The following is a 144,179-nucleotide window of genomic DNA, read 5'->3' as shown; positions in this document are numbered from 1 at the left end:
AAACTCATTCATGCATAGCAAAATATCTCTTTCAGAAAACTTGTCACATCCTGAACATTCGGAGTTTCGTAGCATATCTAGTCATTTTGGGGAACTTATTCGGAAAGCTTATCATATCATAAACATGTCGGAAGTTCATAGCATTTTTATCATTTCAGAAAATATTTATCATATAAAACATTTCGTAACCAAGATTTCATTAAACATCGTACAGCATAGCCATTTTCAAAATCATTTATACAAAAGTATCTTTTACAAAGACATTACTCACTTAGGTCCATGGTCAACTCACACAAGGTCACACTTTATTCATCTATGTCGGAAGTACCGAATTTAATTGATGGTATGACATCTCTAAATAACACGGATCACATAAGTTTCATTCCAATGATCACTCATTTGCAGATCACAATAAAGGAACAAGCCTTGAATTAATTCTCATACAAATATTTCATCCTTAATCAATAACTCATTTGCAGATCACAATAAAGGAACAAGCCTTGAATTAATTCTCATACAAATATTTCATCCTTAATCAATAACGGTGAGTTTATGAAAACAATATGTTAGGTTCAGAACGAAAATGCATCAGAACAAAATTATGTCTTTCAGACAAATGGTAGTTCACAAAAGAAACACAATTTTCCTTTTATTCACATTCATTCACAAGAATATATGTTCGAACTGAAAGGAGGAACAAAACTTCACTTACCATCCCATAGAAAGATGAACAACATGTCCTTCTTTTCACCAATGATCCACTTCAATAACCCAAGTAATTTGATTAACAAATATATCATCTCACAACGTTAACAATGTCCATTCATGTTCTTACACGTGGTAGGACAACATAAGCAACACCTCATTCCTACTACCTTTCCCTCAAGACAATAAATACAAATTGGCTTAATACATAATATCATACCAAGTCATTTACCTCTATGATTCAAGATTTCAGATAATATTTTCCTTCGCCAGTATACATATCTCAAGTTCCTCAACATACACTCTATCCCTACAAATTAACATACTTAACACCACCAACATTCTAGTCAGAATTTCAATTTCCCCGTATCACTAAACTTCCATAAAATTCCACCGAATACTATGTGATCACAGATCACGATACTTGTATTTAGTAATATTCCATTTCATCCCTACTCCGAGAGTCGTAAGATGCAGATTCTTAACACCTCGCATATCATTCATTAATTACTTCATAACACATGGTTTCACATTTTTAATTATAACACACACAAGTACACAAAGATATGGCCATTCTCTAATTCTCAAATCCCATACTCGTTATTGATCATCGCATTACTCAATTGCCATACACTTCATTGATTCACAACAACCTCAGTTTCCCCAAAATTCCTCCTGGTCTAATTTCGCATATAACACAGATAGCAGCTAAGTTTAATCTCTATTCACATCACGTTTCCCCAAACATGCCTATACTTATCAAATTGATTAACCGAAGAACACCGATATTCCACATCTTTCAAAACGTTAGCCTTATATAACCCATTCTCACTTCATAACAATTATCCAATTTTCCTTAGTCACAAAACTCAGTCAATGAAACAAAACATATGAATCTTCTTTTATTACCTCCAAGTCCATGAGAATTCTCATTATTATCCTTTTGTTACTAGATACGTGCAACTTAAATGCATTCTAGACACTCTAATGCTCAATGGACACATGTGTGAGATCTTAACTCGTGCTCTGATACCACCTGTCACGACCCAAACCTGCTCCTAAAAGTTTGGTCCATGACCGGCTTGTACATCGGCCTCAAAACTGAATTTTAGAATAATATTTAATTACATACGGGGCCTTAAGCGGAAGCAAAGTCATTAAAAGACAACATCCATTGAGCTTGTGCATACGTGATGGTTTAATTAGATTTAAGCATTTAATTAGATTTAAGCATTTAAATACATTTCCAAATATACATATACAATCACATAATTTATATAGACCTCACACATACTTACATAAGACTTACTAATATATAACTCCCAACAATAAATTCTCCACGTGGAGACATACCCCAGGTTACTTGGCACAGGAGAACCTCGGTACAACTCTAGTGTCAATCCCAGATGGCTCACCTACAGAAATATACATAAAACAGAATGAGCAAGGCTCAGTGAATAATAGCAACTTAAGAAGGTTAATTGAATAAGCAAAACCTTGGATAAAATAAATAGACAGATACCAACCATATACAAGTCTTATCCATAACTATATTTCAATACGGTCTCAGGTTCACATATAATACAGAACGACTTTAAGCCCACAGATATGATACAGATCGGCTTTAAGCCCAGATGTGATACAGAACGGCTTTAAGCCCACAGATCTTACAGAACGGCCTCTGGTCCACAGATAATACGGAACGGCCTCTGGTCTAACAGATACAGAACGACCATGGGCCTAACAGATACAGAACGGCCATGGGCCTAACAGATACAGAACGACCATAGGCCCAGATGTCACAGATTGGCCATAGGCCCAGTTCACATATGTATGGACTCAAGAGCTGTCTCGCACAGATTCTAGAGGTGACTCGCACTGCAGCACTTAATTCCGTACAGCACTTTGTTCCATACCAGAAATCATTAGGTCTTAAAGACCGAACAATTCATATCATGTCATAGCATAAACAGAACGAATAAACAGAACAGAATAACTCCAGATTCATCAGAATACCATTACACAATAGTGCACATACATTTCCCCATGGTTTATTACAGACATAGTTGTCTTACGAATAACAGAAAATTAATAATAACCATTACCAGAAGGCACGTGTATCACTACAGTACTATTGATAGAGACAGAACCATTCACATCATAATGGCCTCGGGCCCACTTCTATTAATAGGGACAGAATGACCTTTGGTCCATAGCAATGCCATTACTCAAACATGTCTATTAATTTAATCAAAGCACAATATCGACGGAATAGGCCATTCACAAACAACAATACATAAATCATAATCATAGAAGTAAGTGAAACGTAACGTTACACTACTATTACTCACAGTGGTAGGCCTCTAATAGCGTTGGAACGATGTTCTCGTCTTGACCTACAAACACAACAATGCACATAACAGATTATGAGAATAAAACCAATCTTTTTTTATTCCTTACTTAATAGCTATGGTGGTTCTAGACTCATTAGTCCTCCATAGGTTATAATCCATGCCTCATAAAATAGGAGGAATCGATAGGAGAAAGGTTTAGGCGAAGAAACGGTACAAACTCAGTAAACAGAAAGTCGTCACTAATTTGGCATAACTATTTATGTACTTAGAATTTGGGAGTGAGATCTCCACCATTGGAAACTACACTTCCGGGGCTTGATTTTAGGCTCAAGAATCACTCAAAACGGTGTCCGGATGCAAAAGATATACTTGTTCAAAGTTACAAGGTATAAGCTGAAACAGGGTTGGCCGCTCGTGCGGCCCAATTCCGCTCGAGCGGAAGAACCCAACTGCTCGAGCGCCTAAAAGCAAAATGAAAACCTCTTTTTTCTCTTCATGTCCGCTCGTGCGATGCCTGTGGTCTCTAATGCGGTCTGGGCAAAAAAAAAAACAGTTCGAAAATAGCCCTTGCTCCAACACTTGATCTAACCATTTTTTAAGCTTGATTTCAAGTCTAATTACTCAAAAACATGTAAAATTACCTAATAACATGATAAACTAAAATCAACCAAGCGTAATCTCATCTCAAATAAATCAATCTTTGTCTCATTTTTTTCCATATATTCAAACTTCCATAATATATGCTCAAAATCATGCAAATACATCTTACCCATGGTTGATTCTCACCTTAAATCTTGTAATTCTATAAATCATTCTTAAGTTTGAACCCACATCAAACAAATTAAAGGAAATTAGGGTTCAATTCATGGAAATAGTTCATTTAAACTCATATTTCTCAACCTCAACTCAATTAGGTGGTTTCTCTTCATTTTAGATCATGAATTTAAACTAGTAATAAATCAATCTTAAGGGGTTAAGTTGATTCCACATACCTAGAGCCAATCTCTTGAAGTCTACCTTAATTCCATCAATTTCCCCATTTTTCCTCTTCATCCTCAAGCTCTTCCTTCCTTCTTCTCTTTGAGTTCTCTATCTCTCCCTCTCTCACGTGGCTCCCCTTTTTTCTCAAGATATTTTTTGGTTCTAAGAGATGAGTCCATCAACTCATAAGGCATCCATTATATAAATATACCCACACACACAAATTTAACACAATAAGGAGAGCCAAACGTGGCCTTACGAATTGCACAAAATCAAATTTCAATTAAACTTTTCAGATGTCTCTAAAAATTATGCTGATCATAAATATGTCCTCTGTTCCGGTTTCTGAAGCCTCTAAGGCCTTCAATTTTGCAGTACAAAATTAACCACCCAAACATGCATTAACGAATTAGACAAATTAGAATTCTAATTAATTTTTCTAATTAATTCTAAAAATTTCCATTAACATACCCAAGTACTCAATTCCGATTTCTGAACCCGTAAAGGTCGGTAATGCCAGTTTTAAAGTCATAACTCAACAGATAGTTCTTCAATTCCAATAGATATAATTAAATTAAAACACATTATCCCCTAGTTAAATAAGGATGACTTCTTATACGCATTTTGGGGTCGTTACAAGACAACTGGACCGAACTAAGTAAACAGTCAATTTGCAAAAAATTGTAAAGGCTTAGCTCGGTCACATAAGGGAAACGGGGGGTTTTCAGTTCGGTCGAACAGAAGGGCTAACACAAGACCTCTAGCTCGGTTGGAGGTCAGTTTGTAAAGTTATATCCAAGTGCTTAATTCGGTCATGATCAAGGCTACAAGTTTCCTAAACAACACCTGGCTTGGTCTTAAAACAACTTGGGATTTACAAACAAGTTTCTAGTTCGGTCGAGTATGCACCTATCACAAACTGGCTCCTAGTTCGGTCATGGTGTTATTTTCGATCAAAAGGATCGCATTCTAGATTAATTGAAGATTCAGCTAAGGTGATCATGGTCTGGGGATGTGGTTTTTGAGTTTTTGTGGCCTTTACCCATTTGTGCAAAACTACAGAAGTGTGTTTTGGAAAATATATGTATATATATATATATATGTGTGTTTGTGTGTGTGTATATACTATACATACTCACGAAACAAACAAAAAAAAGCAAAGGATTGAATCACTTACAATTTTGAGATAAAAGGATGAAGATCAAAACGGTGAAGATGCCAAGCTAGAGCACGAGCTTTACAGGCGCTATGGTCGTGAAAATGAAGATTCAGAAGGCAAATGAGAGAAGATGAACAGTGGAGTGTTTGATTTGAAAAAAATAGGGTTTTTGTATAATACACTAAAATAGGCGGGATTGTTCAAAATCTCGGAGTACGAAGGCGACAGTGACAGTTGTACTAGACCAGTGGGAGCAAGCCACGTGTCCAAGGGAATAGATAACGATTCATATGTACTGGAGAAGCCGAACGATGTACAGAGTAATTGACAAGACGTTTTTGAACCGGGCAAACCGGTAGTTCGGTAACGAATGAGCCCGGTCATGTCATTTGCTTCAGGCCGGTTAGTTGGGGCATTTTAGCTCGGCTAGAGAAGAATAATCCCAAATCATGCATTGCAGATGGAATTAAGGGGCAATTGAGAGGGTAAAATGTGTGAAGCTTGGGTCGAGTTGGGACCAGATATAAGTGAGCCGAATTGTGGGCCGAGGTGAATGGGATTCGCCACTAGGCCTTGTTAGCCCAGTCATGAATGATTGAGGTTAGCTTGGCTTGAGTATTCTGAACTGAGGTATAGGGAGCTGTGTCGTAAAGGCAAGGTGGAACCGAGCCGGTCATGAATGATTGAGGTTAGCTCGGCTTGAGTATTCTGAACCAAGGTATAGGGAGCCGTATTGTAAAGGCAAGGTGGAACCGAGATAAGTAAAGTAAGGTAGAACCGAGCTAAGGAAAGCTCAGTGAAATTTGCCGCTTCAGCATGTATTAGCCCGGTTGTTTTGTCATATTACCGTGGTAAAACCATCTCACTTGGTTAGGCAGTGAGGGGGGTGTAGAAAGATTAACATTACCTTTCTCTTTCCTAGGATGATTCTACCTTGGGGAAAACGAGTTCTACTAGGATTGTGCCACACGGAGTCTACAAAAGCTCATAGCATGACCTATGTACAGGTATCACAATTTTGACTCTCAAACACACGGAGCTTTTGTTTATTGTCTATTGGCTGACTTAGGCATCGGAGAGGTATCCGACACACACCCGCCGGTTAGCTCACGTTTGTGTTTTCAGGGAATAAAGCGACGACGTTCGGAGGAGCGCAAACTTGATCAACAAGATTATAAGAGAACATTATTTCGTGCTCGTACACCATGGTGACACTAGAGTATTTTAAGAAGTTGAATTGTCTTTCCTCGCAGGTTCTTTTCTTGTCTATCCATAATTGCTACTGGTCCCTCCTCAAAGGTAACATCTTCGTTGAGTTGGATTTCTTCCCAATTGATGATGTGAGAAGGGTGCATTATGTACTTCTACAGGATAGATACGTGGAAAATATCATGTACTCCAGCCAGCTGCAAGGGTAAAGCCAATTTGTACGCAACCTCTCTAATTTTCTGAAGTATCTCGAAAGGTTCCAATATATCGAGGTGATAATTTTCATTTCTTTCCAAAATGGATGATTCCTCGGCAGGGCTGAATTTTCAAGAAAACATGATCACCAATAGTGAAAGTTAGAGGCCTTCTCCTTTTATCTGCATAACTCTTCTGATGATCTTGAGCAGCCACTAATCTTTATCGAATAAGTTTCACCTTTTTTTGTAGTTTGTTGCACGATCTCTGGGCCTAATGGACTCGCTTCTCCAACTTCAGTCCAACAAACTGGTGATCTGCAAGGCCGACTGTATAGTTCTTCAAATGGAGCCATGCAAATGCTAGCCTGGAAACTCTTGTTGTATGTGAACTTTACCAACGGTAGGTGTTGCTCCCAATTCCCTTTGAAATCCATCACACAAGCTCTTAACATGTCCTCTAAAGTCTGAATGGTACGTTCCGACTGTCCGTTAGTTTGAGGATGAAAGGCGGTACTAAAACATAATTCGGTCCCTAACACTTCTTGTGAGCTTTCCCAGAATCGGGAGGTGAAACGCGGGTCCCGGTCTGACATAATTGATACAGGAATTCCGTGTAATCGGACAATTTCTTTAATGTAGAGATGACTCTGCGATGTCAAAGTGTCTAAGAGTTTATATGGCAAAAAGTGTGCAGTTTTCGTTAAACGATCAACTATAACGCATATAGGATCATGTCCTCTAGGTGACCTGGGTAGTCCAGTGACAAAGTCCATTGTTACATGCTCCCATTTCCATTCTAATATCGGCAAGGGCTAAAGCATCTCTCAAGGTCGCTGGTGTTCTGTCTTTACATGCTGACACGTAAGGCATCTGGCTACGAATTGAGCCACATCTTTCTTTATTTCGTTCCACCAGTATTGGCATTTTAAGTCTTAGTACATTTTTGTCCCTCTTAGGTGCACTGTGAACACCGAATGATGGAACTTTTTCAGAACTTTTTCTCTAAACGATTCATCTTGTGGTACAAACACTCCGCCTTGATATCCCAAACTTCCATCTGAGTGAATTGTCCAATCAGGTATAAGATCACCGGATGCTATGCGCGCTCTTATGCACGCTGCCTCTTGATCATACTTCTATGACTCTATTACCTCGTTCAGTAATTTGGGCGTAACGATTTGAGCACTAAGGTATACCTTCTCGTCCTGAGCTTTCATCTATACTCCGAACTCATTAAGTGTTCCAACCATGTTCCATTCATTAAGTGCCAAGCTAACAATAATCCCCTAGTTCTTGCAACTTAGGGCATCTGCCACCACATTACCTTTGCTAGGATAATAAGATACAGTAAAATGGTAATGTTTGAGATATTTCATTTACCATCTTTGTCTTATCTTCAAGTCCTTCTGTGCGAACAAATACTTTAAGCTCTTATGATCCGTGAAAATCTCAAATTGTTTACCATACAAATAATGACGCCATTGCTTTAACACAAAAACCATCGTTGCCAACTCTAGATCGTGTGTCAGATAATTCCTTTCATGCGGTTTTAGTTGCTTGGAGTCGTAAGCCACCGCCTTCCCCTTTTGCATTAACACATAGCCTAACCCATCCTTAGATGCATCGCAATATACTGTATATCTTACGTCTCGTTCCGGAATGATGAGTATTGGGGCACTAATCAATCTCCTCTTGAGTTCTTGAAAGGATCGTTCACATGCTTCATTCCAATCGTATTTTACCCCTTTTTGCGTTAGGCGAGTCATCGGCTTGGCCAGCTTGGAAAAGTCTTGAATAAACCATCGGTAATAGCCAGCCAATCCTAAGAAACTGTGAACTTCGAATATTGAGGTTGGATGCTTCTAATCTAATACTGCTTCTACCTTGGCCGGGTCTACTGCAATCTCGTGCTCAGACACAATGTGTCCCAAAAATTTGACTTTCTTCAACTAGAACTCACAGTAATTTGATTATGCCACCACATTGTCGTACTCAGACCCTCCTCTCTATCCTTCTTAAATTGGAAACACCTCACATCAGGTATGTAAGTCGTCACCCTCTTCTGGTAGCAATCAATCACCGTTCAGTGGGCAGATAGGCATTCCATATCTAAGATTATGTCAAAATCGAACATGTCCCTGACCACAAGGTCGCAAATCAAGCGTAAACCTGACACTTCCTCCCAAAGGTGATGTGATACTTAAAGTAGTTTTTAAAGGTTCACATGTAAGACCTAACGATTTAACACATGATGTTTTTATAAAAAAAAAAATGGTGCGTCATAATCAAATAGAGCGTGAACCCAAGAATTATAGAGTATGATGTTACCTCTAATTACTAACGGGTCTTCGTCCTCTTCCTTTTGATCATAAGGTTTAGCTTCCATTCGAACTTTCTTGCATTTCCCTCTCACTTGGCCCAATTGTTCCAAAATCTGGTTTCCAATACGACTCAAGATTTCGGCCGCGAGTATTTGTAACAACCCCGACCTATGCTTAACACTAATTCATGCGTAAGTATGCTAGATAAGTAATTAAGAAGAAATCCCGAGTCGATTATATGTGCATTGCATCATTTTGTGTTTATATCTATTTAACGTAGAAAGATCTGTTCACGTCTTAGTTTTGATTTGCGAATTGAAGGCCTTATCAGCATTCGACTCAAAAATTGACTTGATTTATATGTTAATTAGGATTTATGAAATTTTATGGTAAGTTTAATTAAAGGTCAATTTGGAACGATTAAATTAGATTAAATTAATGTCCTTTTATTTGGCTTTAAATTAATTACACTTTTGTCCAAATCTAATTAAGGCATTAGTGGACTTCTTTGAGCACCAAAACACTCCCAATTCATTCCTTTGATGATACAAATGAGAGAGTGAGGGAAAGAAGGGAGATTTGGTCCTAGACTTGAGAATTTGAATTCAAAACCAAGGATTGCTAGAATTGTTGTCTAGGTGAAGGAGATTAAAGGGTTTCAACTTCAACTCTTGTAGATTCAAGCCTCTAGGTAAGGGGATTAAACTCTTAATTGAGTAATTAAGTTGGGTTCTACAAGATTATTGATGAATTAAGTGAATTCATGTAGGAATTGCACTAGAATTGGGAAGATTTGGGCCATACCATGCATGCATGTTCATTTCTTCACAAATTGAGCATGTTTTTAAAGACTTCTTTCATGCATGTGTTAATCTCACTTACATTTTGGTTATTCATCATGTTTTCTATCCAATTGTCAAGTTTGATCATGTTTTGAAGAGGTTGAGTTCAAGAAAATTCTTGCATGTTGTGTTCTTGAAACATTCATAAAGTCTATGTTAGAATTTTGTTCAATTGGCATACTTTTGGGCTTGATTTCATGAAATAATCTTTAAACCATGATGTTTTGTGAGTTTCTAAATATTTTCCAGAATTTTGGCCCAAGAGGATGAGTTTTGAGGTGTTAGGTTCATATTTTGAAGCTTTGGAGCAAATCTGGAAAACCCAAAATTTTGCTTCCACGCTCGAGCGAGGAATCCTACGCTCGAGCGACCGTCTTTGTTTTCATGCTTCCGCTCGAGTGACAAAAGACTGGCTTGAGCATAAATTGCAAGCTTTCAGGAATTTACGTGTTTAGATGCACGCTTGAGCAACAAGACTTGCGCTCGAGCAAGGAACTGTGTCTCACGCTCGAGCGAGCGTAGAGCAAGCGTCGAGCTGAGATTCCATGCAACCAGAACTTTTTCACATTTTACATACCGCTCGAGCGAAGGAGTTCACGCTCGAGCGACCACTCACATTTGGCATGTCCGCTCTAGCGAAGAAAGCCACACTCGAGCAAGACCCCTGTTTCAGCAAAAATTTGGCTAAGTGTTTCAAGTACATTTTTGCATCCTCATTCCATCCTAGGCATTCCTAGGCCATGTTTAAGACTCCATAATGAGGTTAAAGGCTAGAGACACACTAAGAACAACGAAATAAGTTATGTTTAAACCAAGGATGTGTATTCAACATATGTATCTACCATGCTATGTAGGTCACGCGCCTCAAGTTAAGTGAATTGCCCACCTTGCCATCTGATTGGAGCTATCAATTATCTGTGAGTAATAACTCTGTAAAGTTATGTTTAACTTTAATTATTTTCAGATGATATGAGATGATAAGTTTCTGAAATGCTATGTTTTGTATGAATGAATGATTGTCCAAGCTTCTTTGAACGTAATTGTAGTATCCTTAGCAGAGGCCTTCGCCCAGGGGACATAATAATGTGGCTTATGGTCATGAGGCCCTAGCCCGGGGGTTAATAACGTGGCCCAAGCCCTTGCTAGGAGGAAATAATATCGTGACCGATGTATGAGATATGAAACCCGGTACCGAAGGTTCCTTTATGGGACTTAATAAGCTTGACCCAAGAAATATGTTTGTGCTAATGGATGTACCACACATGAATATGAATATGGACAAGATTATGATTCTATTTCGTTATCTGATTATGATTCTCTTTGCTATAAGATTTAAGATACGTTATGGACATCATTTATTAAAGTCTTTACTCTGTTATTATTCACTGGGATTTCGCTCACTATTTATATTATGTATGTAGGTGAGCAGGCACATGACCAAGCCCAGAGTTGATGGCCTAAGTCTCAGTTTTGGTCAGCCAACCTTTGTGCCTCCCGAGGTGGTTCTGATTGAAGTCAAGTTTCATGACTGTTTTTGTAATCATGTTAAGCTATGTTTATACCATGTTGTGTTTGGACAAGATGTCTGGTAATGTGTATCTGGAAGTGATATGTAAAGTATGTATCACTGTTATAAAAAGTTTTAAGTTATCGGTTCCATGTATGTCTACACAGCTCTATAGACTATGTACGTCTTGATTTATTGCTTCCCCAGCCCCTGCTATATGTTATTATGCCAAGAGGCCTTTGGTAATCCAAGGATTATTGGCCGGCTATGATACTAAACCTATAGGAGCGGGTTTGGGTCGTGACAGTATTGGTCCATTCTCAGGGTTTCAATTACATGATACTTCATTCTTATTGCGTTATTACTCGCAAGCTCATGTGTTATCATTTGTCTCAGTGTAGCCGTTGCCTCGAGTGTAGTTCACTATTGTTTTTTCTTTCTGTTCATAGTACCGGGTGAGGCATAAGTTGGAGTCTAATTATGGAGGCAATTCTCAAGGGTAATCAACTAATCTTAAAGTTATGGTTTAATTATCCTACGGTGTTTAAAACAATAAGATCAAGTAGTAAATAAAAATATAGGGAAGCACACAACACAACTTCACATATATACATATAGGCAAAATAATAACTACAAGACTATGAAAACTGGATTGATAAAAGGAATACGAAGTGGAGATGGAAAAATATTATAGTAATTGCATCAATTAATACAAGGATCATTTGAAATACGGATGTATTATGGTTTACGACTTTTATTTGGTCAAGGTTATAGAGATAGTGACTAAGTTAGATATTTAACTTGAAACTGCGTCGGCCATCCGCGTTTCAAACTAAATATCCAAGATTCGTCACCAAACAAAGAAATTGCAATTTTCAAAAAAATTCTCGTACAAGATGGCATAATCAAGGCTCAAGGTTGCAAATGGTATAATTGAAAAATATAAAGTAAGACCAGATGGTAATGACTTAATTTTCAAGTGAACGACCTCAAACAAGGTTACAAATATGAAATGAGGGTATGACGATTGATAGAAGACTCATAGAAATAACAGTATCCCCTACTTCTATATTGTATCTATTGTTCAACACGTTGCCCTATTCAAAGTTAAAACTACTTCCCTTTGTAGGTGATCGTCAAATCGTTTGAAGTTGAAACGCATGGGTAAGGGTTGAACCTAAGCTTTGATACTATTCTGTAATGTTCCAACTTCTAGGCCGTTAAATACGTACAATAATACAACACAAGTAGGATAGATAACCAAAATATCTTAATATACATATATAACTAGAGTTAATATCACAGATAATTTGTTTATGTTTCATTACAGGATTACCAAAACATTGCCAAACCAAAAGTCAAAAGGAAAAAAAAACTACTAGTCTAAGTCTTCATATGAACCACAGCTCCAACACTTCATCTTATTTACTTTCAAAATAACCTTCACCATTGTAAACTGCTTCATCACCTAGCATGACACACCATGAGCTTGGAATGCCCAATAAAAACACACACACCCATATCAACCAATCAACCATACATAGAACAAATTGGGTAACATAACATACAATATTACAACAAGGTTCTATGAATTAGTAGTTAGACTAGACATCTAGAATGCTCCAAAGAGATCCTTCTATCCAACCACAAGGATTGAACACCGGACTATTTAGAACTCCCCCTTTTGCTGCTTTGCAAACCTTACCACCTATGCCCACCTCCCGATTATTTACCGGTCAGTGACATTGATGGACCTCAAAAAGGACGGCCAAACAAGTGGGCTCGCTTACACCCAACTCGTACCTAGGGCTCGTTTGCACCCTACACATACCATACCAAATCGTGCCTAGGGATCGCTTACACCCTGAAACCACCGCATAGAGTCTGAATACATCTGTGTCAACCTAAGGGCTCACTTAGACTGCTTGCACAAGAATTAACTCATTTGGTTTTAATCCAATCATGATTCATCCCATGGACATGTATGTTGCATTCATCATTCTGAAACACAAGGGTGAACGTCACCCAGTACCAACCCCTTTCCATTTCCCGTTTATTAGATCTTTTGCTAAGCAAGTTAGTCACATTTGGTAATTCGGTAATATAAAAGAGCATGAGACAAACATAAGAGAGGAAATATAACCCATGATAAGCATACATAAGTATGGTAAAGCAAGCAAACAACATTAGGAATGCTTTGAAACACTTAGAGACAAATAACACAATAAAACACTATTTCCAGCACTATTCAGTTCTGCAGGGCTAACAATAATGCTTTGGTAAAAATATTTCCTGGTCAAATTAGGCCCTGAAATTGCACAGAAACAATAATCAACATGTCTAATTTCAGTTCCAATTCTTAGAATTTGCACAGCACCATCAGAAATTCATTTACAAGCTATATTCGAAAACCTGTCCAGATTTGTCACCCTTTGGGAAAATTAGCTTTCCTCTCAATCTACCCGATGATTTTCACCCAAATAAATTCTGTTGTAAAGAGGACTTGGAATTCTAAATTTTGGCAGAAGAACCAATATGAGATATTTTTAAAGAAGTGGACTGTTTTGCAAAGACTCAAGACCAGATTTTTAAACACAATATCCAAGCCCTAAAATCACACAAGGAGGGGCTAATAAAATTATCACAAGCTTTAAACACACAAAATATCCTACATTAAATTCATATTTGAGAAATAAATAGATTTGATATTTCTTTTAAATTAGAGAAGTTGCAGCAGTGCATAATTTGACAAATTTATAAGGCAAAGTCTCTAAATCAAACCCACACTTTCATACACATCGAAAACCCTATATACCATTAATAAGCAACACAAGAGGGCATCTAGACAATAGGATGAGATGGGTGAAAGAATTGGAGAAGACATGGAAGGGGTGTGTTCTTACCTTCTTGAGTCACATTTTCTTCATTCTCTCTTTCTTTCTTCTTCTTATTTTTTTTTTTTCCCTTCTTCTCTACTTTCCCTAATCACTCTTTCCCTTTCTCACCCTCTCCCTAGGCTGCTGAAACATGAGAGGGGAAATTGAGATAATGATCTCAATTTATAGGCCATTAATTTGGCTTAAAAAGACCATTCTACCCTTCTTGCTTAATGACTAAGAAAACTTATACATATCTAGATATTTTTTCGCTAATTTACTACTAATTTGCTCAAATAAATATTAAAATAAATAATAAAACTATTTATTTAAAGATATTTATGGCTATTTATTTGCTCAAATAAATAATAAAGATTCAAAGAATTAGTAAATATGCAACTAGACTAAAATAAATAAATAAATAAAATGTATGAATTAATTTAGAAACAAAGGCATCGTTTGGGAAGCGTCCGGTTTAGCCAAAAAGTCAAAAAATTACTAAAAAAGCTAAAAAGCCAACAACCTATACCAAAAAGTCAAAAATTTTATTTTCTTTCTACTTTTTGCACATATTTTCGTAAAAAGTCAAAAAAGCCATTACAAAAATATTAGTTTTTTTTTACATCATATTTTAACCAAAAAGCCAAAAAGTTACTAAAAATGCTTCTTCCCAAACGAGGCCTAAGAGGTAAAATAAATAAAAGCCAAGTGTTAGGGTATTTCCAATTATAGAGTGGTGTTCTAGGATTTAAAATTATTCTTTATTGGGCCATTATGCAGACTTTTATAGAACTAGGGGCTAAAATGCTATTAACCTAAGGCTTAGGTTTCAAGTATAGTTACCAAACATTAGAGTCTCTACAAAAACTTACCCTTCACTGTTAGAGTGCATCATATCAGATCAATTTTTTTATCAAATTATTACTCAAATTTGATAAAGCATTAGAGATACTCTTATGAGTTAGATATTTGGGTTTCTAATGAATGCATATTTTCCTTTTTGTCCAATTTGTAAGTTTTTAAAGATAATTTTTCATGTCATTGGTTATATACTTTAGTTTTTTTCAATATTTGAAAAAAAAATAATGATAGGGGTCATAAGAAAATATTATGAATTGCTCAGACCTGACAACTTTAAAGCTATGTAGTATGAACATAGGTAGATTATGTCGTAAGAAATTAAATGAATAAGCCATATTATCTAGTGAAAATGATATGTTAGTAAAACTTAAATTTAAGATTTAATTGTTAGTAATTTTACATTTAAAAAGAGAGAAAAATAAATTTTAAATAAAAATTATAGCGGTGTAAAAAAAAATATTAAAAAAATCTCATTTAAATTAAGGGAAAATGACTTAGACCCTCAGCTGGGGTGCTGGGGTCGTCCCTGATTGGTGCAAAAAAAGTTTTTTTTTTTTTTTTTTTTAAGATTTCACCCAACCACACGCTGCCACGTCACTGGAGGTGCCACTGCGGGTCACCCCACTGGGGTCGGAAGCAATGCCCTAAAATAAGACCTTTAGCTTCCTCATGTAAATTCGCAGTGAGGTCAGTGATCTTTCTTTTAATGACATTTGATCTCACTTCTGACCTGTGAACTGTTAGCCCTTTGTTGAAGATGCATACAAATCTTTGTTTCACATATTAAATGGATTGTACAGTCAATTGTTGGCCCACTTAAGTAATTTGAATTGAACTGTTTAGTACTCGTCAAGCAGATCAATTATGCAAAAAATTGGATTGATCTTATATTAATAGTCAGATGATTGGATGACATTTATCATGTGATTTTAAGAATAAATTGTTGATTTTGTTTTAGGGTGAATTACATCTCAGTAAAACTAATAAAAAAAAATTATACGGACATAGAATGGTGCAATTTTGAGTTGCACCCCATCATACAAAGAGTTGCACACCCATATGTTTCACATATTTTTTGGTCTTTTACCCTCCATTAACACTTCCTATTTTATATATATATATATATATATATATATATAAATCAAATGTGATTTAAATAAATAGTTATCAATCTTTGATCAATTTAATTTTTATAAAAAATAGTCTACTCGAGAGACGTTAAAAATTTTAGTGCACCAAAATGGTTTGGAATAATCCCACAGTCTCAATCTCAAAAGAGCTCTAACAATTGCCGAACATTCAAGCCATGTGCATAACAAATATAAAAATTAGAGGTCATTTGATCATTAAAATCATATCTAATTTTGTTAATGATCGGATTTCTCTAATTTTATCCCTTTATTTATTTTAGTTTCTTCTCATATTGTTATAGTAATCCAGTAGCATGGTTCATTTATCCTATCTTTCTAACATTATCATAATATTAAGATCAATAATTAGAAAAGTATGAAACAATTAGGAGACAGATCATCTAGACTAGCTAATTATAAGGTTATTTACACAAAATTCTCTAAATTATTGACAAGTATCACTTTAAACCTCTAAATTAACAGTCCAATTCGTACGTTTTTATAATTTAAGAACATTTCTACGCTTTTATAAGGTAAAATGATATTTTTCAATAATTTAGGAGTTCAATTTGTACGCTTTTATAATTGAGAAGATCAAAATAATATTTTTCAATTATTTAAGGGGTCTTTGTGTAAATAATCCTTAATTATACGAACACCCATTTACTGAGTTCTTTGGACCATCTCGGCTGCTATAGCTATTTTTTAGCATGAAGATCAGTTTTTTAAATTCGAATGATTAGGCAATATTTTATCAATTGTTATAACTTGTGTCAAATTTAACACAAAGTTTAGTTATAGCTAAACCTTTTTTTTTTTTTTTTTTTGATTGGTTAAAAAGGAAATTTTATTGATAAAAACAAGTATACAACATAAAAGTTTACATCAATAAAATAAAAAAAATAAATAAAAAAAGAAAAAAGAAGGAGAGCGCAAAGAGTGTTATAGAGAACTTCAAAATCCCAACTAGCTAAACTTATTAGCACAAAAACATTATTCAGGTTTACTGTTCATCTTTTCAAATCAACCTCTCAAACAAATTTCAAGAAGTCTCAAAAATCATCAAATAGTTCAAAATTTTTCAATAAATCAGCATAAATATTTTCATAAAAATTTTAAGAGTAAATTACACTCACGTCCCTTCAAATTTTAAGAAAATATAGTTAATCTTACACTTTTAACATAATTACACTAACTTTCATTAAAATTTTAATTCACATAATAGTTAAATATTTTTTCATCAGTTATTATTGATAGAAAAAATGATATTCTTATTAATTTTTAACTAAAATGTATATTTGTCTTTATTTGAGAAGTTGGTAAAAAGCTGACTTTTTAGATTTTTTAGTCTATTTTATCTTTTTGTGAGTAGAAAATGTTAGCTTTTTAGATTTTTTAGTCTATTTTATCTTTTTGTGAGTAGAAAATGTTAGAGGTGATGTGATTCAAAATGAATAAAAAACTAAAAGCTAGTTTTTTTTTTTTTTTTGCTTCCCAAAATACACTAAAAAAGATATTAATACAATTATATAAAAAAACATGAGACTGATTATATGTTTTTCACATCTCAAAAAAGTGTAATCTACCCAATTTATAATGATAAATTTAACCCGGTATTATTGCGTATCGTATCAACAATAAATGGGAGTTGAGGCTTACCTAACAAGTCATGCTTTAAATTAATAGGCTAACACAATCCAACTCGCTAACTCTATGATTTTCAGTTTATACCAATTCTCACAATAAACTTACCATTTTTCCAATGATTCTCAATGATATAATGTATGATTTTCAGGACTAATATGTCTATAAAAGTCTCATTGAAAACTAATTGAGTAAATTCAAAATTAATAGGATCAATTAGTAATTTTTATAATAAATAAAAACAAGATTACAAGGCTAATTCTATTTACACAACAAAAAAGAGTTCATTACACTCCAATTTTTCAACATACATATATATATATATATATATATTTCACTTTTATCCCTTTTTAAAATTACCAAAAAAACCTTAAAAATCCTAGTCCAAACCCCCCCTTCTCCCTTCACCGTCGTCCCTTGCTGCTCCATCTTCTCCCCTGTCAGCTCTCGCAGTCACCCTTTCCTTCAATGGCGATTCACACCGTCGCCCCTTGCCGCCTCTTCTCTCCTCTCATCTCCTCTTCGTTCGCTTGTAGCTGTCACCTCGTACACCATGGTGACCCAGCCATGCTCCTCACTTTCCTTCCGTTGCGCTTCTCAGCCTCGCATCCTTCCAACATCGCGAAAGCGTGCGATACATTGACAAAGACAGATTTGGAAAGAAGAATAAGAAGAAGAACAGAAGGATGAGGAAGTGCAGAGGTGGGTTACGCTTATTGGATGTGGTGGAGACGATGGTTGTTGGTGGGCGAGGTTGGGAGTGGGCTAGGGTTTAGGTTTGTAAAGATAAGGTTAAGTTTGGTATTATTGAAAGTGCAATGAGAACAAATTAAAATTAAGTGAAATGTGAAAAGAAAAGGATGAAAGAATTTAATGGTGGAAGTGGAATTTTCCTAAAAACTATACACTATCTCACATGAAATTAACAACTTTGGACAAAATAAGCCCCAGTTTGGCATTTGTTGTGGGGCTAAATTAGGGGTGGGTAACGGTTTATCCGATCCGCAAAAACCGTCCAACCCGCCCAATCCGCACACAAATGGGCGGTTTCGCAAATACAATGCGGGCAGATGCGGTTTGAAATATGGCATCTTTGCGGGTTGCGGGCGGGTTGCGGGTTTAACCGCACCCGCAAGAAACCGCCCGCACTTTATTTATTTATTTATTTTTTTATCTTAACTATTGTTTTCATTTTTATATCCCACCTAAATATTTTTGTCCAAAACAAAACACCCTTTATTTTTTAAACTTACTCTAGCATTACATTTGCTAATAATATTATATCAACTGAAACTGAATAAATACTAATCATATTATTATTGTTATATAACTGAACTTGTCTCGGATGAAGTCTGATTTGAAATTTTAAATTCCTTAATGAATATGGAGTTATAGTTTAGGATTTTGAAATATATGCTTGTGTTAGTTTATGAATTGATTTAAGATTTTGAATGATTTGTTTGTATTACGAATTGATTTTGTTGTATTTTTAATTTTATAAGTTTTAACTCATTAATTATTAATGTTGGAGCATTTTAGAAAATGGGGAGAAAATGACCCAAAATAAATATTTACAAAATGAGAAAAAAATAAGGCTCAAAAATAATTTTTTGAAGCAAAAAGTCCAATCCGCAAACCGCCCGCAACCGCCCGCACGTCCGCGAACCCTACCCGCACAAACCGCAAACCGCACTGCGGGCGGTTGCGGGTTGTCTTTTCCCCAAACCGCATAAATGCGGGCGGGTCCAAACCGATCCGCAAACCGTCCAAATCCGAACCGCGAACACCCCTAATAATTATACATGGACAAAAAAAGTTACAAAATCATAAAATGCCAAAACACTTGAGTTGAGATACAAAATTACCAAACTGATCTATATATAAACAAAAAGACAAAAAACATCATTTCTAAGTGGAGGGAAATTTTGTCATTTCACTTTGGGAACATTATTTTCAATGCCAAAAAACCAAAAAAACTAAACTAGAAAAGCAAATAAATAAAAAAGTCTCAGGCTAAAAAAGTTTTAAAAAAAAAACCAAAAAACTAACTAAAAAAGGCATTGCCAAACGAACCCTAAGTCTACACAACTCCCATTAGAGAATAAATTATTCACGGACGTTCCAAAAATGTGGTTTTTACAAGCATCCACTTATATGGTGCCATATAAGCAAAAAAGGAGTAGATTGCCTCTAGTTCAAGATCGGACTAGACGGTGTTGTTGGGCCAGTGTGGGCCTACCATGGGTCCCGTTTTAATAATTCGAACCGTCAATGTGTAGAACTCGTCGAGTACTATAAGCTTATAAAAAATCACGTTGATCGGATATCGATAGCTATGTGATCAAATTAGTTTTTTGTCAACTGTTAACTTGTTCACTGTCCATTTTTAATACAAAACTGATTTGACCACATAACTATCGATATCAGATTAATGTGATTTTTTACAAGAATTTAAATACTTGACGAGTTCTACATATTGAACGGTTCAGATTATCAAAACGGGACCCATGATGGGCCCCCACGAACCCAACAGCACCATCCAATCCGATCATGGACTGGAGGCAAGCTGTTCCCAAGTAAAAATGTGGTCCACAACAATTGTATCTTTTCCCACCTTTTATCTCTTTCCTTTGGTTTTTTTCACCTACCTTGCCTAAATCCACTTACACCATCTGCAACCTCATGATTTGGATCCTTCAACAAATCCCCTATCGTCCATATCCATGGCCATCAACGGACGCTGAAGAGCCCATGACCACCGACCACCACCAAATATTTATGCTTAGAATCTCCTCTGATTGAACCCATCATCACCATTACATATACAAATGGAAAGCCAATTCAAAGAAAATTAGATTATGATGGGTTCTTAATGAACGATTGTTGATTTAAAAATTTCTGTTTGTTAGTTTGTTTTTTTTTTTTTTTTTTGGCTCTATTTTTATGTTTAACCCAATGAGAAATTTGTGTGCGTGTGAAGATCATAGTCTTGTCCTTCATTTGTATCTTGTCTTTCTCTTTTTTGTAATTATTTCTTTTCTGGATCAGAGTCACTAAAATCAACCCTTTTCTCAATCTATTACTCTCTCCTCTATTGCTGCTATTGTTGGGAAAATTCGAGAAATACAACGCATTAACCTTCAAGTTTGCCTTCCCTCACATGCCAAATTTTATACCTTTGTATTGTTAGAATATGAAATATGGTTATAATGTTTAGAATAAAAAAATAATAACAATTTTGTGGTGGATTTTATGCAGACCATCAATTGATCTGGATGATATGCAAAGTGGTGTTTGTTTTGAACTTTTGAGGGATGAACTAATAGTCCATTGTTTGGTTTAAATTTTTGGCACTGGACTTTTACTCTCTCCGGACTAATAGTTCTAAATCCATTGGATTATTGTGTCCCATGGGGGGAGGGGGGGATGAGACACAAATGGAGGGATAATGGAGGATGGGAGCATCTATTTACACACACCAAATACCCTCTTTGCACATCCTTCTCACTACACACACCAAAAAAATTAATTCCTAATTAATCTACTCACTACACACACGGTTCATTCCACATCTGCCCTCACACACACACACACCCCCCCGACCCCAAACCCAGCTCTCTCCCAACGGTGCAAATACACACACCCATTGAAGCTTAAGCTACATCTTCAACCTTGAGGATACACACACCCATTGAAGCTTATCGTGTGCAAATACACACACACAGCTTTCATCCCCAAAGCTACATCCCATTGAAGCATTCCAACACATTTTCAAGCCTCATTAGGTGAGTTTACTTTTGAATCATCATTCTTATTTAATTTGCAACGTAAAGTTCTGTTTTTATCATTTTGAAAATGAACGAAGGCCCACGGAGTGTAAACAAACCGTTCAGAACTGGTTTGCCGAAATTAATTCATTTGTTCGGAAGTAGGATTCTGAAATTGGTGATTTATTTAGGTTTCCGAAACTTTTTGATTATTTCGGCAGTCAACTTCTGAATATATTAAATTCAAACAATAATCAAGTTCCGAATTAATTTTTTGTTTCGGATTTCAACTTCCGAACAACATATATACTTTCGATTTTAAACTTTCGAACAGTGTTTTTTTTTTTTTTTTTCTCCCTTCTTTTGTATATTCCTTTTACATTTGTGGTAATCTCTTATTAAGTGATAAATAATTTGAGAAAATGCATTAAAATTTTAATTATTGTAACATAATTTATACCTATATGAATAAATCACTACGTATTGCACATGCACTGCAGATTTCACATCCTATTATTGACGTTGGTTATGAGGAGGGGATTCGACATCCTTATCGACTTTACCAGGCTATCGAGAGTATGACGCATGTCCTTGAAGGTCAGCACATTGACGAAGCTGGACCTAGTTCTGCTGGAGGTCGCTTTCCATCTTCGACATTGACATTCAATCGTAGGCCTAGGCGTAGGCATACAGCTGATTTGTGACATGTTATTTTGTTACATGTTATTTTGTTAGTTGATGAATTTTTTTTGGTGTTTTTTGTAAGATGACATTGTTGTAATGGTAACAGTGGTTAATATTTTCTTATTAGAATGGAATGGCAACAATGGTATTGTAATGACATTGTAATGACATTTTATTATTAGAATAGAATGGTAACAATGGTCGTTGATTTTGTAAATGATATTTTCTTATTATAATGGAATGGTAACAATGGTCGATAACATTCAATCCACATTGCAAAACATAACACATCAACATCAAAAACATATCCATTAATTTCTTCCATAATTCTAACATTGTCAAATGCATACATGTGTCATGCGACATCAACAACATCAAAAGTCTCTCGAGTAGCTACATTATCATGAATAATGTCCTTGAAATGTTGAATGCGACGCACATATGCATCATCCCAGTCGACAGCGCAAGGGTGACGGTATTTTCTCCAATTAGTGGCAATAGGAGGAACTGGATGGCCTGGCTGTAACAAAACCTGCACCAAATATCAATTGACTTAGTGGTCATACATCATAACTTCTTGTACATGCACAAACCCAATTGATAAGTTTCTGTTATACCTGGATGAAATGATTTCCGTTGACAAACCCAATGGCAATCTCACGTCTATCAAGTTGAGGTACTGGCACTGTGCTAAGAGGTAAAAATGTGAGACATTGCTGTAAAGACAAGTGGTATAACACAAGATTGTAGCACGATGCAACAAGATGCCCCATGTCTGGCATAGTCATCCAATGTGAGTATCCAGGACTGTCTTCAAAGTATGACAATATGCTTGTCAATTCTTCAAACCTTTCATAGGACCCATAAAGTGTAATTTATTCCTATTTGTGTGTGTGCAGCTCACCCAATAGATCACGCCTAACCTGAACCCAATCATCTTCTGTATGACCAATTGAAGCAGCTATAGCCCTGAAACCACAATTCCCATCTGCAGCTACATCCTTGACAAACTTAATGTATGGTTTCAACCCAGCAGGGAAAGCATCAACATATACACCAGGTTTCACTGTTCTAGTAATGTATACCTTCCCTTTCAGATTCACCTTCTCCTTTCCCTTAACAGGTCGCTTCTTCTTGGTTTGTAGAGTAGAAGCTAATGTAGTGATTTGAGTGTCCCTAGGCAAGAACGAATCATGTCCAGATTGCACCAACTCAAATGCACATGGGTCACGACGGGTAGAAACATTGATCTTCTTATGATCCCGAGGACGTGTTTTGGGCTTCACCTCCGGCTCAACAAGAAAAGTGCTTCCCGGATATACAATCTCTTTCAACTTCTTCAAAAGCTCCAACCGCAGGGTTCTATCACTTTCATTAAACTTGTTCACAAACAACTCTACTTCTGCATGACAGATCACCTCCGTTTCCTCTTCTTTCTTGCATATGGAGATATGAAGTTGCCTCCACTGTGAGTATATGGTAGCAAGTGCTATAGGACGATCTTGTCTGATGTAGTCAGCAATCTCATGGGCACAAGGTAAACCATGAGTGTGGCGAAGGACGCATCCACAAGCTTTAGCATCAATACCAATGGAATTGGCTCTCTTACTCTCTACAAGCAAATACTCCAATGCAGAGATAAACACATTACCCCGTAGCTCCCTGAACTGAGAAGGTTTAAATTGATGTTGCACAACAGTTAGACTTTTCTCAAATGAAGCCTTGATATCAGTGTGTTGCAACTCAAGCAAACTGTGTATTTTCTCAAATGATGCCTGAAATGAGACTTGACATGAACCCAATTGTCTTTTAAGTTTTGCATGTACACTCTTAGCCCTGTTGAATTCAATGTAAGTCAAATTAAAATCAAGTACATGGCACTTATTAATAACATATTGAAGAAAAGTAATCTTACCGGTTCGTTGTAACATTGCCACAATGCATACACGTGTCTGTCCATGCCACCACAAATTTGTCCTTGTAAGGAACCAACCAAATATCCATGACGTATTTGACTGCATCAGGATAACTACTGAATTTCTTAAGTAATGATTTAAGACGCTCATCGTATTGAATTTCAGAAGATGAATACACTAAAGAGTTCCACTCATGGTTGAACTTCTCCCATTTCTGCTATGTCTCAAACATTTTCTTGCATTTGGTCAATACATTCTTACTGATATACCAACGACATAATAAATGTCTAGCACTCGGGAATATCTTATGTATGGCATTCATCAAGGCTAGCTCTCTGCTAGTAACAATAACTGTTGGCACAACAAACCCATCCACGACATCACGCAATGTAGCTAACACCCACGCATAGTTATCGGCCCTCTCATACTGTAAGTATGCAAAAGCTACAGAGAATGTCATTTCAGTTAATGTCACTCCCACAATTTCAAGAAGAGGAAGCCGATATCTGTTGGTTTTATATATGCAATCCATAATTAATATATGTGGGAACGACCGAAATAAGTCCAAACTGGTAGGATGTGCCCAAAACAAGTTTGTCACAGTCATCGTGGACTCTTCAGACCGATGGCGCTCAATGTAATTATACTTGGCCAATTCACCCAATAAGTGTTGCATCTGTGATTTTCCAGCTCTCTGTACCACCCTGTTTCGATGGCGTACATTGTAAATGGTTTTAAGTGTGCTTACATTGAGGTCATCTCGCTGTTTCAAGGTTATTAGGATTTCTTTTGGTCGAACCATACTCTTTGACATATCCATTAACAATGCTTTCTCATCCTTTGATAGCCTCCTCACATATGAATGTCCCTCAAGGTGCTCCGCAGGTGGATGATTATGCAATCCGCATACTACGGTCAATGTCCATTCATCATGTGTAGTAAACCTATGAGCCCTCATATCAAAAGGACAACCGCACTTCTTCGTACCGGTTATTCTTGATGTATTGTTGCCATCATGTTTTAACTTCTTTGTTGCTCTATATTGGCTACTCCTCTCACAAGCAAGATACATCCTGGATCTTTTTTTCCCTCCACCATAGTCTGATGTTTTGATTACAATGACCAAACCATTTCTCTTTCCAACTTCACGTACCCAGTTGAGCAATTCATCCTTACTTTTGAATACCTACAAAGTTAAATAAATATTATCAAATATTTACATTTGGTGAGCAATTCGAAACATAATCATTATAATTTCGTAGAGTGAACCTGTTCAGTTGTGAATTGAGTGGTGTAATCCAACACAAAATCCGCGCAAACCTGTCTTCCTTAAGTTGAGACATATTCCTGCATGTTTTGTATAACATTACAAATTTTTAATGGCATTATAAATATTAATTTGCAATTCGAAACTGTAAATTTGGTATACAGTTTACAAATTTTTTTTTTTACTTCATTCGAAAGTAGTTGTCCGAATTTATTTTCAACTTTCGGAAGTTGAATGTTGTAAAATTTAACTTTGTTCGGACAACAACTTCCGAAATTAAATAATTTGTTCGGACAACAACTTCCGAAATTTATTACTTTGTTCGGACAACAACTTCCGAAAATAAATAATTATTTCGGTAGTAGATTTCCGAACCAAATAACACAATTCGACTCTGGTTATCCGAATGACGCTAGAAAAAAAAAATAAACTCACATTTCCTTCGCTATGTTTCTCATAAACACTTATTTGCTGATTTTTAAAAGGCAAATCCTCCATAACAATGATGAATGAGGAAGAAGCTACGAATGAGGAAGGTTGAGAAGCAATGAACTTGGACCTTAATGGAAGAAGCTGAACTTTGAGCTTGAAGAATGAGTGCTTTCACTTCTAGCTCAATGGAAGAAGCTGAACTTGGAGCTTAATGAATGAGTGCATTCACTTCTACCTCACTGGAAGAAGCCGAACCTGGAGGAGCTTCAGCTTCAACGTGAAGTCTGGAGGTGTGCATTGAGACTTTTGAATTTGGTAGATGTCTAAAATAGTAATTTCACTTAGGGATAAAATTGTAATGAAATTAAATATCATTAAGTGTGTGTATTGAGGGGATTAGGTGTGTGTATATAGAAGCTCCCATGGAGGATATAAGATTAGGTGGTGAAATGACTATTTTGACCCTCTACTATTTAATTATGTATTATCTTTAGCAAAATTCAGTAAAATTTAAATGTCTCAATTTAAAAATAAAATAATTTTATTTAATTTTTGTTGATTTTTTATTTATTTAATTTTTAAAATAATTTTTTATAGATATTTTATTGATGTTTTATTTTAAAATTTTGTTTATATTTCATTTAATTTCATTATTTAAATTTTAATAGATGTTTTATTTAATTTCATTATTTAATTATTATTATTTTTTAAAATAAATTTATTAAAATTTTAATTAAAAAATAACATATATTTTTATTGATATTTTATTTATCTAATTTATTTAATTTTTAAAAAATAAATTTATTTAATTGTGTAAAAAATAAAATAAAATAAATTTTTATTTAATCTAGTTAAAAATAATTAAAATATTAAAGATATGTTTAATATTGCTATTACTTAGTAAATAATTGAAAAGGGTAAAATAATCATTTGAACATTTATCCTTCTCCATAATATCCCAAACAAATATAGGATTCGTGTCCTATCCAACAAAATAGTTATTTCCTGACATCTAATCTCATGACTAAACAAACATGAGATACAAATCCAGTCCAACCAAATAGTTTGGTGACAATGTATCACAAGACTAATAGTTCGGTGGATTCCAATCCTCCCTTATCTAATCTGTCCAAACAAACACACCCTATATGCAATAAACAATTGTGCTATTCAATTTCTCAGTCTTAAAAGGTAATTAGAGGTTCAATAACATTTTTTTGAGAAATTATTCAATATTTCCAGGGCACCACGTCCCAGGTGGTGCTCCAGGCCAATCATAAAATGCCACAAAAGCTTAATGTAAGACCATCTCCAATGCCATAAAATATGGTTATAATCTTTTTTTTTTTTTTCCCGTTAGGAACAAGAATTTGAAAAACAATTGTGGATTAATAATATCTTTCCCTTGTTGGTGAATTTTGAGTGGTGTATAATGTAGTTTCACTGTTGCTTCTATTTAGAAATTGAAGTGCCCTTATCTATATCTATGTCTATATATTAAAAAGATTCAGTATATATTTAAGGCATTTTTTATTTTTTATAAATAGGTTATAATTATTCATTGAAAGAAAAAATACTTAAAACCACTTCAAAAGACTTTTTGTATTGTATTTGGTATACCCAACTGAATTACAAATTAAATATTTCAATATGTTTTTATATTATATTTGATAAGCATTTTATATTTGAAAAACAAAAAGATAAGCATTTTATCCAGTCAAATTACAAACTTAATATTCTAACACTCTTTATATTGTTCCTTATACTTTTGTTAATGCATTTTCAACTAACAAAAGGTATTTACAAATAAATTTAATGTTCTAACAAACTCTATAATTTCAATATATTTGTGGAGATTCCAAGCAACACATTTGTAGGACTTTACAATTGTGCGATTTATTTTGTAGTAAAAATTGAAAATTCCGCATCTCAATACAAAATCTGCTAAAATACATACATACATATATATATATATATATATATAAAAGGAAAATTGGTGAAACATCTCTCCAATTTTGTATAGTAGAAGAGGTTCAAGATGTTTTTAGGTCGAGAATACACCTTTTTTAATAAAAAAAAAAAATTCAAAGAAATTATTTTTATGAGTCTTTGACATAAGATCATACACACAGTGACAAAAAATTTCATCAGTTATTAGTAAATCTATTTGTATCTGACTTTCAATTATTAAAATTTTTTAAACATAAAATATTAAAACTCAAAATCAATTTTTTCTTTCAAAAATAAGTTCCCATATATTGCACGGTTAACAACTAGGTAAAATAGCATTTCAATTTAATATTTATTAATTAGGTGCCATATTATTTTACATAATAACGCGTAAATCGCATTGTCATTGTCCCAACTTTTGGATCACTCTTCATGTGCAGTTGTTATAGTCAAAATTTTCTAAACATAAAATATTAAAACTCAAAATTAATTTTTTCTTTTAAAAATAAATTTTCGTATATTACGCGAGTTAACAACTGGGTAAAATAGTATTTCAATTTAATATTTATTGATTAGGTGCTATATTATACTGTGTTGGGTTAGGTACCATATTATTTTACGCAATAATGCGTAAATCCAGTTGTCATACACGGTTGTTAGTCTTTTTTTAAGGTTGTTATAGTCTTTTTTTAAGATTGACTACAGTTGTTATAGCTTGATATGTGGCTGTTACAACAAATTATAAAATAAAAAATAAAAAAATTTAACGTGCCGTGTTTGGACTTGCGAGCTCATTATTGGTTTTTTTTTTAATAATTTATTTTATTATGTATGCCATAAAAGATAAAAAATAAATGTTTGGAATACCTTTTAAGAATGACCATCATATGCCAAAGTGATCTTGACTATCCACATATATATATATATATATATGAGATCCACTTATATAGTATGAAATCCATATCATGAATGATCCAAATGTATAAAGATCCTGTAAAAATTTATAGAACTGGGTCTCAATATTGTTTAAAAATAAATAACATAAGTTGACGATTCCACAGAGCTTCTTTCTCTCTGTGACTTATATAAACCCCCCCCCCCCCCCCCCCCTCTCTCTCTCTCTCTCTCAACTAAACCATCATTTTATGATGAGCCTTCCCAAGCAGTTTAGTCCAGTCTCTCCACTCACACCACATCCCAACAACTCTTCTTTTCCAACCTTCATCCTAGCCTAGGCTACTCACCCACCTACCCTTTGTACCTAGATTTTGTTGGGAGGGAGGGACTGGGATTGAATTCAGTTGAAATACCACATAATCATAATGGAAGCGCCTGTTGTGTCCTTCATTGCCAACAGACTTGGAGTTTTGTTAACTGAAGAAGCAAAATTCTTATATGGAGTAAGCGACCAAGTTGAATTAATCCGAGTCGAGTTGAAGCGAATGCAATGCTTCTTACAAGACGCAGATTATGCAACACAATCTGATCTTGTAGATGCGGGGGTCAACAACTGGGTTGCGGAAATTAGAAAACTTGCTTATGAAACCGAAGACATCCTCGAAACTTATGTCATCCAAGTTTCATCCAAAAGGAACAAAAAGGGTTTCCGAAACACCCTTAAAAGATTCGCTTGCATCTTCAACGAATGGCAAGATGTTCACAGGGTGGGATGTGAGATCGGGGCCATTAAAAACAAGATCACTGATCTCACCGCTAGTTTACATACATACGGCTTGAAAAATATAGGTAAGCCAGTTCATGCGGTGATTTTAAATTTAAGTTTTTATTTGTTTATTTGTTAATAATTTCAATTATTGTTATATATTTTTTATTGTAAAGTATATTTTCCCTCTTTTGTGATGCAAAATTATTACTAATTAAAATTTGAAATTTAAATTATGTTAATATATTCCATTAAACTTTCGTGTGACATAATCAGTTTTAGGAAAGAATAATATTCTATATTTTAATTTATTGGTTAAATTTAGGGGAAATTAAAAAGACATTACTCTACATTTGTGAAAGAATTTAAGGATAACAACAATTTGTTTGCTAGTTAAAATTGTTGAAATTTGAAATCTTAAAATAATAATGACAACTTTAACATTATAGCTCAAAATGCCCTGATGATTCCAATTAAAAATTTTCAAAACTCATAATCAAACACTTAATTCAAAACTCATAACCAAACTTTTTTCAAAACTCTATTTTTTAAACCAAAAAAAAAAATTCATTTTTTTTTTAAAAAAATTCATTTTTTTTTTAAAAAAATTGTTCTTTAAAATTATTTTTTTATTTTTTGAAAAAATATTTTTTGTCAGAAAATGATTTTTTATTTTTATTTTTGTATAAAAATATTTTTTATTTTTTCAAAAAAAATATTTAGTTATTTTAAGTATTGGCCAAATAATTTGTTATGATTTAGATATATATGAGCGATCCAAAAAATTTTAAAATTTAAAAAAATAAATATTTATAAAAATATCTTGTATTTAAAAATATTTTAAAAATAAAAATTAATTTTTAAATATTAAAAAAAATATTTAAGATATTTAAAAAAAGATAAACAAAACTAAGCCTTAAATCCCATGGGGTCGACTACATGAATCATTTTTCTCCACTCAACTCTATCAACGGCCATTTGGTTAGTCAAATTAAGGAAATTTATATCTCTATTTACTATATTCTCCCACGTCAATTTAGGTATGCCCCTTCATCTAACACTTTCATCTATTGTTACTGTATCGCATCTCTTTACTACTGCATCTGTTGGTCTCCGTTGTATATGACTAAACCATCCCAATCTATTTTCTCTCAACTTATCTTTTATCAGTATTACTCATATCCAATCACGAATATACTCATTCCTAATTTTGTCTTTTTTAATCTTGCCACACATCTAACTTAGCATCTTCATCTCAGCAACACTCATCTCATCTACATGTTGTTTCTTAATTCATCAACATTATGCCTCATACAACATCGCTAATCTAAAAACCGTTCCATAGAATTTTTCTTTTAGTCTAATGGATACTCGTTTATCACAAAATACCCCAGACGCACTCTTCCCCTTAAGACACCATGCCTTAATTTTATAGACCACATCCACACCAATCTCCTCAACTGTTATGATAATCAATCCAAGATAATGAAAATGTTCACTCTTAGGTAGTTCGTAATTCTTAATCTTCACTTCTATGTTTCTATTGTTACTATTACTAAAATTAGACTCCATGTACTTTGTCTTAATTTTACTTATTCTAAATCCTTTAAATTCTAATATTTCTCTACAAGTCTCCAACTTAGTGTTAACTCATTATCTAGTCTCATCCATTAACACGATATCATCTGTAAAAAAAAATACACAATGACACATCATCTTGAATATTTCATGTCAACTCATCCAAGGCTAATCCTTGGTGTAACTCCACAATAATTGGAAATTCATTTATCTCTCCAGCAGGCGATCTAATAGTGGTCACCACATCTTCATACATGTCTTTAATTATATCAATGTACCATTTTGTCACCAATTTCTTCTCTAACATTTACCAAATTATATTCCGAGGCATTCTATCATATGTTTTCTCAAGAACGATCAAAACCATATCAATGTCTCTTTTCTTTTTTTATATATTTTTCTATTACTCTCCTCAAAAGATAGATCGCTTCCATTGTTGACCTACCAAGCATAAATCCAAATTAATTTTCTAACATCTCTGTTAAAATATTTTTTAAAAAATATATTGCACAAATGTAGTAAATACAGCACACATTAAAAAAATAAGTAAATATTTACAATAAAAAAATTTACACTAATAAAATAAAATTAAGTAAATTTTCAAATATTTAAAAAAATTAACTCAAAACAATTTCAAAGTACAACTCAAAACTTAAAATTCTTTTCAAAACTCATAACTAAACAAGTTTTCTCTTTTTAAAACTCATTTCAAAAACTTATCTTTCAAAACACAACTCAACATTCAAATCATGTTTCTAAAATTAAATCAAACGAAGCCCTAATTTTTCTCATAACATCATTTCTCTCTCGTGTGACCTTTTACGTTGTTGAAGTTATTTCAAAATTTAATAACTGTTGATTTATATCTCCATTGTTTTGTAAAATTTATATTTTTAGAAATTTCATTGTCTTAGTCTGACTTGGTCATCGAAATTTCATTGACTAATCGAAATTTTACCGACTTGTCTCAAGTCAATAAAATTTCGTCAACTTTTTTTTTGAAACTTTATATTCATCATGGATCATATTTTATAGATTTTGATGAAACAATTCCAAAAATACAAATTTTATAATTAAAAAAAAATCATATCAAAAGTTATATAATTTTGAAATTTTTAAATGAGTTAAAAAAACTAATAGGTGATACCTGAAGCGGTATAGTAGGAATATTTTTGTCCCCATATATTTTGGAGGACCTGTATTACTATATAAAAAAAACTGTACTGTCCTTATTCTTCTAAAAAAATATTACTAGAAATCATAAACAAAAATCCCTGTAAATTTATAGAAACATATAAAAATAATATTTCACAATTTTAACCTCCACTTTTTTTAATATATATTTTATAATGGATGTATTATTATATGGTGAAAAATGATTCATAAATAGAATTTTTATATACAAAATTCATACAAACTATGTGACACTGTTAGTTTTTGACCATAAAATGAGTGATTTTTCCTCTTTAAAATGAAAGAATCACAAAAGAAAAAAGAAAATCATTTTATGTGAGTTTTTTGTATGAAAATTCTATTTGTACAATATTATTATTGAAAATTGACAGTTGGAAAGACTAAACTAATACTGCTATAGGTGAAGGCATAAGAAGTTCTACAGTTGAGAAGCAACAAGAATTGAGGCAATCGTATCAGCATGTTGTTGAAGAGGATTTTGTTGGGTTTGAGGAAGACTTGAACACGGTTGTGAAACATTTGGTGCAAGTTGATGACTATACTCCCAGTCGAGTTGTCTCTATTTGCGGCATGGGTGGTTTGGGGAAGACCACTCTAGCTAAAAAAGTATATCATCACAAAGATGTCCAGAGTCACTTTGAAGGTTTGGCATGGGTATGCATATCTCAGCAGTATAAAAGAAGAGATATTCTGCAAGAAATCTTCATCAATCTTGTTCCAGAGAGGAAGGAATATGTTGTTCGGATGACAAATAATGAGTTGTTTGAGCAACTTTATAAAGTCCAGCAGAGTAAAAAATGCCTAGTTGTCCTGGATGATATTTGGTCAATAAAGGCTTGGAAGAGCTTGGAGCCGGCCTTCCCAAATGGAAACACGGGTAGCAAAATATTGCTAACGACTCGTGATAAAATATTGCCTTCACAGATAGATCCACACCCTATTGTCCATGAACCCCAGTGTTTAAATGACGAGGAAAGTTGGGATCTACTTCAAAAAAAATCATTATTAAGAAGAGGTGGTAGAGGTAATACTAATCAGTCCACATTGCTATATATTTTGATACAAATTAAAATATTTCCATGTTAGTTTTCATATCATTTGTGTGATCTATTATCATCTAAAAAGATTAATGATTCATGGGCAGAGATTTGGAAAAGATGGACAATACTTTAGCTCTACTGGCCATAGGTCGTACCAAATGTGTTTAGAATATTCATTTTACGAAAACTACATAAAATTGAAAACATTCAAGGAGTTACTTTCTAGTGAGATAGAAAATAAAATTTTACACAAACATGTTTGCACTCCGCACCTTTTCACTTGCATCTCATCACATAATCACTTGCACCCCATATTTTTATAATTTTTTTTTTCTCTATCCCATTGTGTTGTAATTCCCCCAAGTTTCAATAGTTGGAATAGGGAAGGACTTATTCAAAAAAACTCAAATTAATCAGGCATTCAAAATCACATGATCCATAGTTGTTTTCTAAAAATAGATAGTATATTATCAAAATCATATATTTAAAAAACTAAATAAATATGATCTTATTATTATGTGGTTATAAATATATGATTAATTATGATTTTTTTCATAGTTCATTTATTCGATAAATCTTACAATATAAATGACTCAAATAATCGAAATAGACCCAAATTGCCCCACACGAAGGGTTACAACAGCATTCCCAAGACACCAACAACAACTCAATGGTTATCAAACATATAGATACATAAAATTTATACAAATATATATATATAGGATAAACTATCAATAGGTCATAATAGTTAGACTTAATTTTCATTAAGTTCAATTAAAAATAAATTTTAGTAAAATTGTCGCTAAAAATATTTTTTTGTAACAATTTTTTTCATGTTGCTAAAAGTTGACAATTATTATTATTATTTTTTTTTGTCATAGTTTTTATAAATTATCGCTGAAACTTACAATTAGTGACTTTTTCTGTGACGAATTTTTCAAACTGTCGCTGAAAATTAAAAATTAGTGACTTTTTTTAAAACTGTTGCTAAAACTTATAACTAGTGATATTTTTTGTGACAAAATTTTCAAACCGTCACTAAAAATTAACACCTATTAAGACTTACATATAAGTTCTTCATATATATATATACAGATATATGATGTGACATATTTAAGTCTTCTTATTTTAAATCAAAAGACCCACTGGATGGGTCATGCTATATGCAAGTTATGACATTTATAATTTTGATTATAAAAAATGTCATAACTTGATTATTTTCAATTATAATTTAAAAAAAAAAAGAGTCATAACTAAACACAATAGAAGGTATAACTAAAGACATTTTAAATCATATCTAAAATAATGTCATAATCAATATCACAATAAATAATAAATACACAATGAATTATAACCAAATCATAACTAACAACACAATAGCTTATAACTAAATATCACAAAAATTACATACCTCTAAAGTACAATTTCCCCCATTTAGGGTGGCCTTTATTTCAAAAATACAGTAAATTAATGATAAAATAGCATTTCCATCCCCCAAAAAAATGTGGTCCACGCATTTCACTTAGAAAGAAAAACTACTTCTTTTATGTAATTTATTAATGCACAAATTACCTACACCTCCCTTGAGGTTTAACAAAATTACAGATTCCCCCCTGAGATTTTAAAAATTACATCATGTCTCATTGCAATTAACGGCGTTAACAGATATCATAAATTGAGTAAAATGCCCTTTTGACAAATTAGGGCAAATTACCTACACCCCCTTGAGGTTTAGCTAAATTATAGATTCCTCCATGAGGTTTAGCTAAATTACAGATTCCCCCCTTGAGGTTTAGCTAAATTATCATTTTTAAATAAGTTATGAAATGCAAAATTAAAATGGAAAAACGATTATCACACTACAAAAAAGTAAGGTTTTTGAGACCAAAATTAGGGATAATTATTTTTAGAGGACCAAATATTTTTGTTACGAAAAATGTCGTTATTATATTTTTAGCAACGAAAATTGAACATTAGTGATTAATTATTATATTTTTTGTATCAAATTTTTTGTCTCAAAAAATAAACCATTTTGAGACCAAATTATTTTGTTCCTAAAAGTCTATTCATTATTAACATTTTCAAAATTTTATTGCTAAAAGCCTTATTTTTTACTTTTCAAGGTGACCTTTTAGTGACTATCCTCATGATGATAGAAATTAGTCTCTAAATATATTTTGTAACAAAGTTTTCGCTTTTAGAGATCAAAAAAATTGATTACTAAAACTCTTATATGTTGTAGTTTCAGATGGTGAAAATATCATGAAATTAACAAATAATGAATTAAGTTAAAAGAAATGGCTTGTCAAAAAAATTCTTAGAATATGCTTAGTTTGATTTTTTTTAATTTTTTTTTTAAATTAAAATTAATTTGGTTAAGAAATAAAAAATAAAAAATAATTATTATTTTTATATAGTTTTATCTTTTGAGTGGTTAGAAATAATTTTTGCAAATTAAATATATATTTTTCATATTTATTTTTATTAAATTAGTTTTTTTTTTTTTAAATTCTGAATTTTTTTTTCTATACAATAAATCAAACATGGTTCCAAAAACTTAATTTATTTTTCCGTCTAACGTAGTTTTTTATTAAATTTTGTTGATTTATCAAAGGGATTTCAGCAGAGGCAATATCGTCCATCAATTTATATTTTGGTGATATCAACTAACCATTCTTAACATTTAGTTAACGGTAAGGGTTAAATTGTTAAGCGAATATAAATCTCGAGAGGCGGGATGTAATTTCTGAAACCTCAGGGGGGAATCTGTAATTTAGCTAAACTCAAGGGAGGTGTAGGAAATGTGCCCTTTATTAATCTAAAAGAACTGAACATAATTGGATGCTAAAAAATTTAGTGTTAATTATAATAACATCTCGTGAACTAGTACTGGATATTAATATCCTCTTAAACTAAAAAATTGTACAGTTAAACATTTTAATTTTAAAATATCATACAAATATCTCTGTTTAGAATTATTAGGTGCTTTCAAAAATACCATATTATCTGCATGATCTACTCTCGGTCAATGAGTAACCGCAATAAAAACTAAATAGTCTTCATTTGTCTATTAACTACCCCCACGAAGATGAGTTAATAAGTTCCATTCATAAAAGTTTTTGCTATGCAATTAATATGAAACACCATATTGATAATGACACATAATACTCAAAGACTAGTCACTAATTATGGATTCATGTATGATAACTTTGTAATACTAGCTTGAAGAATGGAATCTAAAAGGAAGGTTAGGGTACATACATCACTCTTTTTATTTATTTTTTATTCGTCTTTTTATAACAAATTAAAAATTAATTAAAATAACAAATTCTCAAACGGGCCACAGTTCACTTCTTGGCTCCTTAACATCACTCTCTTTGCACCAAATGCATGCATGAGTTTAAGCTTTTTCTTCTTCTTTGTTGACATAGAACTTTTGATTAAAAAGATGCAAGTATCAATGTAAACAGTGCTGACTTTGAGGCAAAGTTGAGGACGCGGCTGTTTTGGACCCCAACAATTGGTTTTAAAAAAACAACCGTGATTGGTAGCTCGAAACCCAGCCCCCCGAATCGCCCTAATTTGAAAAACGATGTCATTTTTGCAATTTTTTTTTTTCGGTTCAATCAAAAACGAAGAAGAAGAAGAAGAGAAGAAAGAAGAAGAACTGGAGGGGCCATCAACCAGGGGAGAAGGAAGAAGAGGGAAGAAGAAGAAGAAGAAGAAGAAGAAGAAGAGAAGGGAGGGGCCATCAACCAGGGAAGGAGGCGCGGCGGAGGCCGAGCTGCTGCGACGGAGAGCTACGATCGGCCGACGATCAGCCGAGCTGCAACGGAGAGCTGCGATCGACCGATCTTCTCTCTTCTCTCCCTCTCTCTCTCTCTCTTTCCCTCTCTCCTCTCCTCTCTCTTTCTCCCTCTCTCTCTCTTGCCTTCCCCCTCTTCATTTTTCGGGGGATTCGGGGGGATTTTCGGGGGAAAAATCATTTTCCTTAAAAAAAACTATCCCTTAAATAGAAACAAAAAAAGCTTGTTGATGTAGTAAATTATTTAAAATTAACGGATGATTAATTTCTAAATATATGGTTTGTGTATAGAATGTTATTGACTATCCTTGCTACAGTTGTTTCTAAAGAAATAAACCTTTTAATATTGAAATTGATTAAATCTTTCCTTTGGTCAACTTTCTCATAAGAATAATTCAATGGATTTGATTGTTAAATTGAATTATGCAAGTTTGATTAGTAATTTTACAACTACTAATTTGAGTTTTATACTCGAGAATACAAAAGTTCAAAAATTTTAAATAAAATTTAAATTACCAACCGATTTGATTTTGTAGAAGAAATAAACTTTTTAAAATTGAAATTGATTAAATCTTACCTCTGGTAAACTTTGTCACAAGAATAATTCAATGGATCTGATTGTTAAATTGAATTATGCAAGTTTGATTAGTACTTTTACAACTACTAATTTGAGTTTTATATTCGAGAATACGAAAGTTCAAAAATTTTAAATAAAACTTAAATTACCAACTGATTTGATTTTGCAAAAATAAAATAGATAAAATAAAATAAAATAAAATAAGATCAATCCATATTACAAGCTCGCTTTAGAATTATCTATCTATATATCTATAAAAGGCCCACATTAAAAAACTTGGTTTGGGTGTTGAAAAAGTCGGCAAATTTTCATTTTTTATTGCTTATTCACGCATGCATTCATTAGTATTTTCATTTTTGTTGTTTTATAGACTCTAGGTAATAATTTATTTTTTGTTGTTTTTAAATTTTGCATTTTGTTATTTTTGCAGACTCTGGAGTGCTTGACACAAATATGGAGGCAATAGGGAGGAAAATGGTAAAGTTGTGTGCTGGTTTACCGTTAGCAATCATTGTACTTGGTGGACTTTTGGCAACAAGGCATACATTAAGGGAATGGGAGGTTGTATACCAAAATGTTGGTTCGCATAAATGGAGTCACGGTCCCACACAACATGACAATGGAGTATTCAAGGTGTTAGCTTTAAGCTACCATGACTTGCCTTATCATTTGAAGCCATGTTTTCTATATTTTGGTCACTTTCCGGAGGATTATGAGGTAGCTGCTGAAAGACTATATCACTTGTGGATAGGTGACGGTATAATTGTAGATGATGATAGAGTGGGAGATGAAACAATAATGGATGTGGCAAAACGTTACTTGGGTGCGCTTGCACAGAGGTGCATGGTTCAAGTACAAGTAGAGGAGTATACTGAAAGGATCAATTATTGCCGCATTCATGACCTTATGTTGGAGCTGTGTTTATCAAAGGCAAAAATGAATGATTTTCTTGGGATCATTCATCTCCAACGTGAAACTGATCTAGCTAATTGCTTTTCCACCACAACATCAACAACCACTGCTCCTAAAATACGCAAACTTGCAATTCATTTGAATAGGGATGTCGAAAGAGTTGTCCTCCCTGAATTGGAGACAACTAAACATCTAAGATCCTTACTGTTCTGCAATTCAATGAGTGTCAAGGAGGAGTCTTCAACAGAGTTGAACTCCCATTTGAAGCACTTCAAATTGCTTAGGAATTTGGATCTTGAAGGAATGAAGTTTGATGAAAAGTCAGTCGAATCAATAGGCGACCTAATTAGCTTGAGGTACTTGAGGTTTGGATGGTGTTTGATACTGAAATGGCATTCGTCTATCTGCAAGTTGAAACACTTGCAAACCTTGGATTTACGATTTTGCAAGTTCAACTCAGGTGAAGTAATAGTCATACATGGAATGGAACAATTGAGGCATTTGTATATTTCGTGGATTCAAAATCTCAATGTTAAATACAAATTTGATGGGTTGAGCAACCTCGAAACATTAGGAGGGTTTCACACGGTGTGTTGTGACGTCAATGATCTGTGTAAATTGATCAATCTTCGGCAGCTAGAAGATGCAACTTTCGAGGTGGTGGACAATCAGGACTTTGCGGCTTTCATCAACTACCTAAGCATCGGTGCCGACCACCTCCGACAAACATCCTTAGCAGTTGAATTTTGCAAAAAAGAAGAAGAGTTGACTCTTCTCAAACAACTGTTAGGGTGTCACCATCTTTACCAATTGACAATTGCTGGAATTATTCCCGGGTTACCAGAGTACTGCCAGGGTTTCTCTCCCAACCTCATCGACTTAGGGTTGGAGGGATGTAACCTTGAAGAAGACCCTATGCCAACATTGGAGAGGCTACCCAACCTACAAAATCTCGAGTTAGGTGAGGATGCCTTTGTGGGGGACAAAATGGTTTGCTCCGCTAATGGTTTCCCCCAACTGAAAACCCTATCTCTCTCTGGGTTGCAAGGCTTAAAAGAGTGGGAGGTGAAAAAAGGAGCCATGCCCAATCTCTCTGCTTTACGAATTGTTTTTTGCGGACTAGAAATGGTTCCAGAGGGTCTGAGATTCATTGCTACCCTCCAACAATTTACAAATTACAGTAATCCTTTCAATTTACATGTGTCTTCCGTCGACATTTGGTAAATTTCTTAATTCTGAATAATCCTGTCTTTCACAAGAGACGAAACAACTGTTGGGTCTCTTATCATTTCTTTCACATCCCCCTCATTAATTCTCATCATAAAATTTGTTGATATATATATCTCTCTCTGCTTTTTTGCCTTTATTTTGGTTTTGGGGTGGACAAATTATCATAGAATCAAAAAAAACTAAACCAAACTGAAATTATTGGGTTGGTTTGGTTTTTTTTTAATGCATTGGTTTAGTTTTGAGTGTTCAATTCTATAATTCAATAGGATTGGATTAATTTTTGGTTTAGGTTCTATTTATATCGAACAAACCTGATAATAAAATCTATATATTTATTTATAATATAAGATTCAATCCATATAATGGACTTGATTGCAACTAATCATTTCTCACTATTTATTTTGATTTTCAGTTAATATTGAGAAGCATCAGAAGAAGAATGGGAAATGGAAGAAGAAAATATTAGAAGGTAGAGTTGGAATTTACAGTGCTTAATTTTATTTTATGAGTTGTGTTACTGGATTTGATTTATTTTGGTTGTATTTAAACTTGAGTTGGACTTCACTATTCTATTCACAACTGTTGGCTTGTATTAAACAATATTTATTTTATGTTTGTGTTAAATTTAAATATTAAAGACTTGTTTATTTTAATTATTTGGTTCAAATGCATGATTCATTTAAATATGTTCCAAATTTAATATCAACTCAAACCAAACTGACCCAATCACACCCCTCTATTGGTTCATATCCATAAAAAAAATAAATAAATAAATAAAAATTAATACAAGACTTGAGCAATAAAAGCTCAGATTTTTTATAATATATCCCTTATAATAAGATTTTTTTAAAAGAAAACAAACAAGCTCAGAAGTTTTATTGTGAGGAGAACAACATGTGCAACAAACACAACCCAATTACTGAATAGCTAATTTTATTTTTTTAACTTTTAAATACTAATTTTTTATTCAAAATTCTATTTTTTGAAAGTAATTTTTGGAATACTTTCATCAAAATCCATTTAGTAAGAGTTCGTATTGAATATGCAATATTGAAGAAAATGTTATTTATTTTTTGAACAATGAAATTTTTATTATCTATGAATAGAGAAATTTCATATTAAAAATTAAAAATCCAAAATTAAGTGCTACAAAATGACAAAACCATATTTCATTGTTTGTAGATTAGAAAGAAATTTCACTATCTATTGACATCAAATAGAAAATTTTAAACTAGAGGAATAAAATGCAAAATTAGCATTGGTTGCTAAAAAAATTGCGATAAAAAGAGGCATCATACTCACTATCAAGTACAAACTTTTGTTATGTATGGTGTTTTTTTCTTTTTTGTTTTATTTCGTCCTATGCTCATTAATTTGTGTTTTAAGAGAATATCATTAAAGAACTAAACGAAAATTTTTATATTTTTTTGAATTACCAATGCTCATGCAATGCATATGCCATATGACCCTTCTAACAAATAAATTAGCACTCAATTGAATGTAGTAAATCAAAATTTCAAATGTAAAAACAATTTGTTACATGTGGACATTTTGGTTAAGATCATGAAAGAAGGATATTTATTTTTTTAAACTGTATTTAGGTCATGAACTTAAGTGGTATTTAGAAAAGACAAAATGAAAAACTCCATAAAATGTACATGAAATATAACTAAATTTTACTTATTTTCACCCACCTTTTTCTCTTTCCCTCTTCAATTCTATAATCTAAACACAGCCTTAATATTTTAACGAGACTCAATGGAAACACCCATGTCCAACCCTTCCTACTTAGAAACTTTTGGGTGCTAGATATCATCTTGCCAAATCTCAGGGAGGAATATGAAATTAACCTCAAGACTCCGTTAAGTTTTGAACAATATATTAATCCATACTTGCTGAAAATTTTCTTTTATAGGAATTAACCTACTAAAATTTTACATATCTCCTCATAATCTTAATGAGAATTTTTCACTAAAATTTTACAACTTAGTGATACAATCACATATAGAAAGGTAAAGCAGCTCCTGAAGGTAACATAATCGAAAATTATCACAAAGTTATGATTCAGTCACACGTTGAGACTAAAACGGGCAAACTATCAATTCAAACAGGTTCCCAAAATTCATGGTATAATTTCTAAATGATCAATGTATATATGTTGGGCAGCCATTTGCTAGTTACTTGTTACACCTGTGAGCAAATCAGTATAATCACAATGGAGATAAAACTTTGATCTTTACTTTGAGAACCCCATGTGCTTCATTTGCTTAATGTCAAACCCTGATTCCTTTGAACACCATCTATTACTCAGAGTCAGAATCTGATAGTGGCATCTGGTAAGCATCTTTTGGTTCTGTGTCAGTGATGGAAGGAGGACAATCTTGGTTTGACACCACTCTCTTCTTGCGTCTCTAATTTGGTCTATCTTCATCATCCTGGAAATTTTCATATGGTGATTGAGCAAACATATAGAAAGCAGAGGAAAATAAAAATGCATAAAACAAATGCTGTTTTAACGTACAAAATGCTTATGCAAGTCCCACTGCAGTGAATTGGGCAGTTGTGTATGCATAGCAATATTAAGATCACTGGCATTTATGTTCGTTAGTTGTAATTATGTGTTAAAATAGGAATTAATATTGGAGATTGATGTCGACTGTAAATTGTCTTTACTAAGTGTAAATAAAAAGTAGCAAAATAGATTTGAATTGTTTTTGTTTCGTTTCTATTAGCTTTGTATGTTTGAAAAGGTTCTATTTCAGTTGAGTGTGAGGTTCTTCCCCAATGGGTAGCGAGTTTCTTACAAGTTTCTTCCTTGAGAGTGGAGAACCGCATTTCTGAGTAAGAAACGTCAACCAAGAAGGAAATTTTTGCTACTAAGTGAAAAGCTCGATAACTTAAGCTAAAAATGCCGATTTACCTTTGATGAGGGCAAGCTTCCATCTCTACAATGAAATTTTTTGACGCGTTGAGGAGAAAAGTATTTACATCATATTTAATTTTTAATATTTGTTTACTATTTTAATATAAAATTCAAAATTCTAATGCTTCAAACACTTTGAGGTTTACGCCTCTCCTCACGAGGGAAAAAATGCCTCACATTATGCATTTGCCTTTAAGAACTTTGGTAATTAGTAGTAAGAGGTACCAAAAGGAGAAATATTGGCAGTGGGGCTAAAAATTATTCAGATTTCGAGATTGGGAACTATATAACACATAACACCAGCAGCCTCCAGGTAGTTCAACACAAAGTGAGACACAATTTCCTTTTCCAAATGAATCAATATGTCCTTGAAAAATGGTGGGGGATAACTGTTAAAGAAAATTATTAGAGAATATCAATGAAGGAACACAATAATACAGGAATGATTGGTGGTGAGGGAAACAAGTTCAACTAGCAAGCAATAGATTCCCAATGAAGGAACAATCATACAAGAATGATTCGTGGTGAGGGAGACAGAAAAAACCTTCTTTAGGGGTTTTTTTTTTTTTTTTTTTCTTTTTTAGTGTCTGTGAGTTTGGGGTGGGGTGGGGTGTTGCTTTTTCAATGAGAATGACAAGTCTAGAAATTGCAAAGCTAGAAAATATGAATTGTTCAATGAGATGATTCAGAGATATGCTCAAAGCTATCACTCAGTACAATAATTTGTTAGGGGCAGAAATAAAATGACAATGAATAGGCAATAACATGGCCGTCAAGAAAATAAAATAAAAAAAAAAACAAAACGAAAAAGGCTGCTACCCACAAGGTATATGTGACTGCATTTGAACTAAATGAAGGGAAACTTTGAAGAATATGTTGTGAATGGGATTTATACCACATCCCACCAATGTGAACAGAAGCACACAACGCACACACCAAAGAGAAGCAATTAGACACAGATTTTGTGTTCGGCACCAATTGCCAACATCCACAGGAGAGAGATTCAACTATGAATAAAAAATAGATAATACAGGTGAGATGGTTAACACGCTCAAAACCCATATCACTACTAGAATCCAATGCTCAAGAGTAGTTGATCCATTGATCACTCTAGTGCCTTATCGGTATTTTTTGTCACCCCTTACATAGCTATTTTATCCTCCTCTTAATCTCACCAAAACATAGTCTCCGTGACTATTTATAATAGTCTATCCACAAAAAACCTAGTTCCATAAAATTAGGTAACCAAAATGTTAAAACCTATCACCTACTTCACCCACTTAAACCTACTCCACTAAACCTAACCCACTACACCACTACCACCTCACCTACTCCACTAAACCTAACCCACTACACCACTACCACCTCCACTTCACCTACTCCTTACCTACTACACACTCACCCTCTTCTATATATAGGAATCATGAATCATTGTAATATATATAACATTATATCAATCAATAATACATAAATTCTTACATGGTATCAAAGCAAGGTTAAGAAGCTAGTAATTCTGCTTCACCGGCGGGCGGCAACCTCGCCTTGGCCGCCCGCCGGACCTCTACACATGCCTTCCCTCTCTCTCTGCAAGTTCAACCAACCTCCATGGCTCTTCTAGCTCGAAACTCACATTGAATGGCCCTAGTCGCATCACAGAGATCAGCAACAATCCCCACAAGATAACTACTTTGATTCAATCTCTAACCCACAAAACTTCCAGACTTGAGATCCGGAGAATACATATGCTTAATCGCATCATCAATCAATACATATGCTTAATCGCATCATCAATCGCACTTGTCTCCTCAACACTCACCACAGATCCAAGATCTTCCAAAAACAACCTTCTCGCCGTCCGCCGCCGCAGCTCTCTCGGATCGATCTTCGCCGCCGACGATCCCATCGCCTTCTGCGACGCCGTGAAGAGACAGTTCCCGTCGGCCTCCACGTCGCCCCCGTGGCTCAGCCGGAACACAACCGACGAGGACTCATCCCCTGGGTGCTTCCACAGGACTCCCTTAGCGTGGAGCCTCCGTAGATGGCTCTTTTGCTGATCTTCTAAGCCGGACACGTTTTCCCATGTGGTGGTCGTCGATGTCTGGTTAGCACGATCTACGGCTTCGATTGAATCTAGAGATGGAGCTGAGATTGGGTCCTCCACAGTGATGAGGTCATCGAATCACATATAAGCTTTCCCATTTTGTTTTTATATATATATATCTATCTATATATATATAGGAGCAGCCCATATCAGAGAGGAAGAACAGCGACCTCCGTCTGGGCCTTCACAGCTTCCATATTCACTCCCTCGGTGATACCACCAACGGCTGCACTTCCACTGGATCTCATATTAATCCCTGAACTGATCAAGCCATTGAGAGGTCTAAAAAGGTTGTCCATGAGACAATTAATGTTGGAACAGACACTGCTGCTAAAGCAATTGCCCCACATGGGCATGTCCCCCCGCCATATGCTGCTAAAGCAATTTGGTATGTTCTATTATAATATATTATATTATTATAGTATGATATATTACATTGGCCATTAGGTATCCAGCTGGTTTTGCCCACACCCATACTCTTTTTTATTTATTTTATTTTATCTTCTTTCTTTCAACCAAAAAAAAATAAAATAAAATAAAAAATAAAACAATTCACACATTCTCACCCCTTTTTTTTCTGCATGTCCTTCCTACCATCCGGGTTTGCACAACACATTTATTTTATTCATATCCGGGGATCAACCCCGATCACAATTTTACACCCAAAAAAAAAAAAACAAACAAACAAACACACCCACACACACAACAACCTCATCCACAGGCGGGATTTTTCTTCTCTACTCTGCCGCCGGTCTTTTCTTCTTGCCTCCGTCCTGGGCGGCCCTTGCCGTTGTTACCTCCGTGTTTTCCACGCCGCCGAGCACGTTCACTCCCCCATACTCCTCCACTGCAGCATATGGTGGACCTCCAAATCGGAACATTACGGTGGTCTTCCGCTTCAGCTCCTTGTTTTCTGCCTTTAGCACACTAATCTCTGCTCGCGCATCCTTATACATGCGTTGGAGCAGAGCCAGTTGGGCGTTTAACTGCTGCACCTCATTTGCCCTACTCTGCAGCCGGTTCGACAAGTTTGTAACCGCAGTCATGGTTTCCACACATGACTTCAATGTATACTGATTGGCTTCCACATCCGACTGCACTGCCATTCTTTGCTCCACAGACCGCATCGGAAAGTTCAACGGAGCAGACTCCGGGGTGCTTGGTTGAGGTTCCAGTGCCACCGCACCAGTTATCTCTCTTGTTGACTCATTGAGGTCGGGAAAGAGAGTGAGCAGACCACGGGACGAAGAGGCCATATTCTGAGTAGCTGAACGGGAAGACGAGGCCATGTTATGGGTTGCTGAGTTTTTTCAGAGAAGGGTTGGATCCAGAGTATTTCCAGAGTATCTCTCTCAGAACACGAAGAATTTTTCAAAGGAACACGAAGAATTTTTCAGAGGTTTCTCTCAGTTTTTCTGTCTCAACTTCTGCCTCAGCCTCCGTCTTGGTTAAATAGCCGAGGCAGCCACGCGTATCGCGCGCCACTTGATGCCAGACGACAAACGGGCGCGCCAGCCAAGGCACTCACGTGCCTCGCCATCATGTCCGGCACACCTTTTTATGGAATGGGCACGCCTTTTGATGGCACGCCTTTTGACAGATTGGGCACACCTTTTGAGGGTGCGACTTTTTAGGGGTCCGACAAGACTCTGTAAACTGTCCCGACATTGATTTCGGTCAGCTCCTTTATGGGTCCGACAAGACTCTGTAAACTGTCCCGACATTGATTCCGGTCAGCTCCTTTATGGGTCCGACAAGACTCTGTAAACTGTCCCGACATTGATTCCGGTTAGTTTCTACAAGGGTCCAGCAAGACTCTGTAAACTGTCACAACAACTGTCACAACATTGTCAGCTACAACGGTCCGACATGACCCCATAAACTGTCTTCTACATCGGTCTGACACCGCCATCCAGTGTCCTCTACACCGTTATGACACCACCATACAGTGTCCTCTACAACGTTATGACACCCCCATACAGTGTCCTCTACAACGTTATGACACCACCATCCAGTGTCTTCACCAATAGTCTGACACGACCATACAGTGTCACCTATCCTCTTTTATTTTTATGTATTTTCTTGTTTTGTAAACTCTCTCCAAATTCAAGTTGATTAGTTCCTATCCCCCTTGAGTTTGCGGGGGGCTGTTAAAACCTATCACCTACTTCACCCACTTAAACCTACTCCACTAAACCTAACCCACTACCACCTCACCTACTCCACTAAACCAAACCCACTACACCACTACCACCTCCACTTCACCTACTCCTTACCTACTACACACTCACCCTCTTCTATATATAGGAATCATGAATCATTGTAATATATATAACATTATATCAATCAGTAATACATAAATTCTTACACAAAACCTACACATTGGGTTTCCCAATAGATTCGGACTCTACTATCCTAACCCAAATACATGCTTAAACTAATCTAACAAATGGTGGACTAATCCTAACAGAATATTAATATAAGTTACTTAATCAAGTAAAATATTATGCAGCCAAGACATCACATATATAAAAAATAATTAGAAGGAAAACAATGATGCTGAAAAGTAGAAAAGGGAAATAAAAGAAAGGACTAATCATGAGTCAGAAGAATATCAATGAAATTACATTGGATTGGAGATGAAGATAATAGCTGGAACAAAAAATAACAATAACAATGCTGCCAGGAGCACAATCTGCCATGACTTACTTTTTTGCTCGGTTGAGTTTGATTATTTGATTGACTTGGATGAGTTGATTGGCTCCTTCGCAGCCAGATGCCACCAAAAGACATCAATGCTCCCAAGAGCAAGACTGGGCCAGTCCGTGGATCTCCCAGGCGATTGTGGATTCCATTCATGATACTACCAATTCTCTGTTTCATTCCTGTCCCTTTGGATAGAATGGTTTTGGCACCTACTGACCAAATAGGATCTGCATCTTCGGGAACAAGTGCAGGTGTTTTTGCTCTCTGCGATGAGACAAAACAGAAAAGGTTTTAGCAGGCAACATCTTGTATGAAGGAAATGCAACTCTAAGCTCCAGAGTGTATACATCCTTAAAAAAACCACAAAGTTCAATGAGTATCAATCTAAGAAGCATGGACACTTCTAAGAACGTAACGTAACGTGCCGTGTCTGACACTCATCGAATACCTATGCAGCACGGGTGTAAGTATGGATACTGGTACGAGTACGCTAATACGGTAAAACCTTTCCAAAAAAAAAAAAAAGGATACGGGTACGGTTGTGGCACGTCAACAAGTTTTTTATTTTTCATAGTTTATTGTTTGAGATTCAACCTACAAATCAAAGTTCAATATCATAACTAAAAGGAAAATTACAAAACCAAAAGAGAAATCACAGTTCAACAACACCAATATCAAAGCAAAGTCCATATGCTATTTTAATGCCATTAAATAAGAAAAATTACAAAACTAAGTTTCATTTCAAAAGCAAACTAGAAAAATTTGGAAAGTTGAAAAATCAATTAATACATCTTTCATCTTTGACACATCAAGTAAAAAATTTGCAATTTCAAGTAAATCACAACTCTCTAATAAATTAATGTATCACTATCAATGTTCCATAGCTTGGTGTATCCCTGATGTACCCATCATGTACCTATGAAGTACCCACCTGCCAAAAAATGTATAAAGACTACCGGGTATATATTTCATGTACCTGATACGCATGCAAACCTAACGGTACGCGTACCATTACCCATTATGAGTATGGCGATATTTTCGGACACTTTCCAACACTTAGACATACATTGAACATATTACGAGTTTGAATAAATAACTTGGAATCCAATGATACAACAAAAATTAAGTAAATTTATACCTATTCTCCTCCTTTATACTTCAAAAATGAAGATATTTTACTTAAATATTTATATATAGGACATAATAATTATTTATCCTTATCTATGACATACATTTGATAAATACATAAATGAATTATATATTTTGCAGAAGTCCCCAACGTGTCGTGTCCTACATTTTTTGAAAATTTACATGTCAGTGTGTCAATGTCATGTCACATGTTTGTGCTTCTGAGGCATCAATAATGGAGTGAAGGTAATTAAACCCCTCAGCAAAATACACAAATTCATCCATTCAAGCACCAAAAGAAAGCTTAATTCTAAAAAAATTTTGTCTATGCTAACTTACAAAAAAAGGGAGCTCCCTAGAGTCACCATCTTCGATTATTTGAGAGATCCACTTGATGATTTGCCAACCAAATAAATAGAAACAACTCAACGTGAAAAGGTACACTAAATCACAAAGAATGCTGCATTTGCGTTAACTGCTCAATACAGAGTGAAATATATCTTAATAATTAAACCATGTAGTAAAATCCATCTCACAACAGATAGAAGGCCACACCTCTGAACTTTCTTCGGAACCATTGTACCTCGCAACAAGTTGTGATGCAGGATCCATATCGTCATTCAGAAATGCCTCCAACATGTTTTTTGGCTTTTTTTCCCTCAATTTTAATACTATCTTCTGTAGCATTCCTTTTGTAACGTACAATAATTAACTGTGGTATATCGGTTATATCCCTCCTAGGTCCACATGTTTCATAGTTCTCTGTTTGAGTGTGGAAAAAACAGTATCGCTGGAGAAGAAGAGAAATTTAGTGACTAATACAGTTGCAAAAGATCATTTGTTAAATGTTCCAGCATAGACTAGTCCATCATGATCATTATTAATTAAAATATTATAATCCACAATAGTAAGCACACATACTTCTACATAAAAAAGAAAAAAAACCTACAAATGGTTCTAGGAATAACAGAGGAGAGATGGAAAGATCATTCCTTCAACTGAATAAAGCAGAAGCAAACAACCTCTAATCATATGTACCATGCAGCTGTAATGACGTCTTACACAATTACTATTGGAGTTTATGAATAATTTTCACCATTGCAATACATGCCTCATATACGCAACCTGGTGAACTTTAGTTTATTTTTATTATATAACACCTGTGAGAGGAATCACATTCTGTTTCCTACACTACATAGCTTGACCTACAGAATAGTGTTATTTGTATAACTGGAGAGGAATCACATTCTTTGTACATATGGCTTGATCACAGAAATTCATTCTATGTACTTCCTACAGTTCTTTGTATTTCATTCTTTGAGATGAATCACATTTCCCTGTACATATAGCTCGATCCACATAATAGAATCAACCGACAGAAGTACAATTTTTTTGCCAAAGATATCCTCCAAAGTTTTTAAAATGACCGAGAAGCATAATGAAAAACTCTCACCTTCTTTGGTTTAATTTATGAATAGCTTTTGAGCCTTTTGTTTTTCTAAAAAAAAAATTCGGGGCGGAGGGGAGGTCTTTAGTGAACTTTTTTCATATTTTATTTTATTTTATTTTTTACTTTTTAGACGCACCTAATCTAGATGTACTTAAAAAATAAAATATTTGTAAAAAAATATGAAATTGTCTTTTAACATTTTTCAGATTTTTTTTCAAATATTTTAAATTTTAAGTGCGTCTAATTAGGCAGATCTAAAAATATATATATATATATATATATGAAGAAAAAAAATCGCTAAAGACAAAAAACAAAACAATTTTGAGTTCCAAAAGTTGGTTTTGAGCTCATATAGGATAACGATGAATGATGAATACTTTTAATTGGCCATGTCTCACACGGAGAACATAATCTACTACACCAAACAATTGAGGTGTATACATGCTTTGCACTAGACGGGCCATGGCTAAATATGTATATACCAAAGCCTTTAAATGTGAATGCGCAAGTCTCAAGGCATCAACACATATGCATTTCAAACTTCAAATTTTTATATTTAGTGAGAAAAAGTTATTTAAAACTAAATTAAAAAAAACAACGCCCAATTAGTACACATTAATTTTAATTTTATTCAAAATTAAATATAAATGTATAAATACTTTTCTCCTCAAGGCGTTGAACATTTCATTACAGAATAGGAAACTTGCCCTCATCGAAGATGAACTTGACATTCTTAGTTTCAGCTATTGAACTTCTTACTTGAGTCTTTGCTTTATATTTTTCTTGGTTTTTTCCATCGAATATGATGGTTATAGAAGAGGTTCTTATTTTATATGTCTAAATATAAACTAGGTATTAGAAAATCAACAAAAAAATAAAATAAAACTAGGTATTATAATAAGCTTAACAACAACCCAAGACAAGCTCTCCATATACATATTGTCACATGGGATTGAGGTACGAGTATCGGGTGCAGGTGTGTATCCAAGCGTCAAACCTTCATAAATTTAAATCTTGGGATACGTATCCAAAATTAGATATGGGCATTGGGACACGAGATATGCACATATATATATTATATTTTATATAATATTCTCGGATGAGATGTGGTAAATTGAGTAGAAATATACTAGAAATTAAATAAGATATAGGAAAAATATGAAATTTCTATATCTAATTCATGTGAGAGGCTAAAAATATTACTTTACTAATAAATGTGAGTTTCTTCTTCTTCATGTATTGTCACAAATTAAAGCATCTGAGTGCCTAAATTGGGTACAAGTGTCAGATACATCTCACACTCTTACCAATGTCATATCCAGTGGACACGGGTACTGTGGGGGAAATAGAAGAGTCCATGTAACACAGCTCCTCATATTTATGTGCAAAAGGAGTACAAGGTGCACGTGTTGCCCGCCTCAAACTGTGATGTGCAAGTCTTTGGAGAGTTTCACCCAAAAATAATAAAAAAAACTCAATGCATTTTACCTTAGCCTCACCTCGAAGCTAGCCTCAATACATATTTTAAATACACAATATATTTGTATAACATGACATATTGTAGGATTTGTGGCTCAAATCATACAATAACTTTCTAAGATTAATAACACATATTTTGAAAGATTATTAAAAAGTACTAGTAATTTTTTTTTTTTTTTCACGAAAGGAACAGAAGAGCCATAAAAATGAGAATTATATCTTAAAATTCCAAATCAGTGACAGGCCTCTATAATCTTCTCAAAAAACCATATTCAGATGTCAAAGGTTTTATGAATGCAATCAGATTCTTGGACATTTCCAAAAGTTTCAGGCAGAAATTCTCAGCTGCTTACAGCACGAGAGTATAGCGCATAAGGAAGTTGTGACGATGTTTTTTCATACCCTGCATTTTCAGGCCAAAGGTCACATGTGGTTTTAGCATTTAATGTTTCAGAATTTATCCTGCAATTAGATTGAATGATTTGTAATGTAAATAATTTCACATCATTTTATGGCAGTATAAATAACACTGTCAGAATTTATAACAGCAATAATCACTGACCACCTTTTCCAACTTAGGCCACCATTTGGATTAAGATACTGGCACTTTGGCAAAAATCTTCCAATGCCAATAGTGATCCCAACTAAGTTTGACAAAGAGATTAAATTTCAGAATAAATTGCTACCAAGTACCATACATACAGCATCACAAACATGACCCTCAAATTAATTAATCCATTCACTACTACAAATGTGAATTCAACTACAACTAAACTTGGAAAACATTGACATGCCAGACAAACAAAAGATGACACTTACTTGTTGGGCTTCCCCATCAAGCTAGGTAAATGTCAACCGCTTTTCCTTCAGTGCAACAGGTGCTAGCGACGACGGCTGATCGTTATCAACTGTGGACAGTGCTTCTTGGATCCTGCGCAGAGTCTTTATCATAGTAATGTACTCCATTTAGTAAACTAGAAGAATATACTACCATTTGGGCATGCATACATGAATCTTTCTGTTATATTCAATGTCAAATTCTGAATGAGTACACTTTCTGTGTCATAACTTCAAATGAACATCAGGATCTTTGCCAGGATGCATCAAATAAAGTTCTTTCACATTCTGTGTTTTCTTTCTAACCGCTTTCTCTACTATTTTCCTTAAGTTACCTTTTCTATTCTTTATTAGGTAGTTGTCTATTTTAATTTATGAAGATTTGTCTTCAAAGTTTAGAAAAATCAGCTGGCATCACTAGACAATGATTTCCCAACGAAGTAGCCAAATCATTTCTAGGAAATAACTACCAAGTGGGGATTTAATTTAACATAACAAGAAGGGCAAACAAACTCACTGCACGCATTTTGTTGAGTTCTGGGCTTGATCTTCCTGCTAGAATGATACAGCACCAAATTGCCGTTTCATTTCCAGCACGAGAATAGCCACGGACATCACAACCCAGCTCCGTGAACGTCAGACTTCTCAATTGTGGAAGCTCTAAAAATAAGGAACAGAGAATAAACCAATGTATTACAGTTAGTTTCACAAAATCTTAGAATGTATAATCGGGTTTGTGTTATACATGTATATGTAAATATATCCCAATAAAAAACAACACCTATCCATCAATATATTCAAAATTGTCAACAAAATTCAAAAAAGGATTCAATGAAGGCTCAACACCCCTCAAGATCCAATTGTAAAAGATGGTTAGAATTCTACTCTTTAAAGCAAAAATGAAAGCCTTAAGACTCTTAACACCATCAAAACTTCTTCTATTAAGCTCCATCCAGATACTCCAAAATAAAATGGGAGGACATGCTGCCAATCGCCTCTTTTTTGTCTTTTCAACTCTGGCTACCCTCCAAGAAAGCAAAAGGTCCCAAACATTTGAAAGGAAGACCCAAGCCACGTCAAACAGGACTAAAATAAGGCCCAAAAGTCCCAAAAGATTTGATCCCTCTCCCTCCTCACATATCATATAGCGATCCCGGGTTTACCCTTGTTGTACAGTGATCCGGACATGTGTCCGTAGATGTTGGTAGTTGTTTATTATCTAGTTTGCATCCTTTTTACTTTGTATTTGAGTTATAGGATGTGTTGAGCAGGTTTGTTACAGGTTGGTTGAGTTTAGAAACCAAAACTAGTTGCCCAGATTTTTACCTGTCCGCACGAGCGGGGGTTTGGGCGCTCGAGCGGGAATTGCACCCATCCTGTATTTCCTGTGCAGCGTTGGACGCTCGAGCGTGGAGTTGGCCGCTCGAGCGGGGTTGTGTGAGTGCCGCTCGAGCGGGGAGTTGGAAGCTCGAGCGGAGGCCTGGTTCTGTAAAAAGTTCTGGGAGTGTGCATCCGCCGCTCGAGCGGGAGTCTGTGAGTGACGCTCGAGCGGGGTGTTTGACGCTCAAGCGGGTCGACTGGATTTAAGTTCCGTGTTTTGACTTTTCAAATCACTTTTTCACTTTCTCTTCTCTCTCCTACTTTTCCAAAAACACCATTGTTGAGCCTCTCATTCTAGAACTCAACCTTCTCTCTAGGTTTTGATCTAGTAGGGGTGATTTGCTCACCTTTGGCCTTTACAAAAAGGTTGTTGATCGTCGAGGGCTACATTTTAATCTGAAAATTTCGGGATTTGGAGCACGTTGAGTTTTGTCATCTTCTCCTTTGGGGCTCCGAATTTGAGGTAGGGATATCCTACTCCTCTTTATGGATTTTGTCTTTAAATTTTAGTATTTTGAGATGTTGGGGTTGGTTTGGTACTTTGGTGAAAGTTTGGGGCTTTTGTGCAATTTTACAAAAGTTGGGGGTTTGTTCATAATAAACCTAGATGCATGTTTGGCATAGAGAAATGGAATTAATGTTGAATCATTGATGAAAATGGGACCTAAGGGTTGAAATGGTAATTATGGATAACGACCTAATTATATTGTTTGATTAATTGGGATAATTAATTGTGAAAAATGAGGAAATGAAATGTTGATTGAATATCCATTGTGCATTTATTTTCTGTTTAGAGATAACTGCTTTGGGCTATCGGTGGAGGATAGTCGTAATTGTTGTAGACAATGCATGATGATTAGGCAAACAGAAACTAATCAATGGAATGTGTCATGGAATTTGACGGTTGATAGAATACATTAATTGTTTGTATTGAGTGGTTGTATATAGAACCAATGTGTTTATATACGTTATGTGTAGAGGAGGAGATGGGGGATGTACTCCGCGGTTTAGGGGAAGATAGGGGATGTACCTCTAAACCGGATAGTGTTGGGAGAAGATAGGGAATGAACTCCGTAGATACAGCTCATATGCTTGTCTAGAGAAGTGAAGATAGAGCTCATATGCTTATCTTTGTGAAGTGTGGATATAGCTTATACGCTTATCTGTGAATGTGGGATATTGTTGTTATACATATCTGTTGAGAATGTGGATACAGCTTATATGCTTATCTGTGAATGCGGTGTATTGTTGTTATACATATCTGTTGAAATAATGATAGAGCTAACATGCTTATCTGTTGAAAAAAGGAAAATGAAAAGTAACTTGGACTCATAAGTCGTATGACATAAATATGTGATTTATATGAATGTATCAGTGTTGGCCATCTATCAATTGCTAATCTTTTAGTCATTGTTCATGGTTGGTTTAGTGTATTTCTACTGGGCTGTGGCTCACCCTATATGGGAATATCATTTTCAGGTACAGGTAGCATGCCACCTCCAAGGACATAGCTTGGGAGGCTAGAGGCAGACATACTTTTGTCGTTTTACTTTTTGGTGTATTACATGTAATCTCAAGCCAAGGGCTTAAAGTGTATGAGTTAGTACTCTTTTGTTGTAACCAAGTGTTAACTTGGAAAGCTGTACGCCCATAGGGCATTTGCTTTTGTTGTTAACGTGTAATACTTAAGTAAAGGAATACTGATAAATAAAGAATGAAGTTATTTTACATGTCAATGCATGTCTTATTTGATGGGTTTGATGTTATTATTTTGAGGGCGTTACATATCACTAACAACAACCCCTCTATCAATTGCTATTTGTCTCGAGCTAGACAGGCCAACTCCAAATTCTCTCCACAGCAAAGATACCAAATGGGGTTGTTTGACATCCCCTACAATAGCATATTTTTTTATTTTTTTATCTTTTTTAGATCACATCACCTCTCTACTTTTCTGCACATCTTAAAGGCTATAGGACAAATTAAATTTAATAAATTCAAATCTTTTTTACTACATCACATGTCAATTTAGATCTTCCCCTCCTAACATTTTCATTTATGGTGATCATATCACTTTTACTTACTGTTGCATCTACAAGTCTTTGTTGCACATAACAACCATCTTTATCAGCGCAAGGCTACCACCTTTTTTAAAATAGAAAATAAATATATATATCAAACTCAACCTAAAATTAGTTCATCCAAAAAACCAAAAAGGAATTCCCCAAAACAATTGCCAAACTCCAATTAATTAAAGGAATCACTAAAACAATCACCCACTTTATAATTCATGCACTCCAACCTCAAAATTTTTATAACACCACTACTTTCAAATACAACACAATATGCACATTAAGGTTCAAACATTCACAAGTGGGGATCAAAAACCCTGATATTTGCACTGAGATTCATTAACATTTCTACCTTTTTTACTTGTGCTCCCTCCCTCCCGGGGAACATGTTTTAAGCCAACCCCAAAATGTTGATATTTCTGCTAACAAATCTGACTTTCTCATTGTTTTAACTAGTATATTCATTTTCAAACTTTTTTATGGTATATTGTAGCATTATTATTATTTTTTTTATTTAAGGAAGCTAACATATTCTGACTAAAGCCAAGAATTTACATATATGTAAAGGGATTTAAGCAACACAAAATTGACTCCTTTGCAACCCTATGTCAGAATGCGGATTGGAAATTTTGATGAGACTATCCTGTGTTTTGCTCTTTCCTTTTATTTATCGTTTATCATTCGTGTTTTTATAGTTTAATATATTAAAAAGGTTGTATTTATGCCTTGCTTCATGGGAACAAAGAATGCTTTGCCTAATCTCTCGTCCATGATAACCATAATCTCAACATAGAGCAACTTACGAGCATTTAGTAGATCACAGAAGTAAACTAAATCAGCTAAAGGATATCTATAATAATATTTGTATAATAGCACAGCCCATTGGAACCAATAAACACAACCTAGTCAGTTTCCCAGTAACTCTCAAATGCAGACATAAGACGATCCCTCACAAGCAACTTTGCAGGATGCATCGCTGAGTCATTTATTCTACTATGTGGGAAAAATGGTGGACACTCTGCAGGCTTGTACTCTCATAAAATCTAAAGAAAAAGGATTACTTTATAAGGAGGGCCACATTTGACAAAAGATTTTACCACAAATTTACACAATACGGAAAAAAGGTTGCAACACAACATCCCATCAAATGAAAACAAAATCATAACCTGACAAGTTCCGTACAATACAATTCATGTGAAGGAAATTATCAAGGAAGATTTCTACATAGGAAAACAAGTACCGAGGAAACACTTCATAGTCAGATTAGCCGATCCGATGTTTCAAGAACAGAGAAATGATTGGTACAGTTCCCAGAAAAAAATATCAAAATACAATCTAGATTTTTTCCTCTTCCGCTGAAGAAAATAACTACATAAAGGACTCTAGTCAGTGGATAAAAAGACTGATGGCAGCAAGAACCTCCAAATAATCATGAAGCTAACAGTTTGCACTTGTCAATCACATGAGGTTTACTTGCACATTAGAATCACTGTAACAAGCCATTTACACAATGGTTGCACTCACTCAAGTAATATGAGAGGGAAAATTTTGTTATAGTGTCAAGGCCCTAGATTATAAAACTTGATAAAGTACAAACAAACAGCATTACCTTGATGTTTATTCTGTTCCATTATACCTACAAGCCATGAATTATTGGCAGGTCCTGCAGATAATGTGCACTGCTTAGCTTGTTATGTACACATTATTTATGCTACAAAGAGTACCAAGAAATACTATGAAACGAAATAAAAAGAGAGTGACATACCATGGTACACAACAGGTTTAACACCATGTTCTTTTAAAAATACAATTGCAGGTGCAGATTCCACTCCAAACCTGTTGTTGATAATAAGAACACTATTAAGATCATACTCTATTTTGGAAAAAAAATTAAGAAGCACCACATTTTTGAAGGTGGCGTTTCACGATCAAGTTTCCAAAGATTGGAAGGGGAAAGGGAACCAAAATTAGTCTCCCAAAAAAGTACAGTCCAGTATGCTGGTTAGAGTAACCAATATTTCTAACCAGTAAGCCCATTAGCCTGATGCATAATTGACGAAAAAGACGAAAAAAGAACAGTAGATTCTTCTCTGAACTATTTAATGCGGAACAAAAAAATAGATGCCTTCCAGAAAAAAGGAACAAAAAAGTAGAAAAAGAAAAAGAAAATTTCAGAAAAGACATGACAATTAAATATGAAAAGTAGTATTGTCAGAATCGTTATGAAAAATATATGTATTGCGGATTCATATGTTGGTAGATTGAATCGTGAGATACATTTTGCATTGTATCAATTTCATTTTGTATCACAATTTAACATGTATTTCTTGATTAGCTATCAATACCTTCTCTTTCACCTTTAGCCCTATTAACAGCATTTCGCAATGTCAATTGCCATTGCCCGCACTCGTTGAACAATCCAAAACCATATTATCAAAAAACCCCATACCAAGGAGACCCAAATCCAAATAAACCCTAAAGCAAAAATGACTCTCATACTCCCTTCGCTACAAAAAAATTGTACAACTATCATGAATCTAATTCAGGTGAAAGAAACAAAGAGCTTACACACACAGACAATTTGGAATTGGGTTGAGACCCAAGATTTGGGCCAAAAGGCTTGTTTGGACTATGACCATATACCTCATAACAAGTATGATTAAGCCATACTCATCATCCAAGTCCTAAAGAAAGTCTTTGGCTGCAAACTGGGAACCAAACAAACTAGCGACCAAGAAGTTGGGCTCAATTGAAAAACAAAAATCTTGTATTATTTTTATATTTGCAATGAAATCTCATTAATCCTTCTGTTATATTAAATTTTGAATTTTCTTTCCAATTTCTTTTTAGTTTTATATTTGGGTTTCTAATGAATGCATATTTACCTTTTTGTCGAATTTGTAAGTTTTTAGAGATTATTTTTCATGTCATTGGTTATATGCTTTAGTACTTCATTTTTTTCAATATATTTATGTATCATGTGAAAGTACTTTATATTTATGTATCTGTGTGGGTATCTACATCATGCTTGGCACGTGGCGAGCCCTACGGGCGTCACGTCATCACCATCACACATCCACGTCGCAGACCCCTGAGGCATCACGGTGAGTTGGGGTTGTATGCCTAGCCTAAGCGCGGGCATGCACACTACCAAGAATGAAAACAGGACCACAGCTCACCTAGAGCTCTCCATGGCCCGTCATGACTCATAAGAAATATATTCTCTACACACTCACCCCAACTCCATAGCAACATAGTTGGACCCTTGACTCACCTATGTTTACTTGACTGTTCAAGATGAGCCATTGGCTCACCCATGCACTCACCCCCTTGGCTGCCTAGGTTGGGAGCAGGACCTAAGCACTCCCACTTGGGATCATTGGAGGATTGTGGATTGGAGGTTAAGACCTCGGGATCATCAAGGTTGTGTAACTGTCTCCCTGCAGTGACAGTTCCACCTTGACCTAGCTTAGAGAAAAGGGACATTAACCTTACACTTATACCTATTGCATATACTATACGCCTCTCAAGATATCATACCTACACCTGCAGCGTGTATGATGCAACCTTCCAATGACCTGAATCATAATACACAACTAGTAGAGCTGATATCACCCTCCTATCGAGTAGAGGAGAACTCGCCACCTGTCTTGAGGTTGCTTGGGCTCCAATACTCCTAGAGTCCATATAATGGCATCATAAGTGCAACCACAATCATAACAAGAGCAACAAGAATCATACAACATATACAAAGTGTTCAAGGTCTCTCATTGCCACCCCTTTCCTATCTAAGCCTACCTTGGTCTTCTCCTCTTCCACCTCCGATGATCTCGGGCCATTTAAGTGCCTGCCATCTTCCCAGAGGTCAATGACCGATCGCCTCTAACTTCCCTTACCCAGAATTTGTAGTCATATATGTTAATGTATTTTATTATACATGATATGACATGAGACATGAGACATGATACACAATGCACAAAAGTGATATAACAATACATGACATGTATTCAACAACACTGATGAAAAGAATTTTCCTTACTTGATTTTCATCTAAAAACTTATTCTGTAATTTAATAGTCAAAAGCAAAATAGAGAAAACAAATATGCTTGGAGGTTGATTCCATGATCTTCACATAGAAATTTAAGGAGATGCCAACAAAAGCATGAAATGATACAGAACATTTGCGATCCTAATTGAGATTACAAAACAGAAGAATGAAATGAAAATTTCAAAAGTTTGCACAAGATTTTTCAAAGGATTTGAAATATGAATAATCAGACCCTGACAGCTTTAAAGCTGTGCATCATGGACTCTGGTAGATATATTGGATCTAACTGTCAAGCCTCTTCCAGAACCCCAGATCTTATGATGGGACTTGGCTCAAAATACATACAAGGGCTAGGTAGGGCTACAGGGAAACATCCTGAACATTCAAATGTCTTATATTTCACATAATACTGAAATGAAAATTGTTATCCCCTTTAAGGATACAACTGTATACTGAAATTTAGAAAGATGTCATTGAAAGAAAAAGTTCGTGAAAGTCTTTCCATGTGAGGCAAGAAAAACTTTTTCACTATCAAATTTGAGCTTGTCATTCTTCTTCCATCATAACATAAGTAGGATTTTGTTTGTTCACACATAACACTTTGTTATTGTCATGGGTAACATGACGACTGACGTTTTCTACCCCCTACTACTGCAATAAATAAAGAAATTTCATAACTACACTTATACAAGATATAACAGCTTTCCAGATCAAAGTAGAAGTTAACATGAAGTAGATAGTTGTAACTGCAAAAAAATCTGGTTCTGCTGCAAAAAGAATTCCCCATTTATCATCAATCCTTCAAGCCAATATAAGAAAGAATAATGATAGCTACTTCTGTTTGATGAAGAAAGGAATAATTAAAAACAGTTTTGATACTATTCTAAGATTTATTGCTAGTTAAATGACAAGATTATTTGGGGATTAGTCGGGCTTTGATCCGGACAACCCGGTGCCAATCAAAAAAAAAAAAGACAAGATTATTCACAAAACTAGGAAATTATTCCGAACGAAGCTTGTAAGAACATTTAAGATATTAATCTTTCCTTTTCGTTTTCTTTTTTTAAAAAAAGGAAGGGGGAAAAAAAAAAGCACTCCCATACGTTCTCCCAAAAAAGAAAAGAAAGAAAATACAAGTACACATTCCACCAAAAGGAAGATTCCTCTTCTCGCCATGGCACAAATGCAAAAGCAGCATACGGCCAATAATTTAGGGCAGCTTGACACACGAATGGAGCTCCACACTCCCCTGTTTCTAAGAAGAAAATGACTTTCACCTGTTATCCAGAATTGAAAAATCAATTAAGGATGATAATAGATATAAAAAATTTAAAAAAAAAAAAAAAAAAGAAAAAAAAAACATGAATCTACCCATGGTATTGAAACCAAACAGTGCAAGAATGAGCGTGGCAGTGTCATCAAAGAAGGAACACATGCCTTACATATCATCATGTTGTAAAGTGATGGGTAGCACAGTCAGCTAAAATAAAATATACAACTTGGATTTCACGGAAAGAAATAAAAGAACTAAAGACATGATTACACGTAGCATTTCTTCCTCTTATTTGTTTCAAGGGTCCATAAGAAGATTGTTGGATCATAATTTTTGGTCAAGTAGTAACTGTTAAATAGTTTCATTGGTGTGACAATAAATTATAATCAAAATTATCAAAGTGAAAAATAATACTAAACAGTACACAGTAAATAAAATAGAATGATTAGCAACATATGGGAACTGAAAATAATTTGTACCTTATGAGGACTGCTTTTTCCCACAAAACTTTGTAGCTGGAATAAATATATAATTCCATATCAGTTCCAATAAAAAGGCCATTAAAAAACATGAAAGCAAGAGAAACATTATTATCTCCAATGCAAGCTGGTTTCAGTTAAAAGTACTATGCAAAATGATAAAGGAATATCAAAAGTCATTAGTGATTTATGTCAGGCAAGCATGCAGCTTGACAATTGAGAAGTAGGAAGGACTAAACTAGGTAAAACTCTAATGTCTGCCATCATTCGCACAGAGATGCAGCCTTCACAGCTGAACAGATTTTCTCAAACTTGTCTGCCAACCTTTTACAATTGCCCCAATTAATGGCTTCGTGCGCATGGTAAATTCAGCATACATGAAAAAGAGGAGGATCAATTACTCCTCTTTTTTTCTTTTTCTTTTTTTCTCCTGGTACATTTGAGGAAAGGGGGGAATCAAACCATAACCTCCTAATGATGTAAACCGGTTCTCGCCACTGCCTAACTCCAGTGGTTAAAGATAAATTATGCTGTCCACCCCAAAGCTTTGGCATCAATACACTTGCTACCCTATGGTATTAATAATTACACTGACTTCTTCTATTTGGGAAATCATGTAATAGATTTCCTCCAGTTCCTAACTGACCATTGGTGATAAAAATGAAATATGATGACATCATATTTTGAAATTTCGAAATGCCTACTCTACCCTTGATATAAGTTATAACTAGCCCAAATGGTGACATGCGTCACTCTAAGCCAGATCATCTATCATCACCACTTCTCTCTCTACATATACATTAATTGGACATAGCAACCCCATTACCATTGTCAAATGTGTAGGGCATGGGATTCATTATGGCTCATATTATGGTGGATCTATCAAAAATCAAAGAGAGAGATAAAAGATGGCGGGAAAGAGGCTGCTAGAGAAATATGGGTCTTGGACTTCTTGGTGGAAGTGAATCATCAAAGATGATTTTGTTTAGGTTTCATTTGGAGAAGAGGGTTGTGATGATTATATTGAGAGGGTTGCGATGATTACGTTGAGAAAAAAAGTTTTGGGTGCTAAATTGGAGGAAATAATAAGGGCTTTAATTCATAACGTCTAAAGAATAAATTGACATCATCTGTTAATAGTGTTTCCAACAAAGTCTGACAAGGGTGGTGAATGTAGTTTTTATACGATAGGGTCAATCAGAGTATCATGGCCAAACCTTAGGAGTGGTCAATGTAATTTAGCCATAAAAAATTCTTTTACCTTCTCTTTTTAAGTGAAAAGAACATGGTCAAATTGTTACCCATCTTACCCAATTCTATATCAGTTTAATAGAGAGCATGAGTGAGACAAAAAGAAGTGTTTAGAAAGGAAAAAAAAATGCTGGAGTCCCCATCCAATAATGAACTTAGTCATGATTACGCAAATATTAAATTCAAGAGAATATTGCATGATATTGATCAAATGCTAATTATTAGAAAAGACTCCTAACTAAATAATGATTTCTTGTCATATTACTTTTTCAGTGCATTAATCTATGAAATTCCACTCCAGCATTACAACGTAATGCAAGCCTAGTCAATCGTTCCCAACAAAAGTTCATTCCTTCTACCTTATTCTCCACAAATCAACTTCAAAATTCAAGATAATTATAATCTGTTACGGTCACAAACACTAGAACCATCCAACCTTATTGAACTCTAAATCCACAACCTTTCTTGGCCCTAAAACTACTAAAAATTCAAGTGTAGACAGCATCATCCAAGTTTCCTAAACTATCCTACGTCACAATTTAGTCATAACAAGATGTGTATACGGACCCAGGAAAGAGTGTATTTATTACCAATGAATCCTTTGAGTAGTATAGAATGCGAGGCAAACTTAGGATTGTGGTTGCAAACCAATTAATAACAGCATCAACAGAAAGCTCTCCCTCATACCTGCATCAAACTATCAAAACGATGTTAAAATTTCCTTTAGAATCCATCAAGTAGAAAATTATAAGACAAATCCCATAATATATATATATGTATGTATACATTTACATATATATATATATATATATATAGAGAGAGAGAGAGAGAGAGAGAGATTGCATTGGGCATAAATAGAAATGTGCAAAGTTATAAAGCTTGTGTGTTGACATTAAAACTCACAATGCAGCATGAGGGCAGCTTTCAAAATTTAAACCTCAGGCAGAAACTCACCTAATTAGACAATTTGCAGTGTTACATCCAGAGGGAAATGCAATGAGTGAAGGCAAGCCTGTACATATCAAATGAAGTTAAAATAGGGGAAGAAGTCAAGTGCTTATAACAATAATAGTTGTTCTCCCAACTCTTTAACAAGCATAATCAAACAATATATATAAATGGCAAACAAGAAAATATAAAATAATTTATTCATGAAAGCATGACTAGATTCCAGAAAGTGATAGAAAGTTCTTACTAGGGAGAAAATCAAGTGACGATCATTTCAGTCATAAAATCCAGATTTACTATCTACTAGGGGTGGGCATCGACTGGTTTGGGTCAGGCTTCCACTTTATAGTAAGAATAAATGCATTATCCCAAGGCCCGCCCAACCTCGGCCCTAATCTAACCATCCCAAATTTGGCCCTAAAAATACTTCTACATCCCAAGCCCGCACAATTAACTCGGTATATTCTTTGTGCAGTTCATTTATGTCAGGATGCAATCCTATCTTTTTGCAGTTCCATTTGCAGTTTTTTAAAAATTTAGTTTGCAGTGCTTAATCATTCACATTTCATATAATTCATGTAAATTATATGAAAGAGAGCAAATATTTGATCCATAGCTTAGGAGATCAATATCTGTTTGGTGAGATTTTGTGCTGTAAAATCCCAAAGATTGCTCAATGAACTATTTTGGAGGTGTATAGAGGCAAAGAGTCCTAGTTTTTTTTAGTTTCTTGGTAAATATTCTAAAATTAAAATTTAAAAAATCTAATAAACTATTTACCATTTTGAAAGGAAGGCTGCCCTGTAAATGTCTTCTCAGCAAGGTAAGTAGCAACCTAAACTTCTCCAAGTTCAACCATCCCAGTATTTTCTAATTGTAATTTAAATTCATTAATTTGAAAAATAATAACGGGATCAGTTAATTGTTGATCAATTTTCTTATAATTGACTTCTTTGAGAAAACGTAATTGATGAGTTAATCGATTAATAGTTTGAGAAATAGAACAATCTTTTAATTGATTTAATTCTAACGTTTCAGGTGGAGATAAGAATTTAAATGTAACAGGTTGACCTAAAACATGAATAGTTATTCCTTCACTAGAAGTAGTAAATGGATATAGTAGAAATATAAATGGTGTTCCTAAAATAACTTTATCAATCATATTTTTGACTAAAACAAATGAAGTTTTAAAACAAACATTATTTTGACATATATGAACTTTAGGTAATTTGTATTTAATATGTATTTAACTACTATTAGCAGAAGTTAACTTTTCATGGCATTTTTCATAATATTTAGTAGGGAGTAATCCTTCTTGAATACAATTAAGATCAGCACCAGTATTGATTAAGGCAATAATTTTTAATTCAAAATTATTAATAACAAGTTAAACTTTTGAGTACCATTTTTTAATATGAATTTTATTAATAAGGTTTAATCTTTTATCTTCAAGATTGTGAGATTGGGATTGGTGTGATCGATTATCAAATAATAGATTTTCAGGATTAGTAGGATCAAAGTCATGTTCAGATTCACTAGGAGATTCAACATTATTTTCTTGAAAATTATCTAAACTTTTATTAAGTTTTAATGTAATAATTGAATCTTCTAAAGCTCTATCTTATTTTGTAAATCTTTAATAGTTTGTTTAATCTAATTGATTTCATGTTGTAAATCTTGTAATGTAATTTCTTTGTGTTTATTCTTAAATCTTTCTAAAGTTTTGGATAAACTAATTATTGGTTTATCAATTTTTGGTTTCCTATCAGGATTGGTTAATAAGGATTTTAACTTATTAGTATATTTTTGTTTTAATTATGGATCATCTAATCTACTAATTAATTCAATGAGAGCAGATTCTTCTTGATTTTATTTAGTAAGAACAGTAATTTGTTTAACTGGTTTGCAACAAACATCATTACATCCTAATTCAATATTATTATCAGAATCATTACTAGGTGAATGATAATCAGAAGAAGTATTACGATGATCAGAAGAGGAATTACTGACAGATTGATTTAATTGAAAGATTTCATATAATTGATTTTTGGATTCATCATTAATTTGAAGTTGATTCACTTTATCCTTTAATTTTTGTTTTTCTTTACATTTATTAGAATAATGACCTTTTTTACTACAATTATAACAAGTAATATCTTTATTAGATTTAGATTTTTGGTGTGATTTTTTGTAATATTTCTTTTTGTGAAATCAAAAAAGTTATTAAACAAAATAATTATACTAATCAATGTTTAAAAACAATTGGTAAACAATTAGATAAAATAGAAACCAATTTAGAAGATTATTCAGCTAATAATATATCTACTAAACAACCTTTAGATCAACCTTTGCTTAATCTCCCTAGTAATCGTTCCAAAAGAACTAGTTTAGTCACCAATGATAATTCTACCGTCAAAGCTATTGAACAATTATTTACCAAATTAACTACCACTGAAACAGCCTCTCCATCCAAGGATAAAGGGTAGTTGTTAATCATTGTTGCTGCTAACCTTTGTTTCTATTATCCAGATGTCTCGACCTCAGCCTCCTTCTAAAGCTTTGGTCCCATCTAATCAACCCATTGTTCCTCCTTTGAAGTTAGTAACCCAATACCATCCTATTGAAATGATTAACCGTTACCAAGTTCTTGGTAACATTCTTAAACCTAGTTACACTTCTGCTTTGGCTACTGATCCTTTTGCCTCATCCAGCCGAGCAGTCACTCCATACCTTGCTAACCCATTTAGGTCTGCTCGATCTGATTATGTTAAATCAACGACTACTAATCTCTTTTTCAAAGAGCCTAGTCACCCAAAGACTCAAATTGTTTCTGATCTTGCTACATCTTACTTTCCTCCTGGATGGCATTTTACTCCTATGCATCCAGACAAATCAATTACCTTCTATAAAGACATTCTGACTAACCATCAATCAATTTTGATTAAACTCATTTATGATCAAACCTATTCTAGTAAAGTTCTTCACCACTCCCTTTATATTCACCACATTGTTTCCTTAGTTGAATGGGGTGCTCCTTATCAACTTCGTAATTTACCTGGTCACTCTATTCAATATAGTTACTATGATTACATTGATGTTTGGTTCAAGGTTTTCTTGTACCAAAATGAAACATTCAGTCATTCTTGATTTATTCAATTTGATCAAAAGTTCAAATCCGAATTACCTTCATGGTTTCTGCGATGGTGGACTCATTATGGCGCCATTTCAGATATCCTCCCTGATATTCTGATTGAACAAATTAACTATTTTGCAACTGTTTTCCCATTTACCCCACGTCAAAGGAAATTTCCTCTATTGCTTATTTTTATGTAATCTGTGTGCATATTATTCCATCTGTTTATCTGTATTTCGATCATCATCTTCTTTTCTGCGTTGCTTCCCCTTTTGGTATCAGAGCCAAGTTATGTTGCTATCTGTTGCTTACTGCTTTACTACTTCTGAGTCAACTCTATTTTCGTTCTGATTAATTTGTGGTCAATCATCTTAATCTATCAAAATTATATCTGTGTCTTTCCACGTTGATACTAGTCATCCATCCTTCACCCAAGTCTTAGGTAAGACCTTTGGTTAGGCAATATTAGACTTTAGGGGTCTCCGAACTGGGTGTGTATGAACGCAGCGTATGTGAAAACATGATAAATTTAGACAATGTATTAAGATTCCTGTAAAATAGATTAATTAAACAAAAAAATGAGTCGATTATTTAGAAGTAACTCTTCAGTCAGTTCTAGGTCAACAACTTTGCCCTCAATACCTAATCAAGGATTAGTAATTAATGAAGAAGATGTAGAAATACAGAATGATAAAATTGATTTAAGTTGGAATATACCAAAATTATCCATTAAAGAAATTTATAAAACTACTTTTATACAAAATACTTTTAATGTTAATCTGCATGTTAAAACATTAGAACAAGTTTATGCTTTATCTAAACCTCATGAAACATGTCAATTATTTGATGCTAATAATAGGTTTAGGAATGTTATCAGGGACTTGGTAACGGTTAATCATTTCAATAGGATGGTATTGGGTTACTAACTCCAAAGGAGGAGGAACAATGGGCTGATTAGATGGGACCAAAGCTTTGGAAGGAGGCCGAGGTCGAGACATCTGGATAATAGAAACAAAGGTTAGCAGCAACAATGATTAACAACTACTAAGATCTAAATATTGTTGATGATAATCCAAACAGTTGTAATAATCAGCAAGTAAATGGCGACGAGCTTGTATTTGATGGTAATTAATATACTGAGCACGTTTAGTAGTTTTCCTGGCTAATTTTAGTCGGGCAATGCGATAAGCAAGTTGGTGTATTAGGGTTTGGTAATGGCTAATTTGGGATTTATGGTAAGCAATAAATGGAGTGGCCATCCCTATCCCCCTGTAAAAATTCCCGGGTAAGAAAATCAGGAATAGAATTTTGACAACCAAGTATATAAGCCATATCAAAATCAAAAATACTTAAAATAGACTGCCAACGGGCAAAAATTTGCTTACTAGCAAGATTTTAAACATCGTTTTTCAAAACATATTTAGCAGATTGACAATCAACACGAAGTAAAAACTTTTGATTTAAAATATCATCTTGAAATTTACTAATACATAAAACAGTAGATAAAATTTCTTTTTTAATAGTACTATAATTTAATTGTGCTTTATTCCATACACCAGAATGACAACGAACAATTTGTTCAGATGATTGAGGAGTGACTTTCTGAAGAAGAATGCCACCGTAACCAATATCAGAAGCATCAGTTTGAATAATTTTGAATGAATTCTCAGTAAGAATACCAAGACAATCCATTAGCAGGCAAAACAGAGTTCGAAAAAAAAAATTTGAAAGTGTAAACAAAAAAAGAAACATAATAAACAAATGGCTAAACAATAGAAGAACTGTAGAAGCATGGGAGGGTTGGTGAATCTCAGACAAATACTGAGATTTGTCATTACGATTTCAAAAAAAGGGACCAAAATCAAACTCGATATCATATTATTTCTTCATCACAAAAACAAGATTACATATTACCAAAGTCTCTGTGTATATATAGTGCGTATATATATATGAACTATTTAATAAGTTAAGAATGAGTTTTGTCGTTCGGTTTGCAGGAATCGCAGATTTTGCCAATTACTTTGCAGTGACAGGGGAGTTTGTACAGTGGTTGAGAGGAGGCAGACGGTGGCTGGGCGGCAGGGAGGAAGGTGGTATCTAGAAGGTGGAGAGGATGGCAAGGAAAAGTGGGGGGGAGTGGGGGTGGCTGGGAGGTGGAAGAATAAGGAAGGGGTGGCTGGCATGGTGGAGGAGGTGATGGTAGGTTTAGATTTAGGTTTTTTTTTTTGGGAAAAGATGGTGAAAGGGGCGATTTTGTCTTTTTACCTTAAAAAGTTGACTTTATTTAATTATTTTTCTTCCCAACTCTCTCAAAATGCATGTGTAGTATAATTTATATTAGTTTTACACAAAAAATGTAACGGGAGCAATTTAGTCCAAAATCACATGAGGGTTAATTGGCTATTTTCAAAAGACAGGGCTCTGCTATTGGACCAAACCACAAGGAGGTAAAATGGATTTTGCCCTTTTTTTATTTAAATATGTTGATCTCATTTTATGCTTTCTAATCACAATGCTAACTTTCAATCTATAACATGAAGAAACAGTTGAAGTCTAGAACCATAGGGTTCGGCAATTTCATGACTTATATTGTAGCAAGGGTGAACAATAATCCAATATCCATAGAGGGGTTTGGAAAGGGAAAACTCATACAAGCCTCAAGCACTTGACAATTTCAAAGAGGCATCAAAGAGTCAAGGAAGGACGAACTCAAGTCATAAACAAGAAGGATGTCCAAGTGACACAAGAAGACCAAATGTCTTAAATAGAACCCCCTAGGGTAAAGACTTGACTTTGGAAGACATTTATGCTGGTCCCGGTCAAGATTGGTGACCATTTTGGTAAATTAAGTATGACCTCCTAGACATCCAAAACCATAACTTAGGATCTAGGCTGCTTTTTTTTTTTCTTTTTTTTTTTTTCGGCCATAACTTGGGTTCTAGTTTAAAATTTTAAATCCTTGAGTACAACCAATTTCAAATGAAACTAGATTTACAGAGTTTCAATTTGAGCACAATTTTCACCCAAAACAGAGTTAAAATGAGAGTTAATAATCTTTTGAAGTTAGCCCTGTGTTGCAGGTGGAAGAAATCAAAAAAACTTGAATGATCAACTATTTTGGCCGGCCAAACTGGGTGCAGTTTGAAAAAAATAAACTAGCCATTATCTAGCAGTTGGAACACATGCATTATACATAAGTTTCTTTCATTTTAAACCCAAAACTTGATGATTTGAGACCCAATATTACCTATATACATTAGAGAACATATCTTGAGAGATTTGGGAGAGCTGAGAAAGAGTATTCATCATACGCTAACTATCAACAGCTGGCCCAAGCTTGAGAATCTTGAAAAGCAAACTTTGGACAACTTTTGGGCTTCAATTTAAGGTATAAATTCTTCCTATTAGTGTATTGTTGAGGTACGTTTACCACCCATTGATATTTATTTTGTAAATTGCAAAGGTTGGGGTAAGACTTGGAAAACTCTTAGTGTTGGTGCCTGTTTGACTCTGATAGTTTGTGGTAGTAGGCTACCCATTGTGCGTTGTGCATTGTGAAAGAGGTTGTGGGGGAGCCTATAAACCCATTGTGAGTTAAGGACTGTGGTTGAGATTGCAGGTGATCCTAGAAACTCATTGAATTCTGAATTGAGGAAGAGGCTAAGGGTGACCTTGTAAAACCCAGTGTGGTGGGTTCTAGGTGAGCCCTTGAGTGAAAACCTAGAGACTTGAAGTAGTGGGTTTTAGGTGAGCCCTTTGTGTGAAACTTAGAAAGAATAGTAGTGTTCTTCAAGACGAAATATTAGGTAGATTAATAGCATGTAGGTTAGCCTAGGAGAAACCTTCATCAAATGCAAGTGTAATACTTGAATAGGAGACAATAGGTAGATTAGTGGGTTTTAGGTTAGACTAGGAGAAACATTCTTCAAATCCTAGATATTGTCTTTGTGAGGAGAATTTAGGTGGGTACTGGCGTGCCCATTGTAAGTCACCAGTTGTTTGGATGATTCATGGATACTTCAACCGAGAAGGTAAATAAAACTTGAACCTTTGATAGATATTTTCTATCACATTGAATCACTTACTAAGTTTTAAACATACGGAATGGTTAGAAAAATTGAGATTGGTCATTGAGGACTGGTGAAGAAAAAAACAAAAGAACTGTCCTATTGACCCCCTTGTAGGAGATTTTCATAAACACATAACGAGACACAATGACGTGCCAATTCAGGTTGGTTTCCATGGCAATGGACTTCTGCATGAACCTTAAAAAAATTCAAAATTCCTAGTTTCAAGGTGGACCAATTATGATATGCATTGAGTTTTATTAAGAATTTTAATTGCCTTATTTCATGTTATGTTTGTTGTGCCAAACACCATAACATGAAATAATCTCCCATCCTCCAGTTATATCCTTCTAGAAAATCAAATCATAGTATTAGGATTGAAATAGAGCAACTTGTTTATTCTTTCCCAATTAAAGGAAAAAGCCGAATGATGCCAAGGAATTCTTTCATATCTTCTGTCGTATATGTTGTAGAATAGCTAGCAAAAATGTGTATGGATGCTGGATTGAACATTAATAATTGATATGATGTCATACAAGAACCACGGACAAATGGTGACAAGGGCATCCATATAAAAGGGCACTACTTTAGTAGCATTCAACTCCTTGGTTGATATGTGAGACACTATTTAAAGTACCACCTCAGGTTTCCCCCCACCTCCCTCTCAAACACTACTCAATTCAATTTATCCCACTCAACAAAGCCTTGTGCCATTTGTCTCGGGTGGGTATGAAAGTTCTACCTATCCATTCCACTCTTTCAAGGGCTATAACTTTGGTTAAACCACCAACCTACATTTTAAGGTTATGATATTATCAAAATCAATGAATATCATGTCAATATCCTCATTAGACAGACTACATCAAACATACTTTCTTTAATCCTTCATATATAATGAATAAATATTCGCTATAAAACGAGTTAATAAAATATGATGACAGCCACAAATTGAGAAAGAAAATAAATAAGCTCCAACTGCAAAATTGAACAACTTGAAGAAAGTTAAAAAAAAAAAAAAGAGAAAGAAATATGTTAAAGAGCAACAAGTGGTTCAACTATATACCATCACATAGTAACTCAATTATCTCAATTATCCATAGACATACAATATATAGTGTCTCATTAGATATTCTGATTGATATGTGCAACGACAAAATTGAGACATCCATTTCCCTAGTATTTTTACTATTATTGACATACTTCAATGATTATCAAAAGGCTACCAACATATGATATGTCAAAATCATTGGTTAATGGTTATATATATTCTGTTTGGGTGTCATATGCCATGTTCTCAAAGGCTGATTGGCGCTCATGTCAATGTTAAATGTACATTAAAGTATAAATTATCATCAATATGACGTACAAATTGTGTTTCATTTGGGAGACATAAATTTAAATAACTGTAATCTTTGGAAAATTATGACAAAATCACCTCCATTTGGGTTTGTGGTGGGTTTAGGGCTCGAATATGTTTTAGTGTTAGGGTTCTAAAAAGACAAAAGATAACTTCTAGGGTTTGTAGAATGAAAAAAAAAATTTGTTGAATTTCAAAAACAACAGCTTGCTAGATTTTCAAAAAAGATTCTATTCGAGAGTAATTTAGTGGCTAAAATGAAGGACCTGGGGAGAGGCCATTGAGGGCCAATAAGAAGAGGAAGGGGAAGGGTTAAGGTTGATTTAGGCTGGAATGGAAATAAAAAGTTAATTTTTCTAGGGCTTTGAACAGTAGTACAAGATCAGTGTTTACAGATGCTTTTGAATATTAGTAATTTTCTGGATCAATACTACATTGCCGTGATTTTTTGGTTTTGAAATTTTGAAAGCTATCCTGGAGTGCTGTTGATTCAGTGGCTGATGGAGAACATTTAGATGCTTTCAGAGTTAATTTTAGTCCAACTGTAACTTAAATTTTAAGGTTGGAAAGAATATAAGCAAAGGAGGAACTGGAATACCTGCTCCCATTTCTTTGTCTTATCCAACATAAAGTGAACACAAATGAAATGTTTCAAATAATTAAAATGATAGAATACAATATCATTTAATCCATATTCCGAAAATCCCAAGTCTTCCCACTTTACATCCAAATCTAAAAACCTTATGCTGGCCACATACTCGAATGCAAGAAGAGCAATAAGGATGAATGAGATTCAATGAATTATCAGATTTTGCATGCAGATAGACCTATTCTGTTACAAAAGTAAATAAACTAATTAGGTAAATAGGTTTACTCAGCCTTGTGTCGGAGAAACATGCCTTGACTATGAGAAAAAATAAGTTTTTAGTTTGTTATTTCACAAAATTGTAATCAAATCATTTCACTTAAGTTTCATTTAAATACAACTCGTGCCTAACGACTTAGTTTACTTTGAAAGTAAAATCTTTTATTGGGTTTTGTACACCATATCTTTTTCAATGAACTAAGTTTCCTATAATGAGAAGCACAAGCTATGGAAAAGAGATTCATTTTATTCAAATATAGGTTTCACATCTTTGTCATGGACATATTAAGTACAACGAAGGAAAGAAGGCAAGCAGAGAACATATCAAAAAAGAAAAAATATAGTAATAAAAGAGGGCAAGCAGGCAGATATAACACAAGTAAACAACATCATCAACAATAAATATATGCAACAATTAATATCAGAAATGCATACCAATTTTCTTCCAGTTATTAGAAAATTGTGCAGAGCGGTTACTCCCAAATGAAAATACCTGAACCAAGTTCTGATAAACAACAATAAACACCTATAAAAGATCTTTTTCCAGTACACTAATATTAGAATAACCACGACAACAACAGGAATGACAAAGACAAGATCAAGAGTTCATAATATTTACGGCAGCCTTCTATGATTATTTTGTATAGCTGGTATTTCACACATTTTCAACATTTGACTACAAACTCAATTGTTGCTTATTAAGAGAAAAATTCCAACATATGAATAATGTAGCTAAGTTTTTATATCAGTATGAAGGGTCTTTCCATCCCCACCGACATTAACATTGAAACCCTAGATTAAAGAGCAAGGTTTAAATGTCAAGGATTTTCTTTTTCACTGTTATTTCTTTTTCAGATTTTGGTTTTCTGGGATAATTCAAGTCAAGATATTTGTTACATATTACATGAAATATCATTTGTACAAAATGAACAAAAACAACACAGCCAGTCCTTTGTACATAGATTCTAAGCTTCATGTACTAGTGTCGAGTGCAAGTATGCGTCTAAGCATCAATTCATCTAATTCCCAAGTCCTAGGTCATCAAGCATGTTACATATAGATTTCTAATACTATTTATAATTTCACAAGCTAAAATGGTATTTCAAGTGATTTTAAGTGTTATACTTCACTCACTTTGAATAAAATATGTAACAGAATTGATGTAGTAACGGAGTTTTATGTATAATTAAAGTTGAATAACTTTACATGCTTGCTAGGTGAATGTCCAACTAAAAATGTTAATTATTTAGAGAGTCTATGTAACATTGGTCCACTAAGTACTTGCTCTTTTGATAATAGCCAAGATATATCAAGTCACTGTACCTATTGAGAATACCTGAATTAGCAATGCCTTTGAATTTTCAAACTTAGACAGAAAGTTCCCAGAGGTGATGACCTCAAAATCATGATCTCCTGGATCTGATTTAACAGGAAAAGAAAATAAAAGAAAGAGATGATGACATCATATTAGAGTTGTATTTCCCACAACAAGAAACACATAGTATATGTTTCCAAATAAAAATCTTTGGTACAAAAGCAAATAGTCCAGAATGGAACAACTCAACTAACCAAAGGAAGCAGACTCCAGCAATGGAAGGTAAATTTCAGAAAAAATTGTCCCAGCATGTCGCTCCTTGATACTATCAAGAACATGCTACAGTCAACAAATCAATGTCATGCATCAAAAGATTATTAGTAAAGTCTATTGAGCAAAGAAAAATAGTAAAGGTTCAAACAAGCACCATAGGCTTCATATTTGATAGGTTGATAGTTAAAAACTCACAATGTGCTCGTCAATACCGAATATGTCGTAATTCCTCTTCCATAAAGGATTTGTCAGCAGCTCAAAAGCATATCGAATCTGGAAATCAGACCACATAACTTAAATATTTACAATACTGGAAGTACTCAAGTTAACTCAAGTAGGATTTGATATTGGTGCCAACAAAACCACATAATTTCCAGACAAACCAAACTAAACCAAACTAATCCAATCAAGTGGTGTTGGCAACATTAATTCTTTTTCATCATTCTACTTTGTCAAGGGCTATATGCTCAATTAAATTAAATTAAATAAATACATATCATTTTTTACTATAGCATCCCATATCAATTTAGGTTTGGGGCTCTCCCTAACATTTCTATTTATGCTGATAATATCACTATCTGTTACTATTGCATCTACACCCTTCATTGTACATGATCAAACCATCTTAGCATATTCTCTTTCAACTCATCTTAAATCGGTGTTACTCCGGTCATTCACGAATATATTCAATTTCTAATTGTGTGTTTCTTAGTCTTACCACACGTTCTTCTACGTATATCTCTATCTCAGCTACACTCATTTTATAAACGAGATTAAATTCCTTACAACTTAGCCGTGATGGATGGACTTTATGGGTAGCCATTCAATAGTTGACATGTCAGACCCATTTTGTTTTTTTACTTATTTTCAATTTCTCCTCTGGTTTTTGTCTTCTCTCTCCCAGATTTCTCACTCAGTTCTTTCAAAACATCTTATTGATAATATGATCAACACACACATAAAAATCTGACTGATAATCTACAATGTTCAGACTATATTATTTATCTGATGCAACTAACAGAGGGGGCATACGTACAATCTTAAGAATACTTTATGAGCAAGAATATATAGAAGCTATGATATCATGGAGATCAAAATTACAAAGGATTCCAAAAAAATAAAAATATAAATAAATAAATAAATTTTTTGCAGTTGATGATGATGCAAATCCCCATCCTTCCATGAGTTAGTAATTGCAGAATCTTGCAGATCTTATCATAAATTCCATCTTTCATAAAATAATACAATAATTTCAAAACAAAACCCAAAATCTTGTAGAACTTATCATAAATTCCATCTGCCATGAAATAATTACAATAATTTCAAGACAAAACCCAAAACCAAATTAGTTTTTCTAGATCGGAACTCAAGAGCTCCGTTTCTAGCTTGAACATGCGTGGCTTTTCATTCCTCCAGTCACCAGATCTGACTTCCATACAGCCTTAATCGACAGCTTCTTCATCAGCACATCACTACCAATGATCAGGATTCTTCGTTTTGATTGCTTGGTTTGTACCATTGTATAGAGAGGGAATGAAGAAAAAGCATCGAGAGAAAGAACGAGAGAAAAGGGAAAACCAGAGTGGTGGACATCTGTTCAATGGCCAACATAGCATCTGTTGAGTGGCCGCCCCTAAACTAGGTGGTTTACGGCTAAGCCGTGTAGAATTCATTCTCTTTATAAATATGTTGTTTTAGTTGCCCAACATTCTATCTAGTAAAGTATCACTAACCTCATAGGTCTATGAAATTTCCATTTCAATTTTGTTAATATTCATCGATCACATAATATGTCAATAGCACGTCTGTACTTGAGCCAACCTACTTTTATTTTATGGATCACATTATCTCTAACATCTCCATCCAAATTAATAATCAAACCTAGGTTAAAAAAATGTCCACTCTTTGTAATTTGCTAATTTTTAATTTTCACTTCATTGTTTCTTCTACTATCGATACTAAAGTTACATTCCAAATATTCATTTTTAGCTCCACTAATTTAAACCCTTTTCACTTGAGTGTTTTTTTCCAAGGTTCTATTCTAGTGTTAATTTCTCCCTTAATTTCATCCACTAGAACAAATATCATCTAAGAACAACATACATCATGGGACATCATACTAAATGTATACAAGACATCATGCTAACTAAATATATATAGTTAATTCATCCATAACAAAGGCAAATAGACAAGAGCTCAAAGTTGACCCTTGATGTAATCCTCCAATAATTGGAAATTCACTAATTTCCCCTGCATGTAATTATAGTCACAACCTCATCATATATGTCCATTATCGCATCAATAAATCCCTTGGTCACACCCTTTTTCTCTAACAACCACTATATCACATCATTAGGCACCCTATCGTAAGGTTTTCTTAATATATAAATATCATATGAACAGAGATGACTTCCACGTTGAGTAACTCTTTCGAACTGGGCATGGTGTCATATCTATGTTTTGTGACAGAAAGTAGACATGATAATTAAGACTTTATAAAGCATTGGATTTATAGATCAAAAACCATTATAATAAAAAATAAATAAATAAAACCTTATATTTCAGAAAACAAAATTTTCAAATATTTTGAAGAAGCAACCAAAAAAAAATTTAAATGTAGAATTTGATCAAATTTTCAAAATGGCTCATAAACAAGCCACAGATTGTACAAGAGAACTTTTATAATTTGACTGATTAAGCATTGGGATATCTTGTAACCATAAGGAAATTTATCAAAGGAGATCCTTTCCCCTTGAATAATTTCATTGTCATAATAGATTCCAGTAGTAACAAAGGGGAAATTTATTCTTAATTTCAAGAAGCAATATCAAGTGCAATGCAAAGCATCTGTACAAATTATCACATGGCTCTACTCAATAAAATATTATGCTTCCATGGATCTTATTTCATGAATATTTCATCTGGGACAGGGTCCAAAGTTAAATCAAAATAAACTAACATGTTTTTTCCAGTCCTTTTAGGTCCTTTCTTTGTATTCCCTTCATTAGGCAACACCTTCAAGACATTGCTCTCTCTAGTTGGCACAATTATTGGCCTTTGTTTCACATGATCAGCCAATCTAAGTCTGTCATCCTGTACCAATTGATCCTACCACTACCTTCCAGTTCTATACTTCTGTTGTATTACTACTCATCCATCTTGGAAAATTTATTCCAATAATGTCATCGTGAAAAAATTTTGTTTCTCAACTTCCAATAAATAATGTGGTCAAATTGGAGAAGCATAACAACAGAAGAACATATATACAATACAACGATATTTCACACATGACATAAAAATATATAGCAATATTACAGGATGTTCAAAACCCACCCCCCACGCGAGACATACACATATATATATACATAAACATACACGTGAAACTGATTTTGTAAATCGCCTTGAGGGCAAATGGAGACTTACAAACCTTGATAAACTCAGTTATAGGAGGAACTTCGGTGCCCAAATTCCTGAATCAATGCATTTGTTAGTTTAATATAAAAATATTTGGTATAACACCAATTAGAGGGGGGAAAAAAACCATATATACAGTTTGCTACATATTTTATTAATGTCTTCTAGAAAAGATCAGCATCAACTAAGCAAGAAAAGTTACTGTGGTTAATGCACAGCAATGCATAATCATGTCAACTAATATAATGACACAAAGTGATATAAACACACTCATATTGCAGCAGAAAAATAAATTAAAAAACAAACAAACAAACAAAGTAGAACCTTGAGTATATGACAATTATTAAGCAAATTAGTCTGTTTTCTATACTGGTAGTGAATTAGGGATCATAGACATCCATTATTAAACTAATGCTTCAACTTTTAAAGGGCACAACTTTAACCATCATCAAACTTCAGAACCTGCAAAAAACGAAATTGATGCTTACAAGATTTAACTTCTAAATATTTCCACAAGTCAATTCTCCTTCTGAATGAAAGAAATATAACCAATTCAAAGCTTAAATATAGTTATTCACCCAAAAAAAAAGGCTTAAATATAGTGGTCATTATTGTTAAGAGTTGAGAAATCATTATTATTAAGAGTTGAGAAATAAGACTGGTCACAAAAGTAGTTGAAAAGAAGTGGAAATGATGTAGCTCTTATTCACGAAGACAAGAATGCTATGCTCAATTTTAGCAAGTTGAGTAGCTGTAGGGCTGAGGAAAGTATGTTAAGCAGAACTTTATAATTCAGTAGTTGAATTTAGGGGACCAGAATAGTGTTTTTTACTTTAAAGCTATAAATCAAAGAAGAGCTAGCCATAGAAATGTGGGAATAACAAAGTAGGGTGGTTCTGTCATACTGATCCAAATGAAGTAAAGACATTGTCTCATTTTTTGATAAACTTTTAGTTGGCATAAAAAACTATATCAAGAAGCAACTTACTGAATGTCAGAAATGTGAGTTACTCAGGTATGTTGCTCCTTCAAAGATGAAGCACTATGTTCTCACTGAAAGATGAAAAAGCTCCAATAGTTGATAGACACAATGCTATGTTCTTTAAAAAAGCTTGGTCCATTATAGGTGATGATGTGATAGCTTGGATATCTTTTTTCTTCAATTCTGGTGCTTGCTGAGAGAAGTTCAATCTATAGTGATTAATTGGATCGGCAAGCTGCCTAATCCTCCAAACCTAAGTTATAGACCCATCTCTTATTGTAATATCATTTATAAGTGCACTGCTAAAATTGTAGTAGACAGATGTTCTTCCTTCAATTGTGTCACATTGTCAAACTGCCCATTATGGAGGATGGAGAGGATTGCTGATAATGTGCTGCTTTCTCAGGAAATATCATCGCAATGCTAATGGCAGGAAATGTGCTTTGAAGGTGGACTTAAGAAAAGCCTATGATTCAATAAGTTGGCATTCCAAGCTCCAGACACTTGATGGGACGGATTTCCTAAAAAGTTTATCACTTGGGTCAAGGCATGTATTACTTCTCCCAGCTTTTTAATTAATGGCAATGATAATGAACTGAAGGAATATTTCCCAAGTGCCAAAGGCCTTAAACAAGGGTTCCCATGTCACCCTACTTGTTTGTTTAGGCTATAGAAATTCTGACAGGTATCCTGAGAAAGAAGATAACAGTGAGTGACTCCAAGTACTCAAGGTATGCAAAGGAAAGGATTACTCATTTGACTTCCACTTATACATGCTCTTTTGCAAGGCTGATGTGAGTTTTATTACTGTATTTAAAGAGGCTTTGACTGTTTTCCAGAGTTTGTCTGGTTTAACTCCAAATCCTGCTAAGAGTGATGAGTCTTCTAATATGGCGTTTCTAGCTTAATTTCTTCCAAGTTCATGGCAGAGTATTGTAGACGTCTTGTTGAATTATAGCCAGAGTTAAGTCCTGGACTAATGTATAATCTTGTGCTGGCAGATTTCAATTGATCAAAACCTATGTATATAGACTCGGGCACGGGTGTTGAGTGTGGATATGTGTTAAGTGTCAAATTCATATAATTCTCATGTCAAGGACACCTAGACACGGCTATATTTCATATATGTTATTTTCCTAATATTTTAAGGATAAAATGACGTTTAAAAACTAAAATATAGTATTTATATAGAAAATAGAAATCTTATGCATATTACTATAATAAACTCAACAACTTATACATACTTTTTGGGTGCATCTCCAACTAGCCATATCGGACATATCCCATACCCTTACACAAGTGTTAACTGTCCAACACATATACTTCATAAATTTAGAAGAGCCCATATAATATTGATCAAGGCAGTGTTATTCTCTATTCAAATATACTAGTCTTCTATGTTACATGGACTCTTCAAAATAAACCAAATACCCATGCCGGACAAGGGTATGGAATATGTGTTTGATACTTTTCAATGGATACTTCTTATATAACTGTATATAAAACTATTATTATATGTATCTATTGCTGTATAGAAAATGTCTTTTTGACACTGTAAGTTACATATAGCAACATTTTATCTTACATACTTGATTAAAAATATAAAAATATGACCTTTTTTTGCCGAGTCCACGTACCCTTAAATTTATGGTTTGATGAATCCGACTTCTAGATACATACCCACATCCGACACACATACCCAAGTCCATGTAACATAGAGTCCAGTATGTTTATTCTCCAAAAGAAAGTTCACTTCTATAGAAAAAGTTTTGCGAGCCTTTCTATGGAAATCTATGGAAAGGAGTGGATCTCACCTCTACCATAGCCAAGATTGCTGAAGATTCAAAGGAGGACAAACATCAAGAACGAAATAAAGCTCAGTTAGTAGGCATTTATGGAATTTTTTTTAATTACTAATGTTGGATCTTTGATTTGGGCAAATTGGTATAGATCACAACTTTAAAAATTCTCAAGGACCCACTTCGGCTTGGAGAAAGAAGTATTTTTTTATTGGCAGCAAAGAAAATCATATTATAGAACATAGCGAGGGTCACAACCCTTCTGCAACCAAATAAAATTAAAAAAAGACAGTAAAAAACATGAAAAAATGCAAAAGATAGACCCAATACTCCTTATAACACACAAACACGCACCTAAAAAAAATAAGAATTCTAGGTACCCACCCTTAACTTCCCCAAATTTACCCCGAATGGGCTAGTGTGGTTGTGATTGAATTTGTGTGGTGTGGGGGTCCATGTATAGAATAAATCTCAACCACAAGATGATAATTCTAGGTAATTTCTGGGTAGTTAAGTTTGGGTATGTAGTATTATTGGAAAAAAAAATCCACTTCAATTGCTAAGCAGACATCACTATGGTTTAACAAATGGTTGCCTCCTTTTTTTTCTATTCTTTTCTTCCAATTGCCTGAAAAAATACACTCCAATTATATTTGATTCAAGTATGCGCAAAGAGGTTCGTTCATGTTTCCTCTATTATTTTAGGCAACTGCTGGAAAGGCCAAGTGCAGATTCTATCAAATTGACAGATTAAAAGAGAGATTATCGCTTGCTTCTTCCCTTGCAGAAAAGACCCCAAACAAGATTGTATGGATATTTAGTGTTCAAGCTGTTTGGAGGATTTTCACATCTTAAGGTTCTAGGGTAGATTAGAATAAGCTTGTGTGGTGTCACAAGTCTGTTCCCCACCATTCTTTTGTTATTATAATGAAATAAACATGGGTCAAGCCAGTCCAACCCAACGGTTCCACAATTATATTTTACTTTTTCTTTAACAATAAATATACACACTTTTTAGGCTTTAAAATAAAGAGTTTTCACTTTATCTTTCTTCATATTCTACTCCATTTAGAGTTCATAGGTCCATCTTTTGAATGTCAAGTTGATTGAGAATATATTATATAACATAACACTGCCATTTACATAAATATATTTCATTATGGGCCTGTTTGATTTTAGTATTAGAGCATAGGATTGGATTGTTGATCCAGTGATATACACATTCCTACGTTTGGATGGCATAAATGGTGGCCAGCTTAGTAATATGTAGGATTTCTAATCCCACAAAATCGTGGGATATTCAATACCATATGGAAGTAGGCATTATTATTAATAATCCACTAAGGACTTGTTTGATTAGCAAGGATTAATAGCGAGGGTATTAACAATCCATGGGATTAGTGTAGGATTAGTTATCCAGCTAGATTGCTGAAATACATAATTTCCTCTTATCCAAGTCTATTTTGCAATAGATAGAAAAATTTATAATCCCAATTATATGTATAAGTTGTAAGATTTAAAAAATCATCAATTATGTTGGATAGAATAACTATTGAAATCTAATCCGAATAATAAAATTTGCAACCAAACAATGGAATGTGAGTCTTATGAATTAATAATCCCAATCTTATGTTATAGTCTGCCTAATTAAACAAGCCTTAATTGAGTTGGATAGTCAATCCAATGGTTAATCCCATGGATTATTAATCCCGTCACTATTACTCTAACCAATCAAACAAGCCCTACCAATATGGTATACCATTGTATACCATAGTAAAGCCACTCCATGAAATGTATGCCTTCAAAATATTAGAAAGAACACAATATAAAAAATTGATTAGTAAATATGGCATAAAGCTATGAAGCACAGACACCTCTCCGGAGGTCGCATACAAGTGTCTGACACATGTCGGACAAGGACACTAACACGCATTGGACACATGTCGGACATGCTAGAAAGAGTTGAACACACTGGAACACTTTGGGCACGCCGAGGACACATTGGGACAAACAAGGGACACATTGAGATACGCTAGGGGCACTCTAGGGACACATTAGGGACACACTGAATACTATTTTTTTCTTTTAAAATTAAAATATTTAATTTTTTTACTAAAATAGCATATGATAAATTTAATAAAATTAAATATTTAACATAAAATATATATTAAATATTTAAAAATATACATATAATAAAAATATATGTTTTAAACGTATCCGCGTCACTGTGTCTTGTCACTTGTCCCTACTTTTAGAGGTAAAGACACAAAGTTAACCTCCCAATTTAGTATCTCACAAGTCACAAATAAAACTGTCAAGGGTTAAAACAGAATATAAGATTTTAGAGAGGCTAGACTGCATAGTATCACACTTCACTATGTCTGCATATATATATATTCAAAACTTGATGTACTAAAAGATGAGATTTTAGAGAGTGAAGAGCATTATTACCACTTGGATGAGAACTTCTCGTAGGTTTCAGTGACTTGTTCCATGGAACTATACCTCTTGATCACCAAAACTGAAAATACAAAAATTGATTGTTATGAAAAGTAGATAATGAAGAAAGAGAGAGAGAAGAGAAATTTTGATAGTGAATGAGTGAGTGTGACCATCGTAGTGAGAAGGAGGGTAGGAACGAGGAAGGATCAGGAGCTGATAGAACATGGATGATACGAAGAGAATCAGAGGAAACCAGTATGCTTTCAGCGCAGAAACCGGTGACGATTTCGCCATTGGAATCTCCGGAGAAACCCTCGTCGCCAGACTGGTTTTTGAGAGAGAGAGAGAGAGAATGAATGAATGAATGAATGAATGAGGGGTCTTCAGGATCGCGATCGTTCTAGTTCCGGGCCTTTTTTGTAATACATAACAAATCAGGGTTCTAAAAAGATTCTAAAAACTGGACTCACCCGTTCGGCTCAAGCCCAAGAAAATAATATATAAATAAATAAATGAAAAATTAAGGTGAGTTTGGGAAAATTGAATTTTTTTTTTTTATGAATTTTTTAATATTTTAGGTAAATTTTTTATTTTTTGGATATACCTAATTTAAAATACGCTTAAAAAGTATAATGTTTATTAAAAAAAAAATAAAATTCATTAAATATATAAAATATAAAATATAAAAATTCAATATATTTTTGAATTTTTTAAATTTAATGAATTTTTTTTTAAATTGTACAATTTTTTTACTTTTTAAATACATTAACATTAAGCAGATCAAAAAAAATTTTAAAAAATGATTAAAATATTGTAAAAAATTATTAAAAATATGAAAATACGAATTGAAAATTCAAAAAATTATTTTTGAAAACTCAAAATCAAATAAAGTGAATTTTTTAATTTGAATTAGGGATAAGTATCATACGATGAATTTAAATGCTTATAAATTCTATAGCCTTTTTTAATATTGATTTATTAGAATGAAACATGTATTGGACTAGAATAGGGAGAGTAGTGAATGATCATTTAAGGTGATTTATGATTTTATTTATAATGTATTTTTTATTATTTTTTAATTAATCAAATATCGTAATAGATTTTTTAATGAAATAATTATTTCATTCTGGTGAACCAAATACCACCTAAGTTTTAAAATGTTTATTTTGCCCCAATATTTTCTGAAGATATTGATAGGTAAAAAATAAAAATTAAAAAACTTTTCCAGAAATAAGTTTGATTAATAGAACTGGATTGTAAGTCTCTTTAAAATAAACAACACGAATCATTTTATATTAATTTAAAAATATTTTATAACTTATAGGTGAAGGATGATTTCAGATGATTTATGATTTCATTTATAATATAATTTTTATTATTTTTTTAATTAATCAAATATGGAAATAGATTTTTTAATGAAATGATCATTTTAGTATAGTGAATCAAACAGCACCTAAGTTTTAAAATGTTTATGTTGCCTCAACACTTTTTTTTAAGTTATTGATAGGTAAAATAAAATTTAAAAAAAAAAAAAGAAAAGACTTGTAGGTAAATAAGGTTGATTAAGGGGATTGGGTGGTAAGTCTCCTTAAAATAAATAACACAAATCACTTTATATTAATTTTAAAATATTTTTTATTAAAAATTAAAAAAAATTGTACATAAAAAATTAATAAAATATATTTTTTAATTTTTTATAACAAATTATACAACCTAAATCTAAAAAACAAAAGCGAAGAAAAGAAATTTGGATTGCCCCAACACTGCACAGGAAGTTTGAACTCCAGGCCTCTACTTGGGGTTGTGCGGAATTATGTTTTTGACTAAAATAATCAATAAAAATAAAATAAGTTAAATAATTAATAAGATAAAATGTCACATTCAAACTATAATTATTTTATTTTTTCTCTAACAATCATCAATCAACTACAATAAAAAACCAACTATCATCTGAAATATAATTTTTTTAACTAATTTAAAATAGTTAAAAATTCAAAACAATAACTAAAATAGTCAAGTTTCTAGACCGGCTCACTGTAAGATAGGATAATATACACTATTGGGTAATGTTTGGTTGAAGTATAAAAAGAGGCATTGAATGTGAAGGACATATTCGGGTCCAGGAAAGTATTAATTGGGTAATTTATTTATTTTTTTAGAGGGTATCTATCTATCTCTACTATATATATAACCAAATGTAATTGTTTTGTCAAAAGCTTCTAAATATTTATTCTTAAATTCTCATAATTTTAAAACACTCTCTTTCCTACGTGGCAACCTTCTTTGATTGCCTTTCATGTTTTCTATTTTTCTTCATTTTTTATTTGTTTGATTAATTAAAATTAAAATTAATTTCATTACTTATAGATAAAGATTTGAATTTTAAAATTCCTCCATATAGATAAACATATAAAAACTGAAAATTAATTTTATAATCTACAGATAAAGATAAAAAAATAAACAATTAATTTTAAAAAAATTAATTTCATAACTTATAAATAATTTAAAATTTCTTCCCATAAATAAACAAATAAAAGTTGATAAATAACTTATAAAAATTAATTTCATGGCCTACAAATAAAGATAAAGATTAAATAATTGATTTCTTTTTTTTAAAAAAAAAAAAAACAAAATCAGTCTCTCTTTTTTTCCCTTTCATTTCGTACTTTAATTAATTTCATTATAGATAAACATAAAAAAATTCATAAATAATTTATGAAAATTTATTTCATGACCTATGAATAAAGATAAAAATTTTAAAAATTATTTAAAAAAAATAATTTCATGACTTATAGATAAATAAACATGTAAAAATTGATAAATAATTTATAAAGATTAATTTCGTGGCCTATAAATAAAGATAAAGATTAAATAATTGATTTTCAAAAAATTTAAAACATATATATCTATCAAAAATTAAAAATTAAAAATATGATTTGTTAATCTATATATCTATCAAAAACATATATATCTAAATATTTATTTTGATTTACTCTTTTTTTTTTCTCCTATCACATATTATCTTTTTTTATTTTAAATTTTTTATCTTATGAAATGCCCTTATCTATAACTTCTTATCTCCTATTAAATTCTTAACATTCTCTTGATAATTTTTATTATTCGTTATTATCTACCAAATGATAAAGATTATTAAAAAAAAATATTGCTCTGCATGAGAATAGTATTAATAATGAAATAATAATGGCTACATGGTGGTAGTACAAAAATCTCACAAAATTAATTTTCTTCACTATATTTATAAAAGGTAATAATTTGAGATTCTTTCTATTAGTTATTAAAAATAATTTGCATTAGATCATTATTATGATTTTTTTTTTAATTTTTTTATGAGGCTGCCATTCGTTATAGTATTTCTTCAATCCCATCTCTAAATTCTCTCTTTGAAATTTTTGTTTTTTCAATAATTAAGTTTAGAATCAATTTTTTATCAAATTTATTTTCTTGATCCTTATTTTATTGAAGGATCGAGACGAATAAAACTTTCATATAATACATGAAATTAATGAATATAATACAAAGATGATAGGGAAGTACTACATATTTGTCAATATCTCTATGTTATTATTAGTTGATTTGCTAAATTATACTATCAATTTAGAGCCCATATGATTTAATTCAATGTTCATGACTCTATTTGTATTCGACCATTTTTTCGTTGAGTAACCGATATAATTTTTTTTTTTGGTATATAATGATTAAAGCTATCGTTTGTTATATTTTTCAAGTACAATTCAAATAATTTTTTTATCATTTTTTTATAAATAAAATGGATTAAAACTATTCTCTTATATAATTTTTATAATACTATGACATTCTTATCTTGATTAATTTTTTTAAAATGACGTAGGAACTATGCAAGTATTATTCAAATTATGGAGAATGATTTATACTTTGATATGATATGAGTGTGTCGTTGATATAGGAAATCAAAGATAGAGAGTTGCTAATATAATCAATTAATGATTTGTTTGAGAAGGTCTTTTTATAAGCAAGGCAACAAACTTAGATTAAATTTTTTAAAAACTACTTATAAATTATATTTAAAAGTTGATATTTATTCATAATTTGATTCCATAATAATAATATACACCACTGATTTAAAAGTCCAAGTAAATTTATGATAACTTTTCTGAGCTTATAGAATTTCTCTCTTTTAATGTTTAGTTTAGTTTAGTTTAGTTTGATACAAGTTATTTATGTTATCAAGTGATTGTGATACTATTATTCTCAACAATTTTTATAATTAATAATTTCTTATGCATATCAAATTTTATTGTAAAATTTTGTGGGTTAATTATTATTAACATCTACCTAGATGGCTTAATACTATGGCTTGTCACTGTTAAGATATAATTTAAGATTAAGATGATTTATTTATCACACAAAATATATATAGTCTATTTTTCCGTGCATCACACGGGTTACCGCTAGTTAATTTGGTATTTGATTGTGGGAAAAGGGATATGGAATTAAAGATGAGAAACATGTGGATCTCACTGATAATTCTAGTGTTTGTTTTGCATATTAAATTTTGGATAATTGTAGTACTGATATGGATAATAAAATAGAAAAAAATAAAGGGATTAAATAATATCATAGGTAATGTGGTATTAGAAGAATGAAGCCTCTTTATCCATCCTTCAGTCAAAAATAATTATATCTTTTTATTTTATCCTAAGCAAATATAATATCTCACTCATTTTATCCAATTATTTATCTTGTTTATTATCCCATGATATAATCTTATCCCTCACAACAATCTTATCCATAATTCTATTATATATACAATCCTTATTTCATCTAATTTCATGGTATAATTTTATCTCTCACAATCCTATAAATAATCTCATTTGGTAAGTGGGTTTTTGTTTTTGGCTAGAATTTATAAAAAGACAAAATAAGTTAAAATAGTCAATAAAATGTCACATTAAATCCATAATCATTTCACTTTTTTTCTCACAAACATCACATACAACTATAAAAAAAATCCAACCATCTTTTAAAACACAAAAATTTTAATCTACTAAAATAGTTAAAAACTAAAATAACCTACTAAAATAGTCAATTTTCCAAACGAAACCTAATCTCATAAAAAATAATATACTACAATCAAACAAACGCGACCTTGTTGCACAAAGTAATGGATAAAAAATTGTAGTCAATATATATAAATGATAGGCATAGGCCAGCAGGGTCCAAACCACCCCCATTTCGGAACCTACCTATTGGATTGGTTGTAGGTACAATTAGGAAGACGAAAGACAGTCAACCTGTGAAACGCTTGGATCAACCTGACTTATCTTCTCCCAACCAAACTGCATTATCAATAAATATATAAAGCACCAGCATAAAGCATATAATTGAGTTGAGTGTGACATTCTTGAGCATTCAAAGATAAGCGTTGATTGACAGGTGTGATTGTCATGGTGCTATTACTGTAACCAAATTATAGTTGGGTTTTGTTACTCATAACTAATTTAGATTTTAGAAGGGGGCTTAATTTATAGAAGAGGCTTAACTCTCTCTATTAAAATCTTTATTATTTAAAAGTAACAAAAGATATTTCTTATTTAAAAGTGATAAAATAATGTAAAATGGAGTGACTCATTATGTACAATTTTGTGATGAATATAAGGGATGGTAATAGAGTGAGGTTGGCTTTAGGGTGTCCCATCCCTGGCCCCTTCTCGATTGGGATAAATAAATTAGAGAGGTGACAAGAAGGGGACATGAGAGATGTCAGGATAATTTGTTAACTTAAAAGAATGAGTGAAATTAAAAGAGAGAGATAACATTATATATGAGAAATAACAATCGATAAGTTATAAAAGTTAAAAAGATTAAAGATGACAAATATATAGTTTGTTATTGTAGTCATATTATACTTAACAAATTAAATTACATATAAATATTGAAAGCGAAAAATCCAATGAGCAGAATGGGCCGAGCTATGCATGTGCTCGGTCGAGAAGTGTGGGTCGAGCTGTGTGCAATTGAGGGGAATTTACACCGAACAAAAGACCGAGCTACATATGAAATCGGCCGACCTAAGGATAGTCCGAGCTAATGACACCATCCTTTGTATGGACCGAGCAACATTTGGCCGAGTTGCGGTTGACCAATTGGACAACTCGGAGTTGAACCGATTGATGGAAGTTGGTAAATGGCTTTGCGCCGGGTCATGGTTAGCACGGCAAGAGCCGCTACGTGGCCCAATTGGATTGCGAGGAGGAAAACCCGCCAACAGTACGTGTCAATACCATTAGACGGTTTTGCTATTTGATGTTTGGCAGTATTTACGCTTACACGTGGAAGAAGGTAAGAGGGAAACATATCCACGTGTCAGGAAGAGGACAGACAGAGAGGAGCACGTAGAAACTATATAAACGGTGTTGCGCCTCCATGCACAGGTCTGGAACATCTAGTTATCAAAGCTACATACATATTTGTCTCTCTCTCTCTCTTTTTCTCTCTCTCTCCTTCTCTCTTAGTGTGCTAACTTGACCATCGGAGGGTTTTTCTAGCAGCACACTGCCGGGTAGCTCACCTTCTTTGTGTTCTTAGGTCACTTGGAAAGAAGCGAAGCTTGGACACAAGAAGTACGGAAAGCGACGAATATTTGTCTCCCGTACAATTGACGTCGTTTGTGGGAAATCTTTGACAGACAAAACCTTGTCCTCCAAGTTTTTTGATCACCATCCATGGCGAACAACGATGACGTTCTAAAGTCCATTGTCGACAGTATCACTCCTGAGTCAGTTCGGCGTTGAGATGGCTTGCCCGCCATTCTAACAATGGCCGATTTGAAGACCGTCTCGTGCACCAGAGGACTTTCTAGAGAAGCGCGAGACAAACATGCAAGGAGCTCTGGGTGCTCTCGAAACCCTAAAGGGCATTACCGATGGCGAAAATCCAACACTCAACACCTAGAGAGCAAGCTAGGGGATCAAGATGCCATTATCAAGAAGATGGCGATAGAGATAAAGGCCATGAAATGCCAACTAAAAGGAAAGTGCGTTACTAGCGTGGAAAACCATAGTGAGCGCGCCTAGTCCCAACACTCTAGCAGTTGGAGTAAGCGACTTACTCATTCACTCTCTATCATAAGGAGCTTTAGAGCTGGCGACTTAGTTGCACTAGCTGTATTATCTCGCACTAGAGACAACAGCTATCAACATTCATGTCTACCAACGACGTCGAGAAACTCTTACTCCGATCGATCAGGGGACCTCAAGGATGTCTTGGAAGAGCGAGTGCGCCGGCACGAGGCACAGAGGGTACCGACACTACAACTGTTAGGCCCCGAAGCGCGAGCCAGTAAAGAGGTCGTAATGCCACCACCACGCTTGGCGGCCCACGTGCCACTAGACAGGGAGTTGGTAAGGCTAAGTGCCACCATTTTTTCCATTGAGATAGAGAACATGCCGCTCCCGACTGGATTCCACTAGCCCAAGTTCATGCTCTATAACGGAAAGACAGATCCCTATATGCACGTGAGCCATTTTCCGGCAAAGTATGGCTAGACACAGGTGGAACGAAGCATTGACGTGCCATATTTTTCCATTGAAATTAGGCAAATTGGGCCTAAAATGGTTCGAAAGGCTGTTGAAAGAGAGCATTGAGGGGTGTCAATAGTTGGTAGAGGCATTTGTCACCAAATTCAAGACAAACACCAAAACGCCCAAGAAAGTTGATCATCTCTTGGGAGTAAAGATGGAGCTTGACGAATTTTTGAAGGCGTATAACGCTAAGTATTTGGAGACTTTCAACGAGATCCTTGATTACCCGACCAACCTTGCAATCACTCGGTATAAGCGTGGTCTTCCAGTTGGACATCAACTGAGAGACTAGCTCACAAAGAATCAACCATTGACCATGGAACTGCTTATGCAACACATTAATGAGCACATCCGAATCAAAGACAATGCAGCCACAACTATTATGACGACAAGTCCGGTAGTAGAGGACAAGAGTGTAATGGAAAAGGTTCATGCATTCGGACAAGAGAATGGCCATGCAAATCACAATGGAAGAGATCGAGGGAGTTCAATTTTGGAAGGTGTTAGTAAGAAGGCCGAGGCAAATAGGCATAAAACTCGCAGAATATAAATGGTCAATCTATTTCCAGAACATCAAACTCTGCCAATCTAAAGTTTTGTTCGTAACTCTATTTTTGTAACGCTTTTTGCCATTGGCACAATGAAACAAGTAGACAATTTTCTTGAAAATTGTTGTATTTTTGCCTCGCCAAGCAGATTTATCATGGTCCAAGGGGTAACTGACAATCATCTTGATGGATTAGAATTCCTTACCGAGCTGATTTTTGCTCGACAAGATAAAAGTTGGTGTTTTGTTCAACTTTGGAATTCCTTATCGAGTGAATTTTGCTCGGTAAGAGGTTTATTGATGGTTTTGATCAACTTTGGAATTCTTACCAAGCGGATTTTGCTCGGTAAGAGGTTTGTTGATGGTTTTGATCAACTTTGAAATTCCTCGTCGGGCTGATTTTGCTCGACAAGAGGTTTGTTGACAGTTTTGATCAACTTTGGAATTTCTTGCCGAAGCTGAATACGCTCGGCAAGAGGGAAACTTTGACCTTGCCGAAGCAGAGTAAGCTCAATAGGAGGAAAAGAAGGGGTCTTGTCCAACTTAATTAATTCATTGTCTATGGCAAATTGAGCCCGAAAAGAGAAAAAATTGATCCTTGCCGGAACAAATAAAGCCCGGCATGTGAAAAATTGGTCCTTGCTTAGAGCAGATTCAGCTCAGCAAGAGGGGGAGTTGGTGATTTGTCCAACTAAGTGAATTCCTTGCCTAGAGCAAATCCAGTTCAGCAAGAGGGGGAGTTAGTGATTTGTCCAACCAAGTGAATTCCTTGCCTAGAGTAGATCTAGCTCTGCAAGAGGGGGAGTTGGTGATTTGTCCAACTAAGTGAATTCCTTGCTTAGAGCAGATTCAGCTCGGCAAGATGTAGAGTTGGTGATTTGTCCAACTAAGTGAATTCCTTGCTTAGAGCAGATCCAGCTCAACAAGAGGAGGAGTTTGTAATTTGTTAAACATAGTGAAATTCCCGCCTAGAGCAAATGTAGCTCCGCAAAAGAGGGAAAGATGGTGTTTTGTCCAAATGATTTCCTTGCATAGAGTAGTTTTAGCTCAACAAAAGGAAAAGTTGATGTTTTGTTCAATCATGTGCATTTATTGCTTAAAATTAGATTAAGCTCAGCAAAGTAAAGGTTGAATATTTGTTTGAAGTTTGTACGACAGAATTAGCTCAGTTTTTGAGCAGGGGCATTATTTCTAGCTTGACTTTGAAACTAAAGGAAAAAGTATTGTTGAGGTCACTAGCTCGGTAATGAGGTAAGAGTTGGGCGTTTGGTTTGATCCTAGCTTGGAAATAGAGCTGTGAAAAGACTTCAGCATGTTAAGGTCAGCCTATAATCCAAAATTGGAGTTTAGCTCGGCTATAGAGGAGCAATGTTGAAATTTATCCAAATTTAGGACTGGAGCAAATAGCACGATCAGGATATAAAGTCGTTCACTAGCTCGGTTATAGAGCATCTGCAATATTTTGTTCCACTTTCGTTCAGCTCAGCTTAAATGATGAGAATGGAAAATTAGCTCAGCTACAGGGCAGGTGGCTATCTAATGGAAAGTAGCTCGGTTATGAGAAAACTCTGTTCCAGCTCGGCCATAGAGCAATAGTATCGAATTCAATATGGATTTGGGGCTACAACGGGCAGCCCAGTCGTGAGAGCTACAACGAGAATTTGTTAGACGAATAGAACTACATGGGTCTGTTGTGCTTTAGAGTGTTGCAACTTCGGTTGTCATCTTTATTCCAGTGACTATGGCAGTCTTGTAAAAAGAAGTGTTCTAACTGTAAGAAAATATGGTCTCTTAATAATGACATAAATGTTGGGTTTGTATTTGGGTTGTGGGTGTCACTGTCCCTTGGGGTTTTTTAGCTTTCGAGGTGGTGGTAGCTGGTAACGTCGTGTGCTGCCAGGTTTTGGTTTGGTTCACCAGAAATGGCTTCTCGTTACGATGGGTTGCTAATGTTAAGTTTGTTTTGCTCGCTGTTGATTCACCGGCATGTGGTGAAACTTTCACCAGAGTTGTAGCAAATGAATTGAGGTAGAGAACTATAAGAGGTTAAGATAATCTGGCTATAATGGGTTGTCTGTGCTTCGGCTTCGGTGTATTGGCAATATGATGGTCTCTTTTTTGGAGAGTATGATGATGTCCATACATTGCTAATAGCACGCGAAATGAGCATTGACCAGCTGCAAAGTTGTTTATTGTTGCTGCTATCACGTGGGGTGATGGTCGGAATTTAAAGTTATTTTAAATTCGGTTGGTAGCTGGTTTGGATGGCCCTCAGTTTTTGTTTTCCAAAACCAGTAGTGGATTGGTCTTTGCTTCTCAGTGCTGCATAGGGGAAATTTTTGGAAAATGGCTACGTGGGCTCTTAATTAACACATGATCAAAGCAAGAGATTCTCAAAGTTTCATGGTGGGACCTCCAAACACAAACAAATTAATTAATATGTTTGTTGTTGAAAAAGTGCACGGCAATATTTCCAAGTGAGGAAATTTATTCCATGATCATGCAAGGCTTGACCCACTAAGCATTTTTATTATAAAATTGGTTTGGTATTGTAAAGTTAAGTTTCTGGCCCTACACCCATTCCACCAAATGCAAAGTTGAAAATATTTGCGTCAATTAAAAGTCATGCCGTGATGGGGGCCAGGATACAGTATATGGGTGGGTCAAGATAAAAAAGAAAAAAAAAAGGGGCATTTGAATGTCATAACCGAACTATCCCAATGTTGAACACTAAATAAGCTGAAGTTGAGTAATCTCAATTGTGTTACAACAAAAAGGATTAAAGGCCAACAACCGAGCAAGGCGAACCACTGAGCAAAGAGTCTAGCCCAGCCTAGTAATGTAATTCCGGTCACACGGGTGCGGACGGAATTAAGGGGTAACTGAGAGGGAAAAATCCAATTAGCAGAATGGACCGAGCTATGCATGTGCTCGGTCGAGAAGTGTGGGTGGAGCTGTGTGCAATTGAGGGGAATTTACACCGAACAAATGATCGGGCTACATATGAAATCGACCAACCTAAGGATGGTCCGAGCTAATGACACCATCCTCTGTATGGACCGAGCAACATTTGGCCGAGCTGCGGTTGACTGGTTGGACAACTTGGAGCTGAGCCGATTGATGGAAGTTGGTAAATGGCTTTGCATCGGGTCATGGATAGCACGGCAAGAGCCGCTACATGGCCTAATTGGATTGCGAGGAGGAAAACTTGCCAATAGTACGGGTCAATACCATTAGGCGGTTTCGCCATTTGGTCTTGGCAGTATTTGCACTTACACGTGGAAGAAGGTAAGAGGGGAACATATCCACGAGTCAGGAGGATGATAGACAGAGAGGAGTGCGCAGAAATTATATAAATGGTTTTGCGCCTCCATGCAAAGGTCTAGAACATCTGATTATCAGAGCTACCTACCCATTTGTCTCTCTCTCTTTCTCTTCTTCTCCCTTAGTGTGCTAACTTAACCGTTGGAGGGTTTTTCTAGCAGCACACCACGGGGTAACTCATTGTCTTTGTGTTCCCAGGTCACTCGGAAAGAAGCGAAGCTTGGACACGAGAAGTACATAAAGCGATGAATATTTGCCTCCCGTACAAATATATATACATAAAAATATATTAGGCAGGGTGGTGATAAGGGGCGGGCAAATCCCTTCCCTCTACTGGTTTCTTACAGGACTGGAAAAATTTAGTAAAAATTAGGATTAAGCAATAATTTTTAAAAAGGGCAAATTTCATTTTATATGCTTATAATTTGGGTCATGTGCAATTTATCTTCTTAACGTTTGAAAATAATCACATAACTTCCTTGTGATTTGTGCACTGAAGTGTATCGTTAAATCCGTTAATGATTTAATTAAAAAGATTAAAATACTCCTATATTTTAGTCATTTGTATGGCAGATAAAGTGCATTTTAACCCCCCCGGTGCTTTATTCAATGTGTAATTTACCGCTTGAACTTTGAAAATGAGCATATAACCCCTTATATATGCCACGTGTTTCACAGTTGTAGTTACATTAGATAAAATATTTAACGGTACATTTCAATCCACGAACCACGTGAGGGTTATGTAATCATTTCTAAATATTAGAGAGGTAAACCACACATGGAACAAACCATAGAGGGTTAAAGTAAAGTTTGCCTTTTTAAAAATTATTATAATTTATAAAAAAATATAATTTTAATTATTAATATTTATCACTTATTTGTAGTTATTTATTGTAGACATAATTGTCGTGTTATTTGTTCAAATACTTACACGAACAGAGGGGATTTGAACTCGACCTTTTTTATTTTTTAAAATTTTGTAGGGGAGGCAACCAAGGGCCGAGCCACTGGGCCTAATGCTCACCAGTCAAAGGCCAGTATGATTATTATTTATTCATTTTTTTTGTTTTTGTTTTTTGGGTTTTTAAGTTTTGTAAATTTTATGAGCCAAGCCCAAAGCGCTTATTTATCTTAATTCCAATAAAACCTATATTAATGCCGTAGTTTCAGTAAATTGCACAAAAGCACAAGTTTAAGTTTTTGTTTAGTAATGATCCAATTGTTGAACGTGTTGCACAGACAGCACAGATTTTGGGCTTGTGTTTTTTTTATAAACTCATTAGGAGATCATGGGAGATTTTATTTACACTCAAATTTTTTTTATGTGAATCCAATTTCTTAGTACACCCAATTAAATTATTTTTTAGGATTACAATTCTTGGTACATCTCTTCTTTTTTTTTTTTTTTGAAATTACCCTTTGAGGTACACCCAAATAAAACAAATTAAAAACTTCAAATTACTTTTGAAAAACCTTTCTTTTGTTCACGTACATATATGGAATACGATTAGAAAACCCAACACTAGTGAAAAAGCATCGGCGAAGGAGGACGACGAATATTCAGCCTTTTTTCGTCATTATTGTTCGAACTTTCAAAATCGAAAAAGTGAAATTATTCGGTTTTGAAAGTCCAAACAATAATAACGAAAAACAAGCTGAATATTTACTTTTATGTAAAAAAAATACAGAAATCAATAATTGTATTTTGATATTTATGTGAATACTTACCTCTTCTTTGATGGGTTATTTCAAAAAACTATTTTGATTATTACTCTCATCCATTGTTTGATTTTGTTCAAACTTTCTTCTATTTGCAATTAATAATATTGAGAGGTATAGCGATCCCGGTTGTCCCTTTACTGTTCTGTTGTATTTCAGACTCGGTTCCGTGAAGTTGGTAGTGGTATCTATCTTGTTGTCGTCCTTTAATTCCACTTGATTGAGTTTTAGGATGTTTTGAACAGGGTTATTACAGGTTGGTTAGGCCTTGGTTCCAATTCCTTGTTGTTCAGTTTTTAGGCGATCCGCTCGAGCGGGTCTTCTTGCGCTCGAGCGGGGATTGCATACCTCCAGTATTTTGTGTTCCTGCAAAACTTCTGCAGATGTGATTTCTGCGCTCGAGCGGGTTTCTTTACGCTCGAGCGGGTTTGTTGGCGTTCGAGCGGTTAGTACTTCTGGTTATAAGTTCTGGGAAGGGGGAATCTACACTCGAGCGGATTGGTTTTTGCGCTCGAGCGGGAGTGCTTTATTCTTGTGTCTTGGCGCTCGAGCGGGCCTTATTGCGCTCGAGCGTGTCCAGATTTTTGTTCTTGACGCTCGAGCGTTGTGTTTTCCGCTCGAGCGGGAATGTCGTATAACAGAGGGCAGCTAGGCATTTTTGAATCACTTTCTACACTTCCTCTCTCTCTCCTACTTTCTAAAAAGATATTTTGAGAGCCTCTCTCTCTAGAAACTCCCTTCTCTCTAGGGTTTGATCTAGTTAGAGTACTTTCCTTCCCTTTGCCCTTTGTAAAAGTTGTGTTGATCGTCGAGGGCTTCGTTTTGATCCGTGAATCTTGGAGTTTGGAGCATTTTAGTTTTCTACATCTTCTCCTCTTGGGCTCCGAAATTGAGGTAGGGATTCCTACTCACTTTTATGGTCTTTAACATAGATTTTTGGTGATTTTGATTAAGTGTTGAAGTTGGGAAATTTTGGGACTTAGGGTTTCAAAATGTCAAAGAGGGTTTTATTATTTTGATTCTAAAATGAGTATTTTGAGTTTCAAAATAGCGGTATTGATGTTGATTGTTGATATATGGACCATTGGGTCAATATTGGAAAATGGGGGAGAAAGCCTTAATTCGTTGTGTAAATTAATTGGTATAATTAATTTGGGAAAAATGTTGATATTTGGAATTGAGTTGGAAATAATGAAGTTGACTCATTATATGGTAGAATAGTGGAGTTGGATTTGTTAATCGCCCACTTTTGAAACCATTGATATTTTATCTGTTGGAGCTTTTATTATCTGTTTAGAAATAATTGCTTGGGCTACCGGTGGAGGGTAGTTTTGATTGTTGTAGACAATGCATGATGATTAGGCAAACTAAAACTAATCAATTGGATATGTCATAGAGTATGACGGTTGATAGAATACATTAATGTTATGTATTGATTGATTGTGTATATGACCTTTGTGTATATATGCATTGTGTGTGTGGGAGGAGATAGGGGATGTACTCCACGGTTTAGGGGAAGATAGGGGATGGACCTCTAAACCGGATGTTGTTTGGGAGGAGATAGAGGATGGACTCCACTGATACAGCTCATATGCTTGTCAGATAATGTGTTGATACAGCTCATATGCTTGTCATTGGAAGTGTTGATACGGCTCATATGCTTGTCATGGGAAGTGTTGATATAGCTAATATGCATATCTGTCGAAATGTGGATATAGCTTGTATGCTTATCTGTTGAGATATTGATATACCCGTGTGTTTATCTATTGTAAAAATGGAAAACGTTTAATATGAGTCTTGGTCTCATATAAGTAGTTGGCCAGGTTCTGAGCCATTGATGGAAATTGTGAAATTGATAAGAAATGGAAATGGATTATGAATTGGTTTATGGAAATTGAACACTTATCAATTGCTAATGTCTTAATCATTGCTCATACTGTGTTTAGCATATCTCTACTGGGCTGTGGCTCACCCTATATGGGAATACCATTTTTCAGGTACAAGTAGCATGCTACCTCCAAGGACATAGCTTGGAAGGCTAGAGGCGGACACACTTTTGTTGTCTTATTTCTTTTTGATGTATTGCATGTAAATTCAAGCCAAGGGCTTAATGTGTAAATGAGTTAGTACTCTTTTATTGTAACCAAGTGTTAACTTGGAAAGCTGTAAGCCTTTAGGGCATTTGCTTTTGTCGTTAACATGTAATACTTTTGTAATGGAACTCTGATGAATAGAAGAATGTGGAGTTTTTGTATATCAATGCATGTCTATATTGATAGGTTTAATGTTATTATTTTGAGGGCGTTACAAGAGGGGAGATTTGCGCCGTTTGTACGGCCGAGCTAAGATAGGGCGGGTCGTGACAGACCTCATGGGCGTCGTGCTATTTCCTTTACTGAGACGGCCGGTGGGTCTGTTTTGCTCGGTCGAAAAGATCGGCTGACCGGGCGTAAACTAAGCCTGGCCGAGCTGCGACTAGCAAACATTTGGCAGGGCACACAACCAAGTGGCGAGACCGGGCTACGGGTAGCTCGGGCTAAACTATGGACGAGTGAGGAATGGCACGTCTCTGACCAGTTAGCCGAGATGGGCAGATTCCAGATAACCTCGGATGAATGTAGAATGGACGGAGGCCGGCATGCCTCGCGACCGGTATGCCACGATAAACCGGTCAATACCAGCTCGGCCCATGAGCATCACCCCTCTGCCCCTTTGCCAAGGGGCAGTCTGGTGGGGCATAGCTCGGTTGAGTGCCTGTGGTGACAGTTCTTCGCAAGAGATAGGCCGATCGTGGTACTCCGGTCAGGTGTGCCACCTGGGCCAATGGCGCGAGGGAGAGGACATCTGCTCCACGCACGCCTCAATACCGTTGGACAGTTCTGCGTGTACTAGTGGAAGGACTAAGCCTTTACACGCGTAAGGTGGTAGGAGGCGAGCATTGCCACCTGTCCAGGGAAGGACAGCAGAGGTAGTGCACGCGCAATCTTGAGGCTGCATGGCCAGCCTAGAAATATGGTGGAAGACGAACGTTAGAGGTATACAACTTCTCCCCCAAAAGAAAATACTCTCTCTCTATCAGTCTTCTCCTTCCTCAAGTGGACTGACTTGATCGTCGGAGGGTCTATCCGGCACACCATCGCTGGGCAGCTCACCGTTTTTGTGTTGCCAGGTTGACGCCGTCGAGAGAAGCTTGGAGTACAAGGAGTACGGAAAGCAGAGGATATTTCGCCTCCGTACAAATATAATAAAAAATAATGATATTGATGATAATAGTGAATCTTGGTGGGGGTGGAATAGAGTTTTGAAGTGAGGAAAAAGAAAAAAATAATAATTAAAACTTGGGAAAGAAGATGAAGAGATTTGATTTGAATAGGAATAATACATATAATTGATTAGAGTGTACCATGAGAAAAAAAAAATATTTTATTTTAATATTTAATATGTGTTGTCCTTATTAGTAAATTCACATTAGAGTATAATAGGAATTAAAATTTTAAAATTTGAATTGAACGTACTGAAATAATTTTTGGGTTCAAATAGAATGGCCTGGAGGTTATATTCAAGGCCATTTCCCGTTCATCAATTTTTTCATCTAATTTAATTTTAAATTCAAGTAAAAAAAGTTTGATTTAATAAGAATTATTCCAACTTTTTCATCAATTTTTTTTTTAAATTCATCTCTTATTTCAAATTTCTCTTTTCATCAAATTTGATAAAAGAAAATTATTTTCAATATTTCATCTTTTTAGATTTTCATCAAATTATAGTTTGATGAATTCTCAATTTCATCATATGGTTCTTTCTTGATTTCATAAATGAAATGGAGATAATTTTTTAAATATTTTTTTATCAAATTCAAATTTGATAAAAAAAATTATAAATTGAAGACGTTCTTATGTCGTCTCCAACAATATTACGTTTTTAGCTAAAATGGGCAGCGATTTCATGAAATTATTGTAGTGACTAGCCAAATATAAGTAGTTATTGTATAAAAAAATAATTTTACTGTCTTGCATCCCATCGTCTTATCCTTTATTTTCGTATATTTTTATTTAAATAAAAATATTAATTTAAAGAAAAGTAATGTAGAGGTACATAGAGCACTGTCAGAAAGCGTTTAGGAACGTACATTTTGAATACATATTTTAATTAACATTGCTAGAAATATTTTTAGGCCTTAATTATCACTTATACATTTTAACTAAAAAATTAAAAAATCGCTATAAATGATCATTATTGATTGTATACTGAAAATATTTACAACACCACCCAATTAACATTACTCGAAATATTTTTAGTACTGAAAATATTTACCCAAAAATGGTATACATGTCATTGTAAATTGATGGGGGATTGATTGATAGTGCTTTTTGCTCTAACTGACCATTATTGATTGTACAACACCACCCAATTCACACACCTACCCACCCTCCATTATGTGATTTCATGAGCATACAATTATTAATGATAAAAAAACTTTACTATATTAAAATTTAAACTCATAAAATTTTTCATATATTTGTTTTTGAACTTACTATCCAAAAAATTTATATAGGATTTTTGTACATAATGATATATTTAACGTGAACATTTCACTTTTGAACTAAATATCTATAAAGTACTTTTATATACAAAATTATCATTTATATATATATATTTGTAAAAATAATTTTTCCTTTATTTATTTATGACATTCTTCGACAGTGACCACCCTCCGTCCATCCTCTTCTCATTGACTTAGCCTAGTGTAGAAAAAGACTTGGGATAGAAAGAGAGGAAAAAAAAGTAGTAATAAGTGGGGTATTGTAACGCTCCCAAAATAATACAATAAATATAACTCATATACGGAATAAATATGAGAAACAACATACTTTCATACACCAAAGTTTACTGTTTAACAACCAGTTAAATGCCATGTAGGCATACATCTTTCCAAGTCATTGCTTGGTTACACAAATTGAGTCTCGCTCATTACATCTTAAGCCCTTAGCTTTACAAATGACAAACATGCACACATAAGACATAAATAAGAAGCTCTTGCTTCTTGAAAGCTCATCCATGCTATTGCCTTGGAGGAAACATCTAACCTGTACCTGAAAAATGATTTTCCCGTATAGGGTGAGCCAACAGCTCAGTAGAGATAATCTAACACAATATATGAAATTTAACAAATGTATAAATACCACGTACATAAACAATACCGATACTCAAACATCCACAAGGCCTGCATTTTCATATGCTACTAAGACCTAACATTATTTCCGTTTTCCTTCAATTCATTTCAAGTTCATATATGCTACTCAATTCATGAGTTAAATTCATTATCTTTCAACAACCAACATGAGACTACAACTCAATGGTTTTTCATTTATACAATACACACATAAACACTTCAAACTTTGCCATTTTACGGATATTTCGTCCGAAGGAATCGGCACCTATTTATATATGATTTAAATGGAGTGAACATAATCATATATATGATATTTCACCCAGGACACTCTGGCCAACTTGATTTAAATGGAGTCCATCCCCTTTCTCCTCCCAAACAAATATACATATGCAATGTATTTATAAACATAATCATATAAGGAGTACATCCCTTTTCTCCTCCCAATAAACACACATATACAATATATTTATAACATGGTCATATTCAATGACACCAATAATGAATTAGCATAAATCGCCTAATCCTCATACAATTTCTACAACAATCATGGCTATCCTCCACCGATAGCCCAACTCAATTATTTCTAAAGAGATATTCAATCTTAAATAAATATTTCATTCAAAATTTACATAGGTGAGATAATACATATCCAATATCACCATTTACATCCACAACCTTCCAATTTCACATTTTCAATGTTAATTCCCAATTATTTATACAAAATAATAATTTGATCAAATTATGGCAAAATCTCCCTCTTTCCAAATATCAACCCAAACACAAAAATCAACTATTTTGGCACAACATAATCACATATTCAAGCCTCATGCTCACTTACCTCATATTCATCAAAACCCCTATTTTTCATCTCACACCCAAATCTTACATTTATCCCAAACCACAACCATATCTCATCATTTATACACAATAGCAAATAACTAAGCTAAAAACCATATTAGAGTGTAGAAATTCCTTACCTCAAGTGTAGAAACCCAAACAACAAGGTAAAACTTCAAAGATGACGAAACCAATTACTTTCTTGGATCAAAACGAAGCTCTTGGAGCCCTCTACTTTATTCTCAAAGACACTAGGGTCAAGAACACAATAGATTTAGATGAAATCTTAGAGAGAATGTGAGTTTTAGAGAGAGAGACAGCCGGATTAGAGTTTTGGGGAAGAAATGAAACCAAAAAGTGATGTAAAACATCACTGCTGCAATCTGATATACCCAGGCTCGCTCGAGCGAAGGAGTTCTCGCTCGAGCGACCAGACACACAAAGGTCGTCTCGCTCGAGCGCAAGAAGCCTCGCTCGAGCGTAGAATAAGAAGCTTCAGGTCTGTCGCCCAACGCAGACGCACGCTCGAGCGCAAGAAGCCTCGCTCGAGCGAAAGGACATTTTCACAGGGCTCGCTCGAGCGTAGAAAGACTCGCTCGAGCGAAGAAGCCAAATTATGGGCAACAACCATTTGTACCAAAAAACAACCAACCTGATCCAAACTCGCCCAACAAGTCCCAAAACTCAAATTCAAAGAATTAAAGGGATGAAACATGACATAGACAACAATATACAATCACGGAACTCGAGTCCGGAACACAATAAAGGTCGGGGTAAAACCGGGATCGCTATAGGTATTATATTGAATTTTTTTAAATCTTATTTCTATAAAATGAAGTGTAACATTAGAAATTTTGAATAGGTCAAATCATACTTTTGCATCATTTGTTTTGGTGAAAAATGCTTGCGCTCCATTTATTTCGGTGAAAAAAGTTTTCTACATTTTTTTTTTTTGGTGTGGAAAAAAGATTTTAAAAAAAAAATGCTTTCTATGTTTAGTTGCAATTTTAAAACTGATATGCTAGTGATTTTAATAGTGATGGTGTTGTGACAGTGGCGACAAAAAGTGGCACTTGTGATTTATGTTACACAAACTCTTCAAAATAAATCAAATATCTGTGACACCCGATACTCGAACAAGTGTATGGAATATGTGTCGGATACTTTCAACAAATACTTCTTATATAATTGTATATAAAACTATTATTATATATACATATTGTAATATAAATTGCTATAAATGTCTTTTTTATATTGTGAGTTACATATAGCACTTGTGGAGGGATAAAACGTTGGCCCAAACCCATGCCCAACCAAGCAGGATGGCCCAAGGGAAAAGCCCAAACAATCAAAAGGTCCATCAGATAAGGGGACAATATCACGTGACCAAAACCTGAGTAAAATCTATAGCGACCCTGGTTTTGACCCGTCTCTTGTGGTGTTCCGGACTCGGGTTTGTATGGTTTGGATGGTGGTTTATGTCTTGCTCCCCTTGTCTTCCCCTTAATGTTGGTTATTGGGTTGTAGTTGTGTATTTGGAATAGGTTGGTTGCTTATTTTTCCAAGCCTTTGTTGTCCAGAATTTGGCTCTTCCGCTCGAGCGGGCATTCTTCTGCTCGAGCGGGCTTCAAAAATTTTGCTCTGCGCTCGAGCGGGCATTTGGGCGCTCGAGCGGAGGGACTGTGTCTGCAAAAATACTAGGAGAGCGTATTTCACGCTTGAGCGCAAGGTTTTACGCTCGAGCGGGAGTCTGTGTCTGACGCTCGAGCGGGGCTTTCCACGCTCAAGTGGACCATGTTATAACAGATCGTGAAAGTGACATTTCAGATCATTTTCTGCTTTCTCTCTCTTTCTCTCTAAATGTCTCCAAATTTGCAGATTTACAGCCTCTCTCTCTAAAAAACCATCTTTTTTATTTGATTTCTCCAAATCCATTGAGATTTTGGCCATAGTTCCTTCGTCAAAGTTGTGTAACTTCTCGAGGACTTCGTTGTGTGCGGTGGAGATCGAGTTTCATCGTCATTGATTTTGGGGGTTTCAACTCTTTTCTTCTTTTACACTTGAGGTAGGGATTTTCTACACTCTAGTATGGTTTTTAGCTTAGTTATTTGCTATTGTGTATAGATGATGAGATTTGGTTGTGGTTTGGGCAAATCTAAGATTGGGTGTGAAATGAAAAGATAGGTTTTTGATGTATAAGAGATAAATTGTCACGCCCCAATTTTCATGTCCAAATGATGATACATTTACTTCAAATTAAAATAACATAAAACAAATAAATACCCTCATGGGTTTACAAGTTTCCAAGGCTTGAGGTTGATTACACAAAACGGTTATTCAAACCCATATATACCAAACCCTTGGCTTACAATCAGAGTCACAACAAATGAGCACAATATGCTCTCTGCACACGCTTCTATGCCTTCAGTTAGGCAGAGACATCACATCTTTTCTTGCACAAAAATCCCGTAGGGTGAACATAAAGCCCAGTAGAAAATTCTTAACAAAGTATATACATTTTATACAAGTCTCAAGAGATGAAATGCACATGCCGTGCTATGCCCTTTTTGAAGATAATTTACATTTTTATCTTTTGAAAACCATCATGTTCAATGATGTCATGCAATTTCAATTGTTCAAAACTTAACAATTTATTTCAAGGACGGTAAATACGTCTCTGGTAATCCCTAGGTCAGTGTCTGTAAGTAGATTATACAAGTACTACCAATTTGTCATTTTTACCAGTCTCAACTGAAAGGCTCGACACCTATCATCTACACCACCTTTCGATTCCTAAGCTGGTGTCTGCAAGTTGACTATACAAGTACTACAAATTTGTCATTTTTACTAGTCTCAACTGGAAGGCTTGATACCTATAATCCACACTACCTGTCAAGACTTACTACCGTATTTACCCCAAAACCATTTCATGAAAACTTGTTTCTCAACATTCTTTTCTAAATGCAACGTTTTCAAATCAAATTTCAAAACTCTTCATTATCAAATGAATTGATATGCCAATGCAATGATTAATAATATAACGCAATATTTCTTCCACTTTCAATACCCCCACACAATATTCTCATTGTGATCAAAATTCTCATTTCTCATTTCAATGCAATTTCACAAGATGAATAAATACTTTTATTTCAATTCATCAAAGGGATAACAAAATTCTCACATTTCAAACAATCTTAACAATTTAGTCATCTCAAGACTATATTAATACTTTTAAATAACAATTCCCAAAACTTCAACAATTCCCATATTCCATGAAAACATCATTTATATGTAAATAAATAAACAATTTTCAAACATCATTTATTTTGGCACATAAAATAAATATAACAACATATTTTAAAAATTATCAGCATCCTTTTTAAAAATCCCCAATTTTTAGGTTTTCTCATCAAAAACCATTCATCTTCAAATATTGAGAAGATCTCACCAAAAACACCATTCTGTCATCAACATAGTTCAAAAATATAAATTTCTATTTTTAGAAGGAAAAAGAAAGTGAATCCACTTTCAAAACCATTCACCTTCTTGGTTCAAAAACAAATCAAAGGATGACTTCGAAAAATCATTTAGACCTTGCAAAAATATATATATAACTCAAAGAAAATCCCTACCTCAAGTTTGACGAGGAAACACGCAAAAATCCAAGTTTTCTATTTTGTCAAATTTTGATCTCCATTGATCAAAATATTACTCTCACCAAGCTCTTCACTTTGGCCTCAAGAAATGAAGTAGCATTCACCATAAACTGCCACCATTCGTCGCACCAAGGATCCTCTAGAGTGAAATTTTCCTAAAGTTTCCTAGAGTGCTACATTATATCGTTGAGATTTATTGGCAAGTCACATCAGAAAAATTGATGTGACTTGCCAGTAAATCTCAACCACACAATGTAGCACTCTAGGAAACTTTAAGAAAAAATCACTCTAGAGAATCCTTGCTCCATTCGTTGGGGCAATGGAGGCTTTCCATCATCATCATTTCTCTGAGACAAAGCTCTACATGCAATAACACCACTCAGATACGTGGCCTCATGACCCAAAGATATTTCACTCTAGCAAAAATTGAAATCACATTTAGCAGCAGGCGCCTAAACCACTAATCGAAATTTAGGGTCAATACTATTCATTACACGGACTGCACGCATATGCTCAGTCCACAAACTCCGTGCATTAGGCCTATTTCGGCAGAAGAATTTCAATCTCACATCCCATTTTGTCGAAATAGTGTGCACCATCAAAGTAACAACAAATGGGCCCGGCAGCCCACTCTTCACGATTTTCAACAAAAGCAAACCTGTGGGCCCAAGAAAATAAGACACTCAGCACGCTCAAAAGAGCTGGATGGCCAAGTGAACCACTAGGTACAAATATTATATATACACCCAAGGTCAAGTTTGGCATGACCTAAATAATACAAAAAGTTAAAAAGTCATTATTCTATTTAAGTTATATCATCTTATTTAAATTACATCACTTCTCTAACATATCACATCAAACTCAACCCAAACCCAACCCATATAAGCCAATAAATCAAAAAGTGCATTTTTTTAGAACATCCCAAACCAACCCTATATTTATATACTAGTGGTAACTCGTGCGATGCACGGAAAAATAGATTATATATATTTTGTGTGGTAAATAAATTATCTTAATCTTAAATTATATCTTAATAGCGACAAGCCATAATATTAAGCCATCTAGGTAGATGTTAACAATAATTAACCCACAAAATTTTACAATAAAATTTGATATGCATAAGAAATTATTAATTATAAAAAATATTGAGAATAATAGTATCACAATCACTTGATAACATAAATAACTTGTATCAAATTAAACAAAACATTAAAAGAGAGAAATTCTATAAGCTCAGAAAAGTTATCTTAAATTTACTTGAACTTTTAAATCAGTGGTGTATATTATTATTGTGGGATCAAATTATGAATAAATATCAACTTTTAATTATAATTTATAAGTAGTTTTTAAAAAAATTTAATCTAAGTTTGTTGCCTTGCTTATAAAAAGAACTTCTCAAACAAATCATTAATTGATTATATTAGCAACTCTCTATCTTTGATTTCCTCTATCAATGACACACTCATATCATATCAAAGTATAAATCATTCTCCATAGTTTGAATAATACTTGCATAGTTCCTACGTCATTTTAAAAAAATTAATCAAGATAAGAATGTCATAGTATTATAAAAATTATATAAGAGAATAGTTTTAATCTATTTTATTTATCAAAAAATGATAAAAAATTATTTGAATTGTACTTGAAAAAATATAACAAATGATAGCTTTAATCATTATGTACCCAAAAAAAATTATATCGGTTACTCAACGAAAAAATGGCCAAATACAAATAGAGTCATGAACATTGAATTAAATCATATGGGCTATAAATTGATAGTATAATCTAGCAAATCAACTAATAATAACATTGAGATATTGACAAATATGTAGTACTTCCCTATCATCTTTGTATTATATTCATTAATTTAATATATTATATGAAAGTTTTATTCGTCTCGATCTTTCAATAAAATAAGGATCAAGAAAACAATTTTGATAAGAAATTGATTCCAAACTTAATTATTGAAAAAACAAAAATTTCAAAGAGAGAATTTAGATATGGGATTGAAGAAATACTATAACGAATGACAGCCTTATAAATTTTTTTTTTAAAAAAACATAACAATGATCTAATGCAAATTATTTTTAATAACTAATAGAAAGAATCTCAAATTATTACTTTTTATAAATATAGTGAATAAAATTAATTTTGTGAGATTTTTGTGCTACATTCTCCCATGTAGCCTTTATTATTTCATTATTAATACTATTCTCATTCTGAGCAATAATTTTTTTTTAATCTTTATCATTTGGTAGATAATAACGAATAATAAAAATTATTAAGAGAAGGTTAAGAATTTAATAGGAGATAAGAAATTCTTAAAGATTTAAATATATATGTTTTTGATAAGAGCATTTCATAAGATAAAAAATTTAAAATAAAAAAAGATAATATGTGATAGGAGAAAAAAAAAGAGTAAATCAAAATAAAGATTTAAATATATATGTTTTTGATAGATATATAGATTAACAAATCATATCTTTATCTAAATTTTATTATTTTAATTTTTTGAAAATCAATTATTTAATCTTTATCTTTATCTGTAGGCCACGAAATTAATCTTTATAAATTATTTATCAATTTTTATATGTTTATTTATCTATAAGTCATGAAATTATTTTTTTAAAATAATTTTTAAAATTTTTATCTTTATCTATAAGTCATGAAATAAATTTTCATAAATTATTTATGAATTTTATATGTTCATCTATATGGAGGAATTTTGAAATTCAAATCTTTATCCACAAGTAATGAAATTAATTTTAATTTTAATTAATCAAACAAATAAAAAATGAAGAAAAATAGAAAACATGAAAGACAATCAAAGAAGGTTGCCACATAGGAAAGAGAGTGTTTTAAAATTATGAGAATTTAAGAATAAATATTTGAAGGCTTTTGATAAAATAACTACATTTGATTATATATATAGTATAGATAGATATACATAACATATAGTGTATACCTCAACCCACTTGTTGTAAGCAACCAAAGCCCACCAAAAGCACTTGGCCATTCACCGGTGTCAACAGAAACTCCGGCGGTACGCAACCACCATCTTCTTCCATACATACAGCCCACGGACTAGTTACATCAGAAGCTGAATCACGGAGAACCCAAAGCTGTTAGCAACAACACCAGAACCTCACCAACACAGAAACGTTGGTACCGAAACTGACCAACTTTATCTCTCCACCTTGAGTTTGCTCATTTTAGCCACAGCCGAGCATTAATCTTGAGCAGACTGTAATGCACCAACTCAGTCCCACAATCTGTTATAAACCATAGCTCCAATATAGCGTAAAATGACCAAACCGAGACTGAAGTAGAGATATGAATGATGTCCATCGTTGGGAATCTTGGTTAACAAAGTGATCAACACAAGCCCAAATGAACTGAAGATTAGCAGATGTGTATATGAACTGAAATAAGCTCATGAAACAGTATTCAAGGAGAGAGGGAGATAGAACCCGTATACCTTCTCCCCATGTGCTCCAAGCAATGTTGTCTCTCTCCCCATGTGCCTTCTGTGTATGTAAATGTGGCATTCTTTGGAAATTCCCTCACTCATTGTCCCTTTCTTATCGTCTTCTTCTTTGTCAAAACAGAAACAACTTGGACCCCACTCCATATATGATTGTGTTTATAAATACATTATAGCGATCCCGGTTTTCTCTTCTTTGGTTATTGTATTCCGGACTTAGGTTCCGTGGTGCTGGTTGTTGTTTGTATCTTGTTTCCATCCTTCAATTCTATATTTGAGTTTTAGGATGTGTTGGGCAGGTTTGTGACAGGTTGGTTGTGATTGGGAACAAACGGTTGTTGCCCAAATTTTGGTATCTTCGCTCGAACGAGGCTTTTGTCACTCGAGCGAGCTCTGTGTTTTAGCTCCTTCGCTCGAGCTAGGATTCCTTCGCTTGAGCGTGCGTCTGCGTCTGGTTTTGGACCTGAAGGTTGCATTTCTTGGCTCGAGCGAGCGAGGACTATGTTTTGGGTTTCTTCACTCGAGCGAGCATTCTTTCGCTCGAGCGTGCTTCTGGGTTGCAGACCTGAAGCTTCGAATTGTTGGCTCGAGCGAGGCTTTCTGCGCTCGAGCGAGGTTTCTTTGTGTCTGGTCGCTCGAGCGACCACTCTTTCGCTCGAGCGAGCCTCGATTATATCAGTTGGCAGCAGCTTTCTCCTTCATCACTTTTTGATATACTTTACATCTCAAACCCTAGATTCGGCTCCCTCTCTCTCTACATACACCTTCTCTCTAAGATTTCATCTACTTCTAGATTGTTTCTACCCTAATCTCTTTGTAAGAAAGATAGAGGGTGGTGTGGGCTTCACTTTAATATGAAAAGTTGTGGATTTAGAGCACTTTGAGTTTCACCTCTCTCCTCCTTTGAGCTCTGAAAAGTAAGGTAGGGATACCCTACTCCATCTTATGAGTTTTGTCATAAATTTTAGTTATTTTGATTAGATGGTGTGGTTTGGTAATTTTGGGAAAAGTTAGGGTTTGATTCGTAATTTATAAAGAGGGGTTGTGTGTTTTGAAGCTCCATGTGCATATAAAGTTTTGGGAATATGAATTTGTGCGTCAAATTGGTGAAATTTGGTCTTAGGATCAATATTTGAGAAAAGAGAAAAAATGTCCTTATTAATGTGATAAATTAATTTGAATAATTAATTTGGAAAATTGTGAAATTGAGTTGAAATTCATGAAATTGGGAAGTTGTGAGATTGAATGATGTAATCGGATAAATTAATCATTCACTTATGAAAATGTTGATATTGTATCTGTTTAATGCATTTATTATCTCTTTAGAAATAACTGCTTTGGCTATCGGCGGAGGATAGTCTTGATTGTTGTAGACACTGTATGTTGATTAGGGAAAACTGAAACTAATCACATTGAATACGTCATTGAATATGACGGTTGGAATAATACATCGAATACGTGTATTGATTGATCATTGTATATGATAAGTGTTTAAACACATTGTATATGTGTATTGTTTGGGAGAAGATAGGGGATGTACTCCATGGTTTGAGAGGAGATAGGGGATGGATTTTCAAGCCTGTTTGGGAGGAGATAGGGATGGACTCCATTGATAATTAAGTTGGCTAGAGTGTCCAGGGTGAAAGTCCCGAAATCTTGATTACGTTTGTATAACGTTGATAATTGAAGTATGGAAGTGTTTTAATATGAGTTATAGTCTCATTTAATTGTTTGGCCAGGTTCTGAGCCATGGTTATGAATCAAAGTTGTTTGAGTAAAAGAAAGTGGAATGAAACATAGACATATTTGTCATGAAACTGGATTGTATTGTAAGTTGGTTTACAAGTGTTAGCCATTTATCAAATGCTAATGTTTTAGTCATCTCTCATAATTGGTTTAGTATATCTCTACTGGGCATTGGCTCACCCTATACGGGACATCATTTTCATGTTCAGGTGATATGCCACCTCCAAGGACATAGCTTGTGAGGCTTTGAGGCTGATAGCTCTTTTTGTTGTTCTCTTTTGGTATTACATGTAAATTCAAGCCAAGGGCTTAATGTGTATTTGAGTTAGTACTCTCTTTTTGTAACCAAGTGTTGGCTTGGAAAGTTGTAAGCCCGTAGGACATTTACTTTTGTTATCAACATGTAATACTTTTGTAATGAATACTCTGATATATGGAAACATGCTTTATTCCCTCATGTTTATGCATGTCAAGAATGTGGGTTCATTTGTAAAATTTTGAGGGCGTTACATACATTGTATAAGTATGTTTATTGGGAGGAGAAAGGGGATGGACACCATTTAAACAAAGTTGGCCGGAGTGTCCTGGGTGAAAGACCTGAAAACATATATATAAATAGGTGCTGATTCCTTCAGACGAAATATCTGTAAAATGGCAAAGTTTGAAGTGTTTATGTGTGTTTTGCATAATTGGAAAACCATTGAGTTGTAGTCTCATTTTGGTTGTTGAAGGATAATAAATTTAACTCATGAATTGAGTAGCATATATGAATTGGAAATGAATTGATGGAAAATGGAATAAGATTGGCCTTAGTGGCATATGGATATGTAGGCCTCGTGGATACTTCCATATCGGTATTGTTTATATACGTGGTATTTACACCTTTGCTAAACCTCATATATTGTGTTAGATTATCTCTACTGGGCTGTTAGCTCACCCTATACGGGAATATCATTTCCAGGTGCAGGTGAGATGTTTCCTCCAAGGCAATAGTATGGATGGACTTTCGGTAAGCAAGAGCTTCTTATTTATGCCTTATGTGTGTATGTTTGTTATTTGTAAAGCCAAGGGCTTAAGATGTAATGAGCGAGACTCAATTTGTGTAACCAAGCAATGACTTGGAAAGATGTAAGCCTACATGGCATTTAACTGGTTGTTAAACAGTGAACTCTAATGTATAAAAGTATGTTATTTCTCATATTTATTACGCATGTGATGTGACACTCGAATGTTTTAAATTTAACATTACGATAAAATACATAAATAAATAATAATAATAATAATAATAATAATAATAATAATAATAATAAAATAAGTATATATATATACATGTAGTGACAATAATAATAATAAATAAATGATAATAAATAAATGCATAATTTAGGAGATTGAGAATTTTATGGTTAAAGAATACGTTGTAAAATATTACACATTAAATATTTTAGTAAGTGGTAAGTGGTGATTTATAGTTGGGTAGTGAGGTTTTTAGACATGAACCTAACTTATCATTAAACATAAGTTTTAGGAGTCATCTTGAATTACCAAAGAAGGTAATAACTTTTAAATTAAAAAAATGGTCAAATGGTCAAAATATGTCTGAGTCCTAAGAAGATGGATTAGTCAATGGTCAAGTAAAAAGATAGAATTCAAACAAGTTAATTAATAAAATGGGTGGACGGGAGTAAATAGCAAGTTTTACACGCGTCAAAATTTCGGAACTTTCTGTGACTTGCTACCCACGATTTACCTTCCTATAAATAGGACAGAGTGGCATGTTTAAGGCAACGAAAAGAAAAAAAATAGAAAGTAGATAAGAGGATGCACGGGTGAGCATCTTGAGTGGTGGTGGAAAGAAAGGATAAAGGAATTAATTTAAGGTGAGTTATATTATACCTTGGGTTGCCAAAATGTATTTTACTGATGTTTTGACTTACCAAAACCTATTTTATACTAGTTATGTTTTATTAGTATATTAATAAAAGTTATGTTTTATAAAGATTTCAGTTACGTGGGTTATTTTCTGAACCCTATTTGCTTAAAAGGAAACCAATGGATATCTTTGTTTTACTTTTAAAGAATATTTGGCTATGACCTTATATGAAAATATGTTTTGTGAGTACCACCACGGGAGTCCCATGCCTTGGGGGATTTAAAATAACCATTGGCTAGTGTTTGACCACTTTGTGGTCTAGTGTTGTCATGGATCCATTGACTTCTGTAGTGGTTGTTACTTTAGTGATGTACCGTGGTTACAGTGATTATTTCAGTTTCTGGCACTTAATTAATTTGTGTATTCAACTCAACCCAATTTATGTTAATATTTTAGCTTAAATAAATATCCATGGCCATTTTGTGCCCCTACACTCATTGTATGATATTTCTCACTCTGCTATGTGCTTATAGCTGTTACTCCTTTCAGGTGACGAAGTTTAGCGGGATCAAGATGAAAAATGAATCGCTATGTTATTTTGTTTTCTATCTTTTATTATTAGACTCTTGTAGTACAATGAAGTTCAAGTAACTATGGTTTAGTTCTTTTTAAATAAACAGTTGGTACCTAGTTATTTGTTTTAATTTATTTAATTTATCCGCTTGCGCTGTGACTACAAAATTATCCGTATTACATTATTTTTTATCTTGTTACGACGCTGGGCCTTTGGGTACCGGGTTTGGGTCATGACAAAAGTGATATCAGAGCAATGGTTTATTGAAAAAAAAAAAAACATCATTGGAGCATAGGACACACGCATATTTAAGAAATATGATAGCAAGTAATTAGTACCTAAATATTATATTTTGTTAGTCGATTTAATTATATTATAATTTTATATGATTATATATATATTAATTTTTTTTGTATAATTTGTGATGGATATTAGATATAATTTATATTTGTTATAGCAAAAGAGGGAAAATAAACAAAAGGTGTCAGACTCAAGCACCCACAAAAATTATAATATAATTAAAAACATAGAATTTTCAGTTCAGTATTTAAAAAAAAAAATTTATTTCGACTTTTAAAAAAGTGGGTTCAAATTTTAAAAATACTAATTTTAAAACTATTTCCCATCAATGAAAAGTTCATCTCAAATTTTTTCAACTCTTACATATGATTCTATCATTGTGGTCTCATTTTATTTTTATTTATTTTTATCGTACACAAAACGAGTGGAAAGTTTTTAAAGTCACTCATTATTTCCCATTTTGGCCCAAATCAATTTTTGACAACTAAACAGTGAGTTGTTTTTAGTAAAGTTTTTTTTTTTGAGGTAATATTTTCTATCAGATTAATCATCTACTATACATTTATCAGAGTGCGCAGCGGACAGTTGCACATGTAACAAATTTCGAGGACAAAATTTTAAAAGAAGGGAAGTTGTAACAACTCAGATTTTTAATTATTCTGTAAAATTTATACTAATATTATTTAATCACAGTTACGGAAAATATATAATTTATTATATGTTATTATGTGTAATTTTATAAAATAATATAATTATTAAAAATTTAAGGGTCCAAGTATAAATAAATAATTAAGTTAAGTTTGGATAAGCTTGAATTAATGGAGATTAATAGAAAGATAACACGAGGCAGTTTGGCTTGGGGCTCACGAATTCAATCTCTATTAATAGGGAGAAAGTTGGCTTTGTGAGAGGAAAGAAACAAGGAGAAAGGAAAAGTAAGAGAGAAAGAAAGAAAGAAAGGAAAATGGAGGAAGAAAAGAGTGAAAAAAAAATAATGGAAGCTAAAAGGGTCTTTGGTGGTAGAAAAAAAGAGTGAGGTATTAAAGTTAAGGTGAGTTATATTATACCTTGAGTTACTAAAATGTATTTTACGTATGTTTTGACTTACCAAAATCTATTTTATACAAGTTATGTTTTATTAGTATATTAATAAAAGTTATGTTTTATAAACATTTCAGTTACGTGGATTATTTTCTGAACCCTATTTGCTTAAAAGGAAACCCATGGATATGTTTGTTTTACTTTTAAAGAATATTTGACTATAACCTTATAAACAATTATGCTTTGTAACTACCACCACGGGAGTCCCACGCCTTGGCCCGTGCTTGACTATTTTGTGGTCCCTTGTTTGTCATGGATCCATTGACCCCTGTAGTGATTGTCACTTAGTGACCCCTGTTCTGTTCCATTATGTACCGCGGTTATAGTTGTTTACGTAATTTATGTAGTACATGTCAAATGATTTCCGTATTATATGTTAAATGATCTCTATATTATATATGATGCATTTATATATCAAACTCTTTTTAGCCAATAATTATCCATGGTAAATTTTATGCCCTTATACTCTTAGTATAATATTTCTCACTCTGCCATGTGCTTATAATTGTTTACCAATTTTCAGGAAACCATGCAATTCAGGAATAGCTTTTGGAAAGTCTTAGATGCGAGGCTGCGGATTAGACACACACAGCACTTTTATGATATTTTTCTATATAAATATTGGCCTTTTGGTCAATATAATTTTGTAATAAAAATAGAAGGTCCAATGATTATTTTAGTACCCTTATTTAAATATTTTTCCGCTCGCGTTTATTTATTTGTTAAAGATTTGGCTGGAGGTAACCTCAGTTACTGGCCATCACGATGCTTAACCCTTGGGTACGGGGAGCGGGTCGTGATAAATGGTATCAGAGCAATGGTTTATAAAAAAAAAAAAAAAATCATTGGAGCATAGGACACATGCATATTTAAGAAGTAGGATAGCGGGTAATTAGTACCTAAATATTATATTTTGGTAGTCGATTTAATTATATTATAATTTTATATGATTATATATATATTAAATTTTTTTTTGTATAATTTGTGATGGATATTAGATATAATTTATATTTGTTATAGCAAAAGAGGGAAAATAAACAAAAGGTGTCAGATTCAAGCACCCACCAAAATTATAATATAATTAAATACATAGAATTTTCAGTTCAGTATTTAAAAAAAAAAATTTATTTCGACTTTTTAAAAAAGTGGGTTCAAATTTTAAAAATACTAATTTTAAAACTATATTCCATCAATGAAAAGTTCATCTCAAATTTTTTCAATTCTTACATATGATTCTGTCATTGTGGTCTCATTTTATTTTTATTTATTTTTATTGTACACAAAACGAGTGGAAAGTTTTTAAAGTCACTAATTATTTCCCATTTTGGCCCAAACCAATTTTTGACAACTAAACAGTGAGTTGTTTTTAGTAAAATTTTTTTTTTGAGGTAATATTTTCTATCGGATTAATCATCTACTATCACTTTTGTCACGACCCAAACCCGGTACCCAAAGGCTCGGCGTCGTAACAAGATAAAAAATAATATAATTCGGATAATTCTGTAGTCACAGCGCAAGTGGATAAATTAAATAAATTAAAATAAATAACTGGGTACCAACTGTTTATTTAAAAGGAACTAAAACATAGTTACTTGAACTTCATTGTACTACAAGAGTCTAATAATAAAAGATAGAAAACAAAATAACATAGCGATTCATTTTCCATCTTGATCCCGCTAAACTTCGTCACCTGAAAGGGGTAACAGCTATAAGCACACAGCAGAGTGAGAAATATTATACAATGATTGTAGGGGTACAAAATGACCATGGATATTTATTTAAGCTAAAATATTAACATAAATTGGGTTGAGTTGAATACACAAATTAATTAAGTGTCAGAAACTGAAATAATCATTGTAACCACGGTACATCACTAAAGTAACAATCACTACAGAGGTCAATGGATCCATGACAACACTGGACCACAAAGTGGTCAAACACTAGCCAATGGTTATTTTAAGTCCCCCAAGGCATGGGACTCCCGTGGTGGTACTCACAAAACATATTTTCATATAAGGTTATAGCCAAATATTCTTTAAAAGTAAAACAAACATATCCATGGGTTTCACTTTTAAGCAAATAGGGTTCAGAAATAAAACCACGTAGCTGAAACTTTTATAAAACATAACTTTTATTAATATAGAAATAAAACATAAATTATATAAAATAGATTTTGGTAAGTCAAAACATAAGTAAAATACTTTTTGGTAACTCAAGGTATAATATAATTGACCTTAAATTAATTCCTTTATCCTTTCTTTCCACCACCACTCAAGATGCTCACCCGTGCGTCCTCTTATCTACTTTCTATTTTTTTCTTTCCGTTGCCTTAAACATGCCACTCTTTCCTATTTATAGGAAGGTAAATCGTGGGTAGCAAGTCACAGAAAGTTCCGAAATTTTGACGCGTGTAAAACTTGCTATTTACTCCGCTCCACCCTTATCCATCTTATTAATTAACTTGTTTGAATTCTATCTTTTTACTTGACCATTTACTAATCCATCTTCTTAGGACTTAGGCATATTTTGACCATTTGACCATTTTTTAAATTTAAAAGTTATTACCTTCTTTGGTAATTCAAGATGACTCCTAAAACTTACGTATAATGATAAGTTAGGTTCATGTCTAAAAATCTCATTACCCAACTATAAATCACCACTTACCACTTACTAAAATATTTAATGTGTAATATTTCACAACGTATTTCTTTAACCATAAAATTCCCAATCTCCTAAATTATGCATTTATTTATTCTCATTTATTTATTATTATTATTGTCACTACATGTATATATATATATACTTATTATTATTATTATTATTATTATTATTATTATTTATTTTATCATAATGTTAAATTTAAAACATTCGGGTGTCACATTTCTCCTCTCCTTAAAAGAAGTTTGTCCCCAAACTTGACGTACCTTAATTTTCGAAGAGGTGTGGGCATTTGGCTCGCATTTGGCTTTCAGTTTCCCACGTTGCTTCTTCGACACGATAATTTCTCCATAAGACCTTTACGAGGGGTATAGTTTTATTTCGAAGGATTTGATCACAACGATCGAGAATCTGTATAGGTTGCTCTTCGTAGGAGAGATCTTCTTAAACTTCAAGGTTCTCATGATCGACAACATGCTCTGGATCTCGAAGATATCGACGAAGCATCGAAACGTGAAACACATTATGGACATTGGATAGTTCGGGTGGAAACGCAAGACGACATGTTACAGGACCAATCCTTTCGAGTATCTCGAATGGGCCGATGTAATGTGGGAAACTGAAAGCCAAATGCAAGCCAAATACCCACACCTCTTCGAAAATCAAGGTACGTCAAGTTTGGGGACAAACTTCTTTTAAGGAGAGGAGAAATGTGACACCCGAATGTTTTAAATTTAACATTACGATATAATAATAATAATAAAATAAGTATATATATATATACATGTAGTGACAATAATAATAATAAATAAGTGATAATAAATAAATGCATAATTTAGGAGATTGAGAATTTTGAGGTTAAAGAAATACGTTGTGAAATATTACACATTAAATATTTTAGTAAGTGGTAAGTGGTGATTTATAGTTGGGTAGTGAGGTTTTTAGACATGAACCTAACTTATCATTATACGTAAATTTTAGGAGTCATCTTGAATTACCAAAGAAGGTAATAACTTTTAAATTAAAAAAATGGTCAAATGGTCAAAATATGTCTAAGTCCTAAGAAGATGGATTAGTCAATGGTCAAGTAAAAAGATATAATTCAAACAAGTTAATTAATAAAATGGGTGGACGGGAGTAAATAACAAGTTTTACACGCGTCAAAATTTCAGAACTTTCTGTGACTTGCTACCCACGATTTACCTTCCTATAAATAGGACAGAGTGGCATGTTTAAGGCAACGGAAAGAAAAAAAATAGAAAGTAGATAAGAGGATGCACGGGTGAGCATCTTGAGTGGTGGTGGAAAGAAAGGATAAAGGAATTAATTTAAGGTGAGTTATATTATACCTTGGGTTACCAAAATGTATTTTACTGATGTTTTGACTTACCAAAATCTATTTTATACTAGTTATGTTTTATAAGTATATTAATAAAAGTTATGTTTTATAAAGATTTCAGTTACGTGGATTATTTTCTGAACCCTATTTGCTTAAAAGGAAAACCATGGATATCTTTGTTTTACTTTTAAAGAATATTTGGCTATGACCTTATATGAAAATATGTTTTGTGAGTACCACCACGGGAGTCCCATGCCTTGGGGGATTTAAAATAACCATTGGCTAGTGTTTGACCACTTTGTGGTCTAGTGTTGTCATGGATCCATTGATCTCTGTAGTGATTGTTACTTTAGTGATGTACTGTGGTTACAGTGATTATTTCAGTTTCTAGCACTTAATTAATTTGTGTATTCAACTCAACCCAATTTATGTTAATATTTTAGCTTAAATAAATATCCATGGCCATTTTGTGCCCCTACACTCATTGTATGATATTTCTCACTCTGCTATGTGCTTATAGCTGTTACTCCTTTCAGGTGACGAAGTTTAGCGGGATCAAGATGGAAAATGAATCGCTATGTTATTTTGTTTTCTATCTTTTATTATTAGACTCTTGTAGTACAATGAAGTTCAAGTAACTATATTTTAGTTCCTTTTAAATAAACAGTTGGTACCTAGTTATTTATTTTAATTTATTTAACTTATCCGTTTGCGTTGTGACTACAGAATTATCCGACTTACATTATTTTTTATCTTGTTACGACGCGGAGCCTTTGGGTACCGGGTTTGGGTCGTAACAAAAGTTGTATACATTACGATAAAATAAATAAATAAATAATAATAACAATAATAATAATAATAATAATAATAATAAAATAAGTATATATATATATACATGTAGTGACAATAATAATAATAAATAAATGATAATAAATAAATTCATAATTTAGGAGATTGGGAATTTTATGGTTAAAGAAATACGTTGTGAAATATTACACATTAAATATTTTAGTAAGTGGTAAGCGGTGATTTATAGTTGGAAAGTGAGGTTTTTAGACATGAACCTAACTTATCATTATACGTAAGTTTTAGGAGTCATCTTGAATTACCAAAGAAGGTAATAACTTTTAAATTAAAAAAATGGTCAAATGGTCAAAATATGTCTAAGTCCTAAGAAGATGGATTAGTCAATGGTCAAGTAAAAAGATAGAATTCAAACAAGTTAATTAATAAAATGGATAAGGGTGGACCGGAGTAAATAGCAAGTTTTACACGCGTCAAAATTTCGGAACTTTCTGTGACTTGCTACCCACGATTTACCTTCTTATAAATAGGAAAGAGTGGCACGTTTAAGGCAACGGGAAGAAAAAAAATAGAAAGTAGATAAGAGGACACACGGGTGAGCATCTTGAGTGGTGGTGGAAAGAAAGGATAAAAGAATTAATCTAAGGTGAGTTATATTATACCTTGAGTTACCAAAAAGTATTTTACTTATGTTTTGACTTACCAAAATCTATTTTATATAATTTATGTTTTGTTAATATATTAATAAAAGTTATGTTTTATAAAAGTTTCAGCTACGTGGTTTTATTTCTGAACCCTATTTGCTTAAAAGAAAATCCATGGATATGTTTGTTTTACTTTTAAAGAATATTTGGCTATGACCTTATATGAAAATATGTTTTGTGAGTGCCACCACGGGAGTCCCATGCCTTGGGGGACTTAAAATAACCATTGGCTAGTGTTTGACCACTTTGTGGTCCAGTGTTGTCATGGATCCATTGACCTCTGTAGTGATTGTTACTTTAGTGATGTACCGTGGTTACAATGATTATTTCAGTTTCTGGCACTTAATTAATTTGTGTATTCAACTCAACCCAATTTATGTTAATATTTTTGCTTAAATAAATATCTATGGCCATTTTGTGCCCTTATACTCATTGTATGATATTTCTCACTCTGCTGTGTGCTTATAGCTGTTACCCCTTTTAGGTGACGAAACTTAGCGGGATCAAGATGGAAAATGAATCGCTATGTTATTTTGTTTTCTATCTTTTATTATTAGACTCTTGTAGTACAATGAATTTCAAGTAACTATGTTTTAGTTCCTTTTAAATAAACAGTTGGTACTCAGTTATTTATTTTAATTTATTTAATTTATCCGCTTGCGCTGTGACTACAGAATTATCCGAATTACATTATTTTTTATCTTGTTATGACGCCGAGCCTTTGGGTACCGGGTTTGGGTCGTGACGAAAGTGGTATCAGAGCCATGGTTTTTTTTTTAAAATAAAATAAATAATAATAATAATAAATAATTAAATGAATAAATAAATAAATAAATAAATAAAAAATATATATATATAGTACAAGTTTTAAAATTTTATATTATTTTCACATTACTTACAATTATAAAAAAAAAGAAGAAGAATATATATGTATTAAACTTGCATTATTTTGTATTATGTGGTATGTCTAATGCAAATAAATCATGTTATCTGTATGTCTAGGCTAAGTTTTCTTGTGTTGTAGGACATGGCGAACCTATTGGAGCTATTCTGGTACGAGCCCCAGAAGCTCATCTCCTCCCGAACCAATTAGAGGGCTGGGGTGACTCAGAGAGTCTTGTCAGGCAAGCCATCCAACACTTGACCATCTCATGGAAAGATTCGTTTATTTACAGGCTGACCCCGATGAGGACTTATTATTCTGGAGACTTAGCCGAGGTAGCACTCGTGAAAGGTACATAGGACCGACCCACGTTGTTGGTCTTGCTCCGGACCTAGAACCACCACACTTTCTGGTCGCACCTCTACCCATAGGCTTTGCAGAAAGGAGGGGACCCGCATATCCTAGTAGCCATATTCGCACCACGACACCACCTCCCCAGCATATTGCCTATATCCCAGCTGTGGACTTTACCAACGGTGCATCATACTTGGAGACATCGATACGGATTACTAGACAGGAATTCTGGGGTTATGATCACGGTACTCCTATTTACATGGTTCAGGTAGTATGGAGCTACTTCGGAGTTGAGCTTAGTGGGTGGGAGTTTGAGTCCATCATGCAAAGTGAGTTTCCGGGGTTGTTTCATGGACCAGTTTTCCGAAGCCAGTTCTCCTGGTGGCCTAATGGACCATTCTAGATGTTTGACCAGAAGACCCTTTTTGTGAGCTGACCATGAGTAGTCTAATCTTTTTGTATTAGTAGGATTAGACATTAATTTGTGACCGCCAGACTAACGCCCTATGTATGGTAACAATGATGTATATGGTATTAATGTGGTAATATTAACATGATGGTAAAACTAATATGTTATATATGAAAGTGGTGATATTAATAGCAAAACTAATACGGTATATACGAATGTGGTGATAATAGAACTAATATGTTATATGTGACGTTGTATCAAAATTGTCTCAATGTGATGTCACGCTTATATCATTTTGCCTTGTAGTAATGGCCAACGAAGGAAATGAAACCGGATCATCAGTCAGCGGTACCATCCCAATGGAACAGATCTTGGAAAGGGCAGTCACCAACTTTTTACAGGCCTTGCAAAGCAGCATAACCAATGGGACATTAGAAAGACGAGAAAAATCGACTTCGATTAAACAATTTCAGGAGCTGAAACCCACCACGTTTATCGGCAGTCCAAACCCACTAGTAGCAGAAGCTTGGGTCAGGGACATGGAGAAAATCTTCCGTGCACTACCTTGCACAGAAAGACAGAAGGTGACTTTTGCCACCTTCACCTTCAAGGACGATGCACAAGAATGGTGGCTCCTTACCCTAGAAAAGGAAGATATTGTGACTTGGGTGAGATTTTTAGAAGTATTCTATGAAAAGTACTTTCCAGATTCACTACGGGAACAAAAAGCGTCAGAATTCATACATCTAAGGCAAGGAACCATGATAGTGGCCGAATATGAAAGTAAGTTCACACAACTAGCCCGGTTCGCGACATATGTCATTCCCATCGAAGCTCGAAAAGCCAAGAAATTTGAAGCAGGGTTGGATCCTGAAATTAAGGACAGGTTGGAGGTTTTGAAACTACCAACCTATGCGGCGGTGGTAGAACAAGCATACATTGCGGAAAAATGGATTAAAGCCTTGCGATCTGGGGAGCCAAGTCAGAGGAAGCGATTTTGGGAAAGAAATAACAGAAGGTCCGGTGTCGCACCTCCCAAGAGAATAAATACGAGCACAACCAGTTCAACCGGTCCAAGCAATCAAAGCCCTGCAAACCCTAAAGGAGGCACCACTCCAGCTTGTTCTACCTGTGGACAGATTCATTGGGGACCATGCCGTCAAGATACGAGAACATGCTTTAGATGTGGCCAAGTTGGCCATTGGCTGAGGAATTGTCCAACGCTCGTCCGCCCCTTTGAACTAGTCCGAAAACCCGCAGTACTTGAAGGAGCGAGAAAGGACCAAAAATGCCATGGAAGAGCTTTTGCCCTGGTGCCTGGAAACCCAGAAGTTACTGAAAATGTTGTGTCAGGTACACTCTCTGTTTGTGGTCACTTAGCCCATGTTCTCTTTGACTCTGGTTCAACTCATTCTTTTGTTACACCACACTTTGCTCCCAAGTTGGCGCCAACACCCGAGCCCTTAGGACACATACTATCTGTGTCTTTTCCCTCTGGAAATTCTGCCCTTAGTACTGATGTATACAAATCTTGTACTGTATCCTTAAAAGGTGAAATCTTACACGTAGACTTGATACCCCTTGGCATTAGTACCTTTGATGTAATCTTAGGAATGGATTGGTTAGCTGCTAATCGTGCCTCTATCGATTGTAAAGCCAAAAAGGTATTCCTCAGGTCACCAAACCAACTTGAGCTTGTCTTCGAAGGAACTGGAGCCTCTCCCTCTCCCTGTATTATATCCTTCATAATAGCCCAACGACTGCTAAGAAAGGATTGTTGTGGTTGTATCTGTTATGTGATTGATACTCAACAAGAGACCCCCACACTTGATGCGATCCCCGTAGTTCGAGAATTTCTGGATGTGTTTCCTGAAGACCTGCCTGGCACTCCAGTTGATCGGGAATTCGAGTTCACCATTGAAACCCAACCTGGTACACAACCAATCTCAAAGACCCCTTACCGCATGTCCATGGCAGAATTGAAAGAACTAAAAGCTCAACTCCAAGAACTACTGAATAAAGGCTTCATCCGACCAAGTACCTCACCATGGGGAGCTCCGGTACTGTTCGTAAAGAAAAAGGATGGTACAATGAGGTTATGTATCGACTATCGAGAGCTAAATAAAGTCACCATAAAAAATCGGTACCCCTTGCCACGAATTGACGACTTGTTTGATCAACTGCAAGGCGTCCAAGTGTTCTCAAAAAATTGACTTGCGTTCTGGTTACCATAAACTAAAAGTCAAAACGGAAAGCATCGAAAAGACTGCCTTCAGAACCCGTTATGGGCACTACGAGTTCCTCGTCATGCCATTTGGCGTCACCAATGCTCCAGCGGCCTTTATGGACCTCACGAATCGAGTGTTCAAACCCTATCTTGACGAGTTCGTCATTGTCTTCATTGACGACATTCTCATATACTCTAAATCGCCAGAAGATTATGAACACCACTTGCGAAAAGTTCTACAGACATTACGTGATCACAAACTTTATGCCAAGTTGAAGAAATGTGAATTCTGGATCACTAGTGTACACTTCCTCGGTTACGTCATTAACAAAGATGGCATTTCAGTTGATCCCCAAAAGGTTGCAGCAATCGTGGATTGGCCATGACCTACTAACGTATCAGAAATTCGAAGCTTCTTGGGCCTAGCTGGCTACTACCGGCGCTTTGTGCAAGACTTCTCGAAGATAGCTTCACCATTGACCCAGCTAACTCAAAAGAACACACCTTTTGAATGGACGGACAAGCAGGAACGTTGCTTCCAAGAATTGAAGGACAGACTCGTGACGGCTCCAATACTAGCGCTCCTCGCGGAAGCAGAAGGGTTTATAATTTACAGCGATGCCTCATACAATGATTTGGGTTGCGTTCTTATGCAAAACGGGAAGGTCATTGCTTATGCCTCTCGCCAACTAAAGTCTCACGAAAGAAACTATCCAACTCATGATCTAGAATTGGCTGCGGTGATCTTCGCCCTCAAAATCTGGCGTCATTATCTCTACGGAGTAGCCTGCAAAATCTACACTGATCACAAAAGTCTCAAATATCTGTTTACACAAAAGGAATTGAATATGAGGCAACGACGATGGCTAGAATTTATGAAGGACTACGATATAGAGATCCATCATCATCCCGGCAAAGCTAATGTAGTAGCAGACGCACTAAGTCGAAAAATATAGCGATCCCGGGTTTACCCTTGTTGTACAGTGATCCGGACATGTGTCCGTGGATGTTGGTAGTTGATTAATATCTGGTTTACATCCTTTTTATTTCGTATTTGAGTTATAAGATGTGTTGGGTAGGTTTGTTACAGGTTGGTTGAGTTTAGAAACCAAAACTAGTTGCCCAGATTTTGACCTGTCCGCTCGAGCGGGGGTTTGGGCACTCGAGCGGGAGTTTCACCCATCCAGTATTTCCTGTGCAGTGTTAGACGCTCGAGCGTGGGATTGACCGCTCGAGCGGGGTTGTGTGAGTGTCGCTCGAGCGGGGAGTTGGAAGCTCGAGCGGAGACCTGGTTCTGTAAAAGTTCTGGGAGTGTGTATCCGCCGCTCGAGCGGGATTGTTGACGCTCGAGCGGGAGTATGTGAGTGACGCTCGAGCGGGGTGTTTGACGCTCGAGCGGGCCGACTGGGTTTAAGTTCCGAGTTTTGACTTTTCAAATCACTTTTTCACTTTCTCTTCTCTCTTCTACTTTTCCAAAAACACCATTGTTGAGCCTCTCACTCTAGAACTCTACCTTCTCTCTAGGTTTTGATCTAGTAGGAGTGATTTGCTCATCTTTGGCCTTTACAAAAAAGTTGTTGATCGTCGAGGGCTACATTTTAATCTGAAAATTTCAGGATTTGGAGCACATTGGGTTTTGTCATCTTCTCCTTTGGGGCTCCGAATTTGAGGTAGGGATATCCTACTCCTCTCTATGGCTTTTGTCTTTAAATTTTAGTATTTTGAGATGTTGGGGCCGGTTTGGTAATTTTGTGAAGGTTTGGGGCTTTTGTGTTATTTTTACAAAAGTTGGGGTTTTATTTATAATAAACCTAGATGCATGTTTGGCATAGAGAAATGGAATAAATGTTGAATCATTTATGAAAATGGGACCTAAGGGTTGAAATGGTAATTATGAAAAAATAACCTAATTACATTGTTTGATTAATTGGGATAATTAATTGTGAGAAATGAGGAAATGAAGTGGAATTGTTGAGATTGGGAATGTATGGGGCTAAAGGGTGTAGTTGGATTATTTGTCACTCACCTAGTTGGAAATGTTGATTTTATATCCATTTGTTGCATTTATTTTCTGTATAGAAATAACTGCTTTGGGCTATCGGTGGAGGATAGTCGTGATTGTTGTAGACAATGCATGATGATTAGGCAAACTGAAACTAATCACTAGAATGTGTCATTGAGATTGACGATTGAAAGAATACATTAAATTTATGTATTGTGTAATGATGTATATAATTGTTGTTTATATGCATTGAGTTGTGTTGGAGGAGATAGGGGATGTACTCCACGGTTTAGGGGAAGATAGGGGATGGACCTCTAAACCGGATGTGTTGGGAGGAGATAGGGGATGGACTCCATAGATAGAGCTCATATGCTTATCTATTAACGTATTGACAGAGCTCATATGCTTGTCATTGGAAGTGTGATAGTGCTCATATGCATATCTGTGGAAGTGATGATATAGCTTGTATGCTTATCTATTGTTGTGTGATATAGCTAGTATGCTTATCTATTGTGAAATGGGAAGTGTTTGATATGAGTTACCGTCTCATATGAGTTGTTTGGCCAGGTTCTGAGCCATGGTTGTAAATTGAGAATTGAAAGAAATGGAAAATGAGTTGTAATATAGACTTGTATGTCATGAAAATGTAAAGTGTGATAAGGGGAAAGTATCAGTGTTGACCATCTATCAACTGCTAATCTTTTAGTCATTGTTCATATTTGGTTTAGTGTATTTCTACTGGGCTGTGGCTCACCCTATATGGGAATATCATTTTCAGGTACAGGTAGCATGCCACCTCCAAGGACATAGCTTGGGAGGCTAGAGGCGGGCACACTTTTGTCGTTTTATTTTTGATGTATTACATGTAAATCCAAGCCAAGGGCTTAATGTGTAAATGAGTTAGTACTCTTTCGTTGTAACCAAGTGTTAACTTGGAAAGCTGTAAGCCCGTAGGGCATTTGCTTTTGTTGTTAACATGTAATACTTTTGTAAGAAACTACTCTGATGAATAGAAGAATGTTTATCTTTATTACAAATTCATGTCTATATTGATGGGTTTATTGTTATCTTTTTTCGAGGGCGTTACAACTTGGTATCAGAGCGTACCGGGTTCGAATACTTTGGGTACGTGGGAAGTGATTAGGATCACAATGGGTTTGTCTCGCTTGATAGAGACTTAGATGTAGTGTCCTATGCTATGTGCTTAATTGATAACATGCTTATGTGACTATGTGGGTATGGAATGTAGTTTCTAGGATGTTGATTGGATCCTTGGGTTTCTGGGAGTCTTGTTGGAAAGGCACTCGATCAATGCTGTTTCTAACCGGAACTCTAGTAACGCCTCGGGACTATCATTATCCGGAAATGAAATTCGTAAGTGCTTATGTGTTTATGTGCTTACGTGGAGTGAATTACAGTTGTCCATGCATTAGGACGTGAGTGTTTAGTTTTGGCACATTTGTGAATGTGCTAACGTTCTGTATTACCTTTATTAGGATGTCAGGACGAGGAAGAGGTGCTAGGCGTGGTAGGCCTGCGAGGCAGGAAGTACCCTTACCGGAGGAGGTTCCGGCAGTACAGGAGGGAGTTGGTCAGGCCAACGTGGCCGAACCAGCGGGCCAACAGGCTATGAGTGCCTTGGCATGAGAGATAGCAGGGGCTTTGGGTATTCTCAGAGCAGGGAATCAAGCAGCTGAGGCAGGGCCTTCTTTCTTGAAGAGGGAATTCTTTCGGTCTAACCCGGACGAATTTGTTGGAGATCCAAAGGAACCACTGAAGGCCGACGAGTGGTTAGAACAGATGAGTAAGACGTTCGAGATGCTTGGCATCGAGGACGGGGCACTGAAAGTGACCTTGGCATCCTTCCAGCTGAAGGGAGATGCGGGTCAATGGTGGAAGTACGAGAAGGCTCGTGTTGGTGGTACATGGGAGGCATTTGTAAATGCTTTCCAGGAGAGGTTTTTATCTGCAGTGGCTAGGGAGAAGTTGAGGGATCAGTTTAGCCGGCTTAATCAGCAGGGTATGTCTGTGGCAGAGTTTGAGGCCACTTTCACTAGTTTGTCCAGGTTCGCACCTGAGTTGGTGGCGTCCGAAGAACGCCGTTGCTATGAATTTGAGCGGAAGTTGAGGCGGGGCCTCAAGCTGAGAGTTGGTGGGTCTTACATCCGAGAGTATAGGCATTTAGTGGATGCTGCAGCTCATATGGAGCTCATGATGCAAGAGGAGGATGAGGGGCAGAGAGGCTCCAAGAGGAGCCAAGATGGTCAGGGTGATGGCAGGAGGCAGAAGGGTTCCTACCCTCAGCAGTCTCAGGGTGGAGTTATTAGATCGACCTTTCCGGTGCCGAGTGCAGGCTCGGGGAGAGGTAGTCAGGGAGGCCTGACTTGTTTTGCGTGTGGCCAGCTGGGTCACAAGTCTTCAGTTTGCCCGCAGAAGGGAGGGGGTCAGCGAGCTGCTTCTTCATCCGCTAGACCTCAGGGCCAGAGTCAGGGCAGAGGCCAGCCTTTGTCTTGTTATCAGTGTGGTCAGCCTGGGCACCTGAAGAGGTATTGCCCGCAGTTGAGTGCTACTTCGGGAGCATCTGGTTCTAGGCAGACGCAGGGTTTTCAGCCAGCTCAGTCTGTGCAGGCCTCGAGGGCCAATCCGGGGGCTTCGTCATCCCAGTCAGTGCAGCAGTCGTATGCTCCTAGAGGTGAGCAGGTAGATCAGGGGCCTACAGGGCGCGTGTATGTTGTTACCGCGCAGGATTTAGTACCGGCTCCATCAGTGGTGAGAGGTACTTTTCTGTTTTGCAACTCGGTTGCTAGTGTGTTGATTGACACGGGTGCATCTCATTCTTTTGTATCTGCTGCATTTGTATCTGTTTTGGAGTTGGAGTTAGCACAGTTAGCATCTCCTATTTGTGTAGTGTCACCTCTTGGGGGTGAACTGATCTTGAAACAAGGTGTTAGAGGTTGTGATATAGAGGTCGCCGACCATAGGCTTCCTTTTCCGTTTGTTGTCATGCCCATGAAGGGCTTTGATGTTATTTTGGGTATGGATTGGCTATCGTCATACCGGGCTGTTATCGATTGCTACCGCCAGAGGGTCACGTTATGTACCTTGAGCGGGGAGTGGTTCCATTTCTTGGGAGACCGGGTTGGTTGTGTTTTGCCACCGGGGTATGATTCGCGAGGGCGAAGTGAGCTTAGTGGTCTACTTGCTAGCTTTGAGAGTGGTGAGTGTGACGAGACTTGTGTTGTGTTGCCGAGGGTGGTTTGTGAGTATTCGGATGTCTTTCCCGAAGACCTTGTTAGTTTGCCACCTCACCGAGAGATAGAGTTCTCTATTGATTTAGTGCCTGGCACGGCGCCGATTTCTATGGCACCTTACCGTTTTGCTCCAGTAGAGTTGGTTGAGTTGGAATGTACCGCCCTCAAAAAAATAACATCAAACCCATCAAATAAGACATGCATTGATATGTAAAAGTTCCACATTCTTCCATATATCAGAATTTCATTACATAAGTATTACATGTTAACAACAAAAGCAAATGCCCTATGGGCTTACAGCTTTCCAAGTTAACACTTGGTTACAACAAAAGAGTACTAACTCATTACACATTAAGCCCTTGGCTTGAATTACATGTAATACATCAAAAAGTAAACGACAAAAGTATGTCCGCCTCTAGCCTCCCAAGCTATGTCCTTGGAGGTGGCATGCTACCTGTACCTGAAAATGATATTCCCATATAGGGTGAGCCACAGCCCAGTAGAAATACACTAAACCAACCATGAACAATGACTAAAAGATTAGCAATTGATAGATGGCCAACACTGATACATTCACATAAATCACATATTTATGTCATACGACTTATGAGTCCAAGTTACTTTTCATTTTCCCCCTTTTCAACAGATAGACATATAAGCTCTATCCACATTCTCAACAGATATGTATAAAAAACTATATCCCACATTCACAGATAAGCATATAAGCTGTATCCACATTCTACAACAGATATGTATAACAACAATATCCACAGATAAGCATATAAGCTATATCCACACTTCACAAAGATAAGCATACGAGCTCTATCTTCACTTCTCTAGACAAGCATATGAGCTGTATCTACGGAGTTCATCCCCTATCTTCTCCCAATACTATCTGGTTTAGAGGTACATCCCCTATCTTCCCCTAAACCGCGGAGTACATCCCCCATCTCCTCCTCTACACATAACGTATATAAACACAATGGTTCTATATACAATCACTCAATACATACAGTTAATGTATTCTATCAACCGTCAAGTTCCATGACACATTTCATTGATTAGTTTCCGTTTGCCTAATCATCATGCATTGTCTACAACAATCGCGACTATCCTCCACCGATAGCCCAAAGCAGTTATTTCTAAAACAGAAAATAAATGCACAATGGATATTCAATCAACATTTCATTTCCTCATTTCTCACAATTAATTATCCCAATTAATCAAACAATGTAATTAAGTTGTTATCCATAATTACCATTTCAACCCTTAGGTCCCATTTTCATCAATGATTCAACATTTATTCCATTTCTCTATGCCAAACATGCATCTAGGTTTATTATGAATAAAATCCCAACTTTTGTAAAATTACACAAAAGTCCCAAACTTTCACAAAATTACCAAACCAACCCCAACATCTCAAAATACTAAAATTTAAAGACAAAATCCATAGAGAGGAGTAGGATATCCCTACCTCAAATCCGGAGCCCCAAAGAAGAAGATGACAAAACCCAACGTGCTCCAAATCCCGAAATTTTCAGATTAAAAAGTAGCCCTCGACGATCAACAACTTTTTTGTAAAGGCCAAAGATGAGCAAATCACTCCTACTAGATCAAAACCTAGAGAGAAGGTAGAGTTCTAGAGTGAGAGGCTCAACAATGGTGTTTTTGGAAAAGTAGGAGAGAGAAGAGAAAGTGAAAAAGTGACTTGAAAGGTCAAAACACGGAACTAAAACCTAGTCGGCCCGCTCGAGCGTAAAACACTCCGCTCGAGCGTAACTCACAGACTCCCGCTCGAGCGCCAACAATCCCGCTCGAGCGGCGAATACACACTCCCAGAACTTCTGCAGAACCAGGTCTCCGTTCGAGCTCCCAACTCCCCGCTCGAGCGGCACTCAAGTAACCCCGCTCGAGCGGCCAATACCACGCTCGAGCGTCCAACACTGCACAGAAAATACTGGATGGGTGCAATTCCCGCTCGAGCGCCCAAACCCCCGCTCGAGCGGACAGGCCAAAATCTGGGCAACTAGTTTTGGTTTCTAAACTCAACCAACCTGTAACAAATCTGCCCAACACATCCTATAACTCAAATACAAAGTAAAGAGGATGCAAACAAGATGATAAACAACTACCAACATCCACGGACACATGTTCGGATCACTGTACAACAAGGGTAAACCCGGGATCGCTATAACCTCCCCCCCTTAAAGAATTTCGTCCCCGAAATTAAGCAAAGTTTTCAGAAAACAAGTTTTCCTCCATTTTAAACAATGTTACACTTTAACATTCAACAATCCGACCCATTACCGGTCACCCCCTCCCTTTAACAAGAGGCATTTCACAATATGTAAACAACATATGTACTTTCAACATGCATTAACATTACGCATTATCTTTCCAATTTCAACAATACATTCAACACATATAGTGTCACATTCAACTTCCATATGAGGCAAGTTCCAAAACATACTTCCAATAAACCAAAACATTTTCAATGTTTCACAACTTAAGACATATATAAAAGCTCTTAAGTTCAACAATAGTTCAAAATTTAAATACAAGCTTACATATCAACAAACAAGTCCAGATATTTCTCACGGACTTCCAACTCACGTTCCCAAGTGGCTTCCTCCACTCCGTGATGTTTCCACAAGACTTTCACCAAAGGAATGGTCTTGCCACGCAGGACCTGATCCCGCCTATCCAAGACCCGAACCGGTCTCTCCTCATACGAGGCATCCTCATCTACCTCTAAATCGGTCCAATCCAACACATGTGATGGATCTGGCTCATACTTCCGAAGCATACTCACATGAAACACGTCATGCACTCCGGGCAACTGCGGCGGTAAAGCTAACCGATAAGCAACCTCGCCAATCCTCTCAAGGATCTCAAAAGGACCAATAAACCGAGGGGATAACTTCCCACTCTTCCCAAACCTCATCAAACCTCGCCTAGGTGATATCTTCAGAAAGACATGATCACCTACCTCAAACGCCAAAGGCCTCCTCCTACGGTCGGCATAACTCTTTTGTCGACTCTAGGCTGTAACAAGCCTCCTACGGATAAGCTCAATTTTCTCCGTCGTCTCCCTAACCAACTCCGGACCCAACAAAGTTGTATCACCCACCTCGGCCCAACAAACTGGAGACCTACACGGTCGGCCATACAAGGCCTCAAACGGTGCCATACCGATGCTAGATTGAAAACTGTTATTGTAGGCAAACTCTACCAATGGCAAGTGCCTCTCCCACGTCCCACTGAAATCCAGGACACAACCCCGAAGCATATCCTCGAGGATCTGAATAGTACGCTCGGACTGCCCGTCAGTCTGAGGATGATAGGCCGTACTAAAGGTCAACTTAGTGCCCAAGGCACTCTGCAAGCTCTGCCACAACCTAGCAGTAAAACGAGGATCTCTATCTGAGACGATCGTCACTGGGACCCCGTGCAATCTCACTATGTCCCGAATATACAAATCGGCAAGATGATCCACCGAATCTCTCACGCGCATAGGAATAAAGTGCGCCGACTTAGTCAACCGGTCTACAACCACCCAAATAGCATCACTACCCCGCTGAGTCCTCGGAAGACCTACAACGAAGTCCATAGTGACATGCTCCCACTTCCACTCGGCAATAGGCAAGGGTTGTAACAAACCTGCTGGCCTCTGATGCTCGGCCTTCACTTGCTGGCAAGTAAGGCACTTCGATACGAAAACAGCTACATCTCTCTTCATACCCCGCCACCAAAACTGGCGACCCAAATCCTGATACATCTTAGTACCTCCCGGATGCACCGCAAGGCGTGAATGATGAAACTCTCGGAGTACTTCCTCACGGCAAGACTCCGGCACAAACAAACAGTCTCGGTATCTCACACTCAGGTCGGGATACACCGTCAAACCCTTTTCAACTTTCCCACTGGAGATCTTCTCTCGGAGGGATTCTACCTCAAGGTCACCTCTCTGTGCCTCTAACACTCTAGTCACAAGTGTAGGCTGCGCAACAACAGAAAACAAGGCCGCAGCCTCAACAGATTCGCCCAGTAGCAAATCAAACTTGCCAAGTGCTCCCAACATCTCCCATTCCCGGATGGCTATACAAGCTACATCACTAATGGATTTCCTACTAAGGGCATCGGCCACAACATTGGCCTTTCCCGGATGATAGTGCAATTCAAAATCATAATCCTCGATGAACTCCATCCACCTCCTCTGCCTCAAATTCAAGTCTCTCTGTGTAAACAGATACTTCAAACTCTTGTGGTCCGAGAACACCTCGATCTTCTCACCATAAAGGTAGTGCCTCCAGATTTTCAAGGCAAAGATCACAGCCGCTAACTCTAGGTCGTGTGTGGGGTAATTCTTCTCGTGTATTTTCAACTGACGTGAGCCATAAGCTACCACTTTCCCTTCTTGCATCAACACACAACCCAAACCCTCTCGCGTAGCATCGCAATAAACCGCATAACCCAACCCTCTCTCCGGAATAATCAACACCGGAGCGGTGGTCAATCTAACTTTCAGCTCTTGAAACGACTTTTCACAAGTCTCACTCCACACAAACTTGACTCCCTTCCGAGTCAGTCTAGTCAACGGTGACGTTAACCTGGAGAAATCTTTCACAAACCGACGGTAATACCCAGCTAATCCCAGAAAACTGCGGATCCCAAACACACTCTTAGGCTATGCCCAATCTTGCACTGCCTCAACCTTGGATGTATCAACAGACACCCCTTCCCCAGATACCACGTGGCCTAAGAATTTGACTTCCCTCAGCCAGAACTCACACTTCCCAAACTTGGCATACAGCCTATGGGCTCTAAGTAACTCAAGCACCACTCTCAAGTGTGCCTCGTGCTCCTCCTCAGAAGGCGAATAGATAAGGATGTCGTCCACAAAAACGACTACAAACCGATCCAAGAATTCCCGGAAGATCCGGTTCATCAAGTCCATAAAGACTGCTGGTGCATTGGTAAGCCCAAATGGCATCACCAAAAACTCATAATGGCCATACCGCGTACGAAATGCCGTCTTAGGAACATCCTCCTCTCTGACTCTCAACTGGTGGTAACCCGATCTCAAGTCTATCTTAGAGAAACAACGGGAACCCTTCAACTGGTCAAACAGGTCATCTATACGGGGCATAGGATACTTATTCTTAACCGTAGCCCGATTCAACTTCCGATAGTCAATACACAATCTCAAGGCACCATCTTTCTTTTTAACAAAGAAGGCTGGTGCTCCCCACGGCGAAACACTAGGGCGAACAAAGCCCTTATCTAGCAATTCCTGGAGCTGAACTTTCAACTCAACCAACTCTGCTGGAGCAAAACGGTAAGGTGCCATAGAAATCGGCGCCGTGCCGGGCACTAAATCAATAGAGAACTCTATCTCTCGGTGAGGTGGCAAACTAACAAGATCTTCGAGAAAGACATCCGAATACTCACAAACCACCCTCGGCAATACAATCTGGGTCTCATCACACTCACTACTCTCAAAGCTAGCAAGTAGACTACTAAGCTCACTTCGCCCTCGCGAATCATACCCCGGTGGCAAAACACTACCAACCCGGTCTCCCAAGAAATGGAACCATTCCCCGCTCAAGGTACATAACGTGACCCTCTGGCGGTAGCAATCGATAACAGCCCGGTATGACGATAACCAGTCCATACCCAAAATAACATCAAAACCCTTCATGGGCATGACAACAAACGAAAAAGGAAGCCTATAGTCGGCGACCTCTATATCACATCCTCTAACACCCTGTTTCAAGATCAACTCACCACCCAAAGGCGATACCACACAAATAGGAGATGCTAACTGTGCTAACTCCAATTTCAAAACAGATGCAAATGCAGCAGATACAAAAGAATAAGATGCACCCGTGTCTATCAACACATTAGCAACCGAGTTGCAAAACAGAAAAGTACCTCTCACTACCGATGGAGCTGGTACTAAATCCTGCGCGGTAACAGCATACACGCGCCCCGTAGGCCCCTGGTCTACCTGCTCACCTCTCAGAGCAAAAGACTGCTGCACAGTCTAGGATGACGAAGCTCCCGGATTGGCCCTCGAGGCCTGCAGAGACTGAGCTGGCTGAAAACCCTGCGTCTGTCTAGAGCCAAATGCTCCAGAAGTGGCACTCAACTGTGGGCAAAACCTCTTCAGGTGCCCAGGCTGTCCACACTGATAACAAGACAAGGGCTGCCCCCTGCCCAAACTCTGACTCTGCGGTCTAGCTGAAGAAGAAATAGCTCTCTGACCCCCACCCTTTTGCGGGCAAACAGAAACCTTGTGACCCAGCTGGCCACACTTGTAACAAGCAAACTCCCCCTGATTGCCTCTCCCCGAGCCTGCACTCGGCACTGGAAAGGTCGATCTAGAAACTGCTCCCTGAGACTGCTGAAGGTTATAACCCCTCTGCCTCCTGCCATCACCCTGACCATCTTGGCTCCTCTTGGAGCCCCTCTGTTCTTCCTCCTCTTCCTGCATCATAATTTTCATATGAGCAGCAGCATCCACCAGGTGCCTATACTCTCTGATGTAAGACCCACCAACTCTCAACTTGAGGCCCCGCCTCAACTTCCGCTCAAACTCATAGCAACGGCGTTCCTCAAACGCCACTAGTTCCGGTGCAAACCTGGACAGACTAGTAAAAGTAGCCTCAAACTCGGCCACTGACAAGCCCTGCTGTTTAAGCCGGCTGAACTGATCCCTCAGCTTCTCCCTAGTTGCTGCAGACAAAAACCTCTCCTGAAAAGCATTCACAAATGCCTCCCAAGTACCACTAACACGAGCCTTCTCGTACTTCCACCATTGACCCGCATCTCCCTTCAGTTGGAAGGATGCCAAGGTCACTTTCAGTGCTCCGTCCTCGATGCCAAGCATCTCGAACGTCTTACTCATTTGCTCTAGCCACTCATCAGCCTTCAGTGGCTGCTTCGGATCCCCGATAAACTCATCCGGATTAGACCGGAAAAACTCCCTCTTCAAGAAAGAAGGCCCTGCCTCAGCTGCCTGATTCCCAGCTCTAAGAATACCCAAAGCTCTTGCTATCTCTCTGGCCAAGGCACCCATGGCCTGCTGACCCACTGGCTCGGCCACATTGGCCTGGCCGACTCCCTCCTGCACTGCCGGAACCTCCCCCGGTAACGGTATTTCCTGCCTCGCAGGTCTACCACGCCTAGCACCTCTTCCTCGTCCTGACATCCTAATAAAGGTAACACAGAACATTAGCACATTCATAAATGTGCCGAAACTAAACACTCACGTCCTAATGCATGGACAACTGTAATTCACTCCACGTAAGCACATAAACACATAAGCACTAACGAATTTTCATTTCCGGATAATGACAGTCCCGAGGCGTTACTAGAGTTCCGGTTAGAAACAGCATTGATCAAGTGCCTTTCCAACAAGACTCCCAGAAACCCAAGGATCCAATCAACATCCTAGAAATTAAATCCCATACCCACATAGTCACATAAGCATGTTATCAATCAAGCACATAGCATATGATACTACATCTAAGTCTCTATCAAGCGAGACAAACCCATTGTGATACTAATCACTTCCCACGTACCCAAAGTATTCGAACCCGGTACGCTCTGATACCAAGTTGTACCGCCCTCAAAAAAATAACATCAAACCCATCAAATAAGACATGCATTGATATGTAAAAGTTCCACATTCTTCCATATATCAGAATTTCATTACATAAGTATTACATGTTAACAACAAAAGCAAATGCCCTATGGGCTTACAGCTTTCCAAGTTAACACTTGGTTACAACAAAAGAGTACTAACTCATTACACATTAAGCCCTTGGCTTGAATTACATGTAATACATCAAAAAGTAAACGACAAAAGTATGTCCGCCTCTAGCCTCCCAAGCTATGTCCTTGGAGGTGGCATGCTACCTGTACCTGAAAATGATATTCCCATATAGGGTGGGCCACTGCCCAGTAGAAATACACTAAACCAACCATGAACAATGACTAAAAGATTAGCAATTGATAGATGGCCAACACTGATACATTCACATAAATCACATATTTATGTCATACGACTTATGAGTCCAAGTTACTTTTCATTTTCCCCTTTTTCAACAGATAGACATATAAGCTCTATCCACATTCTCAACAGATATGTATAAAAAACTATATCCCACATTCACAGATAAGCATATAAGCAGTATCCACATTCTACAACAGATATGTATAACAACAATATCCACAGATAAGCATATAAGCTATATCCACACTTCACAAAGATAAGCATATGAGCTCTATCTTCACTTCTCTAGACAAGCATATGAGCTGTATCTACGGAGTTCATCCCCTATCTTCTCCCAATACTATCTGGTTTAGAGGTACATCCCCTATCTTCCCCTAAACCGCGGAGTACATCCCCCATCTCCTCCTCTATACATAACGTATACAAACACAATGGTTCTATATACAATCACTCAATACATACAGTTAATGTATTCTATCAACCGTCAAGTTCCATGACACATTTCATTGATTAGTTTCCATTTGCCTAATCATCATGTATTGTCTACAACAATCACGACTATCCTCCACCGATAGCCCAAAGCAGTTATTTCTAAAACAGAAAATAAATGCACAATGGATATTCAATCAACATTTCATTTCCTCATTTCTCACAATTAATTATCCCAATTAATCAAACAATGTAATTAGGTTGTTATCCATAATTACCATTTCAACCCTTAGGTCCCATTTTCATCAATGATTCAACATTTATTCCATTTCTCTATGCCAAACATGCATCTAGGTTTATTATGAATAAAATCCCAACTTTTGTAAAATTACACAAAAGTCCCAAACTTTCACAAAATTACCAAACCAACCCCAACATCTCAAAATACTAAAATTTAAAGACAAAATCCATAGAGAGGAGTAGGATATCCCTACCTCAAATTCGGAGCCCCAAAGAAGAAGATGACAAAACCCAACGTGCTCCAAATCCCGAAATTTTTAGATTAAAAAGTAGCCCTCGACGATCAACAACTTTTTTGTAAAGGCCAAAGATGAGCAAATCACTCCTACTAGATCAAAACCTAGAGAGAAGGTAGAGTTCTAGAGTGAGAGGCTCAACAATGGTGTTTTTGGAAAAGTAAGAGAGAGAAGAGAAAGTGAAAAAGTGACTTGAAAGGTCAAAACACGGAACTAAAACCCAGTCGGCCCGCTCGAGCGTAAAACACTCCGCTCTAGCGTAACTCACAGACTCCCGCTCGAGCGGCGAATACACACTCCTAGAACTTCTGCAGAACCAGGTCTCCGCTCGAGCTCCCAACTCCCCGCTCGAGCGGCACTCACGTAACTCCGCTCGAGCGGCCAATACCACGCTCGAGCGTCCAACACTGCACAGAAAATACTGGATGGGTGCAATTCTCGCTCGAGCGCCCAAACCCCCGCTCGAGCGGACATGCCAAAATCTGGGCAACTAGTTTTGGTTTCTAAACTCAACCAACCTGTAACAAATCTGCCCAACACATCCTATAACTCAAATACAAAGTAAAGAGGATGCAAACAAGATGATAAACAACTACCAACATCCACGGACACATGTCCGGATCACTGTACAACAAGGGTAAACCCGGGATCGCTATATGAAAGTTTAGCTCCAGGAATTGCTAGAGAAGGGTTTTGTTCGCCCTAGTGTTTCACCGTGGGGAGCACCGGCCCTCTTTGCTAAGAAGAAAGATGGTGCCTTGAGATTGTGTATAGACTACCGGAAGTTGAATCGGGCTACGGTCAAGAATAAGTACCCTATGCCCCGTATAGATGATTTGTTTGACCAGTTGAAGGGTTCCCGTTATTTCTCTAGGATAGACTTGAGATCGGGTTACCACCAGTTGAGGGTCAGGGAGGAGGATATTCCTAAGATGGCATTCCGTACATGGTATGGCCATTATGAGTTTCTGGTGATGCCATTCGGGCTTACCAATGCACCGACAGTCTTTATGGACTTGATGAACCGGATCTTTCGGGAATTCTTGGATCGATTTGTAGTCGTTTTCGTGGACGACATTCTTGTTTATTCACCTTCTGAGGAGGAGCACGAGGCACACTTGAGAGTGGTGCTTGAGTTACTTAGGGCCCATAGGCTGTATGCCAAGTTTGGGAAGTGTGAGTTCTGGCTAGGAGAGGTGAAATTCTTAGGCCATGTGGTATCCGGGAAAGGGGTGTCTGTTGATGCATCCAAGGTTGAGGCAGTGCAAGATTGGGCACAACCTAAGAGTGTGTTTGAGATCCGCAGTTTTCTGGGATTAGCTGGGTATTACCGTCGGTTTGTGAAAGATTTCTCCAGGCTAGCCTCGCCGTTGACTAGATTGACTCAGAAGGGAGTCAAATTTGTGTGGAGTGAGACTTGCGAAAAGTCGTTCCAAGAGTTGAAGGTTAGATTGACCACCACTCCGGTTTTGATTATTCCGGAGAGAGGGTTGGGTTATGCTGTTTACTGTGATGCCTCATGAGAGGGTTTGGGTTGTGTGTTGATGCAAGAGGGGAGTGTGGTAGCTTATGGCTCACGTCAGTTGAAAATTCACGAGAAGAATTACCCTACACACGACCTAGAGTTAGCGGCTGTGATCTTTGCCTTGAAGATTTGGAGGCACTACCTTTACGGTGAGAGGTTCGAGGTGTTCTCGGACCACAAGAGTTTGAAGTATCTGTTTACACAGAGAGACTTGAATTTGAGTCAGAGGAGATGGATGGAGTTCATTGAGGACTACGATTTTGAGTTGAACTATCACCCGGGAAAGGCCAATGTTGTGGCCAATGCCCTTAGTAGGAAATCCATTAGTGATGTAGCTTGTATAGCCATTCGGGAATGGGAGATGTTAGGAGCACTTGGCGAGTTTGATTTGCTACTGGACGAATCCGTTGAGGCTGCGGCCTTGTTTTCCGTTGTCGCGCAGCCTACACTTGTGACTAGAGTGTTGGAGGCACAGAGAGGTGACCTTGAGGCAGAGTCCTTCCGAGAGAGGATCTCCAGTGGGAGGGTTGAGAAGGGTTTGACGGTGTATCCCGACCTAAGTGTGAGATACCGAAACCGTTTGTTTGTGCCGGAGTTTTGCCGAGAGGAAGTACTTCGAGAGTTTCACCATTCACGTCTTGCGGTGCATCCGGGAGGCAGTAAGATGTATCGGGATTTGGGTCGCCAGTTTTCGTGGCGGGGTATAAAGAGAGATGTGGCTGTTTTCATATCGAAGTGCCTTACTTGTCAGCAAGTGAAGGCCGAGCATCAGAGGCCAGCGGGTTTGTTGCAACCCCTGCCTATTGCCGAGTGGAAGTGGGAGCATGTCACTATGGACTTCGTCGTGGGTCTTCCGAGGACTCAGCGGGGTAGTGATGCTATTTGGGTGGTTGTAGACCGGTTGACTAAGTCGACGCACTTTATTCCTATGCGCGTGAGAGATTCGGTAGATCATCTTGCCGACTTGTATATTCGGAACATAGTGAGTTTGCACGGGGTCCCAGTGACGATCGTCTCAGATAGAGATCCTCGTTTTACCGCCAGGTTGTGGCAGAGTTTGCAGAGTGCCTTGGGCACTAAGTTGACCTTCAGTACGGCTTACCATCCTCAGACTGACGGGCAGTCTGAGCGTACTATTCAGATCCTTGAGGATATGCTTCGAGGTTGTGTCCTTGACTTTAGTGGGACGTGGGAGAGGCACTTGCCATTGGTAGAGTTTGCCTACAACAACAGTTTTCAGTCTAGCATCGGTATGGCACCGTTTGAGGCCTTGTATGGCCGACCGTGTAGGTCTCCAGTTTGTTGGGCCGAGGTGGGTGATGCACCTTTGTTGGGTCCGGAGTTGGTTAGGGAGACGACGGAGAAAGTAGAGCTTATCCGTAGGAGGCTTGTTACAGCCCAGAGTCGCCAAAAGAGTTATGCCGACCGTAGGAGGAGGCCTTTGGCGTTTGAGGTAGGTGATCATGTCTTTCTGAAGATATCACCTAGGCGAGGTTTGATGAGGTTTGGGAAGAGTGGGAAGTTATCCCCTCGGTTCATTGGGCCTTTTAAGATCCTTGAGAGGATTGGCGAGGTTGTTTATCGTTTAGCCTTACCGCCGCAGTTGTCCGGAGTGCATGACGTGTTTCATGTGAGTATGCTTCGGAAGTATGAGCCGGATCCATCACATGTATTGGATTGGACCGATTTAGAGGTAGATGAGGATGCCTCGTATGAGAAGAGACCGGTTCGGGTCCTGGATAGGCGGGATCAGGTCCTGCGTGGCAAGACCATTCCTTTGGTGAAAGTCTTGTGGAAACATCACGGAGTGGAGGAAGCCACTTGGGAACGTGAGTTGGAAGTCCGTGAGAAATATCCGGACTTGTTTGTTGATATGTAATCTTGTATTTAGATTTTGAACTATTGTTGAACTTAAGAGCTTTTATACATGTCTTAAGTTGTAAAACATTGAAAATGTTTTGATTTATTGGAAGTATGTTTTGGAACTTGTCTCATATGGAAGTTGAATGTAACATTATATATGTTGAATATATTGTTGAAATTGGAAAGGAAATGCATAGTGTTGATGCATGTTGAAAGTACATATGTTGTTTACATATTTTGAAATGCCTCTTGTTTAAGGGATGGGATGACTGGTAATGGGTCGAATTGTTGAATGTTAAAATGTAACATTGTATATTTTTGAAAACTTGTGCTTAATTTCGGGGACGAAATTCTTTAAGGAGGGGAGGTTATAGCGATCCCGGGTTTACCCTTGTTGTACAGTGATCCGGACATGTGTCCGTGGATGTTGGTAGTTGATTAATATCTGGTTTACATCCTTTTTATTTCGTATTTGAGTTACAGGATGTGTTGGGCAGGTTTGTTACAGGTTGGTTGAGTTTAGAAACCAAAACTAGTTGCCCAGATTTTGACCTGTCCGCTTGAGCGGGGGTTTGGGCGCTCGAGCGGGAGTTTCACCCATCTAGTATTTCCTGTGCAGTGTTGGACGCTCGAGCGTGGGATTGACCGCTCGAGCGGGGTTGTGTGAGTGCCGCTCGAGCGGGGAGTTGGAAGCTTGAGCGGAGACCTGGTTCTGTAAAAGTTCTGGGAGTGTGTATCCGTCGCTCGAGCGGGATTGTTGACGCTCGAGCGGGAGTCTGTGAGTGACGCTCGAGCGGGGTTTTTGACGCTCGAGCGGGGCGACTGGGTTTAAGTTTCGAGTTTTGACTTTTCAAATCACTTTTTTACTTTCTCTTCTCTCTCCTAGTTTTCCAAAAACACCATTGTTGAGCCTCTTGCTCTAGAACTCTACCTTCTCTCTAGGTTTTGATCTAGTAGGAGTGATTTGCTCATCTTTGGCCTTTACAAAAAAGTTGTTGATCGTCGAGGGCTACATTTTAATCTGAAAATTTCAGGATTTGGAGCACATTGGGTTTTGTCATCTTCTCCCTTGGGGCTCCGAATTTGAGGTAGGGATATCCTACTCCTCTCTATGGCTTTTGTCTTTAAATTTTAGTATTTTGAGATGTTGGGGTCGGTTTGGTAATTTTGTGAAGGTTTGGGGCTTTTGTGTTATTTTTACAAAAGTTGGGGTTTTATTTATAATAAACCTAGATGCATGTTTGGCATAGAGAAATGGAATAAATGTTGAATCATTGATGAAAATGGGACCTAAGGGTTGAAATGGTAATTATGAAAAAATAACCTAATTACATTGTTTGATTAATTGGGATAATTAATTGTGAGAAATGAGGAAATGAAGTGGAATTGTTGAGATTGGGAATGTATGGGGCTAAAGGGTGTAGTTGGATTATTTGTCACTCACCTAGTTGGAAATGTTGATTTTATATCCATTTGTTGCATTTATTTTCTGTATAGAAATAACTGCTTTGGGCTATCGGTGGAGGATAGTCGTGATTGTTGTAGACAATGCATGATGATTAGGCAAACTGAAACTAATCACTGGAATGTGTCATTGAGATTGACGATTGAAAGAATACATTAAATTTATGTATTGTGTAATGATGTATATAATTGTTGTTTATATGCATTGAGTTGTGTTGGAGGAGATAGGGGATGTACTCCACGGTTTAGGGGAAGATAGGGGATGGACCTCTAAAC

General features: G+C 35.6%; 4 protein-coding genes and 1 long non-coding RNA gene across 5 annotated transcripts; 2 read left to right on the top strand and 3 right to left on the bottom strand.

Annotated features, from left to right (window-relative positions):
• Positions 1 to 22,592: 22,592 nt before the first annotated feature.
• LOC114279098 (uncharacterized) lies at positions 22,593 to 25,225 on the bottom strand. Its single transcript, XM_082908507.1, has 5 exons — positions 24,423 to 25,225; positions 24,184 to 24,252; positions 23,161 to 24,073; positions 22,855 to 22,953; positions 22,593 to 22,769 (listed from the first exon to the last, which is right to left on the bottom strand). Exons 1-5 carry the CDS (start codon positions 25,223 to 25,225, stop codon positions 22,593 to 22,595), a joined length of 2,061 nt encoding a protein of 686 aa, XP_082764633.1.
• A 3,474-nt stretch (positions 25,226 to 28,699) lies between these two features.
• On the top strand, positions 28,700 to 40,454 carry LOC145813860 (putative disease resistance protein At1g50180). The gene is made up of 4 exons (XM_082910004.1): positions 28,700 to 29,548; positions 32,638 to 33,261; positions 38,090 to 39,791; positions 40,214 to 40,454. Exons 1-4 carry the CDS (start codon positions 29,125 to 29,127, stop codon positions 40,215 to 40,217), a joined length of 2,754 nt encoding a protein of 917 aa, XP_082766130.1. The 5' UTR covers positions 28,700 to 29,124; the 3' UTR covers positions 40,218 to 40,454.
• A 1,354-nt stretch (positions 40,455 to 41,808) lies between these two features.
• On the bottom strand, positions 41,809 to 83,926 carry LOC114277858 (uncharacterized). The gene is made up of 16 exons (XM_082910009.1): positions 83,695 to 83,926; positions 83,534 to 83,603; positions 78,315 to 78,357; positions 75,083 to 75,160; positions 74,869 to 74,953; positions 74,636 to 74,718; positions 73,735 to 73,804; positions 63,884 to 63,941; positions 63,520 to 63,616; positions 61,679 to 61,714; positions 61,061 to 61,203; positions 57,643 to 57,713; positions 57,487 to 57,540; positions 52,943 to 53,085; positions 52,408 to 52,530; positions 41,809 to 42,236 (listed from the first exon to the last, which is right to left on the bottom strand). Exons 1-15 carry the CDS (start codon positions 83,816 to 83,818, stop codon positions 52,429 to 52,431), a joined length of 1,257 nt encoding a protein of 418 aa, XP_082766135.1. The 5' UTR covers positions 83,819 to 83,926; the 3' UTR covers positions 41,809 to 42,236; positions 52,408 to 52,428.
• A 17,624-nt stretch (positions 83,927 to 101,550) lies between these two features.
• On the bottom strand, positions 101,551 to 107,336 carry LOC145813402 (uncharacterized). The gene is made up of 2 exons (XR_014356422.1): positions 106,337 to 107,336; positions 101,551 to 101,787 (listed from the first exon to the last, which is right to left on the bottom strand). It is a non-coding gene; the product is annotated as an uncharacterized LOC145813402 (long non-coding RNA).
• A 16,011-nt stretch (positions 107,337 to 123,347) lies between these two features.
• On the top strand, positions 123,348 to 124,799 carry LOC145813225 (uncharacterized). Its single transcript, XM_082908506.1, has one exon. The coding sequence runs from the start codon at positions 123,348 to 123,350 to the stop codon at positions 124,797 to 124,799; it is 1,452 nt and encodes a 483-aa protein (XP_082764632.1).
• Positions 124,800 to 144,179: the final 19,380 nt, after the last annotated feature.

This window comes from Camellia sinensis, chromosome 15, assembly GCF_055761805.1.
Source record: "Camellia sinensis isolate YWXY chromosome 15, ASM5576180v1, whole genome shotgun sequence".
NCBI lineage: Eukaryota > Viridiplantae > Streptophyta > Magnoliopsida > Ericales > Theaceae > Camellia > Camellia sinensis.
The sequence above is the reverse complement of the archived record's forward strand: the minus strand, read 5'-3'. Positions and strand labels throughout refer to the sequence as shown.

Coding starts and splice junctions, on each gene's coding strand:
- LOC114277858 (XM_082910009.1), bottom strand. CDS start 83,818: ATGGCGAAATCGTCACCGGTTTCTGCGCTGAAAGCATACTGGTTTCCT. Junction 75,161..78,314: donor CTATAACTGAGTTTATCAAG/GTTTGTAAGTCT, acceptor TCTGATTTCCAG/ATTCGATATGCTTTTGAGCT. Junction 63,942..73,734: donor TAATAACTGGAAGAAAATTG/GTATGCATTTCT, acceptor TGATATGTACAG/GCTTGCCTTCACTCATTGCA.
- LOC145813860 (XM_082910004.1), top strand. CDS start 29,125: ATGGAAGCGCCTGTTGTGTCCTTCATTGCCAACAGACTTGGAGTTTTG. Junction 29,549..32,637: donor ATACGGCTTGAAAAATATAG/GTAAGCCAGTTC, acceptor ATACTGCTATAG/GTGAAGGCATAAGAAGTTCT. Junction 33,262..38,089: donor ATTAAGAAGAGGTGGTAGAG/GTAATACTAATC, acceptor TTATTTTTGCAG/ACTCTGGAGTGCTTGACACA.
- LOC114279098 (XM_082908507.1), bottom strand. CDS start 25,225: ATGTATCTTGCTTGTGAGAGGAGTAGCCAATATAGAGCAACAAAGAAG. Junction 24,253..24,422: donor AGACATTTATTATGTCGTTG/GTATATCAGTAA, acceptor ATCCTGATGCAG/TCAAATACGTCATGGATATT. Junction 24,074..24,183: donor GGTGGCATGGACAGACACGT/GTATGCATTGTG, acceptor TGAATTCAACAG/GGCTAAGAGTGTACATGCAA.
- LOC145813225 (XM_082908506.1), top strand. CDS start 123,348: ATGATAGTGGCCGAATATGAAAGTAAGTTCACACAACTAGCCCGGTTC.